At 45.8% G+C, this 144,179-nt stretch overlaps 1 protein-coding gene across 2 annotated transcripts; it reads left to right on the top strand.

The window, feature by feature from the left end:
• Window positions 1-4,148: 4,148 nt before the first annotated feature.
• Window positions 4,149-55,985, top strand: HEXA (hexosaminidase subunit alpha). 2 transcript variants are annotated; one of them, XR_011201329.1, is made up of 15 exons: window positions 4,149-4,554; window positions 6,252-6,350; window positions 13,524-13,589; window positions 14,326-14,372; window positions 20,534-20,644; window positions 21,326-21,427; window positions 22,621-22,753; window positions 25,221-25,401; window positions 25,690-25,776; window positions 42,412-42,484; window positions 45,194-45,377; window positions 49,364-49,454; window positions 50,497-50,601; window positions 52,652-53,769; window positions 53,936-55,985. XR_011201329.1 is itself a non-coding variant. In XM_069222256.1 (14 exons), the coding sequence occupies exons 1-14, from the start codon at window positions 4,173-4,175 to the stop codon at window positions 52,713-52,715; spliced, it is 1,725 nt and encodes a 574-aa protein (XP_069078357.1). In that variant the 5' UTR covers window positions 4,149-4,172; the 3' UTR covers window positions 52,716-55,985. The 2 variants fall into 2 exon arrangements, 1 of the variants encoding a protein (XP_069078357.1); XM_069222256.1 differs by having other exon boundaries at window positions 52,652-55,985.
• Window positions 55,986-144,179: the final 88,194 nt, after the last annotated feature.

Consider the following 144,179-nt stretch of genomic DNA (forward strand, 5'->3'; position numbering starts at 1 on the left):
ATTTTTGTTGTTGTTGTTGTTTTACAGATGGGGAGTGTCGCCTTAGGCAAGGGTCGCTCCCCTTGAGGGGCAAATTGTATTTAGGCCATTTCTGCCCGCTTTGGGGGCTAATCGGCCGATTTTAGGTCAATCTGCCCCCAAGGGGGGCAGAAACCACTAGGCATCTTTTTTTTTGCGTCGTCACGCAAGGGGAGCGACCTTGTAGGCAAGGGTCGCTCCCCGGGGGGGGGGGTGGAGGGGCAAATTTATTTTAGGCCATTTCTGCCCGCTTTGGGGGCAGATCGGACGATTTTAGGTCAATCTGCCCCCAAGGGGGGCAAAAACCACTAGGCACCAGGGATCTATTTTTTTGCGTCGTCAAGCAAGGGGAGTGACCTTGTAGGCAAGGGTCGCTCCCCGGGGGGGGGTGGGGGCAAATTTATTTTAGGCCATTTCTGCCCCCCCTGGGGGCAGATCGGTCTATTTTTATTAGGCCGATCTGCCCCCAGGGGGGGCAGAAACCTCTAGGCGCCAGGGCAAATTGTTTTTTTGTGTTTTTTTTGTTTGTTTGTTTGTTTTTTTAGAGATGGGGAGCTCCCCATTAGGCAAGGGTCGCTCCCCTGGGGGGCAAATTGTATTTGGACCATTTCTGCCCCCCTTAGGGGCAGATTGGCCGATTTTAGGTCAATCTGCCCCCAAGGGGGCAGAAACCACTAGGCACCGGGGATTTTTTTTTTTGCACCAATGTCACGTAGGGGGAGCGACCCCGTAGGCAAGGGTCGCTCCTGGGGGGGGGTTGGATGGGGGGGGGGTTTGGGGAACACATTTATTTTAGGCCATTTCTGCCCCCCCCCTGGGACCGGCTGAGCTAGAGGCCAAAATCCACAGGTAGGCACTGTTTTCTATGAAAAAATGTGATTGTGTTTTGGGCCATTTCCTGTTGCGGGCGCTAGGCCTACCCACACAAGTGAGGTATCATTTTTATCGGGAGACTTGGGTGAACGCTGGGTGGAAGGAAATTTGTGGCTCCTCTCAGATTCCAGAACTTTCTGTCACCGAAATGTGAGGAAAACGTGTTTATTTAGCCAAATTTTGAGGTTTGCAAAGGATTCTGGGTAACAGAACCTGGTCAGAGCCCCACAAGTCACCCCATCTTGGATTCCCCTAGGTCTCTAGTTTTCAAAAATGCACAGGTTTGGTAGGTTTCCCTAGGTGCTAGCTGAGCTAGAGGCCAAAATCTACAGGTAGGCACTTTGCAAAAAACACCTCTGTTTTCTTTCAAAAAATGTGATGTGTCCACGTCGCGTTTTGGGGCATTTCCTGTCGCGGGCGCTAGGCCTACCCACACAAGTGAGGTATCATTTTTATCGGGAGACTTGTGGGAACGCTGGGTGGAAGGAAATTTGTGGCTCCTCTCAGATTCCAGAACTTTCTGTCACCGAAATGTGAGGAAAACGTGTTTTTTTAGCCAAATTTTGAGGTTTGCAAAGGATTCTGGGTAACAGAACCTGGTCAGAGCCCCACAAGTCACCCCATCTTGGATTCCCCTAGGTCTCTAGTTTTCAAAAATGCACAGGTTTGGTAGGTTTCCCTAGGTGCCAGCTAAGCTAGAGGCCAAAATCTACAGGTAGGCACTTTGCAAAAAACACCTCTGTTTTCTTTCAAAAAATGTGATGTGTCCACGTTGCGTTTTGGGGCATTACCTGTCGCGGGCGCTAGGCCTACCCACACAAGTGAGGTATCATTTTTATCGGGAGACTTGGGGGAACGCTGGGTGGAAGGCAATTTGTGGCTCCTCTCTGATTCCAGAACTATCTGTCACCAAAATGTGAGGAAAACGTGTTTTTTTAGCCAAATTTTGAGGTTTGCAAAGGATTCTGGGTAACAGAACATGGTCAGAGCCACACAAGTCACCCCATCCTGGATTCCCCTAGGTCTCTAGTTTTCAAAAATGCACAGGTTTGGTAGGTTTCCCTAGGTGCCGGCTGAGCTAGAGGCCAAAATCTACAGGTAGGCACTTTGCAAAAAACACCTCTGTTTTCTTTCAAAAAATGTGATGTGTCCACGTTGCGTTTTGGGGTGTTTCCTGTCGCGGGCGCTAGGCCTACCCACACAAGTGAGGTATCATTTTTATCGGGAGACTTGGGGGAACATAGATTAGCAAAACAAGTGTTATTGCCCCTTGTCTTTCTCTACATTTCTTCCTTCCAAATATAAGAGAGTGTGTAAAAAAGACATCTATTTGAGAAATGCCCTGTAATTCACATGCTAGTATGGTCACCCCGGAATTCAGAGATGTGCAAATAACCACTGCTCCTCAACACCTTATCTTGTGCCCTTTTTGGAAATACAAAGGTTTTCTTGATAACTATTTTTCACTCTTTATATTTCAGCAAATGAATTGCAGTATACCCGGTATAGAATGAAAACGCACTGCAGGGTGCAGCTCATTTATTGGCTCTGGATACCTAGGGTTCTTGATAAACCTACAAGCCCTATATATACCCGCAACCAGAGGAGTCCAGCAGACGTAACGGTATATTGCTTTAGAAAATCTGACATTGCAGGAAAAAGTTACAGAGTAAAACGTAGAGAAAAATTTATGTTTTTTTCACCTCAATTTCAATATTTTTCTTTTTCAGTTGTTATTTTCTGTAGGAAACCCTTGTAGGATCTACACAAATTACCCCTTGCTGAATTCAGAATGTTGTCTACTTTTCAGAAATGTTGCGGTTTCTGGGATCCAGCATTGGTTTCATGCCCATTTCTGTCACTGACTGGAAGGAGGCTGAAAGCACAAAAAAATCGTATAAATGGGGTATGTCCCAGTAAAATGCCAAAATTGTGTTGAAAAATTGGGTTTTCTGATTCAAATCTGCCTGTTCCTGAAAGCTGGGAAGCTGGTGATTTTAGCTTTCACCTTTGTTGATGCCATTTTCAGGGAAATAACCACAAGCCTTCTTCTGCAGCCCCTTTTTCCCATTTAAAAAAAAAAAACGAAATTTTCACTGTATTTTGTCTAATTTCTTGGCCTCCTTCTGGGGAACCCACAAAGTCTGGGTACCTCTAGAATCCCTAGGATGTTGGAAAAAAAGGACGCAAATTTGGCGTGGGTAGCTTATGTGAACAAAAAGTTATGAGGGCCTAAGCGCAAACTGCCCCAAATAGCCAAAAAAAGGCTCAGCACAGGAGGGGGAAAAGGCTTGGCAGCGAAGGGGTTAACTGCTGTCATTGTGGCACAAATAAAGACACTTCTTCCAATTGCTGTGCTGGTATTCCTTTAATCGACCCGCCAGATGGTGACCTTTTCCCTTGCCAGTCTAACACCAACTGACACCAGGGATCTGATTACAAACATTCTTCCCTGCCTTTGGGACTCACAGCAACATAGAACCTTAGGACAAAGGTTCTACTTAGGACACACACCTGTAATAGTGTTATCTCAAATGGATCATTATTCTTCTACACCGAGTTGCCACCAGACTAGTACTTTAAAGACCTGTAACAAAATTGAGAAAATCAGTAAGACAATATACCTTAGTACCTTTGAAACATAAACTTAATATATCACATACATGAAGAAATTGATTGAAAAGTAGTTGAGAGCTGTTTAACTTATTTATTGATGAACATTAGAGAAAACAGCTTGGTAATCGCAATGTTTAAAAAAATCTTAGAGTTTTACACAAATTCGTAATCAGCTATTACCTCTTGACCCTTTCAGAATCGCTAAATTATAAGCATATGACCCGGATGATTTTTCTGACATCCGTGTTTGCAGCATGTGCACTAAAGCCCAGTCCTGTGTCTTAAAGGCGCAATTCCTGGCCCTTCTCCTGACAGTTTGAGCCTGTACCTTTAATCTTCTTAACTGTTTTTTTTCTACACTGTGGAGCTCTCTGGTTTTCTATGACCACACTATAGAAAAACAGTAAATAAATATTTCAGAATGTCCGCTGTACTAACTAGGTCAGGCACGGCACCCTCAGTTGCCGGTGGAGGGCCTGTGGAGACTGCACGTGACAGGTTGCATCAGGCGCACTAAACTTCTTGAGAAACACTTGGACTGCTGTAATGGGCGGGCTAAGTGGAGAATGTTTTGTAAAGCTAGAGTCGGGCAGCGCTCCGCCCAAAGACTTAACCCTTGGCTGCTTCTGCAATGTTGGAACGGCGGCCTTCTGCCTGGCTCTAATATGGCTTCTTGTCAGGACGTGACCCCGCCCTTGCGCAGTTTGCGGTGCGCAGTCCAGTGTGTCATTTTGTTCGATGTGTCACGTGACTATCAGCTCAGGGGTGCTGTGCGTTTCATTGTAGAAGAGATGGAGCTTGTATGTGCTCCTCGGTGCCTTCATCTCTGGCCCCTGCTGCTTATCGTGGCCCAACTGCAGTTCACTCGGGTGGAGGCAGTATGGCCTTGGCCGCAGTCTCTGGTCTCTTCTCCACAGATTCTGCCGCTGCTTCCTGATAGATTCCGCTTCTTGCACGGGGAGTCATCTGCTGTGGGGCCCGAGTGCACGGTGCTGGAGCAGGCGTTCAAGCGCTACTACCGTCTGCTCTTCCAGGGAACGCGGGCAGGTAAAAGGCAGTGATCTACTTGTACAGTATCTGCCGAGCCGAACGGACCCCGGTGGGTAAGCTGCAGCAAGGGCTGCCCCAGACTTTTAGGGATCTTCCGATCGCTGATGCAGAGGAGAGGAGTGGTACCCGTCGCAGCCGTTAGCACGCAGACCCAGGCTGTCAGGGGACAGCTGCGTCATGATGAGGTCTTTGCACTTAGGAGAGCGGGGCACAAATTTATTTTACTTATTTATTTAATGCGTTTTTATATAGCGCGGACTTTACCCGAAGGTGTCAGAGCGCTTCAAAATAGGCAAAATAAAGATACAAGAGGAGAAGAATTACAAGTGAGCCTGTTACAAAAACAAACGTTACATTACAAGAGGCAATAGTGATAATTGTGCAAGTATCAAGAGCAAACAAATACACGAGGTAGCAAACGATACGTTACGAAAGGAAAAAGTGACGTGTGCAGGTTACAAGAGCAAATAAAGTACGAGTACAAATGCGGATATGTGCACCTCGCCTCGAGCTGTTGCTCTTAGTTGTGTTTTTAAAGCAGTGATTGAAGTGATGTGAGTTTCTTTACTGCAGACCTGCATATCAAAGGGAATTAATTTATCAAACTTAGAAGATGGTAATCTATTTTATCGCGTGTGCATAAAACTTTTTTGCTCTCTTTATCTCCGTTTGAATGTTTATATTCCAGTGTTGTACTTTTAGTCAGTATTTATTCATTGCTGTATAATTACCATTTGCATAATGATAATTCGTTTATCAACTGCGATAAAATGTTACATTTCATATCATGATATGCTCTTCCCTTCTGGTCTTTGCTTTAGATATTCCTGCTAGATAAATATATTCGTGCACTCTAGAAACAGATCTTTACTATGTTAGCAGGCGCGTGCCACTTACCTAGTAAAGAGCTCTGAAAGCTAAGAGAATGTGCATCTCTAGTGTACATTCAAACCCCTTGCACAAGCCCTGGGGCGCCTGGGGGACCAGAAACTTCCCCAGACCCATAGATGGGGCAGTTTGTTAAGCCATTTCCTTTCCTCTTGAATTTTATTGGATGCAGTAGAAAGCAGAGATTATGGGTAGGCAACTCTGTGATGGAGACCACTTTAATCTATATGTTGAAAAACCTAATTAGGGTAAGGTCGCCGCTGTCAGAGCTGTGCGCCTGCATCCCGGATGAGTTATGTGAGAGGAACAGCCTAAAGCGGCTTGAAAATGCTCAGTCGCGCCGCTGATTTTATTCTGTGTGACCTGGCCCAGTGCTTAATTTGTTACAGAATGAGTGTCGGTGCCCGAAGCTCGACACAGCCGGTGAAATCAAATTTGAGCTCGCCAAATGCGAAGGCTGCGTAATCTTGAATCCATCTGTGCCTCTTTAATCCACTCTGAGACAATCCCTGACCTATACCCACTCTTGCATGATCTTGCTTTCTCTCTTTATGACGCCTTTTCCGCCTTTCTTGTCCTCCTTTATTTTCCTCAGTCTTTGTGTCTTTGTGCTTCATTTGATTTCCCTCTTGCTGTTGGTTAATGATTGAGGCAGACAAAAGAGCACCGATCCACAAAAACGAGTGCTGGTACCCGCCACCCCGTCTTAAATTAAGCACTGGTCGCAGAACTTGACTACGGGTAATGTGCGGAGGTAATATTGTCGCACTCAATCTTGGTTTTCATTGTCGTCTCTCTCCTTTTAGAGAACCCTGTATTTCCGGTCGATCCTGTTTCCGCCCTTGTTGTCTCTGTTACTACCCCTGGCTGTGAAGACTTCCCCGCCTTGGACTCCCAGGAGAATTGTAGGTATTGTCCAACATACATGCGCACTGGCGGCGCTTCCTACCTTCTGGTGTTGAGAAATCGTCTGCTTGTACAGTCAGATTCTTGAGTGATGAGCGTACAGTATAGTACAGCTGCCAAATGTGTGTGTGACACGGTCTCATCGTCACAAGATCCTTTCCAGAACCAAAGATGAAAGCGGCGCTCAAACTAGACGACTTGAATATTTATAAGGCTGAGTTAAAAACGATTTAAAAAATAACACTTATAGCCCTGTTTTTAAGCTCTTATTGTTACCCAGTTTAGTGGTACTCAATTTATCAACCCCGGAAGGACAGAAGTCTGACTTTGCCTTGATGAGATTAAAACGCATACCCCTTAACTTGACTTCATTTGGCTGGTGTCGTCCTCTTTTCCGTGATATTCACTTCACGGAAAAGTGAAATGACTTTATTTACTTCTGACGTCCACTGCATCACCGTCCCAAAAATAATGTTTTCACAGTTCACTTTAGTGGGATTATCCTATTAACCTCCAAGCCTCATACTTTTCCAAGGGCCACCAGGGTGACCGGCATGCCACCCACTGAGCCTTAATGTAACTCTATGGCTTAATTGCAGGTTGGTTGTGTGTTTGTTGTTGCTCAAATTAACTCACTCAAGATTAAGCAATCTTCAGGAAAGCGTTCTGTTCAGCAGGCGTCCATTTATAAATGCATCTCCTTGAGCTGTCAAACCGCTGGCTGCTGTCATGGAGCAATATAGTCGATTTTCCAATGGAGTGACTCCACACCATACAGTATCCCAAGGGGTTCTGCAGCACATGGTCCTCCTTCCAGTCTTATTGGCAGAGTCGAAATTTCTCTTAGCCCTGCTGTGATTTCGATGGCCAGATATCCAATGGGCACTCTTTTCACTAAATTTAATTTCTCTGTGAGAGTGGCACTTCTAATGGAATAACCATTGCATTTTTTATAGTAGTGACTTTTTTAAAGTATAGCTTAAGAACTGTGAAGTCAGAGCAAAGTTTGTGTGCATGTTTATATGCAAATATGTAATGTTTAAAAATAATATATGCAGATGCGCAGAGTGTAATATGCCATTTATTGAGTTTGGAGAGGGGTAATGACTCATGAGAGACAATGCCTCGAGTAGGTCATGATGCCCCTACCCTCCCTCAATAGTGGTAATAAATATCATATTGCATCCACATATATGGTTTATGCCATGGCATTTTTCCGTGTCTATTACATTTAAAAAGGTATTGAATAAAAATGGGATGTAAGGGTTAAACTTGTGCAATAAGTTAAAATCACCTTTCATGAGCCTCCTGACTATTAAGAGACGCGTTTCTCTGTGTCATTGTACTATGCAATCTATGAAGCAATACGCCGATTTTCACTTTTCAGATCAGGCTTTCAGTACTGCTATAATATGGAATTTGGAGTTTGTACAACCATCTCTCGATCTGTCTATAATTTTATTGCACAAAATGCAAGAGTATAAAACCCACAGCCATAGTAAACCTTGAAATATGAGAAATAGTTTACGGTTCCTTGTGAAATACTGATTTCATAGTCATAATGACTGCCCCCCCCCCCCCCAACTCCCCCCAACCACTCTGCCGAGCTTTAACATTATCTGGGCTACTAGGAGTATGCGGTATGAAGGATCAAATTCTATAGCAAAGTTTTCTTAATTATGTGGCAACAAAGTAAATTATGCAGCACATTTTCTAGTTGCATTATTTTAATCAATTTTAGCTACAACCATTTTGGTGAAATCTAAAAATTATGCAGCAGATGTAGTACACCCATGAATATTTGTAAACTCTGCAGCCACAGAATCATAAACTCTCTGGCTGCCACCATTTTCTTTTGTTTTATCAACAACATATTAAAGGTAAATCTACAGATTCCAATAGCAGTCAGTAGCCTTTGTTAGCTGAATTTTGAAGGAAACCGCTTTTCAAAGGTAACCACCAAAATAAACACGTAATATAACATAAACACATTACAGGTAATGTGACACACGGCCCTGCATTCCCATCTCGGGGTTCGGTGACGTTTACAAACCACTCTCCGTTCAAGCTCATGGTTTATAGATGGTACAAGAACCAACATTGGACCGTGTGTGTGTGTGTGTGTTTTTTTTTCCTTTTTCCTTTTTCCTCTCTCCTGCTCCCTCACTCTCTCTCCCCCGGCCCCTCGGGAGTATTCATGGCTATAAGACACTTTAAAATTCTTGTATTTCATCAAGTGTGACAAAGCTGTAGTAGCTATTTGATGACCCAACCCATGATGAGCTTGGGAAAAGTGAAGCGTTTTATGAGCTAACGTGTAATGAGAATCTTGACAAAAAAGTAAATCGGAGACAAAACAGAACTTGAAAAGTAAAGTTGCGAGTAATACTCCTGAATAGCAAGTAGCTGCTAAGCTTTGCATCACTGAGGAATATGAAGGTGTCACATAAATGAACTACTGTGGTCAGAATGCATCAGGAGGGTAACCGGTGCCGCGCTTTACTAAAAGCCCACAGCTGAAGTTAGTTGTGTAAAAACAACAAGTGATGGACGGAATGCTGAACATTGTCAAACACTCACCCCCAGTCACAGATCTGGGTTTAATCCATCGTTCTTTTGCTCACCATGCCACCCCAGTTTGGACCCAGCCATATGCAAATCAGTCTTGACCCTGTTCCTCATGGGAACAGTCCAGCCTGAACTGCCAAGCCAGGTCCTCACTGGACCGCTAACAAGCATCCTGGGACCGGTTTCGGGGTTTCACCCCTCATCAGCCAGGCTAGCTTAAATCCAGTGGCATGGGAAGCCAAACTGGGGTGGCATGGTGAGCAAAAGAACAATGGATTAAACCCAGATCTGTGACTGGGGGTGAGTGTTTGACAATGTTAAGCATTCCGTCCATCACTTGTTGTTTTTGCTTTGTCGCCCTCAGTGGGAAGGGTATGCCCAGACGTGGGTCCCGCGCTTCCCATGCCACTGGATTCAAGCTAGCCTGGCTGATGAGGGATGAAACCCCGAAACCGGTCCCAGGATGCTTGTTTCCGGTCCAGTGAGGACCTGGCTTGGCAGTTCGGGCTGGACTGTTCCCATGAGGAACAGGGTCAAGACTGATTTGCATATGGATGGGTCCAAACTAGGGTGGCATGGTGAGCAAAAGAACAATGGATTAAACCCAGATCTGTGACTGGGGTGAGTGTTTGACAATGTTCAGCATTCCGTCCATCACTTGTTGTTTTTGCTTTGTCGCCCTAAGTGGGAAGGGTATTCCCAGACGTGGGTCCCGTGCTTCCCATGCCACTGGATTCAAGCTAGCCTGGCTGATGAGGGGTGAAACCCCGAAACCGGTCCCAGGATGCTTGTTTCCGGTCCAGTGAGGACCTGGCTTGGCAGTTCGGGCTGGACTGTTCCCATGAGGAACAGGGTCAAGACTGATTTGCATATGGCTGGGTCCAAACTGGGGTGGCATGGTGAGCAAAAGAACGATGGATTAAACCCAGATCTGTGACTGGGGGTGAGTGTTTGACAATGTTCAGCATTCCGTCCATCACTTGTTGTTTTTGCGAAGTTAGTTGTGTGCCTGCTTGTTTTAGGTGCGGACAACTATCGAAGAAACGTATTGCCTGTGACTGGGTGTTGGGGGAGCATGGCTATGCACCAGAGGGAACATTAATCCTCCAGAACTATTCTGTCCTGATATGAAAGGAAGTTCTAACTTCTCAGTGCTGACCTGCTTACAAAGTGGGCACCCAGCTCTTGCTGGGCTTCTCTGATGGGCTAAAGAGAAATGAAATCTCTGTGTCAAAAGCTAACATCTAATAAGAAACGCTGTCAAAGGTACATTAAAAAACGAATATTGTAATAGTTAGAAATGATAATGATGTGAAATAAACAACTACTAAGCTAAGGGCTATGCAAGCATTGCAGGATGACCCCTGACTATAATGCACCAACTCTGTTCTTTACGAAGTCCACAGCTGAAGGTAATTTTTTTTATGTGCCTAATTGTCTTGTGTGTCCAGCTTTGGAAGAAATATATAACTTAAAGCACAGTTAACACATAGTTACAGCTATGATTTCAAACTGAAACCCCCGTAACTCACCAATTATGGTTAGCTATGCACTCCATAACTCGCACACTTAATTCAGAGTTCATGCCCTCACCCATAATGTGATAGATGACTTCATAAGTCACACGAATAACTTCACAGGTAACATCGCAAATTACATTACGGTTAACGTTCTAAATGGAGTGCAAACAAATATGTTTATTTAGGTATTCATTATTTAAAGATGTGCATTTGTCAGATGATATTATTGGTGTAATATTTGTAAGCTCATAAGCATTGCGTTTTGTGTGGTTGTACGGTTTGATAACTAAAACTGGTGAATTTCAGGATGTTTTTGGTTTTCACTTGTAATTTTAACTTGTGTTTTTAACATGAATTTCAGAGTTTCTTTAAACATACATTAAGGTGTTATAAAAATAACCAGAACTTCACGTTAACTTAATTTCAGTGATTATTTGTTTCTTTTTTGATAATATACGACATTCATCTGTGAGTCCTAAGGCCTGGCCTTGCACCCAAGTCGCCAAGGAGTGGCCACCACTAGGGGCTGCCCACGGGGCCTTGCAGATGGTCAACATCTGCACTCACCCCCAGGCAGGTGTCTAAGCCCAGCCCCATAAGGCTTTCGGCTGTGAACTGCAGGGCTTGACTGCAGACCCTCAACACATCCCACTGCAGCTGGCCAGTGCCCTCTGCCTTGCAGGGTCATCAGCTATGCACAACCAAGGTTGGTTGCTGTGTTTGGCCTGTGGCCAAGCCGCAGAACCCCCTTCACCTCTAAATCTGGCTGGCCAGCCCTTTGTGTGCAGCACTGTTGGCCACAGGACCTGCACCCAAACTCCCATTCCCAGCTACCCACCGCTGCTCACAAATAGGCCCTCATTCGGACCCGCCAAAGTCCCGCCGTCAAAATACCGTACCGCGGTCGCAAGACCGCGGCGGGTATTTTGACTTTTCCCCTGGGCTGGCGGGCGGCCGTCGAAAGGCCGCCCGCCAGCCCAGGGGAAAACAACCTTCCCACCATGAAGCCGGCTCGTAATCGAGCCGGCGGAGTGGGAAGGTGCGACGGGTGCTACTGCACCCGTCGCGTATTTCACTGTCTGCTATGCAGACAGTGAAATACTAGCGGGGCCCTCTTACGGGGGCCCCTGCAGTGCCCCTGCCATTGGCATGGGCACTGCAGGGGCCCCCAGGGGCCCCGCGACACCCCCTACCGCCATCCTGTTCCTAGCGGGCGAACCGCCAGGAACAGGATGGCGGTAGGGGGTGTCAGAATCCCCCATGGCGGCGCAGCGAGCTGCGCCGCCATGGGGGATTCAAATGGGCAACGGAAAACCGGCGGGAGACCGCCGGTTTTCCATTTCTGACCGCGGCCAAAGCGCCGCGGTCAGAATGCCCAAGGGAGCACCGCCGGCCTGACGGCGGTGCTCCCGCCCCCGTTGGCCCTGGCGGTGCAACACCGCCAGGGTCATAATGAGGGCCATAGTCTTTTTCCTTGTCCAGCCATGGGGGTTGCAGAGCCCCTGTTCTTTATGTTTTTTTTCTTAAATTTGGATATTCAGTCCTGAGTTCAGGGACCCACTTGATCCATTTTAGGTCCACAAATTCAGTTTTGGTGTTTGTGAACCCAATGACCAAAATCATTTTTTTTCTACCTTTTGACCCCTTTGGGCATGTCTCCCCCACCCCCATAGGCTCCTTTATTTTAATTTTATTTTTTTACAAGACGTGGGGCTTGATCCCTATGTCTTGTTAATGGCGGCTGCAACAACACTTTTGGTTTTGCGGCCAGTCAATCTGAGGACTACGTTTTGCGGACTTGGGGTCAGGTGCACAAAGCCAAAATGACGATAGGGGAAAAAGCTCCCTCGGTCAAGGGTGCTGACCATTCCTTACACAAAAAGCCTGCTGTGCACAACAAAAGACCCTGCCAGCAGCTTGGATGGCATGTGCCCTGCTCCCAAATACACACTATCGAACGTTCTGTGTAGAAGTCTATAAGGCAGGTGAGCTGCTGCAGGGGCCTAGCTGCATGCATGTCCTGCTTTCAAAGGCCACTGGGTATGTCTGACGGTTGGACACAGTGCTTTTGTTGACTGAGAGGATGCCTCATGTACTTACCGCAGGCCAGGTCCTGCCCCCAGAGACCCTTTCAAGCAGCCACAACACTTTGGCTGCATAAAATGGTTTGTGGGGGTCTCAAATATCTATTATTATGTCCTGTTTTCCACGTTATTGTAGTGCTTCTTTAAATTTGCGTTCTCCTCCTCTACTCACCCCACCTTTACACTCAAAGTGCCTGGAATTCACTATTCCTAAAATGACTAGTTTAATGCTTAAAATTAATGGTTTAATTCTCCCACTCTACAAACATTTGCTTTGCTTTTTCCAAGTACCCATTTTGATGCTCTTCTGTAGGTATCACTAGTATTAGCAGTGCCAGGGTAGATGTCTTTCCCATCATCTCCCACTGATTGCTACACGACTAGATAATGGATGAGGGACTGAGTACTCTGTCAGTGTTGCACCATCAAGGGAATGTTCACACTATCCCTGTGAGTCGTGCAACATTGGAGCACTAAGACTCCCAACCACCATCTTCTGAATTCGAGTTGTGGGGTAAGATGGGTTTCTGCCCTTCGCTAGTAGGGATACTATTTGGATTGCGATGTCCATGAGCAATGCCAACTTCAATGATGCAGGTTATTTTTAAGGGCATTGCTAAAATAGGTGTATGTGAATACTTTCAACACTTAAGTCTCCCTTCCATCACTTCTGCAGTTGTACTCTCACACCTTTACCGCCACTGGGCTGGCGCAATATTCCAACTCCAGTACTTGTAATTGATTTAAAGAATTCAATTAAAAGTAAAGATGTGGATAAAGTCCAATTAGAGTTGCCTGGAAACGAATTTAGCAAAGAAGTGGTGTGAATACAGCAAAGTAATTGTGTGAGCAACTGAATAAGGGTATGTAATGCTGTGACAAAGTGAATGTGGCAAATTGAGTTGAAATGGACCCTAACTGGGATTAAAAACTGAATCCTAATCTCAAGTGTACTTTGCAATAATACTGAGGTGTAAATTGAGCCTGTTCTGTGTTCCAGATACGCTGAGTATTTCGAAGGATTGTTGGCTCCTGAATGCACACACTGTGTGGGGAGCTCTCAGAGGTAACTTTCCATTAGTATTTTCACTGTTCTGTTTTTAGCATGCATAATAAGTGTATTCCAGTATGCTGATGCAGATTTGGAATAGGTGGGAAGGTGTTATTAAGTTCGCTATGTGCTGTGGGCATCACTGTCAATTTTGAGGGTACATTTCCTGGGGGGAACATGAAATCATGTTGGATGTGTTGCAGCTGCTATAGGGACGAATGACGAAGGGAATGGGGGCCGTTTTGAGGACAGGAAAACGTACATGAATGGATGTCTTATCTCAGGAGAATAGGGACGACCTTGGCGGTTGTATGGGTGCTAGGAACAGAGTTGGTGTATGGCTTGCTGCGGGCACATGAAAACAAATCCAGGGCTTTGGTTTTATCATGGGTAATGGTGATTTGGTTTGGATACAAGAAGGGGAAGCAACACTGCATAGGGGCACAAGATGGAGATTTAGTGTGGGGATAATGAACATGGCCATATTGAACGGTTCCCTGTATGCCCCTTATGGACAGTTGATGGTTTTCCCTAGCAGTTCCTGGTGATGCTAGACGTAACGTTAATGTTGAAGGTGACATAAGGAAGGCGACGGAACATGGCCCTGATGGATGTATGATTTGTTCTCTGGGTCTTCATGAAATATGTTAACTGCTGTGGTCCTGAGCTGTAAAGGCCTGTATCAGGGATGGTATTTGATAGATGATCTCTCCTAGAATACCTCTTACATTGTAGAACTTTGCTTTCACAGGGTTGGAAACATTTAGCCAGTTAGTACGGCGGGCAGAGGATGGCGCGGTGAGTACATTGCACTTGCATGAAAAGGAGGAAGCAATCTGCCTTTTCTTCATGATCCAAATGCCAAGTCTTCTTTCATCTTGTCTCACGTGTACCACAATTAGCCCATGTTGGGAATCTTCCGTGAATGTAGAGCCCTCACTTGAGTGTTGTATACTGTAGTATAAGTGTATCTTGTAATCTGGTCTCCAGTGCCCACAGGACAATACACTTGCAAGCTGAATAATTTTGTAAAAATGTAAAGTTTTACACCAAAGAGAGATGGGAAAGGCTGTCTCCTCAAAAGGAAATACTTACATACAATAACATGAGGAAGACCTGCTATGGGAACGGTCAGATGCCACACAGGCCTTCTATGTTTCTATGCTATACTGAAATTACATCTTTGATTAGGAATTTGTGTTTAAAAAAAAAAAGAAGAAGAAAACATTTTTGGGGTTGCCTCTACATAAACGACATTGATGCATTGGCATCCCACAGATACTTGCTTAAGGTCTTGCAACAGCGTGGAGGTCCTTTGTCTCAAGTGCTCATTCTATAATAAGTTGACTTTCAAGCAGTGTACGATTTATGGTAAAACTGTAAAGACCATTATTGATGTTGGACATGTTTTTCTTGTGGTCTGCATACTTTGCTTTATGTTGAACAAGCAGAGGTTCAGAAATATATATCGAAGCTCTGGCTAAAGGATCAGAGTTTTACATTTTCAAGCCTGTAGAGTGTTTGTTGTCCCACTTAGGTTTTTTCCCTACCTGTATCTATTCGTTTTTTAAAACTGAAGGTGCTTAAGCTTAAGGTTTGTTACCTAATTTAAAAGGCACACCAGGCATGGTAGTATTACACTTGAGAATTATAGGCAGAAGTACTAAAAATGTGGTTGTAAAAAGTGGACCCAATTTGCGTACCAACTTTTTGCGTCCACTAAATTATTTTGCAAACTTACCTATGTACAAATAGGTTGTCTCACAAAATAAGGAATCAGAGTTGGTCGCAGTCATTAATATACACAAAGTAGGTCGCAAATTGTGACTCGTTGGTGGGACACACAGGGATGCAGACCACCATGTCTTTGGTTACCTTTAAATAAGCTTTTTTTTTTATAAATGCTTCAATCAGTCAACCATAGCACCTGTAAAGCGCAGCAGTATAACCCCTAACAGTTTCATGGCGCTGAGGGTGCTGTCTCTTTTGAAAAGCTGCGTCTTGAGTCTCCTTCTGAAGTCTACCAGGAAAGGAGCTGTTCGGAGGTGAAGGGGCAAGCTGTTCCAGGACTTGGCTGCTGTGTAGGAGAAGGAGTGGCCTCCGCTGCGATGGATACAGGGGGGCTGTGCGAGGTTTAATGAGGTGGAGCATTGTTGTCTTGCTGGGACGTAAATGCTCAGTCGATCATTGATGTAGGAAGGCCCTAGGTTGTGGAGAGTGTTGTATGCAAGTGTGAATTCTCCTCTCTTCTGGACGGGGAGCCAGTGGAGGTTCCTGAAGTGTGGGGTGATGCTTGAGCGCTTGGGGAGGTTGAGAATGAGTCTGGCTGAGGTGTTCTGTGGAGTCTGGAGTCTTATAAGTAGCTGGGAGGACACTCCAGTGCAGGGAGCGTTGCCATAGTCAAGGCAGCTGGTGATCAGGGCTCCATTTGAAGATTTAGCAGAGCATACGGAGAATATAGAACCAGAAGGAGGCAACTGAGTTTACTTGTCGATTCATGGATAGTTGGCTGTCGAGGATGATGCCAAAGTTTCGTGCATGGACTGATGGAGATGGTGTTGGTCGGAGTTCTGCTGGCCACCAGCTGTGGTCCCATACGGAGGAGTTCTTCCCGAAGATCAGGACTTTGTTTTGTTGGTGTTCAGTTTGAGGCAGCTGTTTTTCATCTGTGTTGCTACGTTGGTCACAGCGTTGCAGAAGTTGGGTTTGGCATTGTGGTGGTTCTTTTTGAGTGAGAGGATTAGTTGAGTGTCGTCGGCGTAGGAGACTATATTGAGTCCGTAGGATCTGACAATATTGGAAAGGGGGGGGGGTCATGTAGATGTTGAGCAGGGCTGGGCTGAGGGAGTATCCTTGGGGTACGCAGCAGGTCATGTTCTTGGGTGTAGAAGTGAAGGGAGGAAGGTGGATGTTCTGTGTGCGGCCTGAAAGGAAAGAGGAGACCCACTTAAGGGCATTTTGTTGAATGCCTATGTTGTGGAGTCTGTTGAGAGTGTGATGGGAACTGTATCAAACGCTGCAGAGAGGTCCAGAAGGATCAGAGCTGCTGACTCTCCTCGATCAAGGAGGGTCCTGATGTCATTCGTGGCAGCGATCATTGCAATCTCTGTGCTGTGGTTGGCCCGAAATCCTGATTGTGAGGTGTTGAGAAGGCAGCTTCGTTCAAGGTAGTCGGTGAGCTGTTGGTCAATGGCTTACTGATGCACTTTGGCCGTGAAGAGGAGCAGGGAGATTGGTCTGTAGTTTTTGAGGTCGCTGGGGTCGGCCGAGTTGACCTCTGCATGCTTCCATTCATCTAGGAAGGTTGCCATGTAGATGGAGGTGTTGCGGATGCTGGCTAGTTCTGTGCTATTAGTGTTGGCTCTGAGGTTGAAAAGCCGGTGGGGGCAATTGTTGGTGGGTACCCCAGAGTGGATGGATGACATGATGGCTGCGGTGGTCTGTGTGGTAATTGGGGACCAGAAGGTTATCGTGTGGCTGGTGTTAGGTGCTTGAGAGATGTTGTCTAGTCTGGTGGTGGGTAGTTGGGGGACAAAACTGCTGTAATTGGTGGTGATTGCACTGTGGAAGTAGTTTCAGAGGGTGTCGCAGAGTTCCTGGGATTGGTGGATGGTGGTCTCTGTGGCTATCGGGTTACAGAATTCCTTGCTGATTCTGAAGAGTTCTTTCATGTGGTTGGCTGGGGCGTTGATGCGGGCAGTGATTGCTGCTCTTTTTGCTGCCTTAATGTGGTGGTGGTAGTTGTTGAGGGCTGCCTTGTAGGCGGCTGTATCGGAGGGGTCCTTGGTCACGCGTCATTGTTTCTCGAGACTGTGGAAGGAGCTCCGGAGTGTGCCATCTCACTGGCTTGGAGGTGTGGTTGGTTTTAGCTGGTTTCAGTGGCGAGACTCTGTCGGCGGATTTGGTGATCCAGGTGGTGAAGTTTTAGATGGCCTCAATGAGGTCTGCCTAGGTCCTGTGCCCATGGGGTCTCGGTTACCTTGCCCCACCTTTGTTGGGGGGGGGGGGGGCTGAGGTGCTTTGAGGTGGTGTGCTGAGAATAGGAGATGGTAAATTGGATGATGACGTGGTCGGTCCAGGAGAGTTCAGTCACATGGGTGAAATTGATTCTGTCACCAGAAGTGAAGATGGTGTCCATTGTGTGTATGGCTTTGTGTGTGGGTTTGGTGACCAGTTTGGTGAGGCCGATGTTGCTGAGGGTCTCTATGAGGGAAATGGAGTTGGTGTTGTGAAGGTGTAAATTGAGATTGCCGAGTAGGATGTAGTGGAGGGAGTCAATGGTGAGGGGACGATGAGGTTGGCGATGGTGTCACAGAAGGCTGGGCGTGGTCCTGGGGGTCTGTATGCGAGGGAACCTCACAGTGGTGTTGGCATCGGTCTAGAGTCGAAAGTTGAGGTGCTCTATGAGGGGCGTTGGGTCATCATCTGTGATTATGCATTGGATGGTTTCCTTGAAGATGATGGCGATGCCCCCACCATGTTTGTTGGTGTGGTCTTAGTGTATCATCTTGTAGTCGTCAGGTGTGGCCATGGCGGTGTCAGGGTTTGATGAGGTTGTTAGCCATGTTTCAGTGATGAAGGTGATGTCCGGATTGTGGGTGGCGATGGTGTCCCAGATTCTCATGGCATGTTTGCATAAGGAGCAGGCGTTTAGCAGGATGCACTGGAGTGGCGCTTGGTTGTTCGTAGTCTTCTGTGTGGGTGCAGTGCAGGTGTTAGTCTGCGCAGGTGGGCCCGCGTTGCAGGAGAAACTGCAGTGTAGGCAGGGGAGGGTCCCTTTGGTTGAGCATGGGGAGAGGCAGTAAAGCAGCTGTTGATGGGGTGTCTGACATTCAGGGCCTGGTGCTCCTTGATGGTGTAGCGATTGGGGGGGTGAAAGGTACAGTGGCCCTAGCGCTGGGTGTGGTCCAGGTGCGGACAGCCTCCATTATGTCCTGGGAGGCAGGAGGGACTGGGGGAGAAGGGAGGGCAGTTAGCAGTAGTAGCGCAAAGGAGGCATCGGCAGGGGCATCAGCAGATGCAATCATGCTCAGGAATGTGGGTGGAGCTATTGCAATCTGGCTCAGGAATGCGGGCGAAGCTGTCGCAATCAAGCTCAGGAATGCGGGCGAAGCTGTCGCAATCAAGCTCAGGAATGCGGGCGAAGCTGTCGCAATCAAGCTCAGGAATGCGGGCGTAGCTGTTGCAGTCAAGCTCAGGAATGTGGGCAAAGCTGTCGCAATCAAGCTCAGGAATGCAGGTGGAGCTGTTGCAATCAGGCTCAGGAGTGCAGGTGAAGCTGTCGCAATCTGGCTCAGGAATGTGGGCGGCGCTGTCACAATCAGGGTCAGGAATGTGGGCTGAGCTGTCAACAGCAGGCAAGAGGGCTGTGGTGTGGCTGGAGAGCTGTGACTGGCCCTATGGGTCAGGCACTTCTCACCGAGGCTGCGCTGCGGCAACCATTACATGTCTTGTGCGGGAGCGGCAAAGGAGGCGCCAGCAGACGCAATTAGGCTCAGGAATGCAGGCGGAGCTGTCGCAATCGGGCTCAGAAATGCAAGCGGAGCTGTCGGTGGCAGGCAGGAGGGCCGTAGAGTTGCTGGGGAGCTGCAACTGGCCCAATGGGTCCTGGTTTCCTAAATAACAGATTTGTGGTGTAAAAAGGAAAAAAAGCTTTAATTTTTTTAAACTTTGTGAGTCGGTAGTGGTCTCAAGGACCACTGCCTATTCCCAAGCACTTTTTTTTACAGTCACAAAGTGAAAGGTGTTCCAAAGGGACCCCATGCATTTTGCTAGTGGGTTCTGCCCCAGCTTCGGAGTCAGTAACATTTCAATGTTTTGTGACCAGATTAATTGAGTAAAACATTGATAGATAGGGTATCAAATTGGTATTTGAAAAGGACACCCAAAACATGTCCCTTCCACATACTGATTAGGTATCCACTTCTAAACATATTTACTGGTTTTCAAGCAATTTCCCGAATTGTTATGTTTCATACACGAGATAAAGGGCTTTAGCTTTTGTAAACCTTCAGCTTTACTGATTCCGTGGGTTTGTAAACACTAAAACCCTTCATACATAAGGCCCTTGGCCTCTTGCATTTCAGTTCGCTTCTGTCATACGTCCCATTGAGAAGTAACTTTTCCTTTTTTGGGCTTTCTTCTCTGTGGACTATATCTTTGCAAAGGTCGGGTTTTCTGAAACGTACGGTTTCCAAGTTCAGTTTTTAGTGCTCTGAGCCATAACTGTGTGTACCCAATTGGCAGCTTTTTATTCAAACTAATAATTAGCTAACGCTGCCTGCTCTTTCTCAAGTTAATTGCTGCTTTTACAGTGGCAATTCTTTCTAGCAGCGGAGTCGTGGCTTGTGAACAAAGAGGTTTGGCTTTTAAGTCGTTTTCTTCTTGTGACCGCATTGTGTGGGCCAGAGATAATCATTTTATCTCCACATGCATCATTTTCCGTTCTTACTCAAAATAAGAGTGCTTAGGAAATACTCTAAAGTTCCTGTATAAGAAACATGCATTGACTCTGAAGAATATCTTCTTCCTAACATGCACTTGTGGTACCGTATAATTAGTTACCCTATATATTGTGTTATGTATTTTGCAATTGATGCTTGTGTTCATGAACCACACACATTTCAATGAAAAAAGAATTGCGCAAATCGTGTAAAAGGCACTTTAATGCCACTTATAAAGGCTTAAAGTGTAAACGAATGTGTGGTAACTGCTGTGCTGAACTACCGTGGCCAGGGTGTGTGGGGGTTGTCCCCACCTGACCACAGAGGTCCAGCACAGCAGTTAAGACACATCCGTTCACACTTTAAGCCTTTAAGACACATCAGCGAAGCCTGTGAAAGAGTTGTATGGCTCACGCAGGCCCTTTTCAAACATTTGTGTGTTATTTAGTGATAATTGGTCCACTTTGTTAAGGTGGTGCTGTTTTTCTTTTTTTTTTTTTCTTTTTTTTTATTCAGTATTATGTGAACAAGACTGAGGTTGCAGATTTTCCCAGGTTTCCACACCGGGGTTTGCTATTGGATACCTCTCGTCATTATCTGCCTGTGAAAGTCATCTTGAATACCCTGGTAATGTACTCGGCATCTGTATGTAGCAATATCGCACTGTCTAAAGTTTGATTGTTGTGAGGGAAAATTGGCAAGGCATTTGTTCCAAGACCATCTAATTGACGGCAACACTGAAATGTTCATTTTACAGAAGTTGCCTGAACTTCATGTAATGAGCTCAGTACTTGAGTTCAAGAGCCTTGGGATTTTGTCTCATTGAGATCTGCCACTTTATTGCATCCTTGTGAAAGATTGTTGGCTGAATCGATTACATTAAACATAAACCATAGGGATGCAAAGCAACAATGTTAGCTCTTCAGCATTTCAGAGCCTTTGCCCCAATATGCTTTCTGAATGAAGTAAAGGACCTTGAATTTACTCCTGATATGTACCAGCAGCCAGTGGAGAGCTTTAAGAGCTGATTTGATGTGGTCCTGTTTTTTTTATACGTAAAGGAACTTTGAGCTGCTTGTCTTTGGAGCCTGGCAGTGAGTTATTGTGAGTAATCCAGAGTAGTTGATGATAGGCGTGTCAGCACAAAAGCTCTGGTCAGTTCATTTAATCGTGAAGGAGTGAGAGATTATGTTTATCTGGATATTGGGAGCTGCCTATTTACAGCCTACACAAGTCTGTTTTATTTTTGCCCTGTTGGACTATTTGTTCTTTGTCAATGGTAACTTTTTATTAATGGTATTGTTGCAGGAAGTGATGGCCTATAACAAGCTGAATGTCTTCCACTGGCACATCGTGGATGACCCTTCTTTTCCATTTCAGAGCGTCACTTTTCCGGAACTCAGTGCTAAGGTACAGATCCCTGTCAGGACACCAAAAATCTGGCCCATCGATATCCCTTTCTTCATACCTTTTGTCTTGCTCCAAAGATCAGAATTTTGTATCAAGAATGCAAGATTCAATTTTGTGCTTCAATCTTCCTTTTATGTATCTGTTTATTGAAGTAAAATTACAGGCCCTTCTTCGTATCACTACTGAAGAGCATCCTCATTGTCCTTAGCTAATGCGATGACATCAAACCCATAAATGCCCTTTCATAGCAGCTTTCGTTCAGTTCCTGGAGCTACTGCAGTTGTAGTCGCTACAGTTCCGTGGCTCAGCATAAGAAGGTACATGCTGCTTTTCTTGCACTCACCAAAAAGTATTCACCAAGTCCTGAAGTATGACTAGGATATACACTTCAGTACTTACACTCATCTGAAACTCTAATACCTGACCTAAGCATGAAACAATAACTATGCATTTCATCGCCTCATCGCATTGTAGTGGATGGTGTCCTTTCTCTGGCATACATGCCAAGAGGCGCACCTCCATCTATTGAGGTCCTCAGAGAGCTGTGTACTGCACAGTGAGCTCCGAGGAAAGGTGCAAACGTGCATGCTGCAGATTCCTTCGGGCCAGCGCAGAGTCTGTACGCAAGAGAGAAATGTGCATGCCATGTTTCCTGAGCTCGGCACAGGTACATGAATTATCAGACGAGCTTTACACCATGGAATAGACCACATTTCCTGACCTCTTTTCAACAGTCAATACCCATTCCCTTAGTGATTTGAAATGTATGGGACACATTCCATGAACTGTATTTGCAAGTTTATGAACCATCAACTCACTATGTCTTCTGTTGCGACTCCAGCCAGTGGCACTCCATTTTTAGGGCACTGCTCGATTTTCCCTTTCATAGGCTTTGTCATTTCAGCTTATTTTCTTATCACCCATATTAAGCATAATATTGCTTGCTTTTCATAGTTGCATTAGAGATTAGAGGTCTTCCGTATCTTCCTATAACATCTTGCTCCCTTCCAGTCCTGGTAATTTGCACAATTTATTTCTCCCTTGTGTAACTTGCTCTACACTGAGCACTACCCTGTCCGCTCTTCCATGCTGATTTGACAGTTCTGTTGTCTTCATTGTTCAGACCTGCCTAATGAATCGTGAGGCTGATTGTAAGGAGACTGTCCCAGAGTGGATCCTTTTTTTCCTTGTAGGGTGCCTATAACCAAGAGACGCATGTGTACACTGCCGCAGATGTCCAGATGGTGATTGAGTATGCACGAATGCGTGGGATTCGAGTGGTTTCTGAGTTTGATACTCCTGGCCACACACAGTCCTGGGGAAAAGGTGAGTAATCAAGAAGAGCAGAAGAATACAGTCAAGGATGCTAATCTTGATGTCTTACAACCATTTGTATTTTTCTTACATATGTAGATTAGTGGCATGGGGATTCAAAAATAAAATAAAATAGAGAGACAAAATGAGATGCCTGAATGTAGAGTGAGACTGACACGTGGACACCTGTGCAAGCGTCCGTGGGAGACCGTTAAGTTATAGAGGATTGCCTGTCAAACAAAGGCAATATGTACAGCTGTATGAGGGGGCAAGGTTGAGGGTATGTATGGTTGTGAATGGGAGACAGTGGCTGTCACAGGAACTGAAAGTTTATCAGTTAGGAGGGACGTGAGAAAATATAGCAGTGGTGGGAGGAACCTTCTGAGGAACATCTGTGTGTGTTGTGTGTCTCTGTGTATAGGAGGGAAGGACTGACTGTCAGAATTGTAAGCAGACAGAAATAGATGAAAATAAATAGTTTGTACATGCACTGAAACAGGCAGTTTGGATATGTAAGATCTCTACCAGGCTGACTGAAGTAGAAAACATCCTATTTTGTGCTCTTGATTAAGTTATGCCCTTTTGGATATGGCCCTTGTTAAAGGCCATCAGTGTCAGGATTCTCTTCTATGAAGACAAGTTTATGATAGAGAAAAATGAAAGATGCGGGCAAGCAATGCATTTTCCCCTCTTCTTCGTCCCTCCCGAGCCTGCAAGCAAAATGCACTAGAATTAATATAGTACTGTTCACTGCTTCCTGAAAAATATCTAGCAAATAATAGACAACATAGATTCCCAAGAAGGCCAGCTTAGGAATGTCACCTTGGTTCAGATAATTGTTACTCCAGGTGGTGGATACCGACTCAGAGCAACAGAATTAGAAGATGTCTACTTTCACCTCTCTATCAAACTCCATTATACAAAATGTTTCAAGCTCAAACTAAGCTAAAAACACTACCAGTTTAAGTTACATCCAGTGAGTCATTTCTCTTCCAATAGTCAACTAGTTCCTTTTGCCCATGGTATAAGAATGTGAGTCCACAATAGGCTATAGTTCAGTCAGTTACATTTGCAAGAAATATATTGATATCCTCAGTGGTACCTTCAGAACGACGTGTTTTTGGAATGGTTCATTTCAAGCTGTGTTTCTATGTTTGGAAGATGCCATCTGTGACTGGAGCCCCACGTGGTAGATTGTAGTAAAACTCCCAGCATTACAATGTTTCCCACATTGGTAAAAAGATGCATGTGGACTCTGGAGGATACAGAATGCCAGCTTTGGTTCTTGGGTCCCGTCCAGATGTCTCTGGAGTTCTCATCCAGGTTTCCACTGCACCAGAGAGTTCCTTGTTGCACTGCAATAAGAGGACCCTTCCATCCAGTGCTGGCATCTCTCATTTTGCTGTCCTAGTATTTGAGAGACTAGTACATCATGAATTGTGGTCTGAGAGGGATTATTAGATGTGATGGGCACGACTATTAAGATGTTCATCATTTGGACTCAGCAGCATAATATAAATGAAACAATATTCTATTCGATATTTGTGCAATTTCTAAAATTGGGAATAGTTTTGGTGATCCTTTCCTTCTTTCTCATTTAAAAAGTCATTGTGCTTGTTGAAGCAGGCTGTGAGCTTAGTCAAAAACCTGCCTCAATATATTCATTTGTCTCTTTTAAAATGGCATATATAAAATGCTTCCTTTTGGGTTTCCATTGTTCCTGCTTCCTGTAGGAATACTAAACCAGATATTATGTTCAGATTTGTCCAATACGGTTCTCCACCAGGGCAAGGTAGTGTTTGTAATATTTCTGTGATATTGCATGGTTCATGTTGGCTAAGATATCTTCTCTGATGTCCATCATCTCAACTTGGAAAGTTAAGGAATCGCAATACTGAGTTTACCATTGGGACTAAGTGTTGTATAGGTCTGTTCTGAAGTACCACTGAATTTCATCTGAGACAATCATGGTCAGCTTAAAAAGATTAGACCTGCCAAATTCCCTGCCTTTTTCATCCATTTTAGGATATATTCCTTTAGTTGAAACGGTGTGCCAATAGGACAGCTACCTCTGCTTGAGTGGATCCCAGATGCCTCTTTCTTGTGGCATGAAGTCCGTTCTTAATGGCCTAATAACACCGAATTATAAACTTTTGACCCATTTCTTAGATCCTACAAGACCCCCCTCTTCCAGTTACGTGACACTGAAGACTGTTACCATTCCGCCTTCCTTCCATAATTAGCTTTGTAGAGCTATGTTATTTAAAGAGTATCAATGTTTTTTTTTGTTTGGTCTATAAGCTTCTAATTTGTTTTTCCCTCTGTAATAGTTGTTTGCTTTTCTCAGCGGATCTGGGTTCCTTCATTATTCTCTTTTACAAGCTGATACATGTACTGTCTCCCTTTGCACATGTCTCTCCTTTATGTTTCTCTAATTTGTCCTCACTCTTTCGCTTCTCCCATTGTTCTCTTGCCTTAGGTGTTCCTGGCCTCCTGACTCCTTGCTATAATGGACCAAAGCCCACTGGTACCTACGGCCCAGTTGATCCAACCTTAAAAGCCACATATCATTTCATGGCCAAATTATTGAAGGAGGTCAGCGTGGTTTTCCCTGATTACTACATTCATCTTGGCGGTGACGAAGTGGACTTCAGTTGCTGGTATTTACTTTCCTTGTACACTTTGTTTCATCTGTCATCCTTCCCTTTCTCTTATCCCTGCACACTTACTGCATGACTATTATGAAGGAGCAGCATTGATGCAAGTTGGAGCAGAGGGTTCCATTTATGATGTGTCATTATGTGATATTACTCCTTGCCAGCTTAGTGTTTGTTCCCAAAAAGTCTCTTCTCTGCACAGCATTGCTGCAGGTCAGTTTTGCTGTAGGTTTAAACTTGCTGTGTTTCTCTTGTCTCCTTTTCTACCTTTGCATGCCACCATGGCCTCAGGAAGTCCAATCCACATGTCCAGAGCTTCATGAAGGAGCATCATTTGGGGGATGATTATGCCAAGCTGGAATCCTTCTACATCCAGAGGTTAGGAGATGGGGAGAGGGGTTTAAAGGTGACAGTTGTGGGATCTGTGCTGCATATGGGAAGAGTAATGCCTATGGTTATGGTAATGAAACTATCTAAAGAGGAATCCCTAAACCCGGTTGAGACCTGTGTAAATGATGGTATGAACAACAATGTCTCACTGGCAAGCAAATTAGAAAAGATGTACAACGTATACTAAACAAGCATTTGCAATGCAACCGGTCTCGCGTTTGCTTGGGCTAGAGCAATTAGCATTGTAAACTCCTAACCGGACTTTTCTTGCCACATAAATTGAAAATGAAAATAAAACAGTTTCACATAACTAACTGGACTTTTCTTGCCATATAAAATGAAAAGTAAAAGTTTCACATAAGCGAGCTGACGGCCGCCATCAGTGCAAAGAAGACACACTAAGGGAAATAAAAGTTCACTCGTAGTGAAACCTTTCAGGAAAAGTGCAATTATCCATGTATCCGGCAAAAGTGCAATTATCTACGTAACCGGCAAAAGTGCAATTAACTTTGTAACAGGGTAGATGTCATGCAAAGCGCTCAACTTCTTCCCAGCGAGATCGCGCTGTGAAAAAAAAGACACAAAGTAGTCCAGAAACCGGACGGAAAACGTGGAGCCTCGTATGTTTTCAGTACTTGGTGGCTGTACTCGAGGACAGCTAAACACCAGAAAAGGCATGACTTATCCATGCCTTTCACTAATGAAAACAAGCAGATTTTAAAAGGCAAGCTCACGAACCAATGAAAGACAATGACGTGACATGGGTGTGGTTTGAAGCCCAAAGAGATTACAACACGGGACGGAGCGCTATGCGCTCGCCCGTAAAAATGGTAAGACAACCATTTATATATTACAAATATTTTGAGATCCCGTACAACAAAATCATATCTAGCTTTATTTAAAGTGGTGATATGACTGAGGAAATGTGAACACATAGTGTTCGAAAGCAAGTAACCCAACTGACATTTGAAACATGTAAGAGAAAACAGTAAAAAGCAGCTACTGAGAAGACAATCTTTGTAAATTCAGATACATGAAATCAATAATACAAGCATACACAGGAACTGCTGACTCGGGCATCGGTATACACAGATGAATTCCGTTCGTTCACAGGAACCCTTGTTTGGTTCAGGTTGCCTAAGTACGTGTCCTGGTTACAGCAGTTTCTCAACTTAGAGGCAATTTAAAAAGGCCATTTTGTGCATGATTTTTACTGAAGTGAAGAAGATCCTCCTGCTTCATTGACTGCTATGGATTTCCTTGTGTCAAGCAACTTTGTGTTTCATTGTGGTCCTGGATGGACAGGCATTCCTACTGAGCTTCGGTAGTCATAATGGCTCCCTGCTTTAATTCCCCACCTGGGGAGGACCGCCCTTATTATTTCACTGGTTGTGCCACTTTGTCGAAGGGTTTTCCTTGGTCCTGATGACGACCATAAGTCTTTAAGGGCGAAACGTTGTCAACAATTTAAAGCAGCAGGAATTTAGATGTCTTAATTTACATTATTTAGCTTGTGATTTGGACTGAATTATTGTATCTGCAATTCACAAAGATTGTTTACTCACTAGCTGCTTTTCACTTTTTCTGTTACATGTTTCACATGTGTTGTTTTGTGTTACTTGCTTTTAAGCACTATATATTCACATTTCCTATGTCACGGCACCACTTTGGATAAAGATGGATGTGATTTTGTTGGATCTCAAAATGATCGTCTTCCCATTTTTTTGGTATATGTTGTATATCCTTACTATGATTAGGGTGAGGTACTCTACTTATCAAATGCTGATGTTTGAAACCGCTTCCCATTTCTGAACCCACAAGCTTTCATTATAAACAGCGCAACATGTTTCCCTTTATCTACTTTATAGTAATTGATTAGTTCCTTTGAAGCAAGTGTTTGCTGTCACTAGGGGTGCACACAGGTGCAGAGATTTGCCTTGTTGTTATTAATGATAAAAATGATTATTTATAAAGCCCTCATTCACTTCAAAGTGCTTTTTGGTGATAATACGGTTCCAGTAATCACTTTTACAGTACTGTAAGTCCCCATAAAGCTGATTCAGTGTTACTGAAAGGATATGTGATGGTATATTGTGTTTCTCTTCCAGTTGTACAATAATTTCGTAAAATCACAGTTTTTAAATTGGCAACAAAGCAAAACCGATTTTAAAAGAATTAGTTCTACTGCTCTAGGTTACCAAAACAGTGTGCTTTCTTTAAAGGCATATCATATTGATTGCACAAAGTTGGATGAGTAGGTCATTTCATATTTTTCTGTCCATATACTCAAAAGATATTTCCTAGCAAGTGCAAACCTGATCAGACAGCAGAAATTTGAGTGAAGGAGACTGCTGGAAGACTATTTAGCAAATCCTTATCAAAGGAAGCAACCGTGCCATAAAAAAACAACAACTTTGAGCTCCAGGCCCGCTGCTTTGAAACAGACACATTGTTTCACAGTCAACCAGTGTAGATTTTGCATCCCTGAGAAACCTGGGCAAACGTTTTCAAACTAACTACCTTCCTTATTGTTAAGTGTTGAATTCAGTGGCGTGTGGATGAAATGGCTTCCGAAAGGCCCAAGTAGAGACTATTTAAATGACTAGTCTGTTAGAGAGCACATGTCCAGATGCCCTTCGCATGAGTAGAATTGTTCCAGGGCTATGTCCCAGTCGAAGCCTAACTCGAAACATTCTAGGGGAGGAAGGCTAGAAAGATATCAGGTGGAGCTTGATGCTAGTATCATGGTAAGTGCCCTGTCCTAACCATGTCAAAAGAAGATTATGGGCCAGATGTATCAAAAAAGCCTTTTGCGAATCGGTAATAGCGAATTTTAAGAAATAGTTATTTCTGATTCGCAAAATGCTATGTATCATATTTGCAATTCGGTAACAGCAATTTCTTAAAAATTGCAAATGCTATTACCGAATCGCAAATAGCGGTACAGCCCCCATTCGCACCTATGGGCCTGTAGGCCCATATTTGCAATTTTTTTTGCATTTCCCAAATAGCGAATTCCTAACTGGAATTCGCAATTTTGGAAATGCAAAACCCCAGGGTGCTGGGGACCTAAGGCGCCCTCTGCTGCACCCCAAAAGGTGTTTTTTGGACTTGTAAGGCGCACACATGCCAAAGGGGCATGTGTGCGTTACATGTCAATTTTAAAAATCCATTTTTAATGCTTTTTTAAAATTTGCACATGGTTACCACAAGTTTCACCTGGTGGTAACTGTGATTCCTTAACCACTTCGCTGCCAGGCCTTTTCCCCCTCCTGTGCCAGGCCTTTTTTTGCCTATTTGGGGCAGTTCGCGCTTAGGCCCTCATAACTTTTTGTCCACATAAGCTAACCAAGCCAAATTTGCGTCCTTTTTTTCCAACATCCTAGCGATTCTAAAGGTACCCAGACTTTGTGGGTTCCCCTGAAGGAGGCCAAGAAATTGGCCAAAATACAGTGAACATTTCGTTTTTTTCAAAAAAATTGGAAAAAGGGGCTGCAGAAGAAGGCTTGTGGTTTTTCCCCTGAAAATGGCATCAACAAAGGGTTTGCGGTGCTAAACTCAGCAGCTTCCCAGCTTTCAGGAACAGGCAGACTTGAATCCGAAAACCCAATTTTTCAACACAATTTTGGCATTTTACTGGGGCATACCCCATTTGTGCAATTTTTTGTGCTTTCAGCCTCCTTCCAGTCAGTGACCGGAATGGTCATGAAACCAATGCTGGATCCCAGAAACCTAAACATTTCTGAAAAGTAGACAAAATTCTGAATTCAGCAAGGGGTCATTTGTGTAGATCCTACGAGGGTTTCCTACAGAAAATAACAGCTGAAAAAGAAAAATATTGAAATTGAGGTGAAAAAAACATCAATTTTTCTCTACTTTTTACTCTGTAACTTTTCCCTGCAATGTCAGATTATCGAAAGCAATATACCGTTACGTCTGCTGGACTCCTCTGGTTGCGGGGATATATAGGGTTTGTAGGTTCATCAAGAACCCGAGGAACCCAGAGCCAATAAATGAGCTGCACCCTGCAGTGCGTTTTCATTCTATACCGGGTATACAGTAATTCATTTGCTGAAATATAAGGAGTAAAAAATAGCTATCAAGAAAACCTTTGCATTTCCAAAAAGGGCACAAGATAAGGTGTTGAGGAGCAGTGGTTATTTGCACATCTCTGAATTCCGGGGTGACCATAGTAGCACGTGAATTACATGGAATTTCTCAAATAGATGTCTTTTTTACACACACCCCTATATTTGGAAGGAATAAATGTAGAGAAAGACAAGGGGCAATAACACTTGTTTTGCTATTCTATGTTCCCCCAAGTCTCCCGATAAAAATGATACCTCACTTGTTTGGGTAGGCCTAGCGCCCGCGACAGGATATGCCCCAAAACACAACGTGGACACATCACAGAAAACAGAGCTGTTTTTAGCAAAGTGACTACCTGTAGATTTTGGCCTCTAGCTCAGGGAAACCTACCAAACCTGTGCATTTCTGAAAACTAGAGACCTAGGGGAATCCAAGGAGGGGTGACTTGTGTGGCTCGGACCAGGTTCGGTTACCCAGAATCCTTTGCAAACCTCAAAATTTGGCTAAAAAAACACATGTTCCTCACATTTCTGTGGCAGAAAGTTCTGGAATCTGAGAGGAGCCACAAATTTCCTTCCACCTAGCGTTCCCCCACGTATCCCGATAAAAATGATACCTCACTTGTGTGGGTAGGCCTAGCGCCCGCGACAGGATATGCCCCAAAACACAACGTGGACATATCACAGAAAACAGAGCTGTTTTTAGCAAAGTGACTACCTGTAGATTTTGGCCTCTAGCTCAGCCGCCACCTAGGGAAACCTACCAAACCTATGCATTTCTGAAAACTAGAGACCTAGGGGAATCCAAGGAGGGGTGACTTGTGTGGCTCGGACGAGGTTCTGTTACCCAGAATCCTTTGCAAACCTCAAAATTTGGCTAATAAAACACATGTTCCTCACATTTCTGTGGCAGAAAGTTCTGGAATCTGAGAGGAGCTACAAATTTCCTTCCACCCAGTGTTCCCCCAAGTCTCCCGATAAAAATGATACCTCACTTGCGTGGGTAGGCCTAGCGCCGGCGACAGGAAACACCCCAAAGCGCAACGTGGACACATCCTAAATTTTGGAAAAAAACAGAGGTGTTTTTTGCGAAGTGCCTACCTGTAGATTTTGGCCTCTAGCTCAGCTGGCACCTAGGGAAACCTACCAAACCTGTGCATTTCTGAAAACTAGAGACCTAGGGGAATCCAAGGAGGGGTGACTTGCGGGGCTCGGACCAGGTTCTGTTACCCAGAATCCTTTGCAAACCTCAAAATTTGGCTAAAATAACACATGTTCCTCACATTTCTGTGGCAGAAAGTTCTGGAATCTGAGAGGAGCTACAAATTTCCTTCCACCCAGCGTTCCCCCACGTCTCCCGATAAAAATGATACCTCACTTGTGTGGGTAGGCCTAGCGCCCGCGACAGGATATGCCCCAAAACACAACGTGGACATATCACAGAAAACAGAGCTGTTTTTAGCAAAGTGACTACCTGTAGATTTTGGCCTCTAGCTCAGCCGCCACCTAGGGAAACCTACCAAACCTGTGCATTTCTGAAAACTAGTGACCTAGGGGGATCCAAGGAGGGGTGACTTGCGGGGCTCGGACCAGGTTCTGTTACCCAGAATCCTTTGCAAACCTCAAAATTTGGCTAAAAAAACACATGTTCCTCACATTTCTGTGGCAGAAAGTTCAGGAATCTGAGAGGAGCCACAAATTTCCTTCCACCCAGCGTTCCCCCACGTCTCCCGATAAAAATGATACCTCACTTGTGTGGGTAGGCCTAGCGCCCGCGACAGGATATGCCCCAAAACACAACGTGGACATATCACAGAAAACAGAGCTGTTTTTAGCAAAGTGACTACCTGTAGATTTTGGCCTCTAGCTCAGCCGCCACCTAGGGAAACCTACCAAACCTGTGCATTTCTGAAAACTAGAGATCTAGGGGGATCCAAGGAGGGGTGACTTGCGGGGCTCGGACCAGGTTCTGTTACCCAGAATCCTTTGCAAACCTCAAAATTTGGCTAAAAAAACACATGTCCCTCACATTTCTGTGGCAGAAAGTTCTGGAATCTGAGAGGAGCTACAAATTTCCTTCCACCCAGCGTTCCCCCAAGTCTCCCGATAAAAATGATACCTCACTTGCGTGGGTAGGCCTAGCGCCGGCGACAGGAAACACCCCAAAGCGCAACGTGGACACATCCTAAATTTTGGAAAAAAACAGAGGTGTTTTTTGCGAAGTGCCTACCTGTAGATTTTGGCCTCTAGCTCAGCCGGCACCTAGGGAAACCTACCAAACCTGTGCATTTCTGAAAACTAGAGACCTAGGGGAATCCAAGGAGGGGTGACTTGCGGGGCTCGGACCAGGTTCTGTTACCCAGAATCCTTTGCAAACCTCAAAATTTGGCTAAAAAAACACATGTTCCTCACATTTCAGTGGCAGAAAGTTCTGGAATCTGAGAGGAGCTACAAATTTCCTTCCACCCAGCGTTCCCCCAAGTCTCCCGATAAAAATGATACCTCACTTGCGTGGGTAGGCCTAGCGCCTGCGACAGGAAACACCCCAAAGCGCAACGTGGACACATCCACAATTTTGGGAGAAAACAGTGCCTACCTGCGGATTTTGGCCTGTAGCTCACCCGGCGCCTAGGGAAACCTACCAAACCAGTGCATTTCTGAAAACTAGAGACCTAGGGGAATCCAAGGAGGGGTGACTTGTGTGGCTCGGACCAGGTTCTGTTACCCAGAATCCTTTGCAAACCTCAAAATTTGGCTAAAAAAACACATGTTCCTCACATTTCTGTGGCAGAAAGTTCTGGAATCTGAGAGAAGCGACAAATTTCCTTCCACCCAGCATTCCCCCACGTCTCCCGATAAAAATGATACCTCACTTGTGTGGGTAGGCCTAGCGCCCGCGACAGGATATGCCCCAAAACACAACCTGGACACATCACAGAAAACAGAGCTGTTTTTAGCATAGTGACTACCTGTAGATTTTGGCCTCTAGCTCAGCCGCCACCTAGGGAAACCTACCAAACCTGTGCATTTCTGAAAACTAGAGACCTAGGGGAATCCAAGGAGGGGTGACTTGTGTGGCTCGGACCAGGTTCGGTTACCCAGAATCCTTTGCAAACCTCAAAATTTGGCTAAAAAAACACATGTTCCTCACATTTCTGTGGCAGAAAGTTCTGGAATCTGAGAGGAGCCACAAATTTCCTTCCACCTAGCGTTCCCCCACGTATCCCGATAAAAATGATACCTCACTTGTGTGGGTAGGCCTAGCGCCCGCGACAGGATATGCCCCAAAACACAACGTGGACATATCACAGAAAACAGAGCTGTTTTTAGCAAAGTGACTACCTGTAGATTTTGGCCTCTAGCTCAGCCGCCACCTAGGGAAACCTACCAAACCTATGCATTTCTGAAAACTAGAGACCTAGGGGAATCCAAGGAGGGGTGACTTGTGTGGCTCGGACGAGGTTCTGTTACCCAGAATCCTTTGCAAACCTCAAAATTTGGCTAATAAAACACATGTTCCTCACATTTCTGTGGCAGAAAGTTCTGGAATCTGAGAGGAGCTACAAATTTCCTTCCACCCAGTGTTCCCCCAAGTCTCCCGATAAAAATGATACCTCACTTGCGTGGGTAGGCCTAGCGCCGGCGACAGGAAACACCCCAAAGCGCAACGTGGACACATCCTAAATTTTGGAAAAAAACAGAGGTGTTTTTTGCGAAGTGCCTACCTGTAGATTTTGGCCTCTAGCTCAGCCGGCACCTAGGGAAACCTACCAAACCTGTGCATTTCTGAAAACTAGAGACCTAGGGGAATCCAAGGAGGGGTGACTTGCGGGGCTCGGACCAGGTTCTGTTACCCAGAATCCTTTGCAAACCTCAAAATTTGGCTAAAATAACACATGTTCCTCACATTTCTGTGGCAGAAAGTTCTGGAATCTGAGAGGAGCTACAAATTTCCTTCCACCCAGCGTTCCCCCACGTCTCCCGATAAAAATGATACCTCACTTGTGTGGGTAGGCCTAGCGCCCGCGACAGGATATGCCCCAAAACACAACGTGGACATATCACAGAAAACAGAGCTGTTTTTAGCAAAGTGACTACCTGTAGATTTTGGCCTCTAGCTCAGCCGCCACCTAGGGAAACCTACCAAACCTGTGCATTTCTGAAAACTAGTGACCTAGGGGGATCCAAGGAGGGGTGACTTGCGGGGCTCGGACCAGGTTCTGTTACCCAGAATCCTTTGCAAACCTCAAAATTTGGCTAAAAAAACACATGTTCCTCACATTTCTGTGGCAGAAAGTTCTGGAATCTGAGAGGAGCCACAAATTTCCTTCCACCCAGCGTTCCCCCACGTCTCCCGATAAAAATGATACCTCACTTGTGTGGGTAGGCCTAGCGCCCGCGACAGGATATGCCCCAAAACACAACGTGGACATATCACAGAAAACAGAGCTGTTTTTAGCAAAGTGACTACCTGTAGATTTTGGCCTCTAGCTCAGCCGCCACCTAGGGAAACCTACCAAACCTGTGCATTTCTGAAAACTAGAGATCTAGGGGGATCCAAGGAGGGGTGACTTGCGGGGCTCGGACCAGGTTCTGTTACCCAGAATCCTTTGCAAACCTCAAAATTTGGCTAAAAAAACACATGTCCCTCACATTTCTGTGGCAGAAAGTTCTGGAATCTGAGAGGAGCTACAAATTTCCTTCCACCCAGCGTTCCCCCAAGTCTCCCGATAAAAATGATACCTCACTTGCGTGGGTAGGCCTAGCGCCGGCGACAGGAAACACCCCAAAGCGCAACGTGGACACATCCTAAATTTTGGAAAAAAACAGAGGTGTTTTTTGCGAAGTGCCTACCTGTAGATTTTGGCCTCTAGCTCAGCCGGCACCTAGGGAAACCTACCAAACCTGTGCATTTCTGAAAACTAGAGACCTAGGGGAATCCAAGGAGGGGTGACTTGCGGGGCTCGGACCAGGTTCTGTTACCCAGAATCCTTTGCAAACCTCAAAATTTGGCTAAAAAAACACATGTTCCTCACATTTCAGTGGCAGAAAGTTCTGGAATCTGAGAGGAGCTACAAATTTCCTTCCACCCAGCGTTCCCCCAAGTCTCCCGATAAAAATGATACCTCACTTGCGTGGGTAGGCCTAGCGCCTGCGACAGGAAACACCCCAAAGCGCAACGTGGACACATCCACAATTTTGGGAGAAAACAGTGCCTACCTGCGGATTTTGGCCTGTAGCTCACCCGGCGCCTAGGGAAACCTACCAAACCAGTGCATTTCTGAAAACTAGAGACCTAGGGGAATCCAAGGAGGGGTGACTTGCGGGGCTCGGACCAGGTTCTGTTACCCAGAATCCTTTGCAAACCTCAAAATTTGGCTAAAAAAACACATGTTCCTCACATTTCTGTGGCAGAAAGTTCTGGAATCTGATAGGAGCCACAAATTTCCTTCCACCCAGCGTTCCCCCAAGTCTCCCGATAAAAATGATACCTCACTTGTGTGGGTGGCCCAGGTGCCTGCAACATAATAAGGCCCAAAACCTGAAGGGATAGAAGGGATAGCACAGCAAGTTTATAAGGGCATATTCTTTTATACATCTTTAGACGGACTCTGCTTTGGGGACCCACATAAGTGAGGTGTCATTTTACTTGGGAGACTGAGGGGAAAACTGGGGAGTAGGAATTTTGTGCTGGAGCGGTGATCCTACTAAGAAAAATCAGGAAAATATGCTTTTTTATGCAAATTGTGAGGTTTACAGAGGAGTCTGGGTAAGAAAATGTTGGGGGAGCCACACAAGCCACACCTCCCTAGACTCCTTGGGGTGCCTAGTTTTAAAAAGTTTCTGGGTTTTGTAGGTTTCCCTACATGACGGCCGCACCCAGGACCAAAAACATAGGTGGGCCCTCCCCCCCAAACACAGGTATTTTTGGAATATATCACTTTGATGTGTGCACATACGTCCGTGATGTGCCAAACACTAAAATTGTGAAAAGAAACACACTTAGGTTATGTGAAGAAGACCCCTCACCCACCAACCAAGTTGGTGGCATGCTTCATCATCGGGGTCCCACCTGAGGCACCTAGCGTGTCTCAAGTGTGCTGCGACGCCTGATTACAGCGGAGCAGGTTTTGTCATTTGTACCACACATACTGGTTGGATTTGGCACGAGGGTGAGTGATGGTTCAGTAGATCAAATTTTATTAACAAGAGATTTCACAAAAGTGAAATGCACTGGTAATAACTGAAAGGCCAAAAAACTGAACCAATGACTCACAGCTCGTGAGCTGTAAAGCCACGACAAGGCACCAACCGCTTTACAGTCCATTCACACACCTTTCATACATGACATGCACTAGACCATTCACGCCGCCAGCCACGGGCCCAGCACATTACAAGACTCGCATCCACAGACAGCGCCAGTCAAGGGCCCATCACTTTCATACGCCCACATGCCTGATACAGCAATCACACCAGCTGATGAGTGTGTGGACTGGCGTTTGGCCGGCACTGCCAGCCAAGCGCCACCCCACCCACACCACCAGCCAAGCGCCACCCCACACACACCGCCAGCCCAGCGCCACCCCACACACACCGCCAGCCAAGCGCCACCCCACACACACCGCCAGCCAAGCGCCACCCCACACACACCGCCAGCCAAGCGCCACCCCACACACACCGCCAGCCAAGCGCCACCCCACACACACCGCCAGCCAAGCGCCACCACACCCACGCCGCCAGCCAAGGGCCACTCTACACATGCCATCCCCTTTTTTTTGTTTTTAAACAACAAAGAAACCACTAATCATAAATTAGTACAAAACTACAAACACAAAAGCTCTAACTGAATACATGACTAATGCCAACCGTGAAACCGAACATATAAAAATATAAAACACCAGTTTACGCTCACGGAATTTCCCAATAATTCTTCTGTGTGTGGTAGCTCCTGAAACAGCCACCCACACACAGCCCAGGCTTTGAAGGACAATCAGGGCAGTACATCCTAGTCTCCTTCCTGATACCTCTTCGAGCACAGACTCTACATCTCTTAGCAGGAAAGTTTTTTTTGGCCGTGGGAGGAATGTGCTCAGCAAAGTGACGATCTTTCAATCTAGCCACATCCTCCACCACTGCTTCTCTAGGAACTCTTGCCTGTTCCAGCACAACAAGGCTAGCTATGATAGACTCCTGAAATTTCACAAATGTCATCCTTGACTCTGGAGAACTATCCTTAAACACAACAAAAGCATTAAAAGTTGCCAAGTGGAACAAGTGAAGCGCTAATTTCTTATACCACACATAAGACTTACGAGCAGCAGTGTAAGGTTCTAACCTCTGATCTACTCTATCAACACCACCCATGTGCTTATTATAGTCTAAGATGCACACAGGTTTGCGCACTTCGGCAACCTGACCCCAAACAGCCACAGGTGAAGTACTCTCATCATGGATGGTGCTTAGCATGTATACATCCCTCTTGTCTACAAATTTCAGAGCTAGCAGCTCATCATTCCGCAAGGCACTGCACTGTCCCTTCTCAAGTTTTTTACAGACAAGCTCTTTTGGATAGCCTTTCCGATTAGAGCGGATTGTGCCACAAGCAACAGTGTCCACTCTGAACAACTCCTTGAACAACCGAACTCCAGTGTAGAAGTTATCTACATATAAATGGTGACCTTTGTTAAACAGTCGTCTACCAAGTTCCCACACAATTTTCTCACTAACTCCAAAAGTGGGAGGACAACCAGGGGGGTCAATATTGGAATCCCTACCAGTGTAGACCCGGAAATTATAAACATATCCTGTACTACTTTCTGACAGCATATACAATTTAATTCCATACCGTGCCCTCTTGCTAGGAATGTACTGCCTAAAAACCAAACGACCCTTGAACAGGACCAAAGACTCATCTACAGATATTTCTTTCCCTGGAACATAGATCTCTGAAAACCGATCTACCAAATGATCAAGGACAGGTCTAATCTTAAAAAGACGGTCAGAATCAGGATGATCTCGTGGCAAGGCTAAAGCATTATCTACAAAATGCAACATCCAAAGAAGAAGCTCATACCGGTTACGACTCATGATGGCAGGAAATATAGCAGTTGCCATCAAGGGACTAGTAGACCAATATGAAGACAGCGACGGCTTCCTTATCAGCCCCATCAAAAAAGTTAAACCCAAGAACTTTTTCAACTCTTCCAGATTTGTGGGAATCCACCGGCTAGCTCTAGAGTGTGGCCTAAGTCTGGCAGCGTTGTCCCTCAAAAACTGCTCTGCATACAAATTAGTCTGCTCAACAATCTCTTCCAAAAATATATCGTCCATAAACAACTCAAAAAAGTTGACGGGCAAAAAGTTTTCCGTATTAACTCGACACCCTGGAAAACCAGTAAACGCAGGCAACTGTGGCTGCTCCATGTTTGGTGCAACCCATGCGTCAGGTCTTCCAATGGGAAGCCTTTCAGCCGCTGGCTCCTGCACCATTGGCACATCACTGTCCTCCTCTAAAACAGGCCCTTCATCAGCACTGAGAGTGGCTTCATCATCAGATGATTCATCTCTGACAGAAAATTCACTTCCAGAATCCTGTACTTCCTCCTCTGCCTCAGATGCAGAGTCAGTCTCATATTCATGGTCAGAAGATGACTCAAAAAGCACACTAACAACCTGCTGAGCGGTCATCCTACGGCTGGCCATGATCCTTCCTACTAAAATTAACTGGACAAATACACCACCAACAACCAGCACTGTGTAAGATAAGTAACAAAGTATAGGTTTATCACTAAGAATTATAAACTCAAAAACTATACTGCTCACTTGCCTGAAAAAGCTTGACTCACCAGCAACTACTCTGCACAGCCACAGCAATCACCAACGATATCCCACTAAAAAGAGAAAAAAAAAAGCAAATTAGACATAAGACAACACAATAATCATTGTGCATAACTCTAAGGACAATTTCACACACAATCCTGCATTCAGTACACCACCTACAAACATGTCATTCATGCATTGCAACAATACTCACTTGGAGTAAATTTATTTACTTACCTAAAACATGCAACTACGCAAACCGCAGGACAACTACTGCCAAAACTGCAACAAGCCACAGCAAAGTCAGCAAAAGCTTTGAACTAAAACAAAAAGGAGAAAAACTGTTATTATCATAAAAGTAAATACTTCGCCAGTTGACAAACACTCCGCCACTAACCATTTTTTCATTTTCCCGTGTCTAGTCTTCTCTGCTTGGGGGAAGATGGGCCTAAAAAAAAAATAGGCCAATCTACCCCCAAGGGGAGGGGGCAGAAATCACCCAGATTACATTGCACCCTTTGGGGGGGGCGACCCTTGCCCAAGGTGCCACACCCCCACACAAAGCACACACACACATACATAGTATCCCTGGCGCTATGGGGATTCTGCCCCCCTTGGGGACAGAAAGGCCTAAAAAATAGGCATATCTGCCCCCTAGGGGGGCAGAACTGCCCAAAAATACATGTGGGCCCCTGGGGGCGACCCTTGCCCAAGGGGCCACCCCCCAACACAAAAAATAAAAATCAACAATAAAATCCCTGGTGTCTAGTGGCTTTCTGCCCCCCTTGGGGGCAGATCGGCCTAAAAATAGGGCCAATCTGCCCCCAAGGGGGGCAGAAACGACAATAAATACATTGCGCCCCTGGGGGGAGCGACCCTTGCCCAAGGGGCCACCCCCCAACACAAAGCACACATACATACATACTATTTCTGGCGCTATTGGGATTCTGCCCCCCTTGGGGGCAGAAAGGCCTAAAAAAAATAGGCCTCTCTGCCCCCAAGGGGGGCAGAACTGCCCAAAAATACATGAGGGCCCCTGGGGGCGACCCTTGCCCAAGGGGCCGCCCCCCAACACAAAAAATACACATCAACAATAAAATCCCTGGTGTCTAGTGGCTTTCTGCCCCCCTTGGGGGCAGATCGGCCTAAAAATAGGGCCAATCTGCCCCCAAGGGGGGCAGAAACGACAATAAATACATTGCGCCCCTGGGGGGAGCGACCCTTGCCCAAGGGGCCACCCCCCAACACAAAGCACACATACATACATACTATTTCTGGCGCTATTGGGATTCTGCCCCCCTTGGGGGCAGAAAGGCCTAAAAAAAATAGGCCTCTCTGCCCCCAAGGGGGGCAGAACTGCCCAAAAATACATGAGGGCCCCTGGGGGCGACCCTTGCCCAAGGGGCCGCCCCCCAACACAAAAAATACACATCAACAATAAAATCCCTGGTGTCTAGTGGCTTTCTGCCCCCCTTGGGGGCAGATCGGCCTAAAAATAGGGCCAATCTGCCCCCAGGGGGGGCAGAAACGACGTAAAATACATTTGCCCCCAAAGGGGAGCGACCCTTGCCCAAGGGGCCGCCCCCCAACACAAAAAATACAAATCAACAATAAAATCCCTGGTGTCTAGTGGCTTTCTGCCCCCCTTGGGGGCAGATCGGCCTAAAAATAGGGCCAATCTGCCCCCAGGGGGGGCAGAAACGACGTAAAATACATGTGCCCCCAAAGGGGAGCGACCCTTGCCCAAGGGGCCGCCCCCCAACACAAAAAATACACAGCAACAATAAAATCCCTGGTGTCTAGTGGCTTTCTGCCCCCCTTGGGGGCAGATCGGCCTAAAAATAGGGCCAATCTGCCCCCAGGGGGGGCAGAAACGACGTAAAAAGCATGTGCCCCCAAAGGGGAGCGACCCTTGCCCAAGGGGTCGCTCCCCTACACTAATATTCACTCACACACACATACAGAAATCCCTGGTGTCTAGTGGGCATTCCTGCTGCCCGATCGCATCGCGATCGGGCAGCAGGAATGCTCAAAGAGACATCGAGGGAAAGGAAAACCCTTTCCTTTCCCTCGATGCCTCTCTGAGAGCACCCCCACCCCGCAGGAAGGTGAAATACTCACCTTCTCCCTTGACGCGCTGGAAGCAAATGGCTTCCAGCGCGTCATTCCCCCTTTCCATGAAATCAGCGCGCGATCGCGCGCTGACGTCATGGGGGGGGTGTGGGGGGGGGGTGTGTGTGAAAGGGGAAGGGATTCCCCTTTCAGCCCTGGCCTGGGGGTGTTGGGGGGCGGCCCTCGGGGGAAGCGCTAGCGCTTCCCCCGACTGCCAGTCCCTGGACGTAATGGTTACGTCCATGGCGCCACACGGGCGCTGCCATGGACGTAACCATTACGTCCGTGGCGGGGAAGGGGTTAATGCCAAATTCGCATTAAGGAATTGCTTGATACATGCGGTTTAGAAATCGCAAATAAGGATTCCTTATTAGCGATTTCTTATTTAGAGAATTGCAATTTGAGATTCTCTAAAGGGGCTCGCAAATTTAAGGAATCGCTATTTCAGCGATTCCTTAAATTTGCGTAGCGAATGCCTTTCATTAATACTGAAAGGCATTTTTGCATTCGCAAACTGGCATTCACACCATTTCCGAATGCAAAAAGGCTTGCTACATCTGGCCCTATGTGTGGTGCTACTGTGCCTTACAGCAGTTGGTTGGTTGTGTTCTCCATGATGGGTCTCAGTTATTACAGATGTCTGGATTTAATGCCACAGGTGCTTTCCTTTGTGTTTCTTCCACCCAAGTCCGTTGGCAGCTTTGCTCAGATTGTCCAGAACACAGGGCCCTTGACATGGCCGTTTTACAGCTACTTACGACCCCTCCCTAGACTGCCTTAGCTAATTTACACAAAGCTCTGTGATCTTTATGTGCCACCATGAGTGGATGTGAGTTTTTAAAGGCGAGGTTATATGGTTGTGGTTCTTCAGCTTTGGGAACGTTGTAGCTGTTTTATGACCTTTTCAAAGGCTCAACTAAAACGCTTGTTGAAGTGTTGCAAATATGCCACAGTAGTCTCATTTTAAGAGGGTCAAACACCAAACCATTATGTGTGAACTAGTGAAAGTATTAAGGAACTGATTTAGAGTTGGTCATGCGGTCTCTTGCCTACCCGGGCACTGGAGTTAATGACCTCTCCTGCTCAGACGACTGCTGCATACCATATTTAGATGCCTCCACCTGCCTGGTAGACATTTCAATCCCCTTAGAAGAGCTGCCACCACGGTGACTCTTCTAAGGGGCATTCAAAGTTTGCTGAACGACCACCTTATTCCATGCGGCCGCTCAGCAAACTATTTTGTTTTACAAAAACAAAATCTCAAAACAGGAGGAGTTCTTTTGTAAAACATAAAAAAAACGACCCTGACACCCTGGGAGTTAAATCCAGGATGTGGGGGAGTCATTGTTCTTTTTCTCTTTTTGGACGGACAAAAAAGTGCATCAAATCATCCATTCTAAAATGAGCAGATGATCTGGTGCACGTATGCCAATGCCTCAAGTCCATCGATGCCTTAGCTATACTGTCGGCAGGAAGGGCACTCTGACAAACTCTAAACAAGGGCCTAAGTTTGTAACGTTCTTTCTTGGAAAGATGATGGCTTTTAGTTTTGCTGATGGTACCCTCCGTTCCCTTGCATCTGATATTTGTTGTGTCCCTCTAGGCTGCTGAAGATTGTTGGTCGTTACGGCAGAGCTCCCGTGGTGTGGCAGGAGGTGTTTGATAACAAAGTACAGGTAAAACCTAAAAGTAATGGAGCTTCGGACTCAGTTCCCTCATTACTTTGTCCCACTGTTTTCTTTTCTTCCTATTATGCATTTTAAACCCAACATTTCCATCTCTCATCCTACTGCCTCTTCTGTCTGTGCTCTGTTCTTTGGTATCGTAATGTCTCTTCCTACTCTCCTTTCTTTGTCTCTTACACATTTCGATTTTTCCACCTATGCCTGACTTCTTTCATATGAGGCTGCCTTCTCTTTTGCTGGTTCCTTTCCAACTCTCCTGTCTCACTTATTCTCCTAGACACATACTTTTTTTCTTCATCATCACACCCCACATATTTTGGTTGCTATACTTTCCTGCCCTTTAAGTCTTGATTTCCCCTTATAACAAGAGCATTCCATGCCGATTCCTTCCCTTTGTCGCATGCATTCGTCTCCAACATGATTTCTCTCTAGGGTTCCTTTTCTCAAAGGAACCTTTCATCCTCCGTCTCACGCTTTGCCTTCCTCTCTTTGGTGCTTTCACTCTTTTCCACGCCGTGCCACCCAGTTGAGTGGTACCTTACTTGTCATCTACATTTAACGGAGGCATTCCTCTTGTGCTGGACAATTCTCTTATTGTGTTGCATTCATGCTACCCACTACACACTTATTTTTTCCTGTAGAGATTTTCTTAGTTACAATTCAAAAATGCATTTTTGCGCGACTTAAGGTTGAACAGGTTATTCTTAGAACTTTTATGGTTTCACACGATAGCCTTCTTAAACAGATGAAAAGTATCACCCAGGGCTTGATTCGTCCAATCCTAGAGTTATCACTGGCTACATTTGAAGTACAACCCTGGGACTTCCATCTTTCCCTTCATCCACCAACCTTATTATATTTAACAGTTATAGAAACACCTTTTCTGCTTCAGGAAAGTGTTAGGACATTTTACATAACCTTGGACCAGTTTGCCCACCTCATAGTCCTTCCTGCTGCTATTCAGCACAGGTACTTTCATTAGTATAACAAGTTAGATTGTAATTGCCTATTGTACACACACCAATGCAATTGCTTGCAGTGTGCATTGCTGATTCCAGATAATAAATATGTTTATTTCTTCCATGCTGTTAATGACAGGTTTGCTTGGATAACGGATGAGTTTGTTATGTTACTTCCAAAGAATGGAACAACTAATTTTATTACTTCCTCCCCAAAATGTAAGTTAAGTGCTGCTCTAACTTCGCCTTTAACGTACTTACTCTAAACTGGAAAGTACCGCTACCAGGTCTAGGCTACTCTGTATCCTCAGGCGGGAAAACCAACACTGAGTGGGAAATGTGTGCTAAGGGGAGAAGGCCACTGCTTAACCTTGACTGGCACTCTCCGCCTGCCAGGAGATTGATCACTGTCCCCATGTGGCAGCCTGTTGCATCAAGCAGTGGAGGGTCAGAGCACAACTTGCTCCATCTCTTTGAAGAATTATCTTCGTTAGTTCAGCCTGTGTGGCCCATCTAACCATGTCTGCACCTCTTCATTTGCCACTGTTCTTTCCTAGACACCAGACCTACTAATCTGCTGGGGGCTTGTCTTCCACTGTGCCACTAGGAAACAAAATTATCTTTCATCCAGCTGTTGCAAAGGTCATATAAACTCACCCCACTACTTATGCTGGCATTATTCGGTCATGCCCGTTGAATGTCTTCCGACTACAAAGTTTTGTGTACTCCCATAAGCCCTCAATGTTGGAACCTTGAATGACATTTCTTTTGAAAAAAGGAAAAAAAGAGCAAAGATCAAACCAAAAACGAGGTTAACCTAGCATTTCATGTTCCTGTGGCCAAGATGATTGGATTCCCAGTGTGGACCCTACAGGAAAATGTGCTTGCTTATTTATTCAGTCTCCTGTTAAGTATGAAGGAAAATAATAAACAGTAAGGATGAACCTGCCTATCTTGACAGAATTCCAAGATAAAATGATCCGATCTGAGTTCATGATATCACTGAGATATTTCTCTTGCATTTCTTTTGATGATATGGAAGCTTAAAGCTACACATGTAAGTTGCCATTCAAGGTTAAACGGAGAGAGCACCATTCCTGGCACAAGCCTTAAAGATCTAATGTTGCAGCCTCCACCTGTGAGGTGACCTGTAACACAATGTGACTGACGCATGGACCGATGGGCAAAATCCACTAATTTTTTTAAAAAATTTTTTTTAATTGACGCACGTTCTATTTCACTTTGATTTATAACTTTTATTTGAATCTTGCGTGGTTTTAATAATCCTGCAAAGTTTATTGGCTGGTACAAAAAAAGTATCATCTGCAGCTTTCATATCACCAACAGAAATATAAGAGAAATTTGCCAGTACTATAATTAGGATCATTGAGCCTTGGAATGCTTCCATACCGACAAGGTCATCCTTATTGCTCATTGTATAAAAGACTGGGGATTAGGCTCAGACCTAGAGGTCCACAGACCAGCATCCAGTCACATTCTCGCTTTCACCCAATTAGATTTCTGTGTGAGCCAAGTCTACGCATTACATCCAGGAACCCTAATTTGTTTGCAAATATGGAGGGAAAAAGATAGTCACTCCATCTTCTTATCCTGAGTTAAATGTAATGGCGTCTGCCTGTTGACTTCCGCTACTGTTGTTCCATTGCACACTTCTCTCATCCCCCATATGCCTCTATCCTAATTTTTCAGATTTACCCACCTTTGTGTCCTGTTTTCCCAGATGAGCAATGACACTGTGGTGCATGTGTGGAAAGGATCAGGCGACAAGAAGTACCTGGAGGAGCTGGCCGCTGTCACCAAGGCTGGATACCGAGCTCTTTTGTCCTCTCCTTGGTACCTTAATGTCATCTATTATGGGCAGGACTGGAGGGACGTCTACCAGGTGGAGCCCCTGCAATTTAATGGTACGCGGTGCACTGAGCCTGAAAAAGGTCGGGGATAAAGCGGGTGGTGGGGAGCGTATAGTGCACAGTATGAAGGGCAAGATGCAGAAATTGGGTGAGCTACACAATAGTATCTATCACACTCAGGAAGTTACAGAAACAACAGAGATACAAGTAGAGGAGGCAGCTTTAGGTGAGGGCTGCTGACAATATTAGTGCATTCATTATGGACAATTTCAATGGATGGTGACAGCACAGTCCCCCGGTCTTGTGATGGTTGTCCTACACAGACAGTCGATATGCAGGTACATTTTAAGAAGTCCAGTCTATAGACAAGTTGTGTTCTAGAAGGCAAGATGAGCCCCCATATCGAACTGAATGCCTCTAATTTATCACTGATTTTCAATACAGTGTGTTCATATTGGATAATACGCTGTGGTTCCAGAAGCCATATATGTTCCTTTAGTAGCATATGTTGGCGCCAATGTCTGAATATATAGGGTGTGACTGCACCTAAGAATGCAGTTACCTATCGACAGATATGGGACAATAGACCAGATATCTCACAAGTGCTATGTAAAAGGGCCAAGTGTGTAGATGGATAAATATATTAATTTGAGTGGCTCATTTCTGTTGACCCACATTTTCGTACAAAACAGTTGTATTACCATGCAGTCCCACAAAATGTAGTGTACAACACAGCAACTTATAATCACATCTCCAACAATCTGCATGTGGAAGCGAGTGTCTAGAGTGTCATTTCTGAGGAGTACAACACCAATCATGCAGGACTTTAAAATATAAGAATTTAACTTCTGCCTCTAGGAGTATTTTGCGTGTTCGAGTAATCGAGTCAACCATTCTTCCATAGTTCAGTCTTTTTTAATATTATCTGCCAATGCAGTCTTGAAGTACCTTCCATGGACTTGAAATAGAGTTTTAATGTGAGTGCACTGTATATGCCTGACACTACTCCCAGGGCCTAAGATATTGTGCAATATCTGATGGAGACAGAGAAACTGGATCTGGGCCTAAAGTGCCTGTCAGATAATGTCTCAGCTGATAATAGCTCTGTTGTTAGGAACTCTTTGTTCCATAATTTGTTTGTAACTCCGTAGAGATCTGAGGCAATCAAGGAGTAATCTGTTAATACTGTTAATACAAATACTACCATTGCATTAAACGGGAGCCGTCTTATGTAGTCTAAGGTTAATGTGTAATTGTTTGTTGGGGTGCAAGAGGCACTCATTAAAATTATAACTGAATTTTTGTTGAGCATGTTGGTGTTTTATGTTTGTATATGGGTTGAGTACTGGACAGACTTTGAAGTGGGGTTCTTTCTTCGATCAGCATTCTTGGTAGGAAAAAAGAGATCTGTGATTTTTTTACTTTTAAAAATAGTAGCGCTTCGTGTGTGGTCAACAGAGGCCCCCTGAGGTGGTATGTGATCAAAGTTTTGAGGGCCATGGCATTGGCTTTCTCCTACACCAAATACACACCTTGATGTCAGTATCAATACAAGTCATTCATTTCCTGTGAATTGTGTGGGGCTGACTGATAAAGATATCATTGTACCCAGGCGATAGCCTCTTTTTCATGGTTTGCACCTGTCCCACAAGGAGAGGTTACGTTTTTTTTTTTTTTTTTTTGTCCATTTGTTTCATATCCACTTTTCTATTCGGTTATCAATGGTGATACAGTATTCTGTACCATTTTGTCTGAATCCCTTTTTATAGTCCTAGATATTTAAGGTCTCTATACCCATTTCATAGCAAAATCCCCAAAGCAGGCGTAGGTTATGGATGTTTACATGGGGATCGCTTGACATTTGTCCCAATTACTTTTATAGTCTGAGAACAGAGAAAACGTGGTAATGAGTCTTATTACTGCAAGGACAGAGGTTTCAGGGGTGGTGTTAAGAAGACCATCTACATAATGAAACAACACCATGGCCCCTGCCATCGTCTGAGCCCCATGAATCCTTATTGTTCTTCCTATGGGCACTGATAATGGTTTTGTTGTAAGGAGAAATAAGAGAGGTGAAAGGTGGCATCCTTGAAATGTACCCTTATTAATAGTCTTTGACTGGAAGACAATGCAACTGCCATTCACTATTACCAGGGTATCTTTGATATAAAATTCTGGCCAAAGCCACTCTTTCCCAAAAAGGCATTCCTATTCGACTCTATAAAAGGCTTTTTCAGCGTCCATTGATAGGGCCAGAATTTTCTGTGGGCCGTCTTTTGTTGTCTGCAAAGATGTGCGAGAGAGTGTAGGTGATTCCTGGAGGACCGTCGGTGGACAAAGCCCACTCAAGACTGATGCTGGAATCACCTTCCTTAGTCTGGTCGCCAAAATCGTATCCATTACTTTAATGTTCACATTAGGAAGTGAAATCGGTCTATAAGTATCACATAATAATGGGTCCGTCCTTCTAATTTGAACCTGGTCTGTCTTTTAGTGATCACCAAATCAAGCCTCTATCTAGGTGCCTTGCCAACAGCCCATTAGAGTTGTGCAGATGTAACATAGTTTTCATTATTATACGATATGTACGGCTGTGTTATTCAAGGTTCTCCTTATCCTCAAGATACCTCTTACGCCATTGTGGATGTGGCTGTAATATGTGACTAAGGTCAAGGCCTACCATGGAATGATCTACGATACCTCCAGCAAGGTTTCACAGTGGGGTGAGATGGGGTATCAAAGACTGTTGGATCCAAAATGAGTCAATGCAGAAAGTGTGCCATGTAGGCAAAAAAGAAAGGTATAGTCCCTATTTGTGGAATGCAGTAATCACCAAATATAATTTAAAGCACAATCATTGACGAGGTCAGTTAGCGCCGCCCTGTCGTCATTAAGTGGGGCCACTTGACTAGAACTATCCAGTACAGCGGCTAGAGCTAGATTCCAGCCTCCACCTCGTAACACAGGGGTGGTGCCAAATCCAATCAATAGCTGAGATAATACAGTGAGAAAGGAGAGCTTTGAAGTGTTGGGAGCATGAATGGACCCCAATGCTATGATCCTGTTTAGTGTTTTTACTTTGGTGAACAGATATCTGCCCTGACGGTCTACATACGTTTTTTTAAAATCCTACATAAGAGACACTTATCTACTTGTTTCTAATTCTCTGCCTTACATCTGGTAGTATGACTGCTGTTCACCACTTGTCTCTCCCAGAACCTCTTCAATATTAACCCTTTTTTAAAGGATAGGTGAGCTTCCTCCAAAAGCGCCATAATGCTGTAAGGGGCATGTAGATGATGTAGAACCTTTTTTAATTTGACATGTTCCAGATGCATTTTATATTCAAGGTGGAAACATGGTATTTGGAGAAAATAGTATGGTCTGACGTCATGACATGTTTAGCTCGGTAACATGCAGTCAGGCACAATCTGACTTAGAGGATTGTTTCGATCCTGAAATTCGCAGAGCAGTGTGGTGTAGTGAATATAGCTACTGTGTACACCCAGTGGTGGAGCTTATCATTTATGTGTGACTGTGCAACTCAAATACACTGGACAGATTAGACTGACCACTATGCAATAAGTTAGGGAAGAGAGTCGAAGGATTAAGCCCTATAAATTAGGGGGCATTGTCCTATTTCTGCTGCATACATTTGATCATTGGTTCTTTTAGTTTAGTCTTTTCAGGTCTATCCAACTCTTATAAACACTTATCTGGCGTTTTATGACTCCAATCTTCTGTAACCTGGGGAAGCAGTCCTCTCTGAACTGCATGTGCATGCTCTGTGTTCCCGGTGTATGGGTAATTTCTCTGTAGTTCTCTGAGCTGAGGACACTTGCTCAGTTTTTTTCTTAAAATTGCATGTAGTCCCTTTTCCTTTTCTGGTTCACTATGCTTTTCCGCTATTTCATGTTTTCTATGTACCTTCTTCATTTGATCGTTTTTTGCTGTAGACTTTGTGTTCTTTTTGATTCTGCAACCTGTGTGCCCTCTCTGCTTTCAGGAAAATAATCAGACTAATTTATTCTGTACCACAGGAACTGCAAAGCAGAAAGAATTGGTGGTAGGAGGCGAGGCCTGTATGTGGGGAGAGTATGTGGATGCCACCAACCTTGCCCCAAGACTATGGTAAGCTCTTCTTTTAAGATTGCTCATTGATTAATGATAAGGTGGTTTTAGCTTTTTTCAGACTTTGTTTTGAGTCAATTAGATTGGCCCAATTATTTGCTTAACAAGAAGTGAAGACCCTTATCTTTCAAGCTTGCATTTATTTGCATGATCGTTGTGTCTATTTAAATTGATTTGCAATTTAGCCAACTATATATGAGGTGAAGACGGAACATATTTTATGAAATAAAGTGAGAATGTAGCAGCTCTCTCCAATATAACAGATAAATTACTCTGTTATGGGAGGCAGTAATCGCCCGCCATTTGAACTGCAGCACAAATGCCCATCTCAGCGCTCTAGGTTGAGCACGGAGAACAGGCGTTCTCAGAGGTGGTGATAAAACAGACTTGTCCATTCTTAAATAGACTTTTGCTTAAACACTAATTATTTAGAAGTGTTAAATTGTGCTGGCTTGTTTCCTGTGACTCACTTCAAGTGCCGTGCAGTACTGTGGTTGTAAGAGATCTTGGGGTGCGCTAGCGTGTGGAGTTTAATATGGTGTAAGTATCCAGTAGATAAACATACGATTGGTAACATTGTGCACTATTATGTTGATGTCCAGGTCTTGTCGTAGTGGGTTTTGTCATGGGGAAAACTTAAGGTGGTAGATGGACCCAGACTACTGTGAGTTGCAAGCAGCTGTAATCTGACGTTCCTTCTCGGCAGTCCGCGAGGTCAAACCTTTTCCAGAAATGTCTGCTTACATGCTTGCAGTATATTGGTGTTCCTGTATGAACCGGTCTATGGGAGGATGGGGGTTGGAGGTTTTGCTCTACTTCTTGGATTTAGCTGGGATCACCGGTCACTTACTAATGGCTGCCCCAAAACCCCATAAAAACGCTTCTCTTCTTCCTAAGGACTTTGTTACCCTCTCTTTCCCCCATTTTTGATAACTTGGCTATCTTTCTTCCCTATGTGGTGCTCACCTGGTTCAGTTTGGTGTTCTTCATTTGACTGAATTAGTGAATTAGTGTTGTATCTCTTCCACTTCTTTCCTTACAGGCCCAGAGCTGGAGCAGTTGCCGAGAGGCTCTGGAGTAATGCAAATGTGAGGGATCTGCAACATGCTTATGACAGGCTAACTGAGTTCCGATGCCGGTTACTGAGGTAAATACTTGTGAATGTAATCCAGTGACTATTCAGGTCCTATGTGAATGGCTTTAAAGACTGTATACAATTGAAATAGTATTGCTATAAACTTTTTAAAATCACAAGGCAAGAAACCCTAGATTTGTGGACTGATCTTATCCATTTTGCATCTTCGTTAAGTTTTTGCTTAAATCTTTGGTAACTAAATTTGTGCAAGTCTCTAAAGGGCACATGTTACCATTTACAATTCAATGCAAAAAGAGTGATAAAATTGAGGAAGGATAAACACTGACACATTAAGTTTAGATTTAACTTAATGGCTCTCCTGAGCCCAGGCCAAGACGACGTACGAAGAGTGCAACAAATGCACCGAAGACAAGATTAAGGGGAATATTTACAACATTCCTCAATAATTGATTTGGATGATGGGGATCAAATCCAATCCTTCTCCCTCTTCACAACTACAAGCATCTGTTTCATAAGATCAGTCTAGAAAAAAGAAAATTGTTCTATTAGAAGGCTACTGACTGAGTAAGTAGATCTTAAGTAACAAGATGTGAGGGTGTGGTGCAGTGTGCACTTATTTTAAGAGACAGTCCTTTGTGGCACATAACCCAAAGCAGCGATACTCAAAATACGGCCCTGGGCAGCTTGCGGCTCTCCTACCCTTTTACATGCGGCCTCCTGAGCACTAATATTCAGAATTTTTTTTAATGGGTAAGCATTTATTTACAGGTTAACTGGAGTTAAAGAAAGGAAGTAACTAAGGTGTCTCGCACCACTTAACTTTGGAAACATATTAATTTTTAAAGACATCTTGCAACAAATGTGTAAAAATTAAGTCTTTTCAGAATTCAAAAATTTTATTTCATTACTCAGCGGCCTATCGGACACCACTCTGATACCCCCAAAGCCATCCTATGTGATTTTAGGCTACAATATACAAGGAAAAAAGTCGCAAGACAAACCTTCTTCCACTGCGGCCCCAAGATTTGGAACAACATCCGCACTAACTTCAGATTGGGTCTGACCTTCCTGCCATTTAGAAAGAAGCTTACAGGTTTTGTTCTTCATTGAATACTATCTCCTGCAAAATAGGGACAGTCCTGTTACCTTGAGTTGTACCAAATATTCGCCCAGTGCTTAGTGCCTCTTGCTTCCGAGCTTGTTTCTCGTTCTGATAATACTGCTAAGTCAGGCACCAACTCAACAGAATACAGTACTCCGCATAATGCAGGCATCACACATTTACACAGATACTTATTGTGAGAAGGGAAAAATGCATCAATCTAAAGAGGAGTCTGTGCCTTTATACATTGTGAAGTAAACACTTTGAAGAAAAACAAGCGACATTACTCCGAATCCAACAATAAGTGTTAGGAAGGCGCAGAGCAGTTAAATTTGTGCTGTTAGTTATACTTATGTTCCCCAGATACCATTAACTGTGAGTTTTGTCTGGGAGGATGGGTATGGGCTTTGTCATGGGTGGTTTCCGGACTACTTCAGCTACAAAAATGTTCTTAACGTACAGTGAATTTGTAGTCTGAGCACTGCATCTAGATTGAGATTTCCCAACATGGGATTTTATCTCATTGTTATTACTGGGTTCACTCCCTTCTCTGCATAGGTGGGTGCACATCAGTACCATAATGGTCCTGCTTGTGCAAATGGAACATTTTCCCTTCACAGTAAATATGAAAAATACAAACTATAGGCAGTTTGTGCAAAATTTCTTGAGCAATGACAGATTGTGTATAAATGTGTACTAATACATGTATGGCACAAATAACAACACAGGTACTTCTGGGCCGTCTACTTCAACTCTTTTAAATGAGAAGGCGATAAAACTGAGTACATCTAATTTTAATGCTACTGACATGGAGCATTGAGAACAAGCACATCTGAGCATACACATCCCAGCTCATACCATACCAGACAGTTTAAGCACTTTGTGTTTCAACTTTCTCTCAAAACAGTTTGTGAATAAGTGCTGAGCTGTGCCAGAATGGTCATATTGTACCCCAGTTTACTCTGTCCTTTTCAATGGTTCCGTCTGTTTTATTCTCAGGCGAGGAGTAAGAGCGGAGCCTCTCTACGTTGGAGTCTGTGACCCTGAGTACAACGGCTACTAGGATTGAAACTCAGCTGGATGACTTTGTCGTGCATCACCCTCCGCTCTTGGGATGTCAAGGTGTTGGCTTCTGGTGTTTTGATGATCACTTGGGATCTTATTTCTGGGTTCCACAGGAGCTGTCTGGAACATTACAAGCTGCTTCTTGGGGTCAACACTGAAAAATCTGAGTCCTCAATTTCTGTGAAATTATGAGTGCTGCTTTATGTTTGGGTTTCCACGGCTGGTGTTTCAGACGTGAAGGCAATCTGATTTGGCTGTGGGTGGTGGGCACTGGGTGTTGGGACATCACGGTGGTAGTTTTGTTGGATGTGAGATGTGTGCTGCATGTGAGACATCAGTCGATTGGGAGGTGGAGTGTACAGTGGGTGTTATTGGCACAACTTTGGGAATCTGGAGGTTAAGAGGGGATGGGGAGTGGGTTGACATAACATCATAGTGGATTTGTGTTCTTAGGGGAGATGTGTTTACCGTGTCCCTGGAGCAGACGAGATTGAAAGGTCCATTGATCAGTGGTGCATAACAATATCCTCTTCTGCGCTTGCTTCCATTGACCACAAAATGTTAATTAGGCGTTGGTGCACCAATGCCTCACAAGAAGGGATATGATGCCAAACTCGGGGCCAAATTGTAGTTCTCTGTTGTAAATGTTTACTTTTTTGCAGGTTTTCTGTGCAAATAAGTGTGATAGCAGTGACTACGAATCAACCTCCTTGCGAGTGGGTGTTATGAACATATCTCACCCTACATGTGACCATTGTCCGTGGACACAAATCTCGCTTTGCATACTTCATTACCAAAGACCTCTGCCTGAGTATGTGATCCTTTGCCCCTCAAGTGAGACTGCAGCCTGGACACTACTGTGTGAGTTAAACTGGAGAGAGGAACTTTTACAAGGAGGAAAGTGCTAGTCTCGTGCCTTGGTGGATGGCATTAAACTTTTTATCCTTAGCACTGAAAACGTTCAGACCCTTATAATTTGGAATGAAAACAAGCATCCTAGGACCTGTTTTGGGGTATCACCCTTCATCAGCCGGGCTAGCTTGAGTCCAGTGGCATGGGCAGCAAGGGACCCACGTCTGGGCATACCCTTCCCACTTGGAGCAACAAATGCAAAACGAACAAGTGATGGACGGAATGCCGAACAATGTCAAACATTCACCCCGTCCATCATTTGTGTTTGTTTGCTTTTGCTGCCATAAGTGCGCCGGGTATGCCCAGACGTGGGTCCCAGGCTCACTATGCCACTGGAATCAAGCTAGCCTGGCTGATGAAGGTTGATAGCCTGAAACCGGTCCTAGGGTGCTTGTTTCCAGTCCAGGGAAGACCTTCCTTGGCAGTTCGGGCTGGACTGTACCCATGGGAAACAGGGTCAAGACTGATTTGCAAATGGCTGGGTCCAAACTGGGGTGGCATGGTGAGCAAAAGAATTGATGGATTAAACCCAGATCTGTGACTGGGGGTGAATGTTTGATTAGTTCCGCATTCCGTCCATCATTTGTGTTTGTTTTCTCTTAACCCAGCTCAGCATCTCTGACAGCAAGAATAGACTCTCTATAATTGTGGTCTTTTTGATGTAAGGTTAAGTTTTTAGATGTATTGTGGCGCTGTTCACCCAATGGCCCTTTTAAGATGTGACTCTGCAAACTCCCCTTAGTTTACTGCATCCTAGTTTTTACCATCTCGCGTCATTACATTCATCTAAGCGCTCTAAAACTGCGCAAGTGGCGTGCAGTATAGCACATACATTAAATGGAATCGCATCTGTTCTCCCTGTAGAATTCCTGCTACTGAAACTATCCGAGGTTAGTTGTACCTGTGAAATGAAACTGCTCTTCCTTTTCAGATTTCTAACCAGAGGATTGCTGGTTTACTATTCCGTTTCTAATTACTTTCATCAACGCAGTGACCTCTTGCCAGGTAATGCCATCCTGTTAAAAAGGAATGATTTGCGATTAATGCATGTTTGCTACTCGCCACGACCTCCATGAAGTGAATCTGGCCAATGGCTGGAAAGGAGAACTGTTCAGCCTGGTCCTGCCCCTCCAGGTGGCCTCTTTTATTTCCTCTTTGGCACTGCACAGCAGGCACTCCAGTACCTCAGGTTTGCTGCTTGTATGCAGCGCTTTTCAAACAACGCACCTACATGTACCTGAATAAGGTGGTGGGGCATTGGGAGTCCAGGGTCCTCCCAGTCCGTGGGACGCACTGAGACCTGCATTGAGATCCAAGAGGAAACCGAACAAGTTCGTTGCTTTCGGCTCTTGCCGCCACAGATCGCAGACCATGCATGATATGTAAAGTTCACAGTTCCCATAATGCAATTCTGGACTCATTTGTACATCGGGGAGACTTATTCAAGCAGAAAATGGTTCTCCAGGAGACATTCTACTTGATGCATCCTCCTGCAAGTATCTTCTAAGATCTAGTTACTTGATTTAGACACCACACCCTCCCCCGGGGGCTATAAGTAGTGATGCTGTGGGCTCAGACCGCCTCTTATTTTATTGATTATTCTTCTAATGGTGCCTAGGCAGTTGCCTACAGCCACAACTGTTCCTTGTCTCTGATTACTGATAACATTTTTGGAATGGATGATACGTTTTACCTTTTTGTTTTCTTAATCCGTGGTAGGCGGATGAAAAGTTGTATCCAATTTGGCTCATTTCGCATCTGCCTGCCCCGGATTTTATAAAGGCAGAATGGCCTGGTGCGCGAGAATTCCCCTGGTTCCGGACTATGAGGAATGCACGGAATGAAAAGTTATCCTGCTACCCAGCATTCTTCAAATGCTGGTCCATGAACTCACCAGGCAGCGCATGAAAGCAAGGTCTCCAGAGATGAACCCTGTCCGTGACGCTTGCTTGATATAGCATCAAGGTGACCCTGCAGGCGGGAGCAGCACATCGGCTTCCTTCCTGCGGAACTTTTCATGGGGAAGTTGCTTTTAAGAGTATTGCCAGGGGTCCCAGGCACATCATGTATCGTATTTTGTCTTCATGCAATTATAATTAAAGTAAATGCATTCACAGGGCCCCAAAAAACAAATGTGTTGGGCCTTTTTTCTTACCTGTCTGCGGGCAGACTTCAGTTTCAAATTAGCCTGAATATTTCACCAACCCCCAATGTCTTCGCAGCCCCTAGTCCCCTTTACATGTTTAGGGCGCTATAATCATTGTTGGGTGTCTGCGAGATTTGCACAAAATGGGTGTTAATTACATTATTTGGGTTTACTTTGCTTACAGTTTTAATAAAGACTACAATCTGAAAATGTGTTTTCTTACATTTTTGAAGAAGCTGGGAAGGGGGTGTGGTGGGACTGGTAATTGGCGGGTTTGTGCCACTGTGCTGATAAGGATAACAGGGGTTACCAGACTCGTGCTGCGGTGCTCGTGTTCAGTCAGTGTCTCCTTTTTTCCAGTGGGTGCCAGGAGGGGGCAGTACTGCTCCTTGGAAGAGGCGCTGCGCTGCTGGCCTGGTGACGTGGCCGCTTCAGCCCGCGGGAAAGTGTCAAATGTTTTGATATGACATTGGTACCCGTGCTTCAGGCTGGAGTTGCAGTAGAGCTTTGACTAATGTATTTGTGGCACACGTTAATTGGGCCTCTTACCTCTCTGTGCGGACACCATATGCCCCACAGACCTTTGTTTGATAGCTGTAGCTCTCTGTAGGAAGGGTTCCCGGAGGCCATGGGCTGCGGGTTGCTCTTGGGCCGAGCATCGTCACGTTTTGTGGCGCTTTTATTGCGCTTCGCGTTGCGGGGCGGAAGACCCCACCCGATTGCACAACGCCTGAGATTCCGAGCCGTCCTAGGTAGTAGGAATAATTCCTCACCTCACGCAAGAAAATGATAAACATGATTGGGCCAATTGCTGCATTTTGCAGCACAAATTCAAAAAATGACTACAACCTCAAAGTTTTTACTGCCATTTTCTAAGGAGGCTCTTGCAAAATGTTCCAATAATTCATCCTCGCCGGGGGTGTTTTATGGGGTACACCCAAGAAATTGACGAGAAACGCCCAGGTTTGAAAGTATTTAAAATAATATTGTTATGCCTCGTGGCATAAACTCGTATAATTATTTATTCAAAACGTATTAATATAGTGCTTAGGTTTTACCTTCCACTTCTTATCACTTTCTAGTTCTGCTCCTTCAGAGTATATTCTCGGTCATATAACGTGACTTGGTGTTTGCTGGTAAAGAACACAGCGGCCAAGTGAAAAATTACACCAATCTCTACATCTCAGACCCGAGACAGTATAATTGCTTAGGCTAGACAGGTCTTTCCGTCATGGGCAGAAGAGCCATAACTCAGGCTGAAGTACCCTAAAGGATCAGGCGGCAGATCTATTTGTTAGCTTACACCGACATTAAAAGCTAAGGTCTGGGACACTAGTTATATGTAGTAATCATAACGTCATAAGAAGCTATCATTAAATGTGATTAAATCACTCTCCGTGACTCATGAACTAACTGCTATAGAGCCCAGGAATTGATGGCACAACATGAACTATTCGTGTTTTCAAAATGCATTTTTTACTCATATAGCCACTTAAGAATATTTTCAAACTGGTCCAATTTTTATCCCTAAAAATCTAGCTCCCGTTTTTTGAAAATACACTCCTGTAGTCCTTGTCCTGTTAAATAAAGTAACTTGCAGCACACCTCTTTCTGCTAGCGTTTTCCCGAAAATGCACTGAATCTACCTTCACATACAAGGTTTCCAATTTTGTCAAAGAAGCTTTTTTTTTTTTTAACAAGCCTTTGCTTATTTTCTAAAATACCATCAATTTGCCAATGACTATTTGCTTTATATTTTAGTAAATACATTTACCTGCCAAATATTAGCTGGCACTTTAACCAGGCACTTACTTGCTACTGTGCCACATGAACACATACTGCCCCACGTTCCCATGTTACAGGTTTGCATGAGACTGAGAACAAAACATGTTTACCTCCTAAAGGATGGGTAGTACGCTCATTTTCCTCATCAACCCACATGCCGAGGCTTCCTTGTGCATATTCACACACTCTGACCAATATAGGTTTGTACACAGATGTCTACGGCTACCCTCTCTCGCATACAACCATCCATACATATAAACCCATCCTCTTTATTCGGACTCTCTCCTTTGCATCTATGAGGCAGTGCCTGCTTTTCTTTGCCTGCAAGTACCTCCCTGCCCCTGTGTGGCTGGTAACTCTAGAGCTTTTCTAGGCTTCCCTGGTAAACGATGGGTCAGTTCATCTGGTTAAAATCTAGGAGGGTGAAGGTGTGGAACATAATGCGGTTTGTACAGTAAGAGAGATGGGTATCTAGCGTTCCAGGATGATATATCCACTTATTTTTTGGAAGATCTCAAGTAGCGCAAACAAAAAGTAGTGTCCTAGCTTTTAATTAGAAGGACTAGTACATTCGTTACTTAGGAAACCTTGGGCAAAGCCCTAGACCTAGCAGCCCTACAAGGGTGAAACACATGCTGAGTAACAGAAAAAATAGTTAAAACAATGCAGAAAAAATACTCTCCAAAAGAGAATGGACTGGAATAAATGAATGAATGAATGAAACCATGGGAACACAGAGATAAAAACATATACATCAAGATATTGCGTATATTTAATAAATGTATTTATTAACTTAAATTATTATAAGTGAAGCTCTTTTCATACTAGATGTAGAGTTTTTTTTTTTTAGAAAAATTAATGTTTAAAAAGTATTTTCTTTGGGTACTTGACCCATACCGGAAAGTACGCTCAGCCGTTATGTTATGTATATTTGTAAAGCTCATTATCACAGTCGAGGGTATTCTGGCACTAAGCAGATGTGTCTGTCTAGCCCTGCTTCGGGTATGTTAGTTAATTGAAAAGCTGGGTCTTCAACTGTTGTATCTGAGCAACTGGATGCTTCTTGGCTGGATTCTAGAGTGTGAGTTCCAGTGGAGAAGCAGGCAGTTGCTGTGAAGAGAGGACGTGTTCAGGGGTTGTTACTGAGGTTCTTATTAAAGCTTTTACCTTCATCAGTCTGTGTCCAGACGCCCTAAACGTGGCGACAAGGATGGGATGCGGAGGACACTGTTGAGCTAGGCTGGATTTCATCAGTTTTATTTTGGTGGACAACCCCTGGTTCTCACTTTACCTATCTGTGAATCTTCAAGACACACTCGTTTTGGAAACTAGCTGGAAGTCTAAGGAAGCCTGATATTCGTGGTGAGTCTACGCCGCGTAGTGCACCGGTGACCTAGCTCGGAGTTAAATGTAGATTTTCCTAGTAATTTATGAAGGAAAGTCTTAATTTTATTAAAGACACGGAGGCGAGTATTATGCTTAATTATTTTCTTTATTTTTAAACAGCAGCTGCAGTCAAGAAGAAAACTACAGAACCCATAAGGCGAAACAAAAGTAGCCAATGGGAAACGAAGAATAGTTTAACACAATGCACCAATCACCAGCGAGCAGTCCCCACAATACCTATCTTGACTGAGAACAGCCCTCTTTTCTTGCATGAGACTTAATAAGTAACAAATAATGGAAAAATGGTTAAGAAAATACATATTGCCATGATAACAGATAAAAGTTCCTGTAGAACCAACAGAAGTCCAGAAACAAAATTCGGAAGTCTCTGTGGATCCAAAAGATGGGTGTTCCAGTGATTAGCTGAGGTCGATATTCCTGTAGGTAGAGGAGTAAAGAAGGGATCTCTAAGAAGAGGTCTGCTGAGTCGTTGAAGATGCTGATAGGTAGGGAATGAAACAAAAAAGTCAGAATTTGTAGCGGTGGGATAATACTCGCCTCCGTGTCTTTAATAAAATTAAGACTTTCCTTCATAAATTACTATGAAAATCTACATTTTATGGCAAAGACCGGAGGCTCCTATTATGCTATTTTAAAGCGAATCAATAACATTTAAAGAAGCATGTTGTATTGGTTTACAATAAAATACTCTGAAAACATTATCATTGGACCAGTCAGGCAATCTGAGAATGTCCTCAAGTCGAGAGCCAGCCCAGAAAGCTTCAGAAACCATAGCTCCTCTAGCCGAGTGGGCACCAAAGGCGGAGGTGTCTATACCAGCCAAGGACATAATCCAACGGACCCAAAGGGCCAAGGTGGGAGAGGACACTGGATTATGAGGAGTTGAGATGCAGAGGTGTTTCTCAAATCGGCTGTCTGTTGCTCATAGACTTTAACACACATAACTTAGGGTGATCAGGGAAAAAGGGATAGAAAACTGATAAATTAGTTTTAGTACGTCTGTATACATTAAATAGAACACCTGTTGGGGTAAAATGACAAGCTGTAATATCTAACGCTGTAACATCAGATAGACGTTTGAAAGAAACCAGGCACAATAACATGGTGAGTTTAGCAGATAATTGTTTCAAAGAAAGCATTGGATTGTCTGGCCAGGAAACAAAAAGGTTTAACACAGCATTTACATCCCACAAAGAACTATATTTGGGTTTTGGAGGATTAGAACGTTTTACTCCCTTTAAGAGACGGCAAACCAACGGATGTTCTCCAACCGGTTTTCTATTGATGTAAGCGTGAGAAGATGAAATCGCAGATCTGTATAGGTTGATGAAAGGACTTACCTTTACTGGCTTCTGCTGCCAGGAACTTAACAATCAAAATTATATCTGTTGCAAAGGGATTAACATGTTTTCCCACTCACCAGTTAGTAGGAGTCCCTTCCTGCGTTTGTGGGTAATGGCCGAGTTAGCATTCCCTAGTAAACATAAGGCCCGTTGAACCCACAAACGGGGTCAACCGCAGAGTGCTCCAAACGGGCTGATTCAGCCATGTCAAAAATGCAGGTCAAGGGCCCCACAATGTCCAAAAGCTTGTCTTGGCAGGTGGACCAAGCTTTGTCTATCGCCTTTGCGAGGGTCTTCACCAAACTTAGTAAAGAAAGTTATCAGAGACGAATCAATAGTAGCTATTACAGCTATTTTTTAAGATAAAGATGGCCTAGGACACTCCGACTTGAGTTTTGCTCTTACTTGTTTATCCAAAGGAGTACGCAACCTAGAGGTTACGTATTCCGCTACATGGTCTGCAGGAAACCATTTGGTGGAGTGCGGATGTTGAATGTCATTGGGGTCAAACATTGGAACCCCTTGTGCATCCGCGACTTTCCATGATTCTGAAAGTTGTTGGCTGTCAGATTTTGCTTTTTTGGGAGAAAAAAATCTCCATTGTCTTTGTCGGAATTATCCGAGTCTGAGTGATGGTCATGCATCTCATCATCTCTGTCAAGTATCTTGGAAATAATAGTGGGGGAGGAAATGTGTTTGGATTTGGCCACACATTTTTTTTGATGGTCTAGATAACATCCCCTCCTTTAAAGGAGGCCTTTGAGGAGCTGCGTCCTCTGTCTTGTGTGAGGAACTCTCACTACTCAGTAGTTTTGTTTTAGAATTTTTTGAAGGGCCAGGATGCTTTCTGCTATCCCCCGCAGACAGGGCCAGCATGGGTTTAGAAACCAACTTGACAACGGAATTTTCCAAACTTTTTGATAATTTTTCCCATGAAGCTTGTTCAACTGATACTTGAATGAAACCATTCAAGCTATCCTTAATAACCTCTTCCTCCTCCTCATTTAAAAGTTGGCAGACAGGGGAGCTGTCCATCATGACAGAAACTAAGTGCCAGAGAGATGGTGAGGAAGGGGTTAATCTCCTCACAGACAGTCAAACAGAAAGGCCAGCCTCCACCTAGGGGTGGTGAAAAAACACCAGAGGCTGAGCCGAGGAGTTCAGAAAGGAAAACAACCTCGGTTGCAGCAGGAAACACAGCAGGAGTTGGAGAAACAATGGTAAATAGTCGCGTGCAACTGGAGCGAAGGACTTGCCGGTATTTTGATTCCCCTTAACAGCCGGTTAAAATGGCGACCGCGTGTTGAGGGGAAAACGATAAAATTATGCAGAGTGCGGGGTGCGAGGCAGCAGTGCGGCTACAAGCCGGCTGAAATATCAATGAACGCGCGATATACTAAGCGGGTGAAAAACAAACATATAACCACTGTAACATATAAATAAAACTGTGTGAATGAAGGAGAGGGAAATAATACTTATTGTGACTGCGAGCAGCAAGAAAAGAGGGCTGTTCTCAGTCAAGATAGGTATTATGGGGACTGCCCTTGGTGTTTGGCACATTGTGTTAAACTACTCTTAGTTTCCTATTGGCTACTTTCGTTTCGCCTTATGGGTTCTGTAGTTTTCTTCTTGACTGCAGCTGCTATTTAAAAATAAAGAAAAGAATTTAGCATAATAGGAGCCTCCAGTCTTGCCATAAAATACATTTTTAAGAAAGTGGAAGTATTGAACTAGTGCGTGTGCTGTGCGTGAAGCCACAACCTGCGACAGTGTAAGTAAGAGGCAAACCGTGTGCTGCGCGTGAAGCTTTGAGTCCCAACTATATATATACATTTTAAAGTAAAGCGCGTACAGCGCATGAAGCCACAACCATAATGATGAATGTTTAGAAATAAACATTGTACGTTGACAGCGTAATGGCGTGTTTTAGAATATGTGGTGTACAGTTTGGGAATCGTATTTGTGATCGCCAACTCACCATTACACCAGTGCATATTATGCCATTTGATCAAGAGGTCAAGTTGTGTGATCAGAAATCGTGAAGCGGAAGAAAACGTGTGGACATTAATGTTAGCTACGCATTTCATCAGTTTCCAGGCGACTATGCGTTTAATCAGGTTCCGGATGACGGTGACCACTTTGGTTATTTTAATTTATTTATTTAAGGGAAAAAAAGAAGAGAAGACTTTGTTTAATGTAATTTCAATTAACTGGCTTGTGAGACTAATATTATTTTAGTACGTTACCAAGTATGGCTACGTCCTCTATAATTGCACCTCCAACATTTTTCAAAAACTGCTGGTACTCCAGTTGTGTTGTGGGAGGATTGGCATGAGTCTTTTGAGACTTATGTAGAAGCTGTTGGGGAAAAGCATACATTGCATCTCGTAAATTAGCTCTTCTCAAATACAATTTGGGCTTTGAAGGAAGGAAGGTGTTAAAAACATTGCCCATACCATCACGTACAGCCACATCTAACCAGGATGGCGAGGGGGAGGTTGTGTCTGTTTCAGAGGAAAGTGTAACTGATGAATATGAAAATGCTGTGAAAGCCTTAGAAGATCATTTTGGGAAGAAAACTAGTATTTTAGTGGCCAGGCATAAATTATTTTCAATATCTCAATTGCCAGGTGAGAGTGTGGAACAATACCTCTTACTGTTAAGAACATTGGCTTCTACATGCACATTTGAAGACTTGCATGAAGAAATTATAAGAGATCAATTAATAAATAGGACTAGGAATACTAAAATTGAAGAAAGATTATTAGAATTAGAGGGTCCCTCTTTACAAAAAACAATTAACATTGCATGAAGGATAGAAAACACAACTAGATATGTTAAAGAACTTAATGAGGAACAAGACAAAGGGAAATGTGAGCATAACCAGGTAAACACGGTGCAAAAAGGAAAAACAAAATTGCGGAGAATAACAAAACAGCTGGTTTAAGTGATAAAAGAACACGTTACAGATGTCTTAGTACAAGACATAATGCAGACGCAGAGATGTCCAGCATCTAGGGCAAAATGTTTCAAATGTAAGAAAATTAGACATTTCTTTTGTGTCTGCAAATCTGATAATCGCAAGGGAAACAGACGTGGTAAATGTAGTCAACAAATGCTCTAGTGATGAAGAGAACAACAATGTGCAGGTGTTGGCAGTGTACGAAGACTGGGTGGGGGAGATTAAGGAAGGGTATCACCCTCTAAAATACACTGTAAAAAATCAACAAGAAGGAGGTCAATGTATGGGTTTATTATTGTTCCCCATATACCATAATTGACAAAAATATCTGGGGGGTGTTGGGTAATTGTGATTTATGTTTGGCTGATATTGAACCCAAAAGTTATTGTGGAATGAGGTTACCCTGGTTGGGTTATTTCAAATGTAAATTAGCATACAAAGACAGATGTGTGGATGGAAAGGTGTATGTAGGGCAAAAAGGCAGAGCTTTATCAGGGTGGAGAGATCAAAGATCACAGACATCCATGATAGCTTCAGTACTTAGATCCCCCGCCAACCACTGACACCACAGACTCCTTACCTACCAGCCACCTACTCTCCTGGACCCACGACAACAACACCATTGAAATCATGAACACCATCCACCATGGCTCACCATCCACTCCCTGCCCTCACCACATCTTCAATAAAGCAAGCTCCGTCATCGCGTCCCAACTCTGGAAGATCATCAACAGTTCCTTCAAGACCGCCACCTTCCCAGAGAGCTGGAAACATGCCGATATCAACACCCTCCTCAAGAAACCCAAGGCAGACCCAAAGGACCTCAAGAACTTCCGGCCCATCTCCCCGCTCCCCTTCCTGGCAAAAGTCATAGAGAAAATTGTCAACAAACAACTGACCTGTTTCCTCGAGGAGAACACCACTCTGGACCCATCCCAATCCGGATTCCGTAGCAACCACAGTACCGAAACTGCCATCATCGCTGCCACAGCTGACATCTGGATCAAACTTGACAATGGCAAAGCTGCGGCCCTCATCCGCCTGGACCTCTCAGCCATGTTCGACACCATCTGCCACCACACCCTATGCACACGCCTAAATGATGCAGGAATCCACGACAGAGCCCTGGACTGGATCACCTCCTTCCTTACCGGTAGAACTCAGAGAGTCCGCCTCCCTCCATTCCTCTCTGAAGCCACCAGCATCATCTGCGGCGTACCCCAGGGATCGTCCTTCAGCCCAACCCTCTTTAACATGTACATGGCTCCGCTCGCTAACATCGCCCGATCGCACCACCTAAACATTGTCTCATATGCCGATGATACCCAGATGATCCTCTCCCTCACCAAGGACCCTGCCATCGCCAAGACCAACCTCCACGAAGGAATGAAGGCCATTGCCGAATGGATGGAGAACAGCTGCATGAAACTGAATTCTGACACTTCATCCCTCCGCATGGAGGCTCCACCCCTCCACATGGGGTGACTCCTGGTGGCCTGCCACACTGGGAACCGCACCAACACCCACCAACCATGCATGCAACGTGGGATTCATCCTAGACTCATCACTATCAATGACCTAGCATGTCAACGCCATCTCCTCCTCCTGCTTCCTCACCCTCCACATGCTGCGTAAGATCGACCAAATGGATCCCCACTGAAACTAGAAGGACGGTCACTCAAGCCCTCATAAGCAGCAAATTGGACTACGGCAATGCCCTCTACGCAGGAACCACAGCCAAGCTCCAGGAAAGACTGCAACGAATACAGAACTCCTCCACACGCCTCATCCTGGACATCCCCCGCCACTGCCACATCACAGCCCACCTGAGAGACCTACACTGGCTCCCCGTCAACAAGAGAATCACATTCAAACTCCTCACCCACGCTCAGAAGGCACTGCACAACACCGGACCAGAATACCTCAACAGACGGCTGTCCTTCTACACCCGGACTTGACAGCTTCGCTCCACCGACCTTGCCCTCGCCACAGTCCCACGCATCCACAGAACGACCGCCGGTGGCAGATCGTTCTCCCACCTCGCCGCCAAGACGTGGAACACTTCCCACCCACCTGCGTCAGACACAGGACCTACTTACCTTCAGGAGACATCTCAAGACATGGCTGTTCGAGCAGTAGCAGCCCCCCCTCCCCTCAGCGTCTTGAGACCCTAACGGGTGAGTAGTGCGCTTTACAAATACTCTGATTGATTGATCAAAATGCATTAGGTATCAAACTTGAACCCAATCATCCTGAGCAGGTTTTACTTACTGAGGAAGCACAGAAAGCGAGTTGGAAAATGAAATATCCAAAATGATTTACTGCCAAAATGAGTTGCTTAGAAAAATTTGAGCATCAAATAGTTCTAAAATCTGATGGCATACCTAAAGTACACAAAGTGAGGAATGCTCCTTTGGCTTTAAGAACTCAACTCAAAGAGGAATTGGATCGTTTATGTACGGCTGCTATAATAGAACTCATGGAATCTTTGGAATGGTTAAGTCCCATAGTATTAGCGTGGAAAGCTAATGGCAAGTTGCGCATTTGTGTTGACTTGAGGGACCTCAATCAATGCATATGGATCGACCGGCATCCCCTGCCACACATAAATGAAATGATTTTTAGTGTTAAAGGTGCAAGGTATTTTTCATCAATTGATTTATCTAACGCTGACTGCCAGATATATTTACACCCTGACTAAAAACATTTCACATCTTTTATCACACCAGAGGGTGCATTCTAATTTATATGCATGCCATTTGGATTAGCGTCAGCATCGGCTGTGTTCCAAAAGTCATGAGTAGCATATTGAAAAGTGTCAAATGTGCTAGTTTTTCAGGAAGATATTTTGGTGTGGGGTATTGATGCTTAAGGGCACAATTCCACTGTGAATAATGTACTAGCTAAGCTAGAAAAGGCAGGGTTGACTGTCAGTGAGTAGAAATGCAAGTTTTGGGTATCACAGGTGAATTATCTTGGGCATACATTATAAAGAGAGGAAGTGACACCCAATCTTAATCTAAAGGAAGCAATTGAACGTACACCTCCACCAACTGATAAAGAACAACTTCGATCATTCTTTGGTCTATCTGAGTAATAGTAGAAGTTTGTACAGAATTTTGCTGATAAGGTACATGTTTTAAGGGAGTTAATGGAAAAGGATGTGAAATTTGTGTGGACACCTGAATGCCAATTAGCATTTGATACAGTCAAGAATGAAGTTATACAAGCTGTGGCCTTAAAACCTTTAGATCCTAAAGATGAAACTATAAATGTGGTTGATGCTAGTGTATACGGTTTGGGTGCTGTTTTGATGCAAAAGAAAAATGGACATGAGCGAGTAGTAGCATTTGCTTCACAAACATTAAAAGGGGCTGAAGCAACATATTCTGTAGTCTAAAGAGAGGTGTTGGCATGTTGGTGGGTAGTAAACTATTTTAGAACATATATTTGGGGAACTGTTTTTGAATTGCGCACTGACCACCAACCTTTGATCGAAATATTCACCACAAAAGGAGCTAAAAGAGCTACCCCAGGAATTGCCAAGTGGATTTATCGGTTGCAAGGGTATAATTTTGAACTTAAATAAGGTTCCTGCTAATAAAAACAATAATGCAGATTATCTATCTAGATTACCATTGCAAGGCAAGGAAGAAGATGGAGATGTGGATAAGTATGAGGAATGGTTATTTGCCAGTGTGTCTGAATCATCTGTAGGTGCGATAAAGGAAGAAGAGTGGAAACAAGCAGATGAGTAGGATAATGTTTTGAAACAACTTAGAACCTGTGTGTCCAGTAGCTCTAGCCATGCAGAAAATGTACGGAAGCAATATGGGGAGTATAGAATGATAAGGTCTCAGTTGTCTTCAGTGGATGGCATTTTGAGAAGAAGTGGAAGACATCTGGTGCCCACAGGTTTGAAGACCAGATTATTGGAAATGCTACACGAGGGCCACAGTGACATGACAAGCGTGAAAAGAAGGGCTTGCATTGCTTTTTTGGTGGCCGGACATGGATAGAGATATTGGAAGGTTTGAGCATCATTGCAAAGCATGTATGTGTAGTGACAAATCTCACAAGTCAGAAGAGTCTCCCATATCACACACTGAACTGCCAGAGAAACCTTCGCAAAAATTACCATTCGACATGTGGTCCATTCAGTGGTAAAGGCATAGAAGGAAAGTATGCTCTATTACTCTAAATGGTCTGATGTGGCTTTTGTCAGAGAAATAACAGCGGGCAGTATGATAAATGTTTGTGAGGAAGTATTCAGGAGAGAGGGTTACCCTGCGAGTATAGTTATCGATAACAGACCACAATTTACTGCTGATGAATTTCAAAAGTTCCTGAAAAGGGTGGGGGTTTCTCACCACAGAGCAGCAGCATATCATCCAAAAGAAAATGGTCTTGTTGAGAGATTGAACCGTGTTATTAAAGAATGTGTAAAACTGAGTGCAAATTCTAAGGAGGCAGTCACAGTTAAGTTGTGATGTTGTCTTAACACGCCACATTCAGCAACAAGGGCAAAACCTTTTTGTTTATTAAAGAACAGGTACGCAGGTATTAAAGTGACACCAATATGGATTAATAAAGATAGGAAAAGAATGATCGATAAAGAAGTTTTAGTTCAAAAAGTGAACAAATATCGGGAGAAGTATGTCAACAGGCACAATGACAAGTTGAAAAATGCATCGTGAAGTTTTAGGGTAGGTGATTGGGTATGGACTTCTCACATGGGTGGGCCGGTCTTACGAAATGGTCACAACCCAAGGTAGTGGAGAAGGCGTTTGGGAATAGTGTATTGTTGAACGACAGCAAAAGATGGAATGTAAGGCGAGTCAATCTATGTAATGATCTAGAATGTAATAAGTGGAAGGAATAGATTAGTAAAGTGAATGTATCTTTTTAAAGAGTTTGTGCCCCATGCAGAAAATTGTGGAAGTGAATGCATCAAAAGGAAACCCATCTGGCATAAAGACTATGGCCCTCATTCTGACCCTGGCGGTTTGAAACCGCCAGGGCAGAGGATGCACCGCCAACAGGCTGGCGGTGCTTCCTGGCCAATTCTGACTGCGGCGGTAAAGCCGCGGTCAGAAAAGGGGAACCAGCGGTTTGAATCCTCCATGGATTCCGACCCCCTTCCCGCCAGCCTGAGGCATGGGCAGTAACAGGGCCCCATAAAGATTTTCAGTGTCTGCTTGGCAGACACTGAAAATCGTGACGGGTGCCACTGCACCCGTCGCACCGCAGCAAATCAGCCGGCTCCATTCGGAGCCGGCTTCATCTTTGCTGGGGCTTTCCCGCTGGGCCGGCGGGCGATCTTTTGCAGATCGCCCGCCGGCCCAGCGGGAAAGTCGGAATGTCCCCCGCGGTCATCTGACCGCGGGGCGGTGTTTGGGCGGTTTCTGCCCGGCGGGCGGCGCCCGCCGCCCCGGGGTCGGAATGACCCCCTATGTATGTACATAATATTCAAGCAGGTCTGTAATAAGAATTTCTTTTGTTAATGCATTTATACATTATTTATGTATTTGTTGGAAATGGCCCTTTCTACAGGGTTATCCCCAAACCTTTTGCCTTCTTCCTCCTATTTTTTCAGGTCTGTTTTTGCTGGTTTATTGTCTCTGCGCACTTTACCACTGCTAATCAGTGCTAAAGTGCAACTACTCCCTATAGAAATTGTACTGGTGATTGATTTATCCATGATTGGCATATTTGATTTACTGGTAAGTCCATAGTAAAGTGCACTAGAGGTGCCCAGGGCCTCTAAATCAAATGCTACTAGTGGGCCTGCAGCACTGGTTGTGCCACCCACATAAGTAGCTCTGTAATCATGTCTCAAACCTGCCACTGCAGTGTCTGTGTGTGCAGTTTTTACTGTAACTTCGACTTGGCAAGGGTACCCACTTGCCAGGCCCAAACCTTCCCTTTTCTTACATGTAAGGCACCCCTAAGGTAGGCCCTAGGTAGCCCCAAAGGCAGGGTGCAGTGTATGGTTAAGGTAGGACATATACTTGTGTGTTTTATATGTCCTGACAGTGAAATATTGCTAAATTCGTTTTTCACTGTTGCAAGGCCTGTCCGTCTCATAGGTTAACATGGGGACTACCTTTAAATCTGATTAAAGTGTAGATTCCCTTTGGGAGCGGATGGACATGTGGAGTTTGGGGTCTCTGAGCTCACAATTTAAAAATACATCTTTTAGTAAAGTTGATTTTAAGATTGTGCGTTTGAAAATGCCACTTTTAGAAAGTAGGCATTTTCTTGCTTAATCCATTCTCTGACTCTGCCTGTTTGTGGATTCCCTGTCTGGGTCAGTTTGACAGTTGGGCTGTTCACACCTCTCCTCTAGACAGTAACACAAAGGGGGCTGGGGTGAAGCCTGCATATCTTGATTAGCCATCTGTGCTGGAGGGAAAGGGAGGAGTGGTCACTCACACCTGAAAGTACTGTGCCTGCCCTCACACAATGCCGTCTCCGACCCCCTGGTGAGTGTCTGGGGTCTGACCTGGACAAGGAAGGATCTTGCAAACATTCAAGACTTTGCTTTGAAGTTTGCAAACTTCAAAGGCAGAACTGGGTATAAGAAGCAGACCCAAAACCCCAGACTTTTAGAATCTTTCTGGAATCAAGAGGAACCTCTGCCTAGGAGAAGAGCTGAAGGAGGAGTACTGTCCCTTTGCTCTGTTGCTTTGCTGGACTGGCTTGCAGTTGCTGCTTCTGCCTGAAAGGAGTGCAAAGGGTGAACTTTGCTGTGTGTCCTGCTTGATAAAATTCTCCAACGGCTTGCAGTAGAGCTTGCCTCCTGTTGGAAGTCTCAGGGACACCAAAGACTTCAGTTTCCTCGACCTGCAGCACTGGGAACTGTGTGTTTTGTGCCGTTCAAGAGGACAAACCATTGCGCCGCCGCCAACGACGCAGCTGGCCTGCACCGTGACCTGCCGGTGCCACACGGAGTCGCATTGCCCCGCTTCGCTCCACGACCCTGGTCTCACTGATGCCGTCATTGGACGGCTTCACCGAGCCGTTGCTCGCATTGCGACCTGTGGGCCCCGCACTCCGGCATCGCCTGCTCACACCACAGCCTGGGCATCACCGACGACGACGCTCCTGCTGACACCGGCGCCGCTGCCTGCACCGTGGCCTTTGGACACCGCTCGTGAGGTACACGAAGCACCGTCCCACCCCGCACCACAGCCCCGGTCCACCGACGCCAGCACCATCGACTCCTGTGTTGTCCCCAGGCATCCTGCCTGCACCATGGCCTGTGGACACCGCTCGTGAGGGTCTCGAAGCACCGTCCCATCCTGCACCGCTGGCTTGGGCCTACCAACGGCAGCACTTCAGCAACGACGCCGCCGCTGCCTGCACCGTGACCTGTGGACACCGCATCTCGCACCGCCCCGCTTCACACCGCAGCCCTGGTCTCACCGACCCCACTGGATGCCGTCACCGAGCCGCTGCCTGCACTGTGACCTGCGGGCACCGCACTTCGCATCGTCTCACTTCGCACCGCAGCCCCAATGCCATCCACTTCATCAGCTTGGAGTTCGATCTGCAATGCGTGTGACCTCAAGGGCCCGACGACTCCTGCACCGACTCCGGACCCGGAGCTGCGACGTCAGTGACGCCATCCTCCTGAGCTCACCGCAAGGATCACGACGCCCTGCAAATCCAAGGTACTGTTTGCGGGTCTTCCTGACACCGTAGCTGGCCTGAACTGTTGGTTTTGTTGATCACGACGCCGTGATAGCCCTAGGTGGAGCTATTGACTTCAAGGAACTGTAGTTTTGAGTAAATCTTGCATAATTCAGATTTTTCTTACTGTATGTTGGATTCTTATCGTATTTGGTCTTGTTTTATATAGATAAATATTGGCTATTTTTCTAAAACTGGTGTGGTGTCCTTTTGTAGTGTTTTCACTTATTACTGTGTGTTATGTGCAAATGCTTTACACATTGCTTCTGAGATAAGCCTGACTGCTCGTGCCAAGCTACAAAAGGGGGTGAGCAGGGGTTATCTGAGCGGGTATCTGCCTTATCTTGACTAGAGTGAGGGTCCTTACTTGGACAGGGTGCAAACCAACTGCCATCTAGAGACCCCATTTCTAACAGTATTGTTATATAGGTATAGTTTTATATTTATCAATTTGTGTATTATAAAGGAGGGAGATATGTTGTATCTTAGCAGCTGGATGTTTCTTGGCTGAATTCTAAAGTGTGAGCTCCAGTGGGGAAGCAGGCAGTTTCTGTGAAGAGAGGACATGTTCAGGGGTTGTTACTGAAAATCTTATTAAAGCTTTTACCTTCATCAATCTGTGTCCAGACGTCTTAAAGTCAACTTCTTGGGGAATTCAAGAAAAGCAGAGGAGGGTTTAATGTGGAGTTGTAGGTCATTGTAAGAGAATGCCATCATTCTGATCTGGTTCTTTGTATGTGTAGGATATGTGCAAGCAAGAGTCCTGTGGAGTGAAGGTGCCTGGGTGGTTGGTGGAAGTGGATGCAACTGTTTATGTATGTTGGGCTTAAGTTGTGTAGTGCCTTGAATGTTTGTTTGAGGAGTTTGGAATGAGCGAGTTGTGTATCAGGAGGCAGTGGAGCTCCCAGAGTTGTGGTGTGATGTAAATTCCCTGTGGGAGGTTGAGGAGGCTTCTGAGATCTGGATGGTTTGTAGTCTTCTGGTGAGTAGCTTGATGATCTCGGCATAGAGAGTGTTTGTGTAGTCCAACTTGCTGGTGAGTATGATGTGAGTAACTGTTTTACTGATATTGCTGGGGAGCCATATTGCCCAGTACTGCGAGAGCCTCCCTCCCACACTCCAGAGTTAACCTCCCCAAGTCCTGTTTCACAGTAATGAATAATACACACCTTTTTGGGGTAGGGATTGTAAAGCTCCAACCATATTTTATTTCTACAAGACAACAACATTTTTGTAAGTTAATCATGTCTAGCCTTAACAGAGATGCTAATACATCTGGTTTCCTAACACTATCTTGAATCTGTTGTTGTGTTCCCAATCTATTGGCTGCCGATGAGATCATGACTTGTCCCGATGGTGACTCCTGATCCCGGATCCACCCTTTCCGGCTAAGTGACCTGGGATGGGTCTCTCTTTATGGGAGGACCCCATCGCCCGCAACCCTTACTGCTGCAAACGTTGTGCAGAGGGCCTGCCTGACAGGATACCTACCTCAGGTGCCCCCTCCACCCCTCAGTCCTCCCCCAAAGGGCCAGTGCTAGGTTTGTTCCCACTGTGGATGTGCGGGTGGCTGGCCCTAAGGACCAGAGGCCAGAGATCGCTCACAACCCCCTGCGCTCCTGGATGTTCCCTTTGATTTTTCTGCCAGCACCCCTTGGAGGGTCCTGTTGCATTGCTGTCATGTTTGAGTAACTTAAGGGAAGCCGAATTACCCTACCAATGATGATCTCACCCCGCCACAGGACACCATAGTTAACCTGCTATCTACCCCCCCACTACCTCCCCTACTGAGGGCTGTCGAGACTGGGCCACTCACCTGAAAAGCAGGATGTCTGCAGGGGCGACAGTATACCCCCGCTTTCCTGGAACACCTCTCAGCACTTCCTGGTGGACACAGAAGCCCCACAGGGGTCCCAAAAGGCAAGGGGAAGTGGAAGAGACAAAACACTACCACGTGCCATGCACCCTGTATCTTCGCAGTGGGGGGAGGAGGGGGCAGTTTGTTGTTGACAGAGTGATAGTAGAGTTAGTGCATTCATCTTCCTTGAAACTGAATCTCTCTTTCTGGTATGGACACAGGAGCGGTAGAAGAACACCAGGATGCTCCAGCACTTTTCTTGGATAATAATAATTGTTGGCACAATTACTAACAACGCATCACCAAAAACCCATACTAAGTATCATAACAATAAGTACTGCAACACTAGGGCTGGCTTCACAGAGATTTACTGCTGCACACTACAATTAGATCTGTGGTTGCACTTATCATGCAAAAGCAAGACAAATAAGGGCATTCATTTCATCACATATAACTTTCCTGCATGTATAGGGTTAAACTAAAAGGAACAAAAACAATCCAAGAAATACAAATGTCCACTCTGGGTTCAAACAATTAGGATGGCACAGTTTGGTTTGGTTTCACTGTGTGTGTGAAAAACCCTTCAAAAAGCAAATCCCCAAAACTGAAACACAGGCATGAATGATACAATTTAAACCCAAGAGCTATGCTATGAGAGAAAGAAAAGTCATGTAAATCCTCTTTTAAAATTGCACTGTCACTTTTTGTAGTACTTGAGCTCAAGCACGATTTCCTAAAGCACATTTAGGCAAGTAACTACAATAATAATGTAGAATGTTCAGAAATGCATTTGTCTCTTCAAGATGAGCACTCTGCCCAAATACAAGGTCTGAAATACACCAGATGTTCTAGGAAAGCGCAGCGCTCAAAGAACAAACTCCCTGGAGAATGCTAGTCACTTAGCTGCAGCCTTTTCTGGTGTGCTGGAGGAATGTCTGGTGTCAGCTGGTACAGGAACGAAGAAAAGAATTGCCACAAAAGTCCTGAATACCAGGATGACAGCAGGGGCTGGACTGCCAAGTCAGATGCTGAGATCAGGAAGCAAAACAAAGTCAAGCAGGGAGGCACGCTTCACTCTGTTATTTATAGCCAATCAGGAAAGCAGTTGAGTTTCCACGTGTGGATGAAAATAATGTCACCACGCCCAATCAGAAGCACATGTCTACACCTGCTCACATTAGCAAGCAAGCATTAGTAAAACAAGCATTGATAAAACCAATTGTGTGACACAGCACATTATGTTTACTTAGAAATATGAATGTTTAGCCAAGAACAGAGATATGATTTAACCCTAATCCCTGGGGATGCTGACAGATAACGCAGGAGACACCTTGGGGATTCCTGACAGCCCTCCCCACCAAGGACCCTCTCAAAGGGCGGGCTTGGAAGGGTGCAGGAGATAGAATTGTTTTAGCAAGACGTGGAGCATGAACTGTGGACGTGGGTTCCCAGGAATTGTCCTCGGGGCCCAAAGCCTTTCCAAGCCAATAAGTAGTGTAGAACACCGCGGATGCGCCTGGAGTCAAGAATTTTGGCCACTTCAAATTTTCATTGTCTGTGTACTTTTATCGGAGGAGGTGGTGGGGCATTGCGGGTATCAAGGGAATAGAGACGGAGTAACAACACATGAATCACGGGGTGTACCTTGAAATCATCTTGCAATGGCAGTTCTACTACCACAGGATTGATGATTTTGGCAATAGTAAAGGGGCATAGAAATCAGGGATTTAATTTTCTGGATCCTGCAAGATGGAGATTTTTTGATGAGAGCCACACCTGATCTCCTATCTGATAAGAGGGAGCAGGTCTCCTTCTTTTGTCTGCTTGTGTTTTTTTACTTGAGCCTGGTAGAGTTTTAAATGGTGTTATACTTGTTTTTGAATCTCCTGTATCTCTTTATGTTGTTTCTGTACTGACGGGACTCCTGTGGATGTTTGGGACACAGTTATAGGTAGCATTCGTGGGTGCAGACCAAACAAACAGTAAAATGGGGATACTCCTGTAGCCATGTGGACACTGTTGTTATATACAAATTCAACTAGAGGTAAAGCATTATACCACTCAGTAGACCTTGTGTCAATGTAACATCTCAGGATTTGCTCCAGCAATTGGTTGGCATGTTTCGTCTGCCCATCCGTTTGTGGATGATATGCAGAGGACAAGCGGACGTCCATACCGACAGAGGAACAGAAGCTTTGCCAAAACCGTGACATAAATTGGGGGCCACAATTGGAAACAATTGTGGTGAGCAACCCATGAAGCCATACAATGTGTTGGACAAACAAATCAGAAAGCTTGGAAGCCGTAGGGAGTCATTTTAATGGAACAAAATTAGCCATTTTAGTTAGGTAATGTACAACCACCCATATGACAGTGTGTCCATTGGAAGCTGGGAGATCAGAAATGAAATCTATACTTATGGTATGCCATGGGGCCACCGGAATTGGCATGGGAAGTAACAATCCTGTGGCTGGACTATGTGAGGTTTTAGCCCGAACACAGGTGGAACAAGTCTGGACGTAGCGTCTGACATCCTGCACAAGTGTGGGCCAACAAAACCATCTTTGACAGAGCTCTAACATCTTTTTCTCACCGGGTGACCTGCAAGGACAGAATCATGTCTCCAATGTAACACTGTATCCTGTAATTCTTTGGTAGGGACTTACAACTGATCAGCATGGTATAGTAAACCCTCTTTTTCATACACATCAGTTGAACAGAGAACCTTGTGTTGGGCTTCCCGTATTTTCTCAAGGAACTCTTGGGAATTGCCCACAGCCATGATTTTTTCTGGGGGTACAGGGGTGTGGAATTTATTAAAATATCTACTTGTCCAGGGGACAGGTTGCTTCTCAAATCTACTTGTCCTGTAAAAAGATCTACTTGTCCCTTTGGTGCCATGTAGTGTGGCGACAAATTATGGCAGCAATTAATAGCCTCTCTGATTATGCCAGGGCTACTACCATAGTAGGGCTTGAATACTTGCAGGGGTGTGGAATTTATTAAAATATCTACTTGTCCAGGGGACAGGTTGCTTCTCAAATCTACTTGTCCTGTAAAAAGATCTACTTGTCCCTTTGGTGCCATGTAGTGTGGCGACAAATTATGGCAGCAATTAATAGCCTCTCTGATTATGCCAGGGCTACTACCATAGTAGGGCTTGAATACTTGGAGTTTCAATCCCTACTGTAGAAATTTCCTTATTTTGCCACCTTTCTGCAGATCTGCATACTGGGGCTGGAGGAAGCAGTAAGCAATAGTTACAGGGCTGGAATGCCTTTGAGTCTGCAAACCTACTAACCTGCATGTTTTAAAGATTTTTACCAGCTTCTCTCTAATATTTTCCCATAATAAGAAAGGTTGGACATTTACTCCTGACAATGGCAGAATTAGAACTTCTTCCAGGGTTGGGAAGAAAGTGGCTGGAGGGAAAATGAACTTGCAAATGCTCAATAGATTTTCACATGAGCAAATCTACACATCGTATTTACCCACGCTAAAATACAGTTCACAAATATTTTATAGGGGTACGACATATACCATGGGTGCACTTTTGTGACTTTCTTTAAGAATTTGGGGCCACAAGTAGGTAGGTTCAGATTTGTGACCTGCAAATTGTGAGTCGCAAATCCGAATGTAGGATGGTGTCCTTGACACCATCTGTGATTCGCAAGGGCTTCGCAAATGCCCACATCATGAATAATCATGAGGTGGGTCGCAATTTGCGACACCCTCACGAATGGTGGCCTGCTGGAGACAGCAGACCACCATGTCTGTGACTGCTTTTCAATAAAGCAGTTTTTTTTGTAATGCAGCCCGTTTTCCTTAAAGGAAAACGAGATGCATAACAAAAACGAAAAATGAAACGTTTTCATTTCATTTTTTCAGAGCAGGCAGTGGTCCACAGGACACTGCTTGCTCTGAATTTTTTTTTACAGTGACATTCACAATGGAAAAGGGGTCCCATGGGGATCCCTTCCCTTTTGCGAAAGTGTTAGCACCCATTTGAAATGGGTGCAAACTGCGATTGGTTTGCGCCCGCGTTCGCGGTCACAATACAATCCTACATTGCACTGCGAGTTGCAATTAGGAAGGGAACACCTCTTACTAATTGCGAGTCGCAAACCCGTTTTGTGATTCGGTAACCAGGTTACTGAATCGCAAAACTGGGTTTGTGCATCGCAATGTGCTTTTTGCACGTCGCAAACAGCGAAAGTCGCTGTTTGCGACATGCAAAAAGCTACCTACATGTGGGTCTTGGTCCCTAATTAGGTCTGGTGTTAACAAAGACATTTTGTTTTTATTAAACTTCTATTTCTCTCTCTTTTGGCTGGCTTTACTGTGAGTGATCGCATTCTGCTCTTCCACAAGGAGCATATTGCCACACAAAGTAGTTTTGTTCAGTGTCAGGAACTACAGTGGCAATCAGTGACGTAACGAAACTGGAGGGTGCCCCTTTGCAAAGAACATGGAGGAGCCCCCTCTCCAGACTCACTCAGGGCAGGTGCTGTGCTGACGGGGCCCCCTGGAGGGCGGCTGCGGGGCCTTTGTTATGCCGCTGGTAGCAACATGTGCTTTAAGAGTTCAAAAACTTTTGGGGGGGGTTTTGCCAATGTTTGTTACAATGTTGAGGGCCTGGTAGCTGCCACAACAATAAAGTGTTACAAAAGCCATGTCAAAACAAGACACGCATTGATAAAACTAAAAGACTTATAAAAATATGTCAGATCCGTTGGCTTTGTCAGTGTTTGTTTATTTTCATGCTTCCCATAATAGTGTTGAAAATGGTTACACTGATTTTCCATTAGAAATATTTTTGGGAAATACTAGCATGCATCAACACATTTTACTAAATGACACTTCATTTGCATATAATCAGAGAGCATTCTGGGAGCATTATACTTAGCCTCTTAGCCTAAACTTTTCAAACATGTGTGTACACGTTTTATTTTTTTGTACTGGAACCAACGTCAGTAGTGAAATGTGACCTTAAAACATTTATTTACAGCACGCACCCTAATAATGAAGGCTTTCAAATAATGAACCATAAATACAAGTTCGAACAGCATTATCCATTGGAAACACATTATCTCAACTGCAGAGAGTTCAACTCTCTGTAAACAGGCAGCCAAAGGGTTTGTGCTGCAGGGGGTTGGGCCTACTTGTCCCAAGGACAAAGTAAACATAAAAACTTGTTGCCCTTGACCCCAAACAAGATGTCCCGGGCAATAGGAATTCCACATCCCTGGGGTATAATGGTTCTGACCTGTTCTAGCTCAACATCAGAGGAGAAACCCATCCTAGACAATGTGTCTGCCTTTTGTTATGTAGTACCGGGCCTATAGGTGATTACAGAGTCAAACTCGTTAAAGAATAGAAGCCAGTGTAATTGACGAGGTGTCAGGGCCTTGGTCGCTTGAAAAAACTGTAAATTACAGTGATCTATGTAAATAGTTACGGTGTGTCTAGCTACTAGTAGGTGGTGACACCATTCCTGGAAGGCAAGCATGATGGCTAAAAGTTCCCGCTCCGCCACCGTATAATTTTGTTCTGCGGGTAGCAATTTCTTTGAGAAGTAAGCTACTGGATGGAAATGCCCAGATTCAGGATCTCGTTGGGACAGGACACCACCTACTGCCATTTGGGACGCGTCTGCTTCCACGAAAAATGGCTGAGCCGGGTCGGGATGATGGAGAATGGGTGCTTCAGTGAATGTGTTTTTAAGATGTTGGAAGGCTTTCTCAGCTTCTGCATCCCAGAGGAACTTAACCCCCTTTCGCAGAAGACGAGTTATGGGAAATACCACGGTAAAAAAGTGGGGTATAAATCTCCTATAAAAATTAGCAGAGCCCAAAAACTGTTGCACTTCCATGATGGATCTTGGCTCCACCCAATCCAGTACGGCCTGTACCTTAAACCTATCCATGGAAATTTCCTCAGGAGTGATCACATCTACCAGTAATTTTACAGTTTTAGCATGAAAAACGCTTTTTTCCAGCTTGACGAAGAGATGATGCTCATGAAGCCGTTGTAAAACTGCTATTACATGTCCTATATGTTCCTCAGTGGAAGGCGAATAGATCAAAATGTTGTCTGTGTATACCACGACACAGATGTCCAGAAACTCCTTCAGCACTTCATTGATGAAAAATTGAAACGCAGAAGGAGCGTTACACAACCTGAAGGGAATCACTATGTACTTGAAGAGTCCGAATTTAGTTCGGAACACCGTCTTCCACTCATCCCCCTTCATCACTTGGATCAAGTGGTAGGCGCCCCGGAGGTCGAGTTTAGTATAAATGGTCGACTGATGTACCTGATTTTAAAGTACTGGGATCAACAGAAGTGGATACTGATTTTTTTATGGTCACTTTGTTCACTGCGCAATAATCTATACAGGCTCGCAGCTCGTGATTCTTCTTGGACACAAAGAACAAGGATGACAATACTGGTGACGTTGAATGACGAATGAAACCCTTAGCCAATAGATCATCCAGGTAGTCTTGCAGGTATCGATTCTCAGGCTCAAATAGAGCATACACCCTACTACATGTTAGCGTTGACCCTGGAATCAAGGTTATACGACAATCGTATGACCTATGTGGCGGCAGCTGGGTGGCCTTCTGTTACTAAAGCACTCATGGAAGTCTTTTTACGGTGCAGGAATGGCCAGTGTGTCGTTCGGCTTGATAGCCATAATATATGTGGACCACAATGCAAGGGTGTCACTAGTAATGGTTTGTCTTGGTAACAGGAGTGCCAGCAATGTTTAGAGTCTAATGTCACTGTCCTTGCTGCTCAGTCTATTTTAGGGATGTGTCACTGAAGCCAGGGTAACCCCAAATGGCTCCAAATACTGGGATATCTATGAGGTCAAACTGAATTTGTTCTTTATGGTTGTTTGCACGAACCATGGACAAGGGTGTTGTTTGATAAACAATAAGTCTGGAGGACAACTCTGAGCCATCCACGACTCTGACTGGTTCAGGGACGTCTTTTCTGACAATTGTAATATTTAGGGTTTTAGCCAAACCCATGTCTAAAAAGTTTCCGGTAGCCCCAGAGTCAAGCAACATGGGAATGACCTTATGAACCTGAGGGGACAACACTAACATCACAATAGGAGTTAGATGTTGAGGTACTGGACTGGTGGTATTAGCCAGTAGATGTGAGACCATATTGAAAGAAGCGCTCAATAGAATGGTCTCAGAAGTTATCGAGCAGTTAGTTTTCTGCCTAGTCAGGAAGGGAGAATTCAGGCCCTGTTACCGCTCCAATGGCTTTCTTTGGAGCAGTAGGCTTGTTAGGACATTCTTGAGCAAAATGCCCTCCCTTACCGCAGTATAAACAGTTTCTTTTTTTTCCTACGTTCTTTCTCTTCCTTAGATAGTGGGCCCCCACACTGCCAATTTGCATGGGCTCAGGTGTATCATGAGTGGGAGTGGTGGACTCCTTTTTCTCAGTTTTGAGCACCACTAGGCGTGTGTCACCCCAGAATTTTTCTCCCTTACTGTAGGAAGTTGGCTTTGTATATACTATCTCAAAGTGAGATATAGTGTGAACAGAGTCCAAGGGTTCCCCTTAGAGGTTGATAGTGGCAAAATTAGATAATACTAATGTTCTATTATGTGGTAGTGTGGTCAAGCAGTAGGCTTGTCAGAGGGTACCGTTAAGCATTTGTTATAAGCACACAGGCAATAAATGAGAACACACACTCAGACTTAACTCCAGGCCAATAGATTTTTATAGAGATAAATATTATTTTTTTTAATTTATTTTAGAACCACAAGATTCAGATTTTTAGGTAAGTACATAAATTGTAAGGTACTTCACACAGGTAAGTATAGAACTTTGATTTAAAACAGTAGTATACACAGTTTTGGTAAAAATGGCAAATAGCTATTTTAAAAGTGGACACCCTGCAAAAATCAACAGTTCCTGGGGAGGTAAGTAATAGTTAGTTTCTCAGGTAAGTAAAGCACTTATAAGTTCAGTCTCCTGGGCATAGGCAGCCCACCATTGGGGGTTCAAGGCAACCAGAAACACACAGCACCAGCAACACAGGGCCGGTCAGTTGCAGAGGTCAAAGGAGGGCCCAAATAACATATGGAGAACAGTGGTGCTCCGGTTCCAGTCTGCTAGCAGGTAAGTACCTGCGTCCTCAGGTAGCAGACCAGGGGGGTTTTGTAGAGCACTGGGGGGGGGCACACAGGCACACAAAACACACCCTCAGCGGCACAGGGGTGGCTGGGTGCAGTGTGCAAAGTAGGTGTCGGGTTTGTCGTTGAAAACAATGGAAGGACCCGGGGGTCACTCTGGCGAGGCAGGCAGGGCACAGGGGGCCTTCTCGGCCAGCCACTGACTGGGCTAGGATGAGGGCCACCTGCTGGTCACTCCTGCACTGATAGGTGGTTCCTCTCGGTCCTTGGGGCTGGGGTTGCAGTGCTTGGTCTAGGCGTCGGGTTACTTTGTTACCAGGCAGTCGCACTCGGGGGAGACTCTGGATTCTCTCTGCAGGCGTTACTGTGGGGGTGCAGGGAGTTCGACTCAGGGTGTCCACGTTGTTGGAGTCGCCTGGGGGTCCTTTCTGCGGTGTTGGTTGTCCTGAACTCGAGCCGGGGGCGTCGAGTGCAGAGTGGGAAGACTCATGCTTCTGGCGGGAAGTTAGAGTCTCTTTAAAGTTGCTTTCTTTGCTGTTGTTTCTGGACAGAGCTGTTGTCCTCAGGAGGTTCTTGGTTCTTTAGGCTTTAGGTGCAGGTCAGTCCTCTGAGTCCTCAGAGGTCGCTGGTCCCACTGGATGCATCGCTTTGCAGGTTCTTTGAGACTGGAGACAGGACGGTAGGGCTGGGGCCAAGTCAGTTGTTGTCTCCGTCATCTCTGCGGGGCTTTCAGGTCAGCAGTCCTTCTTTCTTTAGGTTGCAGGAATCTGGTTTTCTGGGTTCAGGATCGCCCCTAAATACTCAATTTAGGGGGGTGTTTAGGTCTGGGGGGCAGTAGCCAATGGCTACTGTCCTGGAGGGTGGCTACAACCTCTTTGTGCCTCCTCCCTGAGGGGAGTGGGGCACATCCCTATTCCTATTGGGGGAATCCTCCAAAACAAAATGGATGATTGACCCCTCCTGAGCAAGGCAGGGGTCACCTCAGCTCAGGACACCTTAGGGGCTGTCCTGGCTGGATGGTGGCTCCTCCTTGTTTTGCTCATTATCTTCTCTGGACTTGCAGCCAAAAGTGGGGGCTGTGTCCGGGGGGGGCGGGCATCTCCACTAGCTGGAGGGTCCTGGGACATTGTAACATGAAGCCTGAGCCTTTGAGGCCCACTGCTAGGTGTTACAGTTCCTGCAGGGGGAGGTGTAAAGCACCTCCACCCAGTGCAGCCTTTGTTTCTGGCCTCAGAGAGCACAAAGGCTCTCACCCCATGGGGTCAGAAACTCATCTCAGTGGCAGGCTGGCACAGACCAGTCAGTCCTGCACTGAAGGATTGGGTAAAATAATAAGATGCCCTCTGTGTGCATTTTGTAATAAATCCAGCACTGGCATCAGTGTGGGCTTATTATTCTGAGAAGTTTGATACCAAACTTCCCAGTGTTCAGTGTAGCCATTATGGAACTGTGGAGTTCGTTTTGACAAACCCCTAGACCATCTACTTAATATGGCCACAATGTACTTACAATGTCTAAGAATAGACTTAGACACTGTAGGGGCTTATTGCTCATGCAGCTATGCCCTCACCTGTGGTATAGTGCACCCTGCCTTAGGGCTCTACGGCCTGCTAGAGGAGTGACTTACCTATGCCACAGGCAGTATTTTTTGTGCATGGCACCCTGAGGGGTATGCCATGTCGACTTTGCCTTTTTCTCCCCACAAACACACACAATCTGCAATAGCAGTGTGCATGTGTTAGGTGAGGGGTCCCTTAGGGTGGCACAACACATGCTGCAGCCCTTAGGGACCTTCCCTGGTCACAGGGCCCATGGTACCACTGGTACCTTTTACAAGGGACTTATCTGTGTGCTAGGGGTGTGCAAATTGTGGAAACAATGGTACATTTTTAGTGAAAGAACACTGGTGCTGGGGCCAAGTCAGCATCAATATCAGGCTAAAAGTGGGGGGTAACTAAAACAGGGAGCCATTTTCCTACAATTACGTTCACTCAAGTGGTGTTCCAATCGTACCACCAGGTCAATGAACTCGGAACACTCCGTAGGAGGTTCCACAATTTGGGCTAGAACATCCTGAAGATCGCCCTGAAGGCCACAATAGAAGAGGGAGGGCCTCTTCTCCTCCGGCCGCTCAGTCTCTGCCACCAACCGATTGAAAGAGGTGACAGGACAGTAGATCCTTGTTTCCCTGACGCAAATTCAGCAACTCATTGTCACTGGCTTGCACGAAGAGGTGTTTGGCAAACAGTTTACACAAGGCTTCCTTGAACCCCAGTAAACCCCAGATGTACTGTTACATATTCAGAATCCGTATTTTGCCTGGGGATGAAATTTTTTAGTAATCCTACAGTATAGGGTCATTGCGCTCCACCAGCGGAATAGATCAATTAGCTGCATTGCCTCCCAAATAAGAGATAATAAAAGCTACCTTTGCAGCGTCGTTGGGGAATGCAGCTGCCCGACTCAAAAACTGTAGCTACCACTGGTTAAGAATTTTTTTTAACTTGGCACTATTTCCAAAAAACCTTTATGGAGGAGCTAAGGGCACAGGGGTTGGTGTTGTGACCATTACCTGCATGGGTTGTGTGGTGGAAGTCGTTGGGCCTGAATCGGGTCTTGGAACATGATTAGAGGGGTCAAACCGAGGGGCCTGTAGTACTGGAGATCTTTGTTTTAGTTTGATTCCTCCCCAGGATGTGTCTTTTGGTTTATACTGCTGTAGTTCAGTGTGAAACTCCAGGTTCTCTTGCTTTAAGGAAAACATTTCCTTCTATAATCCTGCTAGGGTCCTAGTTAAATCTAATAAAGATGAAGCATCCTGATCAGCTGGTAAAGCCTGTGCTAAACCTTTGAAAGTACCCATTGAGGAATCCATCGCCTAGGCAGCCCTGCATGTTGTGGCTTGACTTTATGTCGAGTCAGGCCACTCGCCTGAAAAGCAGGATGTCTGCAGTGGCGTTGGTATGCCTCGACCTCCTGCATCACCTCTCAGCACTTCCTTGTGGACACAGATGCCCCGACTGGTGTCCCAAAAGGAAAGGGGAAGTGGAAGAGAAAGAGACAAACCACTGCCACGTCTTGCCACCCGGTCCAGCCAGGCACCCTGTATCTGGGGGGGGGGGGGGGGCTGGTTGTTGTTGACAAAGTGATAGTAGAGTTAGTGCACTCAACTTGCTTGAAATTGAATCTCTCTTTCTGATATGGACATGGGAGCGGTAGAAGAGCACCGGGATGCTCTAGCACTTTTCTTGGATAATAATAACTGCTGGCACAATTACTAACTACTAACTACTAACACTGCATTACCAAAAACCCAAACTAAGTACCATGACAATAAGTACTGCAACACTAGGGCTGGCTTCACAGAGATTCACTGTTGCACACTACAGTTAGAACTGTTGTTGCACTTATCATGCAAAAGAAAGACAAATAAGGGCATTCATTACATCACATATAACTTTCCTGCATGCATAGGGTTAAACTAAAAGGAACAAAATCCAAGAAATACAAATGTCCACTCTGGGTTCAAACAATTAGGGTGGCACAGTTTGGCTTGGTTTCACTGTGTGTGTGAAAAACCCTTCAAAAAGCAAATTCCCCAAAACTGAAACACAGGAATGAATGACACAATTTAAATCCAGGAGTTATGCTATTAGAGAAAGAAAAGCCACGTAAATGTTCTTTTAAAATTGCCTTGTCCCTTTTTGTAGTACTTGAGCTCAAGCACGATTTCCTGAAGAACATTTAGGCAAGTAAGTACAATAATAATGTAGAATGTTCAGAAATGCATTTGTCTCTTCAAGATAAGCACTCTGCCAAACTGCAAGGTCTGAAATATACCAGCTGTTCTAGGAAAGCGCAGCGCCCAAAGATCAAACTCCCTGGAGAATGCTAGTCACTTAGCTGCAGTCTTTTCTGGTGTGCTGGAGGAATGCCTGGTGTCAGCTGATACAGGAATGAAGAAAATAATTGCCACAAAAGTCCTGAATACTAGGATGACAGCCGGGGCTGGATTGCCAAGTCAGATGCTGAGATCAGGAAGCAAAACAAAGTCAAGCAGGGAGTCATGCTTCACTCTGCTATTTATAGCCAATCAGGAAAGCAGTTGAGTTTCCATGTGTGGATGAAAATAATGTCACCACGCCCAATCAGAAGCACATGTCTACACCTACTCACATTAGCAAACAAGCATTGATAAAACCAATTGTGTAACACAGCACATTTTGTTTACTTAGAAATATGAATGTTTAACCAAGAACAGAGATATAATGTAACCCTAATCCCTGGGGATGCTGACAGATAACGCAGGAGACACCTTGGGGATTCCTGACAAGGGCGGTGCACCAGCCCCGCCAACAAGTTCTCCAAAAACATCTCATTGCCAACCCTCGACAGGTGCACCCCCATCCTGCAAGAAGAAATGCTTGTCCTTTATGTACCCGTGGGGGATGGAAGCCTGCCTTGGTCATCTAAACAGCTTGCCAAGCTTATTGTTTATCCGTCTCACCGACTCGTTCAGAGCTCTGACTGATTTGTTGTTCCTCCACTGCATCCAGGGGATGGTACTTGACCAAGCAAGCACCGCCTGAGGAAATATCCTAGCCAGCCAACTGATCTTTGAGACCACCTGTTCAAATATAAGCTGCCAGCTGATATGAACTAAGTCATTGCCACCTAGATGCAGAATAATTATGCCAGGAGACATGCTTCCCTTTGGCAGCATTGTGTCCAGAACAGACCTCAATTGTGCGAGCTGCAATTCTCCACGACCTTAGAAGGTGAGGCGGTACCCCACCCGCAGTGCATGGGATGCAAAAATACCTCTTACATACAGCTTGCCGCACATAAGAACTGCTGATGACTCGAACATCTGTGATCCCATTTATTCCTACATGAACCAGAACATCCAGGACCTCCAACCAGTCGCTCCACTCCCTGCACCTGACTATTAATTTTGGAGAAAAAGAAGGTGGGAGAAAACAAAGTGGGATAAAACAGAGCACTTATAGCATATGCAGTTACACATAATGTTTGTAACAGTCAGAGGACCACCTGCTGTCCTCAGCACAGCCATACCTGAGAGACCCATTGCTACTGCTGCAGTGGCCGCCCTGACTCTAAAGGAATTTGTTCCAAACTCAGATGAGTAAAAACCCGCCACTGACAGAGCTCCCTTCAGTATCTTAGAGAATGGGTACCTGGTCAGAGGGGTGCCGTCTCTGTGGACTAGTACAGGATGTGTCAAGAAAACGTCCAAGTTATGGACAGAATAGCACTCACTACAGGGGGCCTTATGCAATAGGACATGGCCACCCTTCCTGACCTGATCAACCTTAGAATGAGGGATGTTAAATCGCTAAGACCTCTCCCCCCTCCAGCCACCAGATGTCCACCAGCTGTAGCTCCTCCCACCCCCATATCCTTCTTGCTCTTGGCCACCAAATCACTCAGGCTGTAGCTCGGGGAGCCTAAGAGACTCAAGAATAGCTGCTAACTTGACCGTTTCAATTGGGCTTCTAGAGTCCGGTCTGGCCCCTTCAAGCCACTGCCAAACTTCAGAGCCTACTTTACCAAGAAAGATTTAGTTCCATCAGTGTGCCGAAGCATGTGGGCGAAGAAGGATACTGCTGCGGTGCGGTGTCTGGTGCAAGCAACCGACCGGTCCACATCCCTAAATGCCCCCATTAATTCCACAATTGAGTGTGGAGCAAACCAATCGGAGATCCCAGTGCCCCCAAGAATTCTGAATAAGCACTAAACGCCCTCTCGTAGGCCTGTCTGGTCCTGGAGGCTAAACTGGCTGCCATGAGGTCTGGTAATCTTGGGGACAGTTGCTCATGGAAAGGACATGGGGAATTCTGCTCCTGGATGGAAGAACCTGAAAACCTGCATCTTATAATGGGACAAAGCATCAGCAGCATTGTTCAATGCACCAGGTACATGTTTGGCTTTGAAGAGCACATTCAATCTCAGACACAGCAGTACAATTTCCTTCAGAACCCTCAGAATAATCTTGCATTTTGCAGCTTGCTGGTTAATGCACTCCACTACCGTCATATTATCAGACCAGAAAACCACTGACTGATTGCAAAATTGCTCAGTCCAAACTGACAAAGCCACGAGGATTGGGTACAGCTCTAGAAAACTAACATTGACACCAACACAGACTACACCCATTCCTTAGGCCACTGCTGCACACACCACGCTGCCCCAGGGATGGAACTGAACCCCTCATTGCCCTCTGCATGTGTAAAGAGACCCAAATTCCCATTGTCCCTAGGCTACACAACGGCTCCATTAAAGTCATGCTCCCAAATCCTCATATCTTGCTTGACCTCACTGGAGAGCCTGGTGTGGTGATGTTTAATCTTCAGTCCTGTCATGGCCTGGGCAATAGATCTGGAGAAGGGGCACACCATGGGAATGATCTGTAGAGTGAAATTGAAGTGCTCCACCAACACCTGATACAGGTGCAGTGTGACCATCTTAGCTCTCAGGCATGCCTGCCAGGCCTGGGAAAAAGCCCCTGCCCCAGAATCCAACTCAATTCCCAAGAACTCAATCATAGGTGCTGACTCTACAGTCTTGCCCTGTGCAGGTGGGACCCCAAACTCCCCACCAATTTCTGAAAGATCCCGAAAGCCTCAGCGCATCACTTAGAGCCAGGTGGGCCTAGGAGGAGGAAGTAATTCAGGTAGTGGAGCACTCACTGATATCCAGACTTGCATAAACATTAGAGAAACGTGCCAAACTTCTCAAAATAGGAACAGGACACAGAGCAGCCCATAGGCATACACTTATTGAAATAGTAGGCTCCTTCAAATTGAAAACCCAGGAGATGGCAATTGCTGAAAATGGCCCTTTTTGCAGGGTCATCCCTAAACTTTTTGCCTCCTTCCTCTTATGTTTTATGACCCGTTTTTGTTGGCTTTAGGACTCTGGGCACTTTACCACTTCTAACCAGTGCTAAAGAGCATATGCTCTCTTTGTAAATTATATTGGTGTTTGGTTTAAACCATGATTGGCATATTTGATTTACTGGTAAGTCCCTAGTAAAGTGCACTAGAGGTGCCAAGGGCCTGTAAATCAATTGCTACTAGAGGACCTGCAGCACTGATTGTGCCACCCACATAATTAGCCCTGTGAACATGTCTCAGACCTGCCACTGCAGTGTCTGTGTGTGTGCAGTTTTAAACTGCCAATTTGACCTGCAAGTGAATCCACTTGCCAGGCCCAAACCTTCCCTTTTACTACATTTAAGGTACCCCTAAGGTAGGCCCTAGGTAGCCCCAAGGGCAGGGAGCAGTGTATATTAAAGGTGGGACATGTACTGATGTGTTTTACACGTCTTAACGGTCAAATACTGCCAATTATTTTTTTCACCACTGTTGCAAAGACTATCTCTCTCATAGGTTAACATGGGGGCTGCCTTTAATTATCTTTAAAGTGCAGTTTCCCTTTGAGAGCAGATAGAGTTATGGAGTTTAGGATCTCTGAACTCACAATTTAAAAATACATCTTTTGGTAAAGTAGGTGTAAATGGTTTGTTTGAAAATGCCACTTTTAGAAATTGGGTATTTGTTTGCCTAAACCATTCTGTGACTCTGCCTGTTTGTGGATTCCCTGTCTGGGTCAGCTTGACAGTTGGGCTATTTGCACCTCTCCTCTAGATAGTGACACCAAGGGAGCTGGGTTGTAGCCTGCATATCCTGCTAAGCCATCTGAGCTAGAGTGGAAGGAGCGGTGGTCACTTACACCTGAAAGGACTGTGCCTGCCCTCACACAATACAGTCTCCAACCCCCTGGTGTGTGTCTGGGGCCTGGCCTGTGCAAGGCAGGATCTTGTCAACAACAGAGACTTTCCTTTGAAGTAGGCCTACTTCAAAGGCAGAAAGGGGTATAAGTAGTGGGCCCAAAACCCCAGATTTTTAGAATCTTTCTGGATCAGGATGAACCACTGACAAGGAGAAGAGCTGAAGGAGGAGTACTGCCTATTTGATGTGTTGCTTTGCTGGGTTGGCCTGCAGTTGTTGCTTCTGCCTTAAAAAGAGAGCAAAGGGTGAACTTTGCTATGTATCCTGCTTGAGAGAGTTCTCAAAGGGCTTGGAGTAGAGCTTGCCTCCTGTTGGAAGTCTCAGGGATATCAAAGACTTCAGTTTCATCTGCCTACAGCAGTGGGAACTGTGTGTTCTGTGCTGTTCAAGAAGAAAAAACACTGCAACACCGTCATCGACGCCGCTGGCCTGCAAAATGACCTGCCGATGACGCATGAAGTCGTTCTGTCCCACTTCGCACCGCAACCTTGGTCTCACCGACGACACCACCTGATGTCCCCACTGTGCCGCTGCTTGCACCGTGAACTGTGGGCCCTGCACTCCCATATTGCATTGCTCACACCGCAGCCTGGGCATCCTGCTGCTGCTGCTCCTGCTGACGCCGACACCGCTGTCTGCAGCGTGGCCTGTTGACACTGCTTGTGAGGTACGCGAAGCACCGTCCCATCCCGCACTGCAGCTCTGGTCCACCAACGCAGCACCATCAACTCCAGTGTCGCCGCATGGAGTCGCACTGTACTGCTTTGCACCGCAACCCTGGTCTCACAGACGACACCATCTGATGCCCCCACTGAGCCGCTACTTGCACCATGAACTGTGGGCCCGCACTCCCGCATTACATTGCTCACACCACATCCAGGGCATCCCACTGCCACCGCTCCTGCTGACACCGGTGTCCCTGCCTGCCCCGCAACCCGTGGACGCTGCACGAAGCCCATCCCATGCCACACCGCCAACTTAGGCCTACCGATGACAGTGCTTCAGCAACAACGGCACCACTGCCTGCACCATGACCTGGTGACACCGAATGTCGCACCCCCCTGCTTCACACCGCAGCCCTGGTCTCACAACACTGCCGGATGCCATCACCGAGCCGCTGCCTCCACCGTGACCTGTGGGCACCGCACGTCACATTGTCTGCCATCCACACCAGCGCTCCTGACTTCATCAGCCTGGAGTTCGATCTGCAATGTATGACTTCAAGGGCCCGACGACCCCCGCACAGACTCCATGACCGACACCACAACGCTACTCTCTGGATCTCCTCGTGAGGATCACAATGCCCTGCAATTCTAAAGGTACTGTTTGCAGGTCTTCCCGACACCGTAGCTGGCCCGTGATGCCGCGGTTGGCCTGAACTGTTGGTTTTGTTGATCGCGATGCCGTGATAGCCCCAGGTGGAGCTATTGACTTCAAGGAACTGTATTTTAAAATAATTCTTGCAGAAGTCATATTTTTATTACTGTATGTTGGAATTTTCTCGTTTTGGTCTTGTTTTTTTATATAGATATATATTGGCTATTTTTCTAAAACTGGTGTGGTGTCCTTTTGTAGTGTTTTCACTTGTTACTGTGTGTAATGTGCAAATGCCTTTACACATTGCTTCTGAGAAAAGCCTGACTGCTCGTGCCAAGCTACCAAGGGTGAGAGCATGGGTTATCTGAGTGGGTATCTCCCTTATCCTGACTAGAGTGAGGGTCCCTACTTGGACAGGATGGGAACCGACTGCCAACTAGAGACCCCATTTCTAACAGCAATCCTCCAAGTAGACAGGGAGTAGCTGGAAGGCAGACTCAGTATCAGAATTTGCCATCACAGTCCCAGCTCCCATAGCATCTGGATTGCTTGATCAAGGGAAGTGTAAATGACCGAGTATAAAGCCCTACTCAAAAACCTAATTCGCCGAGCTAACCCCCTAGGAGCTGACAGGTTATGTATCAATCTGAACTCCCCTCATTCCTTTCTAGGAATCACCCCCGGGGGGTGGGACAAACAAAACCATCAATCTGAACTAGGCTAAAGGGGTACACCACTCTGCCAAGAATCAGCTCCTTTAGAACCTTTGCCCTAGTCACCCTTGGGTTGGATCTGAGAGATTGCTAGTTTTTACAGTAAGGGGAGTGTTAAACCTGTCAGTTCTTGGCATGGTTTCACCTGTCTTTTTGATTCTGACCTCCTGTTTTTGATCCTGTGCTGATTTTCGTTTTTGCTGGTTTTAGGACTCTGGGCACTTTACCACTGCTGACCAGTGCCAAAGTGCAAGTGCTCCCTGTCTAAACTGTATTGATGATTGGTTTATCCATGATTGGCATATTTGATTTACTAGTAAGTCCATAGTGAAGTGCAGTATGTGTGCCCAGGGCCTACAAATCAAAAACTACTAGTGGGCCTGCAGCACTGTTTGTGCCACCCACATGAGTAGCGCTACAAACATGTTTCAGGCTTGCCATTGAAGTACCTGTGTGTGCAGTTGTAAACCACCATTTCGAGCTGGCAAGTGTACCCACTTGCCAGGCCCAAGCCTTCCCTTTTACTACATGTAAGACACCCCTAAGGTAGGCCCAAGGCAGCCTCATGGCCAGGGTGCAGTGTATTTAAAAGGTAGGACATGTACTGGTGTGTTTTACAAGTCCTGATAGTGAAATACTGCTAACTTTGTTTTCCACTATTGCAAGGACTATCTCTTCAATAGGGTAACATGGGTATTACGTTGAAATATATTTTCCATTGGGAGCAGATCTGAACTCACAATTTAAAAATACATCTTTTGTTGAAGTTGGTTTTTGAATTGTGAGTTTGAAAATGTCCTTCTTATAAAGTGGGCATTTTCTTGCTTAACCATTCTGTGTCTCTGCCTGTCTGCTGAATACGTGTCTGAGTCAGGATGACAGTTAGGCTGTTTGTGAATTCACTCTAGACAGTCACTCAAAGGGAGCTGAGGTATGCCCTGCATATCCTGATCGCCCATCACCAAGCTGTTGGGTCTTCCTGAGCTAGAGCGGCGGGAGGAGCTGACACTTGCATCTGAATAGGGCTGTGTCTGTCTTCACACAAAGTAGTCTCCAGCCCCCTGGAGTGAGTCTGGGGTCAGGGCAGGGAAAGGCAGGATCTTGTGCACTACAAAGACTTCTCTTTGAAGTTTGCCTACCCCAAAAACAGGAATGGGTATAAGTACTGGACCTCTAACACCCGCAGTTAGAATCCTTCTGGACTGAGGGAATTTTGCCAGGAAGAAGAGCTGGATGCTGTAGAAGGGACTGCCACTCTGCCTGTTGCTTTGTTGTGCTGGCCTGCTGCTTCTGTCCTGGGAGTGAAAGGACTGGAGGCGACTTTCTACATCCTGCTTCCAAAGGTTCTCAAAGGGATTGGACTGAGCTTACCTCCTATAAAGAAGTCTCAGGGACATCTGAGTCATCACCTGCCAGTGCTTAGGCTCTCTTGCTGAGAGTCCTGACTTGCATAGTGGTGCCAAATCCTTTCCTGGGCTCTTGGGAGTGAGTTCTAGTGCAATAAGGAAGAAACTAGTGCATCGACTTCCTGAACGACTCCGGAACGGGTACCAGTCTCTGACCCCGTGCCGCTGCGTGCACCGGAGTCATGGTCCACTAAATGCAACTACCGTGACCTAGAATACAGGCCTGCTGCCTCTGCAACGCCTCTGAAGTCCGGCCACAGCATGAGTTCAGAATGCCGTGACACTGACGTCTTTGGCACCCAATTCCTACTCCACCGCAGCACTTGTGACCCCATGGAATGATCATGATACCACAAAGTTGGTGCCACGCGTCTTGACCTACTGGACTGATCAACCCCACCTTGTCGCAAGGAACCAACGCCTCGCCGCCAACTCTGCATCACCTCCTCTGCAACTGTAAGGAACAGACACCTCACCTCCCCAGCCCAGCAGTAAAGAACCAACACAGGAACTGATGCCGCACTGGCTCCCGCAACACCTCTACTCCCCAACTCTGTGCAACGTTTTTGTTTCCTCATCATTTTCCAAGGTACTGTAACTGGGGTCTACACGAGTCTGTGGTTGATCGCGCTCCCTCATGGGTGATGCTAGCCTGTTTGAAGTGACTCCATCAAGCCATTTTGATAGCCCCATTTGGAGCTGCTGTGTTTCTAAGCACTATACTACATTTAATCTTTAGAAAATCATATCTTTACTTGTGTATGTTGGATTTCTGTTGTTTATATCTTGTTTTACTCAGATAATGATTTGCTATTTTGCTAAACTGGTTTGGAGTCTTTTTGTGGTGTTTTCACTGTGTTACTGTGTGTGTGTACAAATACTTTACACCTTGCCTCTGAGGTAAGTCTAACTGCTTGAGCAGTCTTAGTTGTGTGACTCCCCTGACCAGAGTGAGGGTCCCTACTTGGACAGGCTGCAAACCACTGCCAACTAGTGACCCCATTTCTAACAGGGAGCCCACATAACCTGCTGCTGGAATCCTAAAGCCCTCCTTAAAACCCTCATACAATGTCTGAGCTGTTGCATGGTTAGTGTGAGAATTGAGCCAAAGAACCATTGCCATTAACTTAACTGGGTAGGAACTAGAGACCGTCATCGTGAGCCCTCACAATCCTATTCTGGTAACAAGCCAACTGCACCCCCAGATCATTGAAATGCTCCGCCATAATGGCCTGATAGGTTGAGAAACCGCTGATACAATTCACAAGAGTTTTGCCAACTTTCTTCTTGTGTGTCCAATGGCTGCAGTCCCTAGGATGCATGCTTTCTTTACAACGCTTGGCCTCGTCTTTCTCAGACTTATCCACCAGCAGGTCAAAAATGCCCATGTACACAACGTATCTTCTCCATTGACACATGCAAGTGCAAACGCTATTGCTCGGAGCAAATATCACCCAAACCCATAGGTGATAAAGTACCTTTAGTCACCGCCCCCTGGACAGGGGGAGACGTCACTATAGCACTCGCTCCCCCAGGAATGGTGATGCTCATTGGTACTCAATGCAGCAGGTGTGTGCAAAGGAATTCCCCCAGCCTGAGGCACCTGACTCCCGGTTGGCGCTGAAGAGGGAGCGGGGAGGCCTCATCGACCCCTACGGTGGCCCTAAGCCCATTTGCAGTCCCCTGTGACCTGTAACTTTTCTTTGCACTACCCAAGTGAGCCACTAGGCATCCTGCCTTTTCCATAACATCACCCACACCAATTCCACCCAAGGAGCCCCCCACCAGGGGGGCAGACAGCATTCCCACTTATGAGAGCGAAGGCAATACAGATGCTAAATTAGCCACCAGATCCTGCTGAACAGACCCCCCCCTGCGGAGGTCACCCCTATAGCCATACCCACCCCAACATTCTGCACAATGCCACCAGACACCACCTACACAGTTACCGCTGCAGTAGTGCCCTCTACTGCCACCTGAGCAGAATTATCCTTACCCACAATAGGGCCAGGTCCCCCGGCACGACCCCCAAAGGCCGGACGGGTAGATTTGTGGCAATGGACTGCGCTGTCGCCTGGACAGGAACATATGGGCCCGGGGTCAGACCCGCTGGCATGTCCACCGTAGGGCTAGTACCCTGATTATCTTGTGTACCAGAGTCACTTGCAGCCCACCACTGTAGCTCTTTCTTGCGCCTTCCCTGTCACCTGCCTGTCTTCAGGATTGGGGGGTAATGCCTCCCTGGGAGACACTCCTGTTCTCCTATAACTCCCTGCCTGATCCGCAGGCCCCCCAGACAGCTGTAACCTCAATGATGCAATGGCCTGGTCCGTAGCAATATCACAAAATAAAATGATGGACGGAGTGTTGAATCTTTTCATACACTCACCCCCAGTCCATAGCATCCATCCTGAGCATTAATGCCTTTAGCAGTGCCTCATTCTGCGACCGTTTGGCACGACATTCCACATTCGCAGCCATATTGATCTACAACAGACCTTACCACAAAGAGGCAGCAATTATCAATCTAATGAGGGCTACCCACAACTGGTTAGTTAAATGCCCATGGCCACCAAAACACACCACTTTATTCTATAAGGTATCAGGAAAAAACAGCTACCGAGTAGTAAGCCACCCACAAGCAGCCCTGCCTTGCAGTCCCCAAAGATTTCAGAGCAAAACAAAACGGGGGTGGTGGGGAAGGGACTCACTGTGCAACACTAACCAAATTACCCCTGGGTTCGCAGGACAAACCAGCAGAAAAAACGGCTAATGCCCACCAAAGTTACTGCCCTGCCAGAACAGCACCACCTAGCAGGGCCAAACCTAGAAAAGATAGCAGTTGCATACAATATGAAAACAGCTCCACCCTCAGAGGGTCCAACACACTCAGAACGCTGCAAATGACAGCAAGTTAGCCTACTCTGCCCCCACAATCACTTCCCCCTTATCTGCAGTGCCTCAGCCCCTGCTGGAGTCGCCACTGAGTCAACTCGGATCAGGTGAGCAGAACTCCAACCTGTGCGGCTCCTAGACAGGGTGCGACTGGGCTGTTGAAGCATGCAGTGTGTGAAGTGGAGCATGCCATGCTTGCTGCCAGAAGATGCCTGCAAGACTAAATTTGTCCTGCCTGCAGTCGGCGAGCGGGAGATAAGACCCGCTCGCCGGCTGCTACCCCTTTTATGGACGAGGCCCACCCGCGCATAACTAGAAGTGCTTCCGGTGCCGCACTGGTGCACCAACCCATCCGCTTCCTCCTTGTTAGGGAGTCGGAGGGGCGTTGCGCCTCTGCCCCAACCCAGGCATTTGGCCCAGTGCAGACTCGCCATATGTGTGGCTCTCCAATATGTGGGAGCCCAGTGTGTTTCAATGATCTTCCTCAGCATCTTCAGGGTATGGATAAAGGATGCATTGACGGTGCTGACGTGCTTGCTCCTGTCCAGTTTGCAGTTGATGATAGTTCTAAGGTTTCTGGCATGGGTGCTGGTTGTGGGGTGTGCTTGCTGAGGATCACTACATTGGTCTTGTCAGTATTAAGCTCAAGGCAGTTGGCCTTCATCCAGTTCGCAACTTCGGTAATGCAAGTGGTGACCTTGTTTCTTGTGTTGGGGTCTTGTTCAAGAGGGAGAATATGAGTGGCTTATTTTCAATGTAGGAGGGGATGTTGATGTCATGTGCCTCGGTGCCGTTGGCCCCTCTGATCATGTATATGTTGAAGAGGGTGAGGCTGAGCAAAGAATCTTGAGGCACTTGGCAGATGATTTGCCACTTCCAAGGAGATAAGGTACCAGGATGACAGCTTGTGTTAAGAAGTTCTGTTAGGAAGGAGCAGATCCAGAGGAGAGCGTGTCCTTTAATGCCAATCTCAAGCAGGTGCCTGATGAGGATGGGGTGTGAGACTGTGTCAGATGCTTCAGAGGTGGAAAAGAATGAGGGCTGCATGTCTCCTCTGTCAAGGATCATGCAGACTTCATCTTTGGCAGCAATGAGTGGTATTTCTGTATTCTGTGAGTGCATGTATTTCTTGAGTGTTCCCTTTCCTAGGTATAAACTAGTCCTCCACCATATTGCCCAATGATTATGGTTTTCTAGATTTTAGGGGCCTAAGTGTAATCTGTACAGGTGATCCTACAAGATTTACCAGAAACAGAGGGGAGGGCAGCAAAGTGCCTATACTCATGTCACCAGAAGTGATGGTGCATACAGATTTTCAGATGGATACCAACCGACTGCCGAAAAACTGTGACACATGCCCTAATCAGGAGCAGACTTCACTACGGCAACACCCTCTATGCCGGAACCTCCAAGAAGAACCTGAGCAAGCTGCAACAAATTCAGAACGCCGCCACCAGACTCATCCTGAACATCCACTGCCGAGAACACATCTCAGAACACCCGAAAGACCTCCACTGGCTCACCGTCGAGAAAAGGATCAACTTCAAACTCCTCGTACATGCCCACAGCGCCCTCCACAACATCGGACCCAGCTACCTCAAAACCCACATCACTTGGTACTCCCCTTCAAGACCTCTCCACTCCTCCCAGCAGTTGCTCGCCAATGTACGCCCGCATAAAGAAGTCCTTGGCTGGAGGAAGATATTTCACCTACCTGGCAGCAAAAGGTTGGAACACCCTACCTCTTCATCTCAGACAGTTGCCATTGCTACCTCAATTCAGGAAGAACCTCCAGACCTGGGTCTTCGGCTGAACTCTGAGGACATAACCCTCAGCACCTTGAGACCCTATATGTGAGTAGCACGCTCTAAAAATATTTGATTGATTGATTAATACAAGATGGATGCCAAAATAGCCTAGAAAGTGAAACAACCACTACTATACAGGATAAGGTTTAATGTATTTTACACGATTCCTGTTAGACCCAGTTTCCTAGGTAGAAGGGCACTCAGGGGTTACTACGGTCCAATCGGATCAACTGGGGTGTCCCTCACTGGTGACCCTGGGCCTCAGTACAAGGGGACCCAAAACTGAATAACCAAGTACTCCGCATCAGTACTTGACTCTCACAGGGTAGCGAGACAGAGCAGTCCAAGTCTTACACAAGGAGGTGAGGTGGGTTTAGACATTCAGAGTAAAGTGCACACAGTACTACCAGCTAATAAGATCAATGCCTAGTCAGTGCTTTACTTTTTAAAAAGAAAAGTACTTTATTACACATATGAGAAATATACATCACATAAAACTAGGATAAACAGTGAAAAACAGACATCTCTACAACCCTCTGGGCCAGAGTTCTGACCCCAAACAGTATTATAGCGCCTAGACCCTAAGCACTATAAAAACACAGTTGGCATGTAGACACACAATTTGCATTGCATATTACAGGCTTGCTCTCATTCGCTACAACCATGAGACCACTCCTTGTATTGCAGTGATGTAGTTTCAGCATATGATGTGAAGTCAAATGTTCCAGGTCAGCCTCAGAACCCACACCCAAAGAAGATAAGTGCCCTCCCGTCCCTAGCAAGGACATCACTCAGGTAGAGTCAGGGATCTGATCATAGGTGCCTGTTGTCTTGGCATACTATACTGGAGTCTCACTAGTCCAGTAGGTACTGGCTAGCTGTAGGAGGGTAGTTGGTTGGCCAGAGTGCCTGTACAACATGGTACCCCCATGTGTCACAAAGAGAAAGGTAGTGGCCTGTATCACAGCTACTACTTTATTTAATTCTCTGAGGTCCACACATAGGGGGTCATTCTGACCCCGGCGGCCAGGGTCGGCGGGAGCACCGCCGACAGACCGGCGGTGCCCCGCAGGACATTCTGACCGCGGCGGTTCAGCCGCGGTCAGACTAGGAAAACCGGCGGTCTCCCGCCGGTTTTCCGCTGCCCTACAGAATCCTCCATGGAGGCGGAGCACGCTCCGCCGCCATGGGGATTCTGACACCCCCTACCGCCATCCTGTTCCTGGCGGGTCTCCCGCCAGGAACAGGATGGCGGTAGGGGGTGCCGCGCGGCCCCCGTAAGAGGGCCCCACTTTGTATTTCAGTGTCTGCATTGCAGACACTGAAATACGCGACGGGTGCCACTGCACCCGTCGCACCTTCCCAATACGCCGGCTCAATTCTGAGCCGGCGTCCTCGTGGGAAGGCTGATTTGCCCTGGGCTGGCGGGCGGCCTTTTGGCGGTCGCCCGCCAGCCCAGGGCAAATCCCAAAATACCCTCAGCGGTCTTACGACCGCGGAGCGGTATTTTGGTGGGGGAAGTCTGGCGGGCGGCCTCCGCCGCCCGCCGGACTTAGAATGACCCCCATAGTCTTGCCTCCCCATTGGCCTTCTTTGCCATCACCACAGGGGCCACCCACTCTGACGCCTCAACTTCTTACATTATCCCACTACTGAGCAATTTATCAATCTCTTCCTTCATCTGTTGTTTCACAGACAAAGGAACAATTCTTAATTTAGCAACTTTGGGCTGAACCCCAGGCTTTAGTTTGATTTTAAGCAAGTACTCATTTAAACAACCTATCTTTTTATTGAACACTTCCGGAAACTTACTTATCCATTTTCTTCTGGCTCTTCCACATGGTTTAAAGAAGGAACATCTTTCAAAATAACAGGAGGATCATGTAGATCAAGCTGATGGAACCAGCTGATCAAAGAATCACCCTTTATAGAAACATAAACCTTTTCCGGAATTATGCATCCCTTAAACTCAATGGAACCCGAAAAGTACCCAAGTAATTTGATAGGTTCCCCACCATATCCTTTAGGCTTGATATCAGGCTTCATCAACTTAAGTTTGCCTTTTAAATGTCGGTCATAAAAACTTTTTGGAACAAGAGTTATTTTTGCTCCAGAATCAAACAGAACCTTAACCGCTTCACCATTCACCAAAATCGTTTCCATGGGACCACTGAAACACCCACTCCTACTTTGCAAGATGTCAACCTCATTTACAAAATCCACATCATCGTTCAGATCATCACACAAAACTTCTCTCACTTTCTTAGTGTTCAACTTTGTTCTGCAACATCTTGCTAAATTACCTTTCCTTCCACAACTTTTGCAAATAACTTTCCAACCTGGACACTCTTTGTTGTTAGCCATGTGCCCCACATTACCACATCTGAAACATTTTCCAAGAAGAGGTTTCGTTGACGTTGTACCTTCTTTCCCTTTAGAACCTTTGTATTCTACAGTATGATTCGGTACCGCTTTAACTGTAATACTCTCATCCATATTATGGTCGCCTGTTACTATTTTATGATTTTTTGAAACCTCAACACAATTCATAGAGTGTTCACATGTTTTTGCAACAGTAAGTACTTCATCCAACGACGGACTATCCATCTGCCACATGCTCTCTTTAGCCTTTTCCAACGAGCATCCCAACATGAATTGATCTCTCAAGCGTTCTTCATATGAATTCCCAAACGCACAGGTAGCAGCAAGGCCTTGCAATCAGGTAATGTATTGCTCTATTGATTCTCCTTGTCGCTGCATCCTTTTCCCAAACTGATACCGTTCAAGAATTGTGCTTACTTTGGGAAGATAGTGTAAATCAAGTTTTTTTTATACATATTTCATATTCATTGAGGCCAGCAGCATCATTGGGTGAGAGATCAGGTAAATTCTCAAATATTTCCTGCCCTTCAGTATCAAGACAGTGCATTAATAAGGACATTTTCCTTTCTGCACTAAGAGAGGTACCACAGACTTTAGCATAATTAACAAAAACCTTTTTCCACTTTTGCCATTTGACAGGAGGTTCACCTGGAGATACCAAAAAAAATGGAGCTGCTGGTACATTTTGCATGTTGTTATCTAATGCTATATAAAGAAATTGATAAAAAGAAGTTGACTTTATACGGATTGAAATATAACAAATATTGTTCTAGTATCCACAACATAAAAGGAAAAAAAATAATAATAATATTTTAGAAGTATAATGGTGTGCGCATCACCGTGGTGCACGCACCTCGCGGAAGATTAATGTCTATAGTGTTGGTGTGCATCTCACCGTCCCACACCTGATTATACTGTTAAAGTGAGCTTTCCGGCCAAACAATGGTCTGCGTATCACTGTGGTGCCCACACTTCATGTGGCAACAAATCTATGACTTTGGTGTGCGCATCACCGTCCCACACTTGGTTATAAAAGTCCATGCACAGATGTCGTTTCTGCACACCCGGCTTAGCGTTGAGCCATCACAATGGAGACTTGAAGAACGTGCGTCGTTCTCTGTACGGTGCACGCAAGAACTAAATGCGTTCACACGTCTCAGTGTCCTGCTGTCACCATAGAGACAAGGAGGACGCGCGGTGCGTCTCGCTCTCCTCTTGGTAAACAACTCGGTTTGAAAATGGAGCTCGCGTGTGCCTGTTTCACCTGCCGCGAGGGCTTGTTCTCTCGTTTTTAGTCCTCCCGCTTCAGTGACAATCAAAGTCCCAACGAATACAAAGTAGAGACTTGCCTGAATTGTTAAAGATCTCCCTCGCCTTTGATGGTCGACAAATTCTCAAGGTCGAAGGCAAGGATGAGTCGAACACGCACTGTCCAGTTGGGGCCTCAAACCGCTAGAACCCTCGTCACCAAAATGAGGTAATGACGAAAGACATTCACCGGCCGTGGTTGTAAAAGGTCCATTTATTGAAAGTTAAGTAGGACATTTCAAAGCCCCATCCTGTCAGCAAGACGTCCAACTCCAACTGCCTCAGAATAAGATTCTTATTACATCATCAAGCATTCCACATTCCTAGGACAGTCTTGCTAACAAAGGTATGAAGCCCCATGGTGACAGAACACCACTTAGTTAAAGAATACAGTGAGAACAGAAGAAACGCACGTTACCGCATGATGCTCCTTAAGTTTGAGTCCCTGGGTATGGGCTTTAACATGTCTAATGCTGGGAGCCGCTCTTTTTGAAGTTTACCATGCGATCGAATGCCGTCAGCAGAAAAAACTGTGACATTCCCAACATGTAAAGTTCTCTTTCTGGGTGCACTTTTCTAGATGTGTTCTTGGTGCACAGTTAAATTCTGATAATTCCTGTCTTTAAAATATATCTTTCTTTAAAAGCTTTTTCAATGATAGGGGACCAACATATTTTAATAGGGATCCTCCATAAGCCTCAGATTGCTAATGTAGGTCTCTTTTTTCAGGCTTCGAGATTGTCTTTGCGCACATCTTGTTCAATAATTGAAGGCTGCTTGCTCTGTTGAGGATGCTTTTAGCCCCCTGGCTCGTGCCCAGAGAGCACCCCCGCTCTACGCCGGCGCGACCCGTGCGCGCGTGTGCTGACACGGAGGCCGTGACCCTCCGCTGCTGCCGCCAATCAGCTGTGATGTGCAGCCCGGACCAGGCATGTTACTGAATAGAGAGAGATAATTAAGGAATAATCCCGGCGTCTCGCTGATTTATGGCAATGGATTAAGTGTCAAGGCTGAATAGTTGCAGGTTAAACCCCTGTGACGGTCTTCTCCCCATAGGATTTTGTGTTTCTTTTCTCGAGTTAACTCTTTCCATGCCATGTTGCGCATTCGGTTTCGCCTCTGTGCGTCTTACATTGCAGGAGGAAATATCTTGACTTCTACTGTAAATCGGGATATTTTGGGATTTGAACTCGAAGCTTGCAGTCATTGCACCATTTTCTCTTACCTAAGGTGGAAGAAAAACTACTTATTGCACTACAATCTAGGTATATACATTTATGTATTTATTTTGTGAACACAAAATGAAGAGCCACAGGGATACCCCTGGAAGTTGTGGAAAGATGGAGCTCCTTAAATCCTAAACTGTCCCAATGTTTTGTTAAGTTATATTGATTTGTACAGGGCACTAATCGCCAGGGTATCCAGGCGCTTGGGCAGGTGCGTAGGTTTTCAGCTTCTTGCGAAACGGAAGAAGTGAAGCGAAGGCTCTGATGTTTATTTACACTGCATAACGGAAATACTCAGGAAAGAAAACCTTTCAGTGAGAAAACCCAGCCCATGATAGAAACTACTGTTGGCGGGATGCTATGTTGCGGATAGTGATGACCATCAAAACTTTTTTTTATTGCTTTCTCACAGGCTTTTATTCCTCACCGCGGCGTTTTGCCTGTGTGCCTCCTTACAAATTCAGTCCTTTCTCACTTTTGCCCACAGACACCTTTGGCGGCAGCCATGATGGGCTGAGTTTTTCTTCTCTGACTGCAGGTTCTTTAGTGGTGTGGTCAAGTATACTACTACCTTTGTAGTATGCTGTAGCCGATCACAGCCTTTCTCTGTTGTTGCCGTGGCAGTACACTTACTGGGGACCCCTGTCCTGTCTTCCTGCTATTGCTTCCATATTAAGAACTTTTGATAGCCTTTCCCCTCAGTTGGAGGGTCGGGCGGGGTGGGGACTTATTTTCGTAACTGTTACAGCTTCCTGTGGTTGTTTGGATTGAGCTCGGGAGTTATCCAGTACTGCCCCAATGTATATCAGTGCTGTGCATTCTTGTTTCAGTAACTTAACATTTGCACATATGCTATCTGCATTGCCACATGAAACTTCTAAAACACTTCTATTTAGATATTATTTCTAAAGCTCGCACTGTTTCCCGAAGGCATCATGTTGCTAGGACAAGCCTCAAAAGCTGCTCTCGAGAGATACAGAGAGACAATGTAGATTTTCCAAGTAATTTATGATGGAAAGTCTTAATTTTATTAAAGACACGGAGGCGAGTATTATGCTTTCTTTTCCTGCTTTATTTTAATAGCAGCCAAGAGGAAAACACCAATCCCAGAGGTTTGCGCAACAAGCAACCAATGGGAGATAAGACTAATAACACTAACCAATCAGAATACTGTATCACGTAACATATACCAATCCTGACTGCAGGCAGCCCTCTTTTCGGTTGCGAGACAGTCAAGAAACTGATTTGAATAAAGGCACTATACAACAAATTAAACATATTGCCAGGATTAGAGCAAAAAAGTCTTCAATTCTGTCCAAGTTAGGTGAATAGGATGGCTTGACAGGATGGTGGATGCAGATATCCGAGTTCAATGGAGGTTGCGGTGAATGAGTCCTTCGGGGAGAATCGGCATCCAATGGATTAGGTTGAAGAGGATGCTGGAGCGTTGGTATTAACTAGAAAGGGTGGGAGAGAACAACGTTAGTAGAAGAAGCGGTGGGATAATACTCGCCTCCGTGTCTTTAATAAAATTAAGACTTTCCATCATAAATTACTTGGAAAATCTACATTTTATGACAAGACCGGAGGCTCCTATTATGCTTGTTTAAAGCATGTTAACTACAATAGAAGTTGCTGAACTAACAGGTTTACAATAAAATGTGCGAAAAGTAGAAACATTTGACCAATCTGCCGATCTTAGAATATCTTCCAATCGTGAACCGGCCCAAAAGGCTTTTGACGCCATGGCACCCCTAGCAGAATGGGCGCCAAATTTTGAAGTATCAATGCCCGCTAGGGACATCACCCATTTGACCCAACGAGCCAAGGTAGGGGAAGATACAGGTTTATAGGGTTTCCTAAAGGAAATTAAGAGTTGGGAAGCAGAAGATGTTCTAAGATCGGCCGTTTTCTGTTCATAAACCTTTAAACAATTTCCCACACAAAGTTTTGAATGGTTTGGAAAGAAGGGATAGAACACAGAAGTAATGTTGGTTTTGGTACGACGAGACACATTGAACAGAATACCAGTAGGAGTGAAGTGACGAGCCGAGATATCTAGGGCTTCGACATCTGATAGACGTTTGATAGAGACAAGACAAAGTAACATTGTAAGTTTGGCCGAAAGCATTTTCAAAGATAGAGAGTCATTGTCCTGCCAAGAGACAAACATTTGTAGGACTAGGTTTACATCCCATAACGTGGAGTATTTTGGAATTGGGGGATTAGAGAATTTTACTCCTTTTAAAAGACGACAAATGATAGGATGTTCTCCTACGGGTTTCCCGTTTATAAACGGGTGATGTAGAGATATCGCTGATCTATAAAGATTGATGGTTCTGTAAGATTTGCCGGCGCTAGCTTGAGAGGCAAGAAAATTAGCTATCAAAGTTAGATCTGCTGAAAAGGGATCTGTTGAGAATGAGATCGTGGGGGAGACCTTGAGGATTGAGAAGGAGGGAGGGAAAGGAGGGCAGAAGGACAGGGAAGTCGACAGCTAATTCTAGGAGAGTGGGATACCACACTTGAGCTTGCTACAACGGGACTACTAAAACGACTGTGGCTTTTTGACACCAGAGATGAGTGAGGACTCTGTTTATCATGATGAAAGGAGGGAATGCATAATGTATTGCGTGATGCCACTGTTGAAGAAACGCATCGGTCGCTAAAGCGTGAGGGTCTGGTCTCCAGCTGAAGAACCAAGGAAGCTGTGTGTTCAGACGGGATGCGAATAGATCTGTATGGAAAGGACCCCATTTGCGTTGAATAGAATTGAAGACTGAAGAGTGAAGCTTCCAGTCGCTGTAATCGGAAAGATGACGAGAAAACCAGTCTGCAACTGAGTTGAGAGAACCTGGCAAGTATTCTGCTTGAACTGAAATTTTTTGGTGAAGGCAGAATTCCCAAAAGCTCTTTGCTAGTTCTGCTAGCGGTTTGGATTTGGTACCGCCGAGGTGATTGATATATTTTACCGCTGTGAGGTTGTCCATACGAAGAAGTACGGAACAAGAGACTCTGTTTTTGGTGAAAGTTTTTATTGCAAAGGAGCCTGCAAGCATCTCTAAATAGTTGATGTGCAATGAAGACTCCTGTCGAGACCATGTACCTCCAGTCGATATCTGCCCACACCTTGCACCCCAGCCTGTTAGGCTTGCGTCGGATTCTAAGACAAGATCTGGGACTGAGGCAAAGATGGTCCTGCCATTCCAGGCTTCGAGGTGATCGAGCCACCATTGGAGTTCTGTACGGGATTCGAGGTCGAGGGGGATGAAATCTGAATAAGCAAGACCTTTGCATAGATGACAAATTTTCAATCTCTGAAGAGCCCGATAGTGAAGAGGGCCTGGAAAAATTGCCTGAATCGAAGAAGAAAGAAGACCTACAATCCTTGCAAGAGACCTGAGGGAGAGTGAAGTCTGCTGTAAAGATAGGGTTATCTCTGATTTGATACTTTTTATTTTTTGAGGTCGGGAGTTGAAGGAGACCTTGAGAGGAATTGATTAGGAATCCTAGGAATTCCATTGTCTGCGAGGGGGTAAACATTGATTTCTCTTTGTTGACTAGAAAGCCTAGGTCCGAAAGAAGAGAGATTGCGTAAGAGAGTTGGGATCGAAGGGTAGAAATGTCTTGATGCATTAGAAGAATATCGTCTAGATAGATTATCATTCTGAAGCCTTGAGATCGAAGAAGGGCTACAATAGGTTTCATTAGCTTGGTGAAGCACCAGGGGGCTGATGAAAAACCGAAGGGTAGGCAGGTAAACTGATAGGTGTGATGATTCCATTGAAATTGAAGAAACTTTCTGTGAGAGTGATGAATGGGGACTGTTAGGTACGCATCTTGAAGATCAAGACGGACCATCCAGTCGTTGAGAAGGAGCGAATCTCTTAGATGGAGAATCGTTTCCATCTTGAAGTGTTGATAGACAACAAATTGATTGAATTGTCTGAGGTTGATGACTGGTCTGATTTTCTTGTTTTTTCTTATCACTAAAAACAGTGGACTTATGAATCCTGAGGGAAGGGGACGCGCTGTTTGAATAGCATGTTTTTGAAGAAGATCTTGTATTTCTGTAGAAATGAGATTTGACATTTCTTGTGAAAATTTGAGGGGAAGAAGAGGGGAGGATTGAAAGGGAGTTTCGTAAAATTCTATTAAATAGCCTTTGACTGTGTTGAGAACCCAGGGGTCTGAAGTAATTTCCATCCATTTGTGGAGAAAAAACTTTAGACGACCCCCTATAGAGGGATGGCCAGAAGGTTGGCTTACCTGAGTTGTTATAGGACCGGCGTTGATTCCTCCCTCTGAATCCGCTGGAACGCTGGGGGTAGAATTGTGGGCGAAAGTCTTGTTGGTGTTGCTGTTGATAACTATAGGAGCCTCTGAAGCCTTGGTTTCTGAAGGACCAGCCGGTGGAGCGGCTTCTTCCTCTACCGGACCTGGCAAAAACCTGTGAGTTAAAAACTTTTTAAAGTGACTGCTGGGCTTTGTCAATAGAAGCAAAGGTGGTGACGTATTTGCTTAGTTCTTTAATGAAGTTATCTCCAAAGAGTAAGCCATCAGCTTTAGCTCCTGGATCCTTAGCTGCCAGATTTGCAAGCTTAGGGTCTAGCTTGAGCAGAAGTCCTTTACGACGTTCATCAGTCATGGCTGAGTTCGCATTACCCAGTAAACAGAATGCTCTCTGAATCCAGAGTGACAGTTCTTCCGGATCAATTGACTCGTCATTGGTTCTAGCGGATTCTGCGAGGTCAAAAATGCGGGATAAGAGTCCGAGCAAATCAAGGACTTTATCTTGGCACAGAGGCCAGGCTCTGTCCACCCCTTTACGGGGGTCTTTGCCAAATTTGGAGAAGAAGATTAGGAGGGACGGATCTATAGAAGGGGTAGCTGTAATGTGTAAAGGAAGTGAGGGTCTGGGACATTCAGAACGTAGTTTTGATCGTACCTGTTTATCTAGAGGAAGGCGTAATTTTGCTAGAATATAGTTTGCCACATGATCAGAAGGTAACCATTCGGTAGAATTGGGATGATGGATTAAGCCAGGGTCAAATATGGGATTGCCGTCAGAGTCTAAAAGGGGGGCGTGGGTTTGGTTAGTTGGTATTGGTTTAGATTTTTTAGGGGGAGGACCAATCCAAAAATTAGAGGAGTTATCGTCCTCATTGTCAGAGGAGGAAAAATTGGTATCACCATCATCATCAGTGTCTTTAATATCCGCAATCACAATTTTATGGGTATTAGACACATTTTTTGATTTATTTTTACTTTTAGTACCCATAACTTTGTTCCCCTCCATCGTGGGAGGCCTTTGAGGAACTTCGTCCTCCATCCTGTGTGAGCTTGACTCACCATCCATTAGCGTAGACGAGGCGTTAGCCTGATTAGAAGAAGCCTCCGAGGCTTTGCGCTTTCTGCTTTCACCCGCAGAATGGGCCACTTGTGATTGGGATAAACAGGATGATACTGTAGATTGGATTTGTTTAGAAATCTTTCCTATAGAAGCAGAAACTGCTTTTTTAACTGAAGATTGAATAAAGTTATTTAGATTATAGGAGAAATTCTCTTCAGAATCATCATTTTCTGTGAAGAAATCTGAAAAATCCATGTTGCTGGAAAGAAGAGACCAAAAACTGGTAAGTAAGGGGTTAACTAAGAAGGGCAGGCTTTGAAAACTAAGAGACGTGTGACTCACCAGGAAGAAAGGTGATAAAAAGCTGTAATCTGAGGCCCCGCTTCACTGGAAGGTAAATAGAGCAGTCGACGAGGTGCAGAGAAGAGCTCCGAGGAAACGTGTTGAAAAGGTGTTGAAAAACGCTGCAGGCGGCCGAAATAAGACGAGCGCTTCAGAAGGAATGCGCTCCGGAATGCCAAGAATGAGCGTTTGAAGCTCGTGTCAGCCGGCGTTCAAAATAGAACGTTCACGGCGACGCAAGCTGATTGAAGTGAAAAAGGGGAATTCTCTCCGCGCGAGAGAGATAAAGGCTAAATGTAGCCGAAGAGGTAGAAATGCGCGCGCATTCAAGGTCACAACGTTAACAATAGTAATAAATACACGTAAAGTAGTAAAACCACATGTAAATACAATAAAATTACAATAAATTATCGAAACGTATGGAGCAAGGAAAGATATACTTATCTTGACTGCGAGCAGCAAGAAAAGAGGGCTGCCTGCAGTCAGGATTGGTATATGTTACGTGACACAGTATTCTGATTGGTTAATGTTATTAGTCTTATCTCCCATTGGTTGCTTGTTGCGCAAACCTCTGGGATTGGTGTTTTCCTCTTGGCTGCTATTAAAATAAAGCAGGAAAAGAAAGCATAATAGGAGCCTCCGGTCTTGTCATAAAATTACAGAGAAGAGTTAGCAAAAGAGGTCCGTTTTCAACCTTTTCTGAAAGGTAGATCAATCAGAAATCTGCCAGGCATCACGTTGGGCATGCCAGAGAGTTTGTTATAGTATTGGGCCTATACTTGGAGAAGGAACATAAATCTAAGTTCTCTGAGAGGAGCATGATGAACCAGGAACCTCAGACTAGTATGGTAAAAGGCTGACTGCACCAGGCATAATACTTTTAACTGTATACATTTTTTTCTAACTGGCAGCCAGTGCAGTATCGGAATTTAGTAGTTCCAAAGTCACCAACTTTCTATTGAACATCCCTGGAATGGTAGAGAGGCATGAATAACCACATCTTATTGATAAAAGTAGTACTCCCTTTTTCCTTCTTCACTTAAATCCCTACAATAACTGGCAGCTGAGGTGGCGGTCCACAGGAAACACTGATAATCAGAACTCTTGGAAATCACCCTGGGGTTTATTGTCAGAGCATACCGTATTAAGGCAAGATCAGGCATTTCCCGCTTGAGTGACTAAGTAGAAGCTCCACATAAAATTCATAATTCAGTGGGCTTCCTCACTGATGCCTAGAACATGCGCAAGTGCATGCGTATCGCTAGCGAGGCGCTGTTGTATTTGGAAAAGGGCTTGGGGCCGCTTGTCGCTCACCATTTGGCTTGCGTGGCAGTCGTCTTTACAGCCTCGTAATTAGTCACTGTAATTCTGGTATCATTTCCGTTCCTCTGTGTGGAGCAGGGACCAAGTAGTGATTGTTTCAGCTTAATCAGTGCCTGTCCTCTGCTTCCCAACGTGATTGAGGTACTATTTTCTTCTTTTAACTACTAGTACCCTGCAGACAGAAGGCACGTGGCTGGAAAAAACATGCCCACCAGGTTAAACAAAATTGCAAAGTTGTATTTTCTATAGTTAACTTTTTGTTTTGCCAAGACTTCTTTTTTCACTTTGCACTATTGTTTTTTTTTTTTTTAACTGCTAGTGCCCTGCATACTGAAGGCACATGACTGGCAAAAATGTGCCCAGCAGGACAAACAAAATTGAAAATTTGTATTTTCTAGAGTAAACTTTTTATTTTATTTTGCCAAGCTTCTTTTCTCACTTTGTTCTCACGTTTTGATTTTGCTTGTGGGCGCTGTTCTCAGAAGATTACTATTATATTGTTCTAAATATTGCAAAGCAACATTGTTTCTTTCTTATGTGTATTTTTCAACATTATACTTTAACACTTAATTGTGCAGTATTCCCCAATCTACTCCACTCCAATCCAATCTGGCCCACTCCAATTCCAACCACTCACCCCAATCCACTCCAGTCCACCATACTCCAATCCTCCCAACCCACCCCACTCCAATCTTCCTCACTCCAATACACCAAAAAATTCTGCCCCACTCCAATCCAAAACGCTCTGCCCCACTCCAGCCTGCCCCTCTCCAATCCAAAACAATATGCCCCACTGTAATCCAAAACAATATGCCTCATTCCAATCTGCCCTATGCCAGTCTAAAACAATCTACCCCACTCCAATCTGTCACACTCCAATCCAAAACAATATGCCCTACTCTAATCTAAAATAAACTTCCCTCTCCAATCTGCTCGACTCTAACCGAAAACAATCTGTCCACTCCAATCCAAAGCAATATGCCTCCCTCCAATCCAATCCAATCCACCCACTCCAATCCAGTCTATCTCATCCTGATCCACCCCACTCTAATCTGCCCGATTCCAATCCAAAACAATAGGCCCGCTCCAGTCCAAAACAATCTGCCCCAGTCCTGTTCAAAACAATCTGCCTACTTCATTCCAAAACAGTCTGCCCCACTTCAATCAAAAACAATCTGCCCCTCTCCAATCCAAAACAAGATGCCCCACTGCAGTCTGCCCCACTACAATGCAAAAAGTCTGCCCCACTACAATCCAAAACCATCTGCCCAACTCCAGTCCAAAGCAATCTGCCCCACTCCAATCCAGAACAATCTGCCCCACTCCAAAGCAATCCGCCTCACTTCAACCCAAAACAATCTGCCCCATTGAAATCTAAAACAAACTCTCCTACTCCAATCTGCTGCACTCCAATCCAAAACAATCTGCCCACCCCAATCCAAAATAATCTGCCCCACGCCAGTCCCCTCACTCCAATCCAATCCGTCCACTCCAATCCACCCAACCCCAGTCCAATCCAGTCCACCTCATCCTGATCCACCCCACTCCAAACCACTCCACGCTAATCTGCCCCACTCCAATCCAAAACAATTTGCCCCACTCCGATCCAAAACAAATTGCCCCACTCCAATTGAAAACAATCTGCCTAATCCATTCCAAAACAGTCTGCCCACTTCAATCCAAAACAATCTGCCCCACTCAAATCCAAAATAACATGCCCCACTGCAGTCTGCCCCACTACAATCCAAAAAGCCTGCCCTGCTACAATCCAAAACCATCTGCCTCACTCCAACCTGCCCAACTCCAGTCCAAAGCAATCTGTCCCACTCCAATCCAAAGCAATCTACCTCACTCCAAATCAATCTGTCCCCTCCAAGCTGCCCCACTCCAATCCAAAAAAATATGCCCGACTCCAATCCAAAACAATATGCCCCATTCCAATCTGTCCCACACCAAACTAAAACAATATGCCCCACTCCAAAGCAATCTGCCTCACTCCAATCCAAAACAATCAGCTCCACTGTAATCTAAAACAAACTTCCCTACTCCAATCTGCTCCACTCTAATCCAAAATAATCTGCCCCACTCCCGTCGCCTCACTCCAATCCAATCCATCCACTCCAGTCCATCCCATTCCAATCCACCTCATCCCGATCCACCCCACTCTAATCTACCCCACTCTAATCTGCCCCACTCCAGTCAAATACAATTTGCCCCACTTCAATCCAAAACAGTCAGCCCCACTCCAGTCCAAAACAGTATGCCCCACTGAAGTCTGCCCCAGTACAATCCAAAAAGTCTGCCCCCTACAATCCAAATCCGTCTGCCTCACTCCAACCAGCCCAACTCCAATCCAAAGCAACCTGCCCCACTCCAATCCAAAACAATCTACCTCACTCCAAAGCAATCTGTCCCACTCCAATCCAAAGCAGTCTGTCCCCTCCAAGCTGCCCCCCTCCAATCCAAAACAATATGCCCCATTCCAATCTGTCCCACGCCAATCGAAAACAAACTGCCCCACTCTAATCTGCCACACTCCAATCCAAAACAATCTGCCCCACTCTAATCTAAAACAAGCTTCCCCACTCCATTCCAAAACAATCTGCCCCACTACAATCCAATCTGACCACTCCAATCCAGTCCACCTTATCCTGATCCACCCCACTCCAATCTGCCCCACTCCAATTCAAAACAATCTGCCTACTCCATTTCAAAACAGTCTGCCCTACTTCAATCCAAACCAATATGCCCAACTCCAGTCTGATCCAGTGCAATTCAAAAAGTCTGTCCCACTAAAATCCAAAAAATCTGCCCCACTACACTCCAAACCAATCAGCCCCACTACAATCTAAAACAATCTTCCCCACACCAATCTGTCCCAGTACAAATCAAAACAATCTGCCCCAATCAAATTTGTCCCACTCCAGTCCAAAACAATCTTCTCTGCCCCAACCTGCTTCACTCCAATCCAAAACAATCTGCCCCACTCCAATACATAATAATCTGCCCCACACCAATATGCACCCACTCCAATCCAAAACAATCTGCCTCAATCCAATCCAAAACAATCTGCCCCATTCCAATCTGTCCCCTGCTAGCCAAAGCCATCTGCCCCATTCACTCCAGTTCAGTTCACCCCACTCCAACCCACCCCACCCCAATCCAGCCTACCCCACCACAATCTAATCCACCCTCACCCCAATCCAATCCACCTCATCCCAATTCAGTCTGTCATCCCCACTCCAATCCGCCCTACTCCAAACCAATCCACCCTAATCCACTCCACTCTAGTTAAGTCCACCCCCACTTTAGTCCAATCCACCCCACTCTACCTATCCAATCCACTCCACTCCACTCAACTCCAGTCCAATCCAATCCACTCCAGTTCAGTCCACCCCACCCCACTCCAGTCCACCCCACTCCAATAAAATGAATCCAATCCACTCCAATCCTCCCCATTCCAGTCTAATCCACCCCATTCCAATTCACTCCACTCAAAACCTCCTCAATCCAATTCACCCCACCCCAATTCAATCCACCTCACCATAGTCCTATCACTTCAGCCCATCCACCCACCCAAATCCAATCTAATCACCCCACTCCAATCCACCTCACCCCATTTCAGTCGATCCCACTAAACACACCCTACTCCACACAACCCACCACACTCTACTCCAGTCGAATCCACCCCACCACATCAGTCCACTCCAACCCACGCCACCCTATTCCACCCCACTCCACACAGCCCCACAACACTCTGTGCCACTGTATCATTGAACTCTACTCTCCTCCACTCAACTTTCAGACACTCTACTCCCACCACTCCACAACACTCTACTTCCCCACTCCACGACACTCCACACCACTAACTTTTATCCATGCTGAACAGCAGCCACACTGATGTACAACATAGCAAAAAGACATTGCCAAAGCCAATATCTTTTAATAACTAGACCTATTGGCTTTGCTTGTTTTAATTTATATTTTCAGACCTGCACAACATATCCAGACGGTGACATTTCACAACTTGCACTATTATTCGATATAATCATATTAGTAAGCAAAAATAGACCACCGCACACAAACGACACTAGTATGACACAAGTCTTTAACATTGAGTAATGTCTAGTTTCTGTCGGATAGATGAGACAAACATGTACGTCGGTGTTCACTTCATTTCTTGAAATATGATGTCTTTATTGTAGATGGTGTTACATTCAGTGAACAAAGAACATCACTGCAAACACAGCCAACACGTGTTTCGTCATGGTGGTGAATTTTTCAAGGCTATTTTGGCGAGGTGATAACACGGCAAAATCAATAAGTCAATCATAAAGTAATGTAAGTCTTTGCGTCTGAAAGTAGGCTATCGAAATCAATAATTCTAGCTGGAAAGGAACGTCCAAGGTAAATGCAGGGTAGCCAATATAGTGTTGACTGTTTGTCGGACGACCACAGCACTCGGGGCTACAGACACTTGTCTGGATTACGAATTTGCTCTTGGTCTTATCATGGTCCACTATAAAAAAAATAATAATAGGAAGGTTGGAGCTTTTCTAAATTTAATTTAATCTACACATCATCCATACTATATTCTGTTTGATAAACCTGCACTGCTTCCACAATCAATCTGAGGATACTAATTACATTTTTAGCCTTCAATTTCAAATTGCTTGACAGCTACAGTACGTTTACAAATTTTCAATTGTAAATTTAGTCACTGTAGTTATAAAAAAATTATTAACCTGTTAATATTATTTAATTTTCTAAGCATCGCGGACCAACTGAGGAGGCCGCGCGGACCCACATGGAGTCGATCGGTGTGCAAGGTTGTGAGGTGGGGTGGGGAGGAGCGGCGGCGGGTGACAGACTGACTCCCTGAGGCCTATTGTAATAACTCTTAAACTGATATCTTGGAAATTTCGGGGAATGGGTAGTATGTTGAAGTGCCACAGTATATTGACATACCTGAAGAGAAGGGGAGTCCATATTGCACTACTACAGGAGTCACACCTCACTAAAGTGGAGGCTGACCGCCTCCATAAAAGATGGTGGGGGCAGCTATTTGCCACCACATGCTCTGCCTATGCCCGTGGAACGTTGGTCTGGGTGAGGGCGGGAGTGCCGTTTGAGCCAGTCTTGGTGGATGCGAATGGAGAGGACCGGTATGTCTTGGTGGAGGGCCGCCTGTGTGGACGTCTGGTGGTACTGGGAAGTATATACGCGCCCAACCAAGATCAGGTCTCCTTCTTACATGGGATGTCTGCTCGGCTGGCCACACAACCGGGCAGTCCCTATCTCCTGGGGGGGGGGGAACTTCAACGCGGTCCCTGATCCCATTATGGACCGTTCCACTCTGCCTCTGCGGGGGCGATGGCAATTCGGGTGGCTAAGGGCCTGATGAGTTGGAGATCTGAGTGGGAACTGGAAGATATCTGGCGGTTGCAGCACCAGCACAGCAGGGAGTTCTCCCACTATTCCCACATTTATCAAATTCATACCAGAATCGATCATATGCTCTGCACTGCCAATATTAGCAGCACGTTCACACACTCAGAATATTTAGGCCGCATGGTGTCAGACCATAGTCCACTACTAGTGACGATGCAGACAACTGAGAAACTGCCACCGGTCCCTCCGTGGCGCCTGTGTCCTAGAGCCCTAGAGAATGAGGCCTTCCGCAGCGCCTTAGCAACTAAACTGACAGAGTAATTTACGTTAAGCAAAAGGATGGCCTCAGCTCGGAGGGTGGAATGGGAGACTCTGAAGGTGGTAATCCAGGGCCACTGCCTAGGTCAAACAGTGGGGATCAGAAGGGAACTGACGTCCGAAGTCCTTCGTGTGGAGACAACACTACGTATGTGGGAGTCGGAATTGGGTACCAACCCAGAGGCACCTTGACTGCTCTCAGCTGCGCAGGAAGCGCATAATGAGACACTGGAGCGCCTTCGCTGCCACGACTATAAAGTACATACCAATAGGATCCACGAGGAGGAGGGGAGGGCTGAGAAACTACTACCTTGGTTGATAAAACCGGAAAGCAGGGGCACTCCAATTACCCACCTGACGACCCATGACGAGACTATATTGCATGAACCGACGCACATTAACGATGAGTTTAGATCTTCCTACATGTCACTCTATAGCGCAACGTCGCTGGCAGAAAGGGATGCGCTGCATACTTATTTGAGCGGCTTACCACTGCGAATGCTGCCAGGACCCGACAGTAAACAGCTGGGGGCGCCAGTGACGGCATTAGAGATGCAGACTGCTATGAAAGACCTGGCGACTGAGAAAACCCCTGGGACTGACGGTCTCCCCCCTGAATTTTATCAAAGGTTTGAGGGAGTCCTGACGCCATGACTGGTAGAGAGGTATGCAGAGGCCTATGAGAAGAGGGAATTGCCCTACTCTGTTAGAGAGGCGTTGGTGGTACCCCTACCTAAAGGGAAGTGGGACAGGGCAACGGTTGCTGATTATCACCCACTGTTGATGTTAAACACCAACTTTAAAACACTCAGCAAGGTGCTAGCGAACCGACTACTCCCACATATGAGGCACCTCATTCATGAAGACCAAAACAGGTTTATCCCTACGCGAAACACCTCCAGTAACCTACGGAGGCTGTATAAACTGTTTTTTGACATTTACATGACCCCACAGCTCTAATAGTGTTGGTAGACTTAGAAAAGGCTTTTGACACGTGACGCTGGGATTTCTTGGACACCGTAATGCAACACATGGGCCTGGGACTGGAGTGGGGAATTGGGTAAAATTGCTCTATACTCACCCTACGGCTAGGGTTAAAACTGGCTGCACGATCTCTGCCAGCTACGAGGTTCATAGGGGAACTAGACAGGGCTACCCACTCTCTCCCCTATTATTTGCCCTGGCTATAGAGCCCTTGGCAGAGATGTTCAGGAGTAGAGGACGGGAATGGGGTGTGATCAGGGGTGGGGTCCCACACATTATCTCCATGTACGCAGACGACCTCCTTATCTATGTACGAGACGGGCGTAGTGCTCCCACAGGTGCTCCAGACACTGGAGGATTTCGGTAAACACTCGGGCTTATGGCTTAACCTACCAAAGACGTATGTGTTCCCTATGACAGAGGGGATGATACGCCCGCCCTCGTGTCCGATGGACGTACAATGGGCCCCTCAGACGTTCAAGTACTTGGGGATACAGATTTACCACAATAACAAAGACCTCCGAGACGGCAATCTGGGAAAAGCGTATCGGCTCTGAAAGGAGAGGTAGCCTTTTGGCGAACCTTAAAGTTACCAATTATGGCTAGAATTGCACTTACCAAGATGGTGATGCTCCCTAGACTCCTCTACTACTTCACTAACTTACCGTTGACTGTGCCATTATCGTGGTTCCGGACATTAGACTCTTGCAACATGAACTGATCTGAGATGGGGGACGCCAGCGTGTGGCATTAGGGATGCTTTGTCTGCCAACTGAAAAGGGGGGACTGGGAGCCCCAGATTTTGAACTCTACTATCTGTCAACTCAGTTACAGTAGCTGGCAAAATGGCTACATGGACTAAACCTGACAGAGTCCACGCTGGACTGTGAACCTGGGCGAGGGGAGGAACCCATAACCCCTATGCAATGGGGATAACAGTACAGCCCAAACCGAACATACTGGTATCCACAGCCCTGGCAGCATGGCGTAGAGCCCTTCGGAGAACAAACACAATTAATCCCTATGCACCTGCACTTTCCCTAGTGGGACTCCCATGCAATGTGGTTGGGCCCGCCTTTACCCCTGGACAATTTAGATGTTGGACAGAGGCAGGGATCACTACTGTGGGCGACTACTACCAGGGCGGGATGTTGATCCCCTCCAGGGACCTTGCAGACCAAAAGGGTCTACCGCTTGGCCAATTCCTGACTTAGGAGGCTCTAGTGCAGGCCATGAAAACACTGTGCGGAGATGGTAGTGACAAACCACCCACGGCGGCAGCCCTTCAGACTATGCTGGTTGTGGGGGGAGGCACGCACTTAGTAACCTGGATATATAAGGCTCTAAATGGGATGATTGAGAGGCCACTGGATGGACTGCGACTCAAATGGGTCACCGACATAGATAAGACCATGACGGATGCCGAATGGCATAAGACTTTAGCCTCGGCATGTAAAATTTTGCGTAATACTCTTCTCAAGTTTATATAATACAACTATTTCCATAGGACTTATCTCACCCTGCACACAATTAACCAGAGTTACAGGGGTTTGGCGGGAGCGTGCCCCCGATGCCAGCTGGTTGACGCGGACCTTTGCCATATGACATGCGGCTGCCCCCTACTAAGACCCTATTGGAGGGGGGGGTGACTGCCCGACTGTTAGAAATGGGGTCTCTATTTGGCAGTCGGTTTGCACCCTGTCCAAGTAGGGACCCTCACTCTAGTCAGGATAAGGGAGATACCCGCTCAGATAACCCCTGCTCACCCCCTTGGTAGCTTGGCATGAGCAGTCAGGCTTATCTCAGAAGCAATGTGTAAAGCATTTGCACATAACACACAATAATAAGTGAAAACACTACAAAGGGACACCACACCAGTTTTAGAAAAATAGCCAATATTTATCTGTATAAAACAAGACCAAATATGATAAAAATCCAACATACAGTAAGAAAAATATTAATTCTGCAAGATTTACTCAAAACTACAGTTCCTTGAAGTCGATAGCTCCACCTGGGGCTATCACGGCGTCGTGATCAACAAAACCAACAGTTCAGTCCGGCCGCGGCATTGCAGCCAGATACGGTGTCGGGAAGACCCGCAAACAGTACCTTGGATTTGCAGGGCGCCGTGATCCTCGCGGTGAGCTCTGGAGGGCGGCGTCACTGATGACGCTGTGTCGGTTCCGGAGTCGATGCAGGAGTCATCGGGCCCTTGAGGTCACACGCGTTGCAGATCGAACTCCAGGCTGATGAAGTCAGGTGCGCCAGCGTGGATGGCGTCGGGGCTGCGGTGCGAAGCGGGACGATGCGACGTGCGGTGTCCACAGGTCACGGTGCAGGCAGCGGCTCGGTGACGGCATCCAGCGGCGTCGGTGAGACCAGGGCTGCGGTGTGAAGTGGGGCAGTGCGATGTGCGGTGTCCACAGGTCACGGTGCAGGCCGCGGCGTCCTCGTTGCTGAAGCGCTGTCGTCGGTAGGCCCAAGCCATCGGTTCAGGGCGGGACGGTGCTTCGTGACCCTCACGAGCAGTGTCCACAGGCCACGGTGCAGGCAAGATGCCTGGTGACGACACAGGAGTCGATGGTGCTGGCGTCGGTGGACCGAGGCTGCGGTGCAGGATGGGACGGTGCTTCGTGTACCTCACGAGCAGTGTCCACAGGCCAAGGTGCAGGCAGCAGCTCTGGTGTCAGCAGGAGCGGCGTCGTCGGGGATGCCCAGGCTGCGGTGTGAGTAGGCGATGCCGGAGTGCGGGGCCCACAGGTCGCGATGCGAGCAGCGGCTCAGTGAAGTCGTCTGATGACGGCGTCGGTGAGACTAGGGTCAGGGTGCGAAGCGGGGCAATGCGACTCCGTGTGGCGTCGGCAGGTCACGGTGCAGGTCAGCAGCGTTGTTGGCGGCATCACAGTGGTTTCTCCTCTTGAACAGCACAAAACACACAGTTCCCAGTGCTGCAGGTCGAGGAAACTGAAGTCTTTGGTGTCTCTGAGACTTCCAACAGGAGGCAAGCTCTACTCCAAGCCCTTGGAGAACCTTCTCAAGCAGGACACACAGCAAAGTTCACCCTTTGCACTCTTTTCAGGCAGAAACAGCAACTGCAGGCCAGTCCAGCAAAGCAACACAGCAAAGGGACAGTACTCCTCCTTCAGCTCTTCTCCTGGGCAGAGGTTCCTCTTGATTCCAGAAAGCTTCTAAAAGTCTGGGGTTTTGGGTCTTCTTCTTTTACCCAGTTCTGCCTTTGAAGTTGGCAAACTTCAAAGCAAAGTCTCAAGTGTTTGCAAGATCCTCCCTTGTCCAGGCCAGGCCCCAGACGCACACCAGGGGGTCGGAGACTGCATTGTGTGAGGGCAGGCACAGTCCTTTCAGGTGTGAACGACCACTCCCCCCTCCTCTCTAGCTCAAATGGCTCATCAGGATATGCAGACTACACCCGCCCCCTTTTGTGTTACTTTCTAGAGGAGAGGTGTGAACAGACCAGCTGTCAAACTGACCCAGACAGACAATCCACAAACAGGCAGAGTCACAGAATGGTATAAGCAAGAAAATGCCTACTTTCAAAAAGTGGCATTTTCAAACAGACAATTTAAAAAACAACTTCACTAAAAGATGTATTTTTAAATTGTGAGTTCAGAGACCCTAAACTCCACATTTGTATCTACTCTCAAAGGGAATCTGCACTTTAAGGATATTAAAAGGCAGCCCCCATGTTAACCTATGAGAGGGATAGGTCTTGCACAGTGAACCCCGAATTTGGCAGTATTTCACTGTTAGGACATATAAAACACACTAGTATATGTCCTACCTTAAACATACACCGCACCCTGCCCCTGGGGCTACCTAGGGCCTAACTTAGGGGTGCCTTACATGTAGTAAAAGGGAAGGTTGAGGCCTGGCAAGTGGGTACACTTGCCAAGTCGAATTGACAGTTTAAAACTGCACACACAGACACTGCAATGGCAGGTCTGAGTCATGTTTACAGGGCTACTTATGTGGGTGGCACAACCAGTGCTTCAGGCCCACTAGTAGCATTTGGTTAACAGGCCCTGGGCACCTCTAGGGCACGGTACTAGGGACTTATTAGTAAATCAAATATGCCAATTATGGATAAACCAATCCACAGTACAAGTTATGTGGGGAGCACTTGCACTTTAGCACTGATTAGCAGTGGTAAAGTGCTCAGAGACAATAAACCAGCAAAAACAGACCTAAAAAAATAGGAGGAAGAAGGCAAAAAGTTTGGGGATAACCCTGCAAAAAGGGCCAGTTCCAACACCGACTCAATACAGTCTTACAAAGACAACTAGATGATGGGCCTGCGGTGTGCCTGTTGGACCTCTTTGACAAGCCCCTAGCTAAAAAAGTGGGGAATAGGTTTGCTGATTTGGCATTGGTGCTTGTGCGTAGAAGAGTGGCGATGGCCTGTACCCCGTCTTGCCACATGGGTGACGGATGTTACTCATTGGGTGAGGGCAGAGGGGAGGGCGCTCCAGAGGGAGAAGATGAGGGGATTGAGGCGCCGGCCGATTGCCCCTTTGTGGGCAGAAGTGGTGTATGCATGGGAGACACTGGACGTCGAGGCAGAGGATAACGTGGGTGGAGCCCTGGCCCTGAATGACGCAGGGGCGGCTGAGCCCTGATACAGGCTGGGCTGCAGTCGGGCCGCGACCTTGGAGGGACTCACCCCCCTCCGTGGACTTCCCCTTTGTGCCCCGCCTCCGGTGCGGGCCCTCTTCCTTCTCCCCCCCCCTTTAGCTCCCAGGAATGGGGGCCGGCTCAGAAAACCGTACATCACATACATGACTTCTGAAACGCTGGGCAAGTTACTGGGTTAATTAAGTGGGATGTTCTGTTTTTTTCCACTTTGTTTTTGGCTTCAATACACAGGGAAGACAGGTATGCATCTCTAGAATGTTGTGCGGAGCGACCACCAGCTCCCTGTCTCATAAACTGAGACTTTGAGACCGAGAGGTTGCTACTGTGACTCTGCCTGCCAGGGACTGACTAGGGTGCTGGACATTTTACACCTATGGTTTTTACGAAAAAGGTGATGGTTACCCACAGGCTGTATATCAATGTGATGCAGCGCCTTGGGCGGTCTAACATGGCAATATGAATGAACCAAATTGTACTATTTGAAATGCCAATAAAAAGAATTGAAAAAAAAGAATGGTAGTGGTATATCCATTTTTCCAGCATGGAATGCTCCTCCCCACACCTTCCTTGGGCATTCTCTGGACTGGTTCACTACAATGGGTTATGCCTGCTACTGAGGACCCTTCATCATCTCTCCATATGGCCACCCTATTGTATTTGTTGCGTAATGCAGGTGGAGACAGTACCTCTTTCACTATAGTGCAAGGATAAATGGAAGGTTAGGGGAGGATGTAGGATTATCTGTCTTGAAGGTGTTTTACATTTTCTCCTCTTGTGTTGTCCCTTTGTTAAAATTTCATACCCACCAGTTGCGAACATCAGGCATCCACCACAGTAGAATTGTGATGACTGCTCAGCCTCTTCTTCATCGATGTGTGTTCTTGATTAAAGCTCTGCATTATTAATCTGCCTTCTTCTCTGTGATCTCTTGCCCACCATGGATTGTTCCTGTGCTAATGACTGCCTGTAAGTCCTTTGTTACTAGTTTTGTGTGGCTGTGAGCTTTGAGCGTGACCGTACATTTCATGAAGTTCCCATTTCTGTTTAGATTCCTATTCTGTTCTGGGGTTTTTTATATAGTGCATGGCTACCCGGAGGCCTCCCAGCGCTGCAATAGACACCATAAGTCATCAGTAGCTGTAAGGGAATTAGTCATAGTACAGCCAGGTCTTCAAGCCTTTATGGAACAGAAGTTTGTGCTCCAGTAGGCGCAGTTCTGGGAGTAGGGTACTCCAAAGTTTAGGCACCATAAAAGAAGAGGAGTAGCCATCCCATTGGGATTTACAGATCGTAGGGACATTCAGTAGATGAGCCGAAGAGGGTCTGAGAGGTCTCACAGGCACATATGGGGACGCTAAGGGTCTTAACCATGAGGGGCCTTCTTTATTGATTTCCCTGTGCATAATGCATCGGATCTTGAACTGAACTCGGTGGTCCACCCGGAGCCAGTGGAGGTCTCTAAGAGCCCTGGTGGCAGACTGATGTTTAGGGATGTTCATCAGAAGTGTGCAGAAGCATTCTGCATGGTCTGCAACCTTCCGACAAAATAGCAGGGCGCACCAAGATATGAGGCATTCCCATAATTAAAACGTGATAACATGAGGGCCTGCCTGATCACTCTTCTTGCTGTGAAAGGGAAAAGGTTGACAACCTTCCTCAGCAATCTCAAGATGCCAGGGCAGGTGGCAGCCAGTTTTTTGGCTTGGTAGTCCATAGTAACACTAGAGTTCAACCACATCCAGAGGCTCTTCATCAAGCTATTTGGGGTAGACAACTTGCTCAGGCACTCTGGTAGAGGGCTCTGGACATTGGGCAGAGATTGCTGCCCAGCAGCATAACTTCTGTGTTGTCCTGATTGAGTTTTAGTTTATAACCAGCCATCCAACTGGCTACTTCCTGAAGGAGGGGAGTAAGTCAAAGATACGCGACTTGAGCAGGGATCGGGGGAGATTGACATTACCAACTGGGTGTCATTGGTGTAAGAAACCAATGATAGCCCAAGTAGTGCACAATATCGGCAAGGGGGCACATATAAAGATTAAAAAGAGTGGGGCTCAGGGAGGAGCCCTGAGGTTCCCTGCAACTAAGGGGACGACTGGCTGAGTAATAAGACAGATCCAAACCTGGAATGTTTGATTCTCCAAGAAGTAGGCAAACCATTGTAGTGCTCTGCCCTCAATACCGACCTTTGAGATTCTCTGAATACGAGTGAGATGGTATTGAAGGCAACACTAAGGTCTAAAAGGATGAAGGCTGCAGATCCTCCTTGATCCAGAAGACGCCTAAGTTCCCCAACCACCACCAGTAGCGCTGTTTCAGTGCTTTGTAGCGGTCAGAAACCCATTTGGATTGGATGGAGAAGTTCCTTATATTCGAGGAAGGCAAAAAGATTTTTGTTGACATGTTTTTCCAAAAGCTTGGAGACTCCAGGTAACAAGGAGATTGGCCTGTAGTTACTCAGGCAAAGGGGATGAAGGTTGGATTTCTTTAAAAGTGCCTTGACTATTGCATGCTTGCACTGGAGAGGGAAAGGTTTAACAGCTCTGTCAACAAGAATAATGCATTCAGACCCTTGGCTGAGAGCATGGAGAAATATGGAGAGGGGCAGGGTCCAAGGGAGAACCTGGTTTTACTGTATTTAAAAGGTTCATGGTGTAGTTTGGGAAGACTGTAAGACAATACAAGAGACCTCTTGTTGGTCTAAAAGAGATTTGCTACAGAAGGAATCCACCAGGTTAGAGGTATCAGAGAAAGAGGAATACATGTCCATGATTTTCTTCTGAAAGAAATGTGCTGTGCTCATCAGGAGTGGAGCTAACTGTTGGAGGCTTGGTGATACCTTTGAGAATCTTAAAGATCTCTTTAGAGTCGTAAAGATTTATTTTTCCTAATTGAGCTTCATTCCAACCAAGGAAGTAGTCAGAAAATTAAAATACCTCCTACTTTGAGCCAAAGTTCTTATGGCACCAAGCAAGTAAGTAATTGTGACCCTCCCCAGAAGAGTTTGCTTGTTTCTTCCATCAAATCAACTACCCATTCGTCCTTTCATCCACCCGCAGATATTCACCATTTCACCTTTGTATTGTCATCTATCCATTCTTTCATCGAACATTCGGTCCTTCACCATTCCGTCCATCCATCCACCCATCCATGTTCCATACTAATCATCTATCTTCAAATCTATCCAACATATTAATCAATCCTATCACTCAGTCATGTTTCCACTTATCCATCCTCCCTTTCATCCATCCATCCTTTCAATCATCCATCCTTTTGCTCATCCAGCCACCCTTTCAATCATCCATCCACCCTTTGACCCATCCTTCCACTCATTTACCCTTTCACTTGTCCATCCTTTCACTCACTCATCTGTCTATCCACCCTTTCACTTATCCGTCTGTCCATTCACCCTTCCACGCATCCATCCATCCACCCACCCTTTCATCCAGCCACCCATCTAACCTCCTTTCACTCATCCCTCCATTAGTTCACTCATCTGTCCTTTCAGCCATCCTTTCATTCACCCATCTACCCCTTCACTCATCCATCTATCAACCCTTTCACTACATTCATCCAGCCTTTCACTCCGTCCATCCATAGATCCATCATTTACCTAATCACTCTGCATCCATCCTTTCACTTGCTCATCCAAGCATCCTTCCTCCCTTTCACTCTCCCATTGTTTCACTCATTTATCCATGAATCTATCCATCTACCCTCTCACTTACCATTCCACTCACACATCTATCCATCTACCCTTTCACTCATCCATCCATTCTCTCACTCATCCATCCACTCTTTCACTTATCCTTTCAGCCATTCACCCTTGCAATCATCCATTCACTCACCATTTCAGCTAGCCATCCATCTACCCACTCTTTCACTCATCTATCTATTCTTTCACTCATCTATCTTTACATCCATCCTTTCACTCGGCCATTGATCTTTTCACTCATCCACCCTTTCAACCCGTCCATCCATTCTGCCTTTCACTCAATCCATCCATTTTCTCTTGCACTCATCGTCCATCTTTTTTCTCATCCATCCATCCTTTCTCTCATCATCCATCCTTTCTCTCATCATCCATCCAGTCTCTCACTCATCCATCCATCCTCCCTTCTACTCATCCAACCTTATATCCATCTTTTCACAAATTCATCCACCCTCAAATCCATCCTTTCACTCATTCATCCATGCAGCTATCCATCCAAACTTTCACTCACACATCCGTCCATTGTCTCACGCACTTCCACTTCCACGTGAATTATGACCCTCTGCCTGCCAGTTGCAGACAGATGAGGCCCGTGAGGAACCCAGCCCCTGCCGTAGCTGCTGAAGCGGGGGTTAACGACGCCCCTGCTTCCAACCGAGATCCTTAGCAGGGTAGCTCATACATCTGGGTACTTGGGCAGAGCTGGTTAAAGGCATGGGCTACATGAGCCGTTGCCAAAGCCTGCCCCTTCCGAGGGACCCCGTGGTAAGGGGTCAGGGCAGTGAGAGTTCCTGGTGTGCTTAAACACGTTTTTGTAATTGACATTTTGACTTGCCTGGCCTGCCCACCTTTAGCTCTTTCCCAATTCCAGTCATAGTACTACCCCTGCCCTGCATTACTGAAATTTCTCATATATTTTTGCCTCTTTTGCGCTAACAACAGTACGTGGTTGCTGGCAGTTTAATTTAAAAATAATCTTTGTCTCGTGTTTTTCAAGGCTCACCTCACTGCTCTGTCTTTCCGTCTATGTGTCTTCCGATCTCTACTCCGTCTGTACCCCAACTCTATCTGTTTCACTAATGTCTACCTCCCCATTTTCTGTACGCCAACCAATACCTCTTTCACCACAGCTCACCTCACTGCCTATACCTCATCTCTCTCGGTACCGCACATCTCCATCTCTATCTCTCACAGTAACATAGTGTAACAGGTGTGTTTATAGCGTGTATGTTCCCCTCAAAGGTTTCTAGGTGCTGTGGACAGGCAACTAATGTTTATTGTTCCCCAACTCAATGGTACTCATTTTCTTGAGCTTGGAAGGATGAAAGGGTGAGTGGATGTAGCAGGATTTTAACTTATGACCATACAAACATAAGTCACTGGAGTAGAAGCTTCAGTCCACTGAGCCACAATATGTGATATTTCTAACCTCTCAAGTTATCTTTCCATTTATGTGGTACTTCACCACACTCCCTTCCCTCCCTCGTTCTATCTTTGTTCCTCCACCTTACCTTTCTCACTAAATTACTGCCTTTTTCTGTGCCTCACCCTCTTTTTCCATGCTAGTAGCTCCTCTCTGATTCCTCTCTCTGCATCTCCTTTTCTAATTCAATCCAACTCCAAGTGGACTATTGTAGGCTCTCCACTTCTCTATCTTTGTACATCTAGTTACATCTCTTCTTCTCTACCTCTCTCTCTATCTCTCTCCCTTTGTATCAACCTCACCTCTTTCTGTACCTTAAATCTGTCTCTTTAATTTACCCTCTATATACTTTTATCTGACATGCGCTCCTACCCATTTTCTTAGCTTGGACCTTTCTGTCTCTTTTCTCCCTCTGCCTGACACCTCCATACTACTCTTTACTGTTGAGCTGCCTCTTGCTGCTTCTACCTCTATTGGACACTCCTCTCTTCCTGAACCTCACCCATTGGCAAAAAGGCGTGGCTTTATCAGTGCTTGTTCAACAATTCTTCTGGTAGTACTGATACTGGACACCTGACAGCTTGAGTTTTTGGCTGTTTTAATGTGTCCCTGTTTCTGATAGCTTAGTGTATGATTCAGCATTGTTTGACATCACAATAGCACAAGCTGAAAGTGGGTTTTGAATTTAAATTATTCCAAACTGAGGGCCCCAAAATATGTCTTGCCAGAAAATTCCCTTAAGATGCCACTGTGTTCACATGAGCTGCAGTCACAAGGCTCCAGACTTAAATGATTGGAAAAAATACAAAATGTGTATTTGTGAAGGGCTGGCGGTCCACGTTTTGTGTGTTTTGGAGTTCATCAGCTCTCTCTGTTCGAGAGCTAGTGTCCAAAATTGCAGGCTGCCTTTTTCCACCAGGGCGCTGTACACTAGCACTCCAAAGCTATTGGCAGGCCTTACTTTACACTTATTGTGATTGGAAGTGCAAGGTCTGTTTGGCTCACACACCATAGTCATTACAGACCCTATGCTGCCAATCATGGTTAGTGTGAGGGTAGGGACTGTCATGAGGCTGGAACTTGGACCCGACCCGCGACTGTGATTTCCAAGAAGCTTTTCATTTTTAGGGTCGAGCCTGTGAGTGCATGTGCTAGCGCATGCGTCTTGTATTAGAGACGCTGTTGTATTCAGTAAAGGGCTTGGAGCCTGCCTGTCGGTCACTATTTGTTGGTTTGTTAGGGTCGAGCCTGCGAGTGCATGCTCTAGTGCATGCGTCCTGTATTAGAGATGCTGTTGTATTCAGTAAAGAGCTTAGAGCCCGCCTGTCGGTTTGCGTGGCATTCTTCTTTACAGCCTTGTAATTCGTCAAGGCATGTCTGGCATCACTTCCGTTTTTTCTGTGTGGAGCAGGGATCAAGCACTAATTGATGCAACTTAACTAGTGCCAGTCCCCTTCTCCTGACATGATCGAGATACTATTTGTTGTTTTTAACTTCAACTGCCCTGCAAACAGAAGGCTTGTGACTGGCAAAAACATTCACCACAGGGCAAACAAAATTGCAAAGTTTTATTTTTTAAAGCTAACTTAATTTTATTTTGCCAAGTCGTCTTTTCTCAGTTTCTTTTCATGTTTTCTTTTGTTTTTGCTAGTGGACGCTGTTTTCAAAAGATGACAATTAACTTGTTCGAAATATGAGAGACACACTGCATTGTAAATGCTTGTGCTCTGTTTCTAAAGCGATGATTGATATATTTGCCTTTGATTTCTCAGTAACCTTCTCACTGTATTTACATGCACCTTTTATGGGGAAATCATTGGACTGGACACTTTGGACTATTTGCAACCATAGGTGATGAACGGTGTGGATCATTAGCAGTAAATGCCATTTATATATCTGTGGAATTGGACTTTGACTGAGATAAAATGTACCATAATCCTGGAGGCTTAATCTTACCTGGCCAAATTCTGAATTGTTCTGCCAAAAATGTACTTCAGCATTGCTCATTTATACAACCTTCCTTTCTGGCTTTCATTGCTAGAGTAACTCCCAGTCGCGGCCCACTTTGCTTGAAAGGAGAGGGCTGGGTGCGGTGCACGGGGGGCTCCTAAAATGTAATAAAATTAAGTAAAAAAAAAAAAAACACCTTTTTGGTGTGGTCCCGCACCGCGCTTCTCTTCCCTACTGGCTGCAGGCACCCAGCCAGGGTGCTCCCAGGCAGACTGGGAGCCTGTGCAGGCTCTCTCCAGCCCAGCAACAATGTTGCTGGGCTGGAGAGAGCCTACAGCGGATGTGTGTTTGGCTGGCCCGAGATGGCCGGTCAAACACACATGTGCACTGAGGGGGAGTGCTGGTGGAGTGCTGAGTACTCCCCAAGCCCTCCCCCTCAGAGCACGTCACCCCTGTGGCCTGCCCCTTTACAAGGAAATGATAACAAACATTGTTTGTTATAGTTTCCTTGTGAAGGTTTTGCAGCTGTCGCTGCTGGCAGGAGGGGAGTGGGGGGGAGGGGGGTGACGCTCCTTCAACCTCATGGAGGAGCCGCCCCTGGTAACTCCCATGATTCAACAGGCCCTGAAAATAGTTTGGCTGTCGGTCACCTCTGATGAATTCTCCATGTGTGATGATCAAACACTAGGCACATCTTGATATGGCACGAGGACTATCGGGGTATTGTGTTATCTATACTACCAATCCCTCCAAAATTAAGGACCAAGCAGATGTTCATAGGGATAGAGTTACGTATTCAACAGCTTCACCATTTAAGACCACATAAGTAGGCTCACAGAAATCTATGCTAATGCTCAATTAGAAGTCTGAAAATGTTTATTTACAACAGAAAAATAATCCTAAATCATAGAGCTGGGTGCCAAGGAGAATCACTGGTACCCTGTGAGCATAAAGTACAAAAGCACAGAATCCAAATTTATACCTATTCAGAATCAGGGCTCCAATGGAGTTCAGGTGACAAGACCGAAACTAAAGACACATGTGGGTACAGAAACTGAAAAAGATAATGCTTAGTCAACCTTCAAACTGATGCATAAATGTTACTATTCGGAGCTGGGCAAGCTATTCTAACATTTCATGTCTACGGTGCCAGGCATGAGATTGGGACTTTACACATAAGAGACTGGCACTACTTAGTAGCATTGGTTTATCATTGAGCAAGAAAATAGCTACTACCATTACAATGACTCTAATGGAATATTTTTTATTCCACAATATTATACCAAGCAAAGGACCTTCATCCCCAACAGTACAGATCAGCCCATACATATGAGCAGGGAAGCAAAGAGAAAAGGGAGCTAGATGGCTGCATGGAGTGAGAGTAATCAGTATTGAAAGCCCCACTGCGCTGCCCTTTTGTAATGAACACTTTTGTGTGAGATCATGAATATGTATTGTGTATACATTTTCGTAAGATTGTGTTTTGGCTGGCCTCCTGGACTGTGATATGGGCTTCCACAATTGCACAGACTGTTTGATAGCAGGCATATTACTAAATGTTACTGTGTTTAGAAACAGTCTGGTATGAGCCCCATATGCAAAACGTAACATTTACAGGACTTGGTGGTCTCAGAGAGGACACAGATTTTATGATGATAGCCTTTCAACCCTGCCCGCCATCCTGAACAGGTAGGAAGCAGACTGGTGGGCAATGGGGTTTAACATCAATCAGTGATGGCTGCTTTGTCTGATGTTCAGGCTTTGCCCAACCTGTTTTGAGTGACATGAATGAGAACAGAACTGCGCCTCGGTATCCCCTTCTATAATCAAGCCCATCTGGATAGCTGGGCCGTATCACTTCAGGCCATCATGGCCTGAAACGCCCTGACAAAACATCTGCAAGCTATGTCAAATCATCTAGCATTTAGGAAAGCACTCAAAAACATGGCTGTTCCCCTAACCCGATGCCCCTCTATTCATGATCTCTTATCAGCTTTAGCGTCTAGACACCTACGGGTGATAGTGTGCTGAAATCAAAGTACAAATACATGTAAATAACAACATGCGTTTTGCTTTTATTTCAACATGTTTAGTGTTTGCATTTGAAGTCCAGCAGTGTGTGAGCACTCTTGTTGGCGGGTACACTCCTGTGTTACCCCAGATCCTGTGACAAGGACATAGTCTGACTTCCAGCGATTCCAATCCTGCCTTGAGCGCTTTAGTGCAGAGCCTGAGCGAAGAGGTCTCTATAATGTTCCTTTTCCTCATTTACGTCAATTTTCCTCTGCTTGTCATAGGTTGGGCTGCGGCGAGCCTGTGACTGTATGGGGCCACAGGAAGTAGACAAGTCTCAAGTCCACACTATCCCAGACTGTGACGACATTCACAGGATTGCTTGGGATGGATAACTAACCTGACCTATTGGACTGATTTTCTTCTTACATGACAATTATCGCTCTGTAAGTGAAGTTTGAGGATCCTGTTTCTTCCCCTGTACCCTTTGGTATTGCTACAATATACTGATACCAGGCTGCCATACCTGGAATTCGATATTTTATGTTGCAGTGTCCTCTCCAGACTTTGTTCTAGGATTTGCCATAAACACACATTTCAACCACCAGAAGATGCAATTGTCTCTCATCTCTTCATCCTCCTCTATTGTTCTACTTAGTCATAGCTACTTGTTCTGTCTTAGTGCAGTTTCTGTCGTACCTAACATAGTAAGGAAATACCAAATTGTTAAAATTTGCAGTAGATGAAGGATTATATAACGAAAACATGGCGAAGAATGCACAGTACCAGTTCAGGCTGATCTGGTTCCTGAATCTAGTTTCAAGGTGGTGGCCAGGCCACAGCCTGGTTCAGGCTAGATTAAATGAATACCTAAAATCAGTTTTAAGACCAGGTTCCACGCTCGAGTCCTCTCCAGACTAGATTATAAGAGCACCTTGTTCACAAGCATTCTTCGGTTAGTCTTAGCATGCTTCAAGAGGCGGCTCTAGATTGGGCAGTCACCCTCGTCTCTGGCTCTCTTCAATTTTACCATATCACCTAGCACTGTTGGACATACATTGGCTTACCGTTAGGGCAAGCGTATGTTCAAGACTGCCTGCAGGTTCTAACAAATGAGTCCAGACATTGCCTATTTCTGGAGGTCAGAAACTGCTCCAAAGTCCTGGGGTACTACACCCACAGCCCCCAGTTTTCTAAAAGCTGTGAATTTCAGCTAAATCCTGTCTGCAATATTTCTTGGTAATTGGACCTCCTTTGCCCAGAACTCCACCTCACTTCCTCGCTCTCTGCCTTCAAAAATAGCTCCATAGTCTTTAGTCAACACTTCCTACTAAGAAAACAGCAAAGGCTCCAATGTGAAGCACTTGTCCTCCTTAATTATTTCACTACACCTTATAAAGCGCTCTGATGCCCCTTTGGGCCCTGGTTTAGACTGTAAAAAGAAGACTAAATACATACGATAGATATTGCATAGGCAGTGCCAGTGACTGTTTCACTTTCCATCTGAAGAGGGGTACCACAGAAATCAGGAGTGCAACAACACAGACGTACATCCAGTGCAACACAGCAACATAAATGCAGGCCATCCTCATTACACCAAATAACAAAGAAGACAACTCACAAGGAGACTCTCTCTGATACCGCATTAGCAGTGCTTCCCCACCACACTCACTCACTCCTATCTCTCTTTCCATTGTCCTAGTTTTTCCCAGAAGTTTCCTGTTCTCGTCCATTCAAAGCATTATTAGTCAAACACGTTAGTTTTACTAATGTCCAATTTAAAACACTGCAGCCTTGAAAGCAAGCCCAGGTACTGTCTCAGTCAATTACCTGTAGTCCTTCTTAGAGCTATAGGTCTTGTCCCATTCAAAGAATTGCTATTGACAACCCTTGCAGCACACTGTATTCCAGCAGAGTGCTGTGCTATAGTACTCAAGGCATTGTGGGCTCGCAGAGATGTGCTGGTATTCTCCCGTTTCAAGTATATCAGTCGGGTAGGAAAAAAGTAGCACTTCTTTGTGCATTATTTGTCAGATCAGTGATCAGGTCAATGAGATTCTACTCGCTTTGTTGTCTACACATTCAATTTAGTAGAGGTTTGCAGAAGATCCAATATTGTTTTGAGGTGGAAACCGCATGCCATCCAAATGTCAGGATGCATATGTGGTGCACTGAAAGGTGAGGAAGAAGTCCTTGGCAATTGAAAGAACTGGGACGCCCTCCCATGGTAAATATCTCTCGGTGATGAAATGTGCCTGGGTGAAGAACAAAAGATGCTGAGAACTTACACTCTGGAATCCATGAGGCCGAATCAAGAAAGCATCTATGCGCATGGGATGCTGTACCACAGAAGACATTTTTTAATGTTGTACTACATGCATTTGTGAATTGGCTCCAAAATATTTAACTTTCTTTTATCCTTGCTAGAAAAGTCTATCACACATAAGCAGTCGTGGCTTGCGGAGTGCGGAAGGAGCGGGGTGGCACGGGGAGGGGGGAGTAAACATTTAATTAATTTAGAAAAAAAACCACTTATTTCGATCGCCACCGCCGCACCGATCAATCCGCCCCGCTGCTGCAGACACAAGCTCCCAGCCTGCTCTGCACCAATTCTGACGCTGCTCAGAGCAGCGTTAGGATTAGCTGGGAGCGCCCAGCTAGGGCTCTCCCAGGCAGACTGGGAGCCTATGCATGTTCTCTCCAGCCCTGCAACTGTATTGCTGGGCAGGAGAGAACCTACTGCACATGTGTGTTTGGCTGGCCCGAGACGGCCGGCCAAACATACATGTGCAATGAGGGTGAGTGCTGTGCACTCCCCCTTAACTGCTCGTCACCCCGTGGCCCCTCCCCTTTACCAGAAAACGACAATCAACTTAATTGATTATCGTTTTCTGGTAAAGGTTTTGTAGCTGCTGCTGCTGGTGGGAGGGCGATGCTCCTCTACCATAAAGTAGGAGCCGCCCCTGCACATGAGGTGTAGTGAGGCTAAAGCAACCTTTTCTTTGGTTATATGGGGTATATCTCCAGGCCATCATGACCATACACGCTTAATGTTTAAGCTTGTTAGAGTAACCACTATGAAATAAATAACTTATGGTTAATCTAAACAATTTTATATTTTCACATACATCTAACTCTAGTACCCCCAGTTAGTTAGAGGTTCCATATTATCTTGGCTGAGCACATCCCAACATGATAATTTTCGAGATGAAGTCAGAGCCAGTGATGAAGCATGCCACAAACTCTGGGTAAGGGTTGTTTATCTTCCCAGTGGGATGTGGACATACACCTCATAGAAGCAAAAAACAGGTTGCTTCAGTATGCCTGTTGTATGATATTCCCACTTTATTCCCATATTAAATGAGTTGGGGCCAATTAATAAAGCCATGTAAGAATATGTAAAAGAGTACTACTTTGCATACTCCAAATGCCTTTTTGAATAGGCATCAAGTCTTCCAGAATTTCCAGAGATGTTTGAAAAATAAAGCAGGAAGTAATAAACATCGGGCTCAGTCGTGAATAGGTGAGGGGTACCAGGTAGGTACAGAGAGAACATCATATAATTAAAACACCGACAGACGTGGCAAGAGATCCGTAGTATGGTGGGAAGTCATGTATTGACTGCACTTATATAAACTCCACATTGATGACTACCACTATAGTGTTAAGATATGTAGGTGTCTTCTTAGAATAGCATTGCTATAGTTCTACCTCAAGGCTTACCTTGATGATATAGTTTTAGTTGTGTTGTGCGGTTCAGCCGGTATTCATGAACATTGATAGTATTTACCTCAGTACTCTAGCAGCCAACCCTCAGAAGAAAGGACAAGGTACCAGAAGTCCTGAAGTGGTGAAGTATGAGCAGAATGCACCAAATGAACACCACGACTGGTTACAAAGCAGTAACTGAAAGTTGCAGGCTTCTTTACATAGGCCAGGAGAAGGTGCGCCAGACCCATCAGAGAAGAGGAAGTATTGTGTTGTACGGTGCCCAAAACCAAAGCAGAGTGCGCATCCAGTATTAAAGTCACAACTTAAACCAAAGTCGAGGTGAAGAGGACAGTCAAGCGTTTAGCTGTCAAAGGTGCAGCAGGTGCAGATGCACCAGGGCCTAGAGGCCCAGGAGGGCACTAAACCCTGCTTGTTACTTTATTTTATCACCACACCAGAGGTCAGAAGGCCTATCGCCCTTGCTTGAATGTGGCAAATGCCACCATTGCTACACCACTGAGTAGAGCACCACAAACTGCTCCACTGCAGCTCTTAACCAGCATCACAGAGGGTGGTGAACTGACCTTCAATCACACCTTCACCCCCAGAAAATATCAAATACTTGGCACTCCTCTGCATCTACCCCATTATCAAACAACATACAGGCTATAGTTTACTCATAGTAGGAAGAAATGTTCTGCATTACCCCAGCCTTCCACCAAGCCTAAATAAAAATTACATTAGTTGGCGCACCTCTGATTTCACCATATATTTCCACTAAGTATCTGAATTTCAATCTAATCTTTACTGGTTTTAAAATGTTTCATTTACTTAACAGTAATTACATTACTCCTCGCCCTACTCCATCACTTTAATTTAGCACTACTAAGGCTTCACTGCCTCCACAGACCCAATCCCAAGCTATCTCCCCACTTCAAATGCCCTGCCCGCCCGCCACACCTCCTTGTTGTCAATAAGCCTGGTACACAGAAAAACTCAGTTGCTCTGGGAGGGTCTCTGAATTAAGAGTAATGTAATAACAGGTAACATTACCTCCACGTACCTGCATCGCTTGAATTCAGCACCAATGAGACCTACCAAGCACACAAAAAAAAGATTGGTCAACTGAGTTGAATGCAAATAGACAAACATATTTATTCCTCAAAAACAAAACTTCACCTCAATTACATCTTGAAAGACAGAACTTTATGACCAAACACATCTGAAATATCTTGACACTCCTGGACCCGGTAGTGCTTGACAAATGTCGAAGAAGTGTGTGGCAGCCCTACATATTTCAGTTCTGCCACTAAGGATGACATGCTACAGATAGGCCTGCTCTGCATCCTAGAGGGAGGCACCTTACCCATCGCCTCGTAAGACATGGCAATCAATGGCAGTCGCTGTCTCTTCTCTATTTTAAGGAGCCCAAAATTGGCCAATAAAGACTCACATTTTCTGAACGCTTCCACCTTCTCTAAATAAAGAACTACATTTCGTCTCACATCACAATAATGTAGTCTGGTCTCCTCAACAGAACCAGGGGAAGGATAAATGTGGTAATATGATTCCCTGTTCCCTATGAAATGCATAATTAATTTTAAGTGAAAAAGAAGGTACCGGAAGCAGTACCACCCTACCTTCTGGCTGATGTAATCGCTATGAGAAAACAGGTCTTACGTGTTAAAATTCTCAACTGAATCTGATCCAGTGGCTCAAAAGGGTGAACTGTCAAAGCCTCCAACACAACAGACAAATCCCATGTAGGAAAAGGATGAGAAGAAATGGGAAACAGATTTGCTAGTCCTCTGAGAAATCAGGGAATAAACCCATTCTCCTCAGCTTAATTCAACCATGAACTTTGAAAAGCCCTTGTAGCTGTCCATTGCTCTGTAAGGGTTGACACTGTTAAACCTAACTTTATTCCTTCCTGCAAAAATTACATCACCATAATCAAATTGGCTGAAGGAGAATCCAACTCTTGAACCTCACACCAACGAAAATAAGCCACCCAATGCCTACTATATGAAAGAAGCGCAGAAGACCTCCTAGAAGCCTGATCTGTAATTACAAGCCACTCAGGCAATCCCTGTTCCCTCAACCCTTTCTGCTCAACCTCCAAGCCATCAACCTGAGCTTGAGAAGCATTCCCTAGAACAGGACTAGAAACTCGAGAGGAGAAGGCACTGTGGGGAGCCTCCACTCCTGCAGCTCTCTCATGGACTGCAATAGAGGAAACCAAATTGCCCGAGGGGACGGTGGAGCTATCATTAACACTTGCAATATCTCCCTTTTCACTTTCACTAGAAACTTCCTGTTTAAAGGAAAAGGAGGGAAAGTGTATATCAACCCCTGAGGCCATGCACATGTCAGACCGTCCAGTGCCTAACCTGAATTGTTCCTGCACCTTGAACAGAACCTCAGAAGTTTGCCATTCTCTGGTGCAACAAACAGATCTATCACCGAACTGCCCCAGTTTCTCACAAGGAGATCGAACATTTGTGGATGAAGAGCAAAGTCCAGAGAGGACGGTATTTCCCAGCTGAGTCCGTCCACCCTCATGTTGGATACTCCCTAAATGAGGACTGCTGTCAGAAATCTCAGAAAAACGTGAGACCCATTGAAAATCTGTTTGGCTATATTGTTCAAGGTCTGGGATCTAGTTTCCCCTTGCTTATTGATATAGGTCTTTGTTACCATGTTATCTGTTGAAAACAGAACCACCTTGTCCTAATCCAGATTTCTGAATGCTAAAAGGGCCAACTATACAGCTTTGAGCTTCCCAGTTTGAGGAATGCTGAGCCTCTGTTTCTGTTCAGAAACTGTGCAACTCCTGAACTCCCAACCAAGCGCCCCATCAGGACAAACTGATGTATGTAGTGGTGACCACTGGGATGGGATGATGCAAAGGTAGCCCTTTCATTAACATGTCCTGATTCAGCCCCCACATGATGTCCTGGTTCATCTGATGAGTCCAGTTGATTCTGACTGCTAGATCCTGCATATCTGGAGATCAGCTGTCTAGCATCCGACTTATGAACTTGTGCAAATGGAATCTTGGCCACAGAAATTTGAAAAATGGTGGAAGCAAAGTTGCCCTGTTCCCACAGCCTGCAATTTTCGGTTGCTTGTTTTCCAGAAACTGCTGAACATGGGACTCCAACTTGGGCCCTATTTTTCTGGGAGGGATACTAGGAACCAGCTGAGTTTGGAAAAGAGCACCTATGAACACTAAGGCCCTCATTACGACCCTGGCGAAGGGTGATAAAGTGGCAGTAATAACGCCAACAGGTTGGCGGTAAATACCGCCAAATTATGACCATGGCGGCGATATCTCCCATAGACAGCCAATGTACCACACCAACTGCCAGGGTGGAAACAACAGCCACCACAGCGGTAGCCGCCAACAGTTAGGCAGAAGACAAAGTACTGCCCACCATATTTTGACACAGGAAACCACGGTACCAACGCCAACAAAACCCTGGTGGAAACAGAGCTCAGAAGTGAAAGGACTCACCACTGGAGACACAGGGAAGAACCACGCCACCATGGAACCCGAACTGCAAGTATTCCCGATGATCTTCAATGTAATGCTCTACCTGGAACACGAACGCCGACGAAGACGACGACGGTGAGTACAGCCGCCTAGCATAAAAGGTTGGAAGGGTGGAAAACAAGAGTGACACACATGCACAATACACATCCAACACACACACACACCATACACACAACCAGCTGCACAAGAAAAACAATTTTCCCTCTAAAAACGGCAGAATAATGCAAGGACAACAGCAATGGATTAAAGTGATTGTAATCAGATCAACATCAAAATTAATCAATCGATTTGGCAATGAAACAGATATGTACACATGTCAAAAAAAGGGACACTGCCCAGTCCAAAGTTCAAAGGGCCCACATGGCCATAGGGCACAGTCTAAGGCCAAACTAGAATCCTGAGCACATCCAGATAGAACACTGCAGGGGCATCAGTTAGCAAATAGGCAGGTACCTCAGGGGCAGGGGAGGGGGCACCAAAGCCGGATGCGGGAACAAGCCCACTGGTTCTGGAGGGGGCAACATGCCCATTGCTTTGTCCTGGGGAGTGCAAGGCCACAGTCTCTGGAGTGTTTGTCTTTCCCACTGGTTCTGGAGGGGGCAACATGCCCATTGCTTTATCCTGGGGAGTGCAAGGCCACAGTCTCTGGACTGGGTGTCTTTCCCAATGGTTCTGGAGGGGGCAACATGCCCATTGCTTTGTCCTGGGGAGTGCAAGGCCACAGTCTCTGGAGTGGGTGTCTTTCCGACTGGTTCTGGAGGGGGCAACATGCCCATTGCTTTATCCTGGGGAGTGCAAGGCTACAGTCTCTCAGGTGGGTGACTACCTCACTGGTTCTGGAGGGGGCAGCCCGCACAGTAGCCCCTGGAGGGTGGACTACATGGCGTCCACCGGCGGTGATGACTGCATGGTGGTGGTGGTTGGGGGAGGCTCCTGGGCAGCCCCTGCACTCAGTGATGGCTGCATTGTGGTGGTGGTTGGGGGAGGCTACTGGGCAGCCCCTGCACTCACTGATGGCTGCACATCCACATCTGGCGGTGGGAGCCCGTGACAGCTGGTGGCGGTGTTAGCCTGACCGCTTCCGCTGGCGTACAGTGCCTCTTCTCCTCCTGTTCAAGGGTCGGGGAACCCTTGCCCTTCCTGGCAGGGGTGGATGGGCTCTTCCCCTCTCTGCCTGGTGGTGTAGGCTCCTTCCCCTTCCTCATAGCTGGTGCTGGCTCCTTCCCCTTACTCACAGCTGGTGCAGGCCCCTTTCCCTTCCTCACAGCTGGTGCAGGACTCTTCCCTTTCATCTCTGGTGGTGCTGGCTCCTTCCCCTTCAGTGTTATAGGTCTTGTATCCTTACCACCACGAGTAGGTGGTGCTACCACTGTCCCCGTGGACTGTTTGTCTGAGGTGCTGGACTGTGTCCTTGGCACCCTGCCCATACGTGCAGGATGGGGTGAGGGGTTGGGTAAGAAAAAGCCTTTTAGGGACGTTGGGGCGGGAGGAGGGAGGAGTAATGGGAGTGGAGGAAGAGGGAGTGGTTGTCGGCGGTGTATGTCTGCTGGATTTGGGTGCAGGTGCACAGGCTGTATGCTGATGTGAGGTGGATGGCTGTTGGGTGTCTGAGTGTTTCGTTTGTGTCCTTTAGGAAGGGGGGGACAGACATGGTGGGGAGAAGACACAGGGGACGCGTGCATGGATATTGTGGAGGTGTCTGCCAGTGAGGTGTGTGTTCTGCTTGGTGTGGTGATGCTAATAGTGGATGTTGATGTAGTGCATGCAGACGTGAGTGTGGACGTAACTGGGGAGGAGGTGGAGGAGTCGAGGAAGAGGGGGAGACAGTGGAGGCTGTGGATGTTGTCGTTTCTGCAACTGTTTGGTGTTTGTGTGATTGCCTGTGGGATGAAGTGTGGTGCTTGTGTTTGCCTGTGCCACTCTTGAGTGTTGCCTTGTGTGCATGATCGCCTGTTTGTGTGCTTGGGATGGGTTAGGGTTGTGGCGAATGGGACTGGGAAGGGGTAGCGGGGGGGGAGAGGGTTGAAACAGGGACAATGGCTGCCATCAGAGAGGAGGCCAGAGCCTGAATCGATCTCTGTTGGGCTGCCAAACACCATGAATGCCCTCCAGGAATGCATTGCATTGCTGCATCTGGGATGTCAGCCCCTGGATGGCATTCACATTTGTTGACTGCCCTACAGAGATGGATCTCAGGAGGTCAATAGCCTCCTCACTCAAGGCAGCAGTGCTAACTGGGGCAGGGCCTGAGGTGCCTGGGCCGGAGGAGATGCCCACCCTCCTGGGTGAGCAGGCACAGGCTACTCGCTGAGGGGCTACTGGGAGGGTGGTGTTGGTACGGGGGTGGCAGCTGTACCTGCTGCTGGGGTGGTCACAGAGGTGTCCGCCACCACCAGGGAGCTCCCATTGGAGGAGGTATCAGAGTCTGTGTTGTCTCCTCCAGTCTCCGCCGTGGTGCTCCCCTCGCCCTCTGTCCCACTGGTTCCCCCGGCGTCGTGGACTCTGCCTCCAGAGTACTGTTAGATGCAGCTCCCTCTGTCGCCGGTTCCTCTGCTCCTCCGCCAGATGATGCTAACGCACATAAGGACAGGATGACAAAACAAGAAAGGGGGGGAGAGAGACAAAGGATACACTGGGTCAGTGACTGCACCAACACCACCGTTGGCGTACACAGCACCCTCACACACAGGGAACAGGCCTACGCACTATGCATTGCACTACCAGTGATATGGCTAGTCACCAAGGCATTAGGAGGAGCACACACTACCAACTGCAGCACACCTGGGACCCACGCAGCCCTGCCTAGAAGTGTATACTAAGAAGCTAGTGTAGTAAGGTAGGTCTCGCCAAGGTGAAATAAAGATGCTGAAATATAATCCAATATAAATTTTATTCCAGTAACAGAAGTCCCATCCAGCCACGTCCAACTTCCAACTTTTCTCCCTCCAGCCTTCCAAGATGACACCACACTGTTCTATTCTACTACTAAAGATTCTCTGCTCATCCCCTAAATAGATACTACACACCTCCCCCTTTTATTAACAAAACAACTGAAAACACATGCAAAAAACAAACATCTAATATTAAAACAAAGTTGCTAAATACATTTGTTCTAATTAAATTGCAACCAAACTATCACTACGAACAAATGTCTAATATTAAAACAAGATTGCTAAATACATTTGTTCTAATTAAATTGCAACCAAACTATCACTAAGAACAAATATCTAATATTAAAACAAGATTCCTAAATACATTTGCTCTTATTAACTTGTTGGTGAATCGGAATTAACCAAACTATCATCACGATCCTTCCCAAACATACTGCATTTGAGAACCACCACCCGATTGAGGTTCCACATCTTGGAATCTTCTGTTCTTACCGCATTGTTGAACAATTTCACCACCCTTACAGGTCCGGATTTATCTATGCCTCTCCATTTGTTCACAGGCCTACAAATGAGTACCCAATCGCCTACTTTAACTTAAGTTATTTGTGCTGACTTCCTTGAATCAACATTTTTATTTCGAGCTTTTATTTTCTTTTGTTCACCCTCTCTCCAACAATCATCTGATGCTACTATCCCTGTCCTTGACTCCAGGACGTGGCTGGATGGGACCTCTGTTACTGGAATAAAACTTATATTGGATTATATTTCAACATCTTTATTTCACCTTGGAGAGACCTACCTTACTACACTGGTGACAAGGATGGGATAAAGATGCTCCTGGAGAGTCAGTTCCCTGGTCCTGTCCTCCCCCTGGTGCACAGCAGTCCTCCCAGTGTCCCTGGCCTGTGCCTCTGTCCCCTGAACCGTGTGACCACTGCCACTGACCCCAGGTCCCTGATTGTCTTGGCGGCGAGGTGTGGCCTGGGGTCCCTGTACAGGTGGGCACACTGCTGATTGACGTCTCCTGAGGACAGAGGTGTGGGTACGCTGGGTGGGTGCTGTGGTGTTGGTTCCTGATGGGGGAGGCTCTGTGGTGGCCTGTGAGTGGGATCGGGTGACCGACAGTCTGGTGGTCCCTGAGGTGCCAGGTAGGTCTTCCAGATCCTGAATTCCAGAGTTACTGTCATCACAGGGGGACCTCTTCTGTTTGGGGACTGGATTGTGTTGGCATCTCCTCTCTGCTGACATTGGCTGGGGTACCTGAGGGGATGTAAATGATGTATTATGCTTCAAGTGTATGACATTTGTACTTCCGTAGCTTCCCCTCTATGGTTGGTGTTACCCTGCCAGCTTTTGCTTGTGTATAGTGATGTATTTTGGGTATGTTAGTTGCCCTATGCTGTGCATGCTTTAGTGATGGGTGTTCATGCAGGGCTGGCAGGGGTGTCCATGCATTGGTATGGCATGCAGGGCTTGGCATTGGGATTGGTGAGATGTGTGGGTGCAGTGTGTGGGATGGAGTGGAGTGATGGGAGTGAGGCTGTGGGTGTGAGATTGCATGCAGGTATTGGGGGTGATAAATAGTAAATGTTGACTTAATTGTGTCCAGTCCTCCGGCAACTCCAGCGAGTCCCTCAGGATGCAGTATTGCCAGCACCTGCTCCTCTCATGCTGTGAGCTGTGGGGGTGAAGGTGGGAGTCCATCACCAGTCCTCTGTATGGTGAGCTGGTGCCTTGCTGCAATGGAATGTACCTTCCCCCGTAGGTCGTTCCATCTCTTCCTGATGTCGTCCCTTGTTCTTGGGTGCTGTCCCACGGCGTTGACCCTGTCCACAGTTCTCCGCCATATCTCCATCTTCCTTACAATGGAAATCTGCTGTACCTGTGCTCCAAAGAGCTATGGCTCTACCCTGACAATTTCCTCCACCATGACCCTTAACTCCTCCTCAGTGAAACAGGGGTGCCTTTGTGGTGCCATGGGTGTTGTGTGATGTGTGTTGGTAAGGGTGTGTTGGGTAAAGTTGTGGCGTGTGTGATGTGGAGTGCGTGAGGGGTGTATGGGTGTAAGTGGTGTGTGTGTCTAGTTGTCTCTGTGCGCTTCTTCTCAGTCTGGCGGCAATTGTTGTTTGTAAAGGGTTGTGGGTATTGCAGGTGTGTGTTTTATAGTGGTGTGAGTGTGGTGTGTGTATGGGTATCAGGTGTGTGTCTTTAGTATTGGCACACGTGGTGGTGTTTTGTATGTGGATGTACATTCTGAACGCGGCGGTATGTACCGCCAATGGTTAACTGCTGTTGAATGTCCGCAGTGGTGATTCGTGGGTCATAATTTGATGGGCGTTGTTTTGGTGGCGTAACGGTATGGGTTTAGAGACCGCCAGTTTGGTTTGCCAGACCAGCTTGGTCTGTCTGGCAGATTTGTGTTTGTGGCAGTATTCTATCGGATTGGTGTGTGTGTGTCATGATATGGTGAACGGATATCCACCACCGCAGTGGTAAGTTGGCGGCCGTCAGCGTGGCGGTAAGCAGGATTTACCACCAATGTCATAATGAGGGCCTAAGTGTTGCATGCGTGTTAGGGAATACTTCTCCCAGTTGTTGAGGAAACCATGCCCTTGGAGCACCTCCAGCACCCTTTGTACGTGAGATAAAAGAACATCTCTTCCTGAAGACTGTACCAGCCAATCGTCTAGATAGGGTGCACAAACATTCATTCGCCATGCAGCTGTGCCAGCATAGCAGCCAACACCTTTGTGAAAACCCTTGGCAAAGATTTGAACCCAAAGGGAAGGATGCAGAACTGCAAATTATCGTTTCTGATGGCAAAACTAAAGAATCTCTGATGAGCAGGTATGATAGGCACATGCAGATAGGCGTATTGGAGATAGATTTATGCCCAAAAATCTCCTTGCTGAATCATGGGAATAATGGCCTCAAGAGTCACCATGCAAAAATTTAGTTGACATGATCCAAGAGTTTAACCATTTTAGATCCAACACTGGACGATAGGCACCTGACGCCTTCTGCACTAGAAAAAGAATGGAATAAGTGCCCATCCCCTACTCAGTAAATGACACTTTGGAGATTGCATTCTTTTCAAGAAAAGTATCCACTCCTTGCAACAATGCCTGTCTCTTAGCCCCCATGGGGATGAATTATTCCTGTATTTGGCATCAATGCCACAAAATCTATAGAATAGCCCTTTGAAATAATGTCCAGCACCCAGCGATCTGTGAAATTCTCTTGCCAAGCCTGCCAGAAGTCCTGCATCCTTCCCCTTACAGGAAGCAACTTGAGGGAGCGAGACTAATCAGGATTTCTTTTATTTGGACATCTAGGCTTGTTGAGCCCTTTCTTCATTGAGGAGGACCTGGGCTGAAATCTCCTTCTCCTAATGGAGGTAGATGATGAATCAAGTTTAGAAGAAGATCTGGTCGACTACATCCTAGCAGTAGACTTCCCCTTCTAAGGTAGAGCAGGCTTACGGTCTTTGAATGTCTTTGATAACATAGAGTTCCACTGTTCCCCGAACAACATCTGTCTCTCAAAGGGAAGTTTCAAAAGTGTGGCCTTTTCAGCAGGATCAGCCTTCCAATCTCTCAAACAGAGGTTACTCCAAGCTGCGATGACAGCACCAGATGCCATGGCTGTAGCCCTAATCACATCCAATGAAATATCACCCATTAACCTGGCCTGCTGCTCTATGCAGCCAGAAAGTTTGAGCACTCCAAACCTTCCTGAATCACTAATGCCAATTTATCAAAGTCTCGCACCATAGATTGGGCTGAGTAGACAGCATACACACTAGCTTTTAAAGGTAAATTTTCTGCTGAAAAACGTCTTCTTGGGATTAGAATCAACCTTCTAAATCTCTAGCATCAGAAGGTGAACTATCTTCTAGATTCATGGCAGCTTCAGTAGTCTGTAGACACAAAGAACAGGAGGTGCTGGGGGGATAGGCAGGGCATTTGCAGTGGAAAGGTGGCTTAGGATTGGGTCTTGGAAAACAGAGAAGCATCATTGGTGCTGAATTCAAGCGAGGGAGGGGACGTGGAGATAATGACCTTTCATCCTGCCTAGTGTGACATTTTGTGCACCTCAACGTCCTTTCATTTCAGGCCCACACAACTAAAAGATAGATGTCCCTGACCCATCATATAGTTCTGCTTTTTTAACTTGATGCGGTCTGAACAGCAAAGATATAAGGCTTTTTAGAGCCTTTAGCAAAAATATATTTTTGCGTTTTTGTGTTCCCTTGGCACTGGTTACATGGCCACTTCTGTAGTTAAGTTTCAATGAGGTCCTCTGTGGCCATTTGTGATGGCGCCCTAAGGCACTCCATTTGAATGCTTTGGATGCATTCTAATTTATTTGTTTCTTCCAAAATCTAGAATCCCGTCAGCGAGCCTAATTGTGCAAGAGATGATTTGAAGGCTTTTTACATGAGCTGGCACAATAGAATTCAGATTCATATTGGTGCTCATTGTTAATTTGTGCTCCAAAACGTAGAAAAGACAACTCCACTGTCAGTCTGAGATTAAGGGCAGATGGGAAGAAAGAGAACGAGCACTTGATAAGGATGTTAGATGCTATCTACACCAGTGATCTTCCAGAGAGGAACCATGGCAACCTAGCCAGAACACAGAGGCACATGAGCATCAGGGTGCAGCTGGCCCTGATTTGAGGAGTATGCAGTGCTTAATATGTAAACA

The sequence above is a fragment of the Pleurodeles waltl genome, chromosome 3_1 (assembly GCF_031143425.1).
Source record: "Pleurodeles waltl isolate 20211129_DDA chromosome 3_1, aPleWal1.hap1.20221129, whole genome shotgun sequence".
Lineage (NCBI taxonomy): Eukaryota > Metazoa > Chordata > Amphibia > Caudata > Salamandridae > Pleurodeles > Pleurodeles waltl.

Bases quoted from the DNA above. Each gene is read 5' to 3' on its own strand.
- HEXA (XM_069222256.1), top strand. From the start codon at position 4,173: ATGGCTTCTTGTCAGGACGTGACCCCGCCCTTGCGCAGTTTGCGGTGC. The intron at 13,590-14,325 runs GTAACTTTCCAT...TTGCTTTCACAG, and splicing joins TGTGTGGGGAGCTCTCAGAG to GGTTGGAAACATTTAGCCAG. The intron at 49,455-50,496 runs GTAAGCTCTTCT...CTTTCCTTACAG, and splicing joins AACCTTGCCCCAAGACTATG to GCCCAGAGCTGGAGCAGTTG.